Source organism: Eurosta solidaginis, chromosome 5, assembly GCF_040869045.1.
Source record: "Eurosta solidaginis isolate ZX-2024a chromosome 5, ASM4086904v1, whole genome shotgun sequence".
Taxonomy (NCBI): Eukaryota; Metazoa; Arthropoda; class Insecta; order Diptera; family Tephritidae; genus Eurosta; species Eurosta solidaginis.
The window spans coordinates 246,839,383-246,966,164 of NC_090323.1; the positions used below are offsets into that span (position 1 = coordinate 246,839,383).

The 126,782-nt window shown below is 36.9% G+C and overlaps 3 protein-coding genes and 1 long non-coding RNA gene across 19 annotated transcripts; 1 reads left to right on the forward strand and 3 right to left on the reverse strand.

Moving 5' to 3' along the window:
* Positions 1-29,734: 29,734 nt before the first annotated feature.
* On the reverse strand, positions 29,735-95,627 carry Pcyt2 (Phosphocholine cytidylyltransferase 2). 4 transcript variants are annotated; one of them, XM_067789398.1, is made up of 5 exons: positions 95,489-95,627; positions 58,514-59,397; positions 46,816-47,139; positions 31,687-31,849; positions 29,735-30,488 (listed from the first exon to the last, which is right to left on the reverse strand). In XM_067789398.1, exons 2-5 carry the CDS (start codon positions 58,955-58,957, stop codon positions 29,872-29,874), a joined length of 1,548 nt encoding a protein of 515 aa, XP_067645499.1. In that variant the 5' UTR covers positions 58,958-59,397; positions 95,489-95,627; the 3' UTR covers positions 29,735-29,871. The 4 variants fall into 4 exon arrangements, with proteins under 4 accessions (XP_067645499.1, XP_067645496.1, XP_067645497.1 ...); XM_067789395.1 differs by having other exon boundaries at positions 95,399-95,538; XM_067789396.1 differs by having other exon boundaries at positions 95,359-95,496.
* Positions 82,179-113,013, reverse strand: Mesh1 (Metazoan SpoT homolog-1). 5 transcript variants are annotated; one of them, XM_067789403.1, is made up of 2 exons: positions 112,993-113,013; positions 82,179-83,201 (listed from the first exon to the last, which is right to left on the reverse strand). In XM_067789403.1, the coding sequence occupies exon 2, from the start codon at positions 83,166-83,168 to the stop codon at positions 82,626-82,628; it is 543 nt and encodes a 180-aa protein (XP_067645504.1). In that variant the 5' UTR covers positions 83,169-83,201; positions 112,993-113,013; the 3' UTR covers positions 82,179-82,625. The 5 variants fall into 5 exon arrangements, with proteins under 5 accessions (XP_067645504.1, XP_067645502.1, XP_067645501.1 ...); XM_067789401.1 differs by lacking the exon at positions 112,993-113,013 and adding an exon at positions 95,489-95,616; XM_067789400.1 differs by lacking the exon at positions 112,993-113,013 and adding an exon at positions 95,399-95,538.
* On the reverse strand, positions 97,179-103,284 carry LOC137253071 (protein transport protein Sec24C-like). Of its 5 annotated transcripts, none has more exons than XM_067789388.1 (9): positions 103,241-103,284; positions 102,109-102,585; positions 101,818-102,044; positions 101,541-101,757; positions 101,128-101,468; positions 100,787-101,074; positions 100,549-100,727; positions 100,360-100,493; positions 97,179-98,720 (listed from the first exon to the last, which is right to left on the reverse strand). In XM_067789388.1, exons 3-5 carry the CDS (start codon positions 101,961-101,963, stop codon positions 101,157-101,159), a joined length of 675 nt encoding a protein of 224 aa, XP_067645489.1. In that variant the 5' UTR covers positions 101,964-102,044; positions 102,109-102,585; positions 103,241-103,284; the 3' UTR covers positions 97,179-98,720; positions 100,360-100,493; positions 100,549-100,727; positions 100,787-101,074; positions 101,128-101,156. The 5 variants fall into 5 exon arrangements, with proteins under 5 accessions (XP_067645489.1, XP_067645490.1, XP_067645491.1 ...); XM_067789389.1 differs by lacking the exon at positions 103,241-103,284 and having other exon boundaries at positions 102,109-102,360; positions 102,421-102,635; XM_067789390.1 differs by lacking the exon at positions 103,241-103,284 and having other exon boundaries at positions 100,549-100,717; positions 102,109-102,635.
* On the forward strand, positions 104,073-111,538 carry LOC137253075 (uncharacterized). 5 transcript variants are annotated; one of them, XR_010953718.1, is made up of 6 exons: positions 104,073-104,382; positions 104,725-104,898; positions 104,971-105,202; positions 110,592-110,772; positions 110,843-111,166; positions 111,237-111,538. It is a non-coding gene; the product is annotated as an uncharacterized lncRNA (long non-coding RNA). The 5 variants fall into 5 exon arrangements; XR_010953714.1 differs by lacking the exon at positions 104,073-104,382 and adding an exon at positions 104,390-104,676; XR_010953715.1 differs by lacking the exon at positions 104,073-104,382 and adding an exon at positions 104,390-104,676 and having other exon boundaries at positions 104,729-104,898.
* Positions 113,014-126,782: the final 13,769 nt, after the last annotated feature.

Genomic DNA, 126,782 nt, shown 5'->3' on the forward strand with positions numbered 1-126,782 from the left:
ACCCCAAAACCCGTCGTCCTCGTTACTTTTACAAATCTTTTGTGACACCTTTCTGTTCACTCCCAAGGGCATCCCGTAGTCTGCGCCTTAGCGCCTCTCTCCGCTGCTCAGTGAGCCACAACAAGTACCAGCTGCTGGTCGCGCCCCACGGCACCACCAGCTCATACTCATAAATATAATCTCCGTAGCAGAGTAGGTAGGGGCATCAGCCCCCGTCCCCGTCTGCTTTTGCTAGGCACTAGCACACGAGTAGGTCAGGGAAACAGACTCTTTGTCCCTACCTCCGTTTGCCAACATAAAGAGAATTGTCCAGGAGAGCCATTCAAAGATTTTAACTGCTATATGTTGCGCATATAAAGAAATATTTTAATTTTTATAGCACGTGGTAAATTTTTCACTGATCACAAAGATTTTTTTATACAACATAGATCAAGATATTGGGTACGTTTATATGTTATTAACTCAAAAGTCATGTGTTTTGAGTTATGACACTATTGAAGTAAATGAGCGATATGTTTGCGACATCTGCCCAATGCAGTTCCTGCCTTGGACGGTGCGGTGTCACTTTCCTAGATGCTCTGGTTTCAGCGATGGGAACCCCTCCCCCATGGGTTTCATCGCGCCATGCTGCCAGGCCGCAAACCCAACTACACCGCGTACTCCAATGTTTACCCAAGGACGCCCAGTCACAGTGCTACAACAGCACTTGCGTCCTGGTCTCCCTCAACTCAGGCGTAGTCACCCGTCAATTACCCCCAGAGTGACGACGTCTTTTCCGGTATACTTCAGAATACTGCAGTTAAACTCTAATGGGTTAACTGGGAAGATCAAGGAGATAGTTGATTTTATGAAGCGGCACAACATCCACATTGCTACTATCCAAGAGACTAAACTCACGGCAAGATCTGCTTTGGAGACCTGCTCTGGGTATAACGTCCACAGAAAAGGTCGCGAGAGTGGAAATGGAGGCGGTTTCGCATTTATCACCCACCACTCAGTGCAATACATAGCGGAACAATACAAGGTGGCAGCGTGGTGACATACCTACAAACATAAATAAAAATTTCATGTACTTTTTTTTGTAAATTCGATGGACAAATGTCAAAATCGTACTGCGCCGGAAGTTTATGAATCAAATCAAATAAAAAAAAGGTTATAATCAGCTGCCCCATGCTGCCACCTTGTATCCTTGCGCCATGGTGCAATATAAACTATTTGATCCCGACATCGGCCGCAGGGAACGTATCCTGTAACGTCGGTCAAATTTAGAAATCATCAACATCCACATCCCTCCTGTCACCTGTTTCCCCAGGGGATACTGCCCTTACATCAGCGCACTACTCACTGGCGATAATCGGAGATGCCCCTAATCGTATGGTAGGAAGCTGTCACAGCCAGATATCTCAATAGTGAGCGCAGGACTTGTAATCTGGTAGCCGACAGTAACATTGGCATCCAACCACCTACTCATAATCCTTTTGCTTGAGCGTTCTGCCGACTTCATCACTAATTAAAAACGCACTTTCAACAATTTAAAAAAAGGAAAATGGGAAGATTACAAAACTTATACTGACAATCGTTCCGTTGCCCTCTCTATCCCGACTGATGCCCATCAAGGCGAGCGTACTTGCCGCAAGGTCTTTGAGTCCGCTTTGGCTCGTTTTTTTCTCGCCGGAAGAAACGCAGAAATCCGGCCACATTTTCCCGCGGTGGCCACAAATCTAGCGAGAGAACATGACCTCATAAGACAGCATGACCTCGGCGACCCTCAAATAAGGGATATAAACCAACGCATCAGATTGCTTGTGGATGAACACAAGCGGGCGAAATGGAAGGAGCACTTGAAGAATTGTAACCTCTCTGTCGGTGTAGCTAAGCTATGGTCCACCGTAAAGTCCCTATCGAACCTGACTAAGCACAATGACAAAATTAAAAATGCGCGGGCGCTTTCTGCTGACAAATATGTAATGCATTCTACGATTGCCAAGGCCAGACGGCTGGCCGACATATGCGCACAAAAGCATAAACACAGAGCGTCCCCAATTACCATCACCGCCAAAGAGGTTGAAGATGCCATCGTTCATGCTAAACTATCTAAAGTAGTAGGCCCAGACAGCATAGCCATTCCGATACTTATAAAACTAGGCAAAGAGGGATTTAATTATCTAGCGCATGTCTTCAACCTGTCCCTGTCCACCTTCGTCATCCCCAAAAATGGGAAATGGCCAAGGTGGTTTCGCTATGAAATCCTGGGAAACCAGGTAACATAGGAGAATCTTATCGTCCGATATCTCTCCTATCGCCAGTAGCCAACACACTTGAAGCCACTCTGCTTCCCTATTTTAATGCAAATTTGCGTCTTGCCAATCAGCATGGCTTTCGAACACTACGTTGCACCACCACCGCTTTAAACGCCATTAACACGCAGTCAACCACGGCACGTTACTGCAAGACTTGGAAGGGTCCTCCCTTTCTCCAAGTCTCAAAAGGCGGACCGCAAATTATCTGTCTGGTCGGCAAGCATCAGTACAATTCAGGAACATAACATCTAAACCCAGAAGAATTAAACATGGGGTACCACAGTTACCCGCTTTTGTTTAACTTCTACATATCGATGCAACCTACACCACCAGAAGGAATCACTATTGTTTCCTACGCCGATGACTGCACAATAATGGCCACAGGCCCAGGCCCACACATCGATGAAAATAAAAAGCTAACTCCTTGATCTCTCCAGTTTTTTCGCCTCGCGAAACCTGACATTGTCACCGACCAAATCATCGGCGACCTTATTAACAACATGGACACGGCATATGTCGACCATGTTGGACATCCACGTTTACGCGACTGACTGTCTTACACTCAAAAATTTTGAGTGTGACATTCGATCAGGATTTTGGAGAGCACGCGACCGCAAATGTACCGAAAATCCAGAGCCGTAATAAAATCTTCAAATCTCTTGCCGGTAGCACTTGGGGTAAAGACAAAGAAACGCTCGTTACCACTTACAAAGGAATTGGCCGGCCAATTGCATGCTACGCGTCCGTGAAATACGGCACCTGAGAACACAGACGTATGAAGTAAAAAAGCACAATCAGGTCCTCAGTGATATATACAAACAAGCGTCGGACCTCTATGCCAGGAATTACCCGTCGAATCCAGTTCTTAAGGAAAAATACCCAGAACCCGCAAAAGAGGAACGCACTCTCCATTGGGAAACGCGCGTCATTCTAGCTCAACTTCGATCTGAGTACTGTAACAGGTTAAACTCTTACCTATCCAGAATGAACCCCGACATACAAAATGTATGTCCTGCTTGCAACGCCTATAACACCTCTCTCACTACGGTCCACCCCTGTTGAAACTGCAAGTTTTCTTGGACTCCCGTTAGAGAATATTGATGACGATTTGTGATCGGTGGCGCATATTGGATAGGGTGAAGACTTGCTACAACAACAACAACAACGAGTTGGGGCCCTTAAGTTCTGAAAATTTAGTTACGTTTTAAAACCCTAGTTAGAGTTCAAAGTAGTTAGCACGTATGGTTTGTGTTTTGTTGGGGGTGGGTTTTTTTTGCAAGAAACTTCTTTTGGTGGCGTAGTGAAAATATGTGACGTACACTACAAGCAACGTTTTGCGATTCAAGTTTTACTGAAATCTGGCGGAAACCCCTCGGAAGTAGGCAACAGTGGGTGGAAAAGGTGGAGAGCGGCCAACGAAGCCGCGGATGTCAAAGTAACAGCTGAAGGCAATGTTTATCGTTTGTTTCGATATCCACGACATCATTAATTGTGAATACGGTTCCTGGAATGTGACTGGAAAATTCTATGTTTGTGCTCTGGAGAGGCTACAGGCTAGTGTTTTTCGTGAGCGATCCGAACTCGCCAAATATGGCTGGATCTTGTATCAAAACAATGCACTGTCCCAGTCCTCGTTCGTTGTGCAAAAGTTATTGCCTAAAAAAAATGCATCCAAACGTTACCCCACCCACCCTATAGCCCCAACATTGCTCCCTGTGACTTTTCTATTCACCCAGATGAAGTCGCATCTCAAGTGAACTCATAATGGCGGCGTACCGGAGATCCAAGAAGCTGCGACCATAGTGATAAACGGGCTAACCACGGAAGACTATCAGGGGTGCTTCCAATCATGGGAGAAACTTTGGAGGTGCTGTGTAGAGTTAGAGGGGGACTTTTGTGTAGGTGTTTTCTAAAACTTTTTATTACTTGTTTTTTTTTTTTGACAAATCCCCGAAACTTAATTGCCACACCTTGTATAGCCAAGCCGTGTAAGTTGCCACTTTTTGATGTGTAAACATCTTTGCTTGCGGTATAGGGGAATCCTGAATGTAGGTGTATTGTGTTAGTATAAGCGTAAGCATAGTCTTTGAAGTGGTATGTTATATGGGATATATATGTAGAATGTTAATGCAGGTTTAGTATTTAATATTGTTATATGTACTGTATGGATTACTCGAGAATGTGTGAGCGCAGGAGTAGTGTGTGTTGTTAGTATAATGTATGGAATAATAAAAGGAGAGCCTAAGTGTGGTCACTACACCATAGCGTTATGTGAGAACAGAGTACGTGGTAGAGTTGATACCAGCGAAATCACACAGCAACTCAAGGAAAACACGTTACCTTGATATAAATTAAAGTATCTGAGTATATACACATTTTTTTTATCCATGCAAGTGCAGAAAGAGATGTATACACTGCTGTTTTGTTGGAAATAAAGACACATAGAATGGTTACAAATACAAAGCATGTGGTTACCTAACTAACTAACCTAATACTGTTTTCACACGACGGCTTATTGAATAATAAAGGCAGTATTCTACATTAAGACGCTTATTGAGCTCAATCTTCCCTACAAAATTCGAATCTATAATTATTTCATTAGTAGCTAATCGAATGCCTAATGAAGTCAAAAGCACAATGCAACTCTGTTGGCAGCGTTCCGCTTCTTAGTTTTTGGTGTGTTCAGTGCTTAAAAATGTCATTTGTCAAAGTAAATGTCATTGTCTGCATGGCGGAACGATACAAGGTGACCGCATCGAACAGCTGATTATAACCTTTTTTATTTGATTTGATACATCAACTACCGGCGCAGTACGATTTTGATATTTGTCCATCGAATTTGCAAGTACGAATTTTTTTTATGTTTGTAGGTAGGCAGCATGGTGCCACCTTGTATCGTTCCGCCATGATTGTCTGTCATATAGCATTGTCATTTTATTCGCTTGACATTTCATCCTTCATACTAATCGAGCAGTTACTTCTGTGTGAAAGCAAACAATTTACGATTTCATTAGAAGGTGAAATGAGATCATTAAGTTTCTGTGTGAAAACAGTATAATTGAAGCTTACGTTGAAATTTGTTTCTTTTTAATGTTTGTTGTGACATCTTTGTACATTAGTTGTTAGATTTGTATATAAAAATAAAATGCAAACAATGAAAAAAATATAAAAATTTATGTAAATTAAATTTATAAAATAAAACAAAATTTTATTCAACTAAATATGTCAATTAAAATAAAATTAGATTTAAATTTAAACTTAAATTTAACTCAATTTAATTCAATTAAATACGTGGAAAGAATAAATTATGCTAAGAAGGTAATTGGCATGACAACTTAGGCATGGCGTGGCTGAATATGTTTGCAACAGTTCAACCATCGCAGGAGTGCGTGTTCGAATCCTACTCACAAGAGCAAATTCGTTGTGAAGATTTACAAGGTAAATCGTTGTTTACATTTTTCCTAAATTATCAAATAAAACAAAAAATATTTTATTTAACTGAATTAAATGAAATTAAAATGAATTTAGTTAATTCAATTTATAAACGACGGTTTATCCGTTTTTTATCGAAAATACTAAGATTTATTATCGAAAAGTTATCGATATGTTATAAAAAGTTATCGATTACCTACCGAGAAGGTATCGGTATGCTAGCAAAATGATATCAATATCCTCGTGTTCCAATGTTACATGAACCAGATACGGATGGAGATTTAACATGCAAAAGTCAACATCAATGTGATCCATATGGTTCACATTGTTGTTGCATTTGCATGTTAAATCACTATCCGTATCTGGTTCATGTACCATTGGAACACGAGGTATGTTTTCTGAAACTTATAGATTTGTTATCGGAGTGTTAGCAATTTGTTATTGATTTTGTTATCAAAAAGTATGGATTTCTATGTGGATAAGTTATCGATCTCTTATTGAAATTTTACCAATTTGTTATCTACATGATATCGATAACTCATATGTATCCCTTCGATACCAAGCCGATAAGAAACTAATAAGGACACAGCAAGCTGAAAGAAATCGAAAACTCGAAGGTAACAATTCGCTATCAATGATAAGCCGAAATTATTTTCTGGTAAACATACTTCTTTTGTGGTTTTACTTCAACCCCTGGGTGAGTAACTTAAAAGCATTATTTTCCTAGACGTACACCTGAAGTTTACACATAGAGCTTCACGAGTACTTGGTGCTGACGTCTTTTTTTTACCATTCGAATTGAATTTGTTGAATAAATATTTACGCAGACATCAACATAACCCAGCGTATTAAAACGCAGCTGCTGCGCTGGCTAGGCCATGTTGTGCGAATGAAAGATGACGCTCCGGCCAAGAAAGTGTTCCTATCGGAACCCGCCTATGGAAGCAGAGGTAGAGGGCGGCCCCACTCCGCTGAAAGGACCAGGTGGAAAACGATTTAAACTCCATTGGTATGACCATTTGGCGCCGGTTGGCAGAAAGAAGAAACGACTGGCCCGCCTTGTTTGACGGCCATAACCGCTTAAACGGTTAAGCGCGAATTAAGTAAGTAAGAATAAATATTTTTGCAAAACTTATAATTATATAACAAAATTTTGCTGCAATTTTTGTTTTGTTCCATATTTGCAAATTTTTATTTTCTGACAGTCCAGCTGTGTGGAACAAAAAGCGCTGCAATAAAAAGTCGTTAAAATTTTCAGTAACGTAGATGGCTAGTTTCAATCTTATCGGTAACAGTTATAAACAGAATAAGCCCATAAATAGTAAAGAAACTGTTTTGCATACAGACGGTCATATCTATGTATATATGTATGTATGTATGTATGTATGTACCTCTAACTAGATTAATTTGTACAAATTTGTTAATTCAAAATGCCAAGGTAGATATGGAAAATTGTAGTAAAATATATGGACCGGAAAGTGTTTAAGTACCTGCTTTAAGAGTGATAAATTTTCCTACAATATGCCGGAAGACGGCTTTATATTTTTTTGTTATTGCATTTTGATTGTATATGGCTTATTTCATGATATTTCAATTATTTCAGCTCCCAAAAAGCTAGCTGATGAAGAAGTGAAATTCAGAAACATGTCCTAGTAACCATCGCCGTTTGTAAACTTACAATTTTTCTCTAATATCAATTACAAAAACCATTGTATAAAGCAATATGAGCAAAGCTCGCTAATTACATATGATCATATTGATATAATAGTAACAGCGGAAGTATTAAAAACAAATACTGTAAAAATCCGAACAAATGTTACTAAGCTTTCAAAAGCGCGCCTAAAAATCATATCCACACCATTAAGAATAAACTACATACAGAGTGTATGTGCCTACATGGTGATCAAAAGGAATATAAACAAAAAGGCAACTCTTAGAGATTAGATTAGATTATTATTTATTTCATTATTCTCATAAGCGTATGTACATATTCGATAGCTTAATTTTACATGTCTACAATATCATTACTTAGAGAATAGTTAGTGACATCTTTATTTTATATAATAAAAATAGTGTTGTATGTCACATCATGTTTTAACAAATTCCATTGTATAAATAGTAGTAGTGGGGTGAACAAAAAAAGAATACAAGATATATATAAAAAAATTTATTTAAAATGAGAATAAGATATTTCAAAAATAAATTGACTAAATTAAGTCATGAAACAATTTGAAGAAAGAATACAAAAGCTAAGTTTACAGAATTCCTTATAAGAAAACAGCAAAAGAAAATTCAAAACTATACAATGCATATATAAAATTAAAGACTATATTATACAACGTAGTGCATCAAAATTTCTATCTGGTTGGTATCAAACTCAAGAAGCCAAGTTTTTATTTTTTTTTAAAACACAGATCTGGATCTAAAGTCTCGTATGTTTTCTGGAAGGGAATTAAAAAGTTTGCAGGATAAGACAGTGTAGGAATATCTAAACAATGTTGTTCGAAAAACTGGCAAAGAAACAAGTGTGCTATGGTTACTACGCAGGCTGTACATTCCTCGTGTTGGATTTTGCAAATAGCCACCTCTCATGTAAAAAATTTTTAAAACTTTGTAATAGAACAAATGCCGAACTGGGAATATATTTGATCTTCTAAATAAGTCAAAGGAGTGAGTCCGACGTGGACAATTAAAAATTTTTCTTACTGCACATTTTTGCAGTACAGTTAATTGATTTATTTTATTGGAGTGAGCACCACCCCAGCAACTTATTCCATATTCTAATTTTGAATGAAATATACTATAATAAACTGTTTTCAGTGTATGGTTTGGAACGTATTTTCTGAGACGCTAAAGTATACGATTGGTTGAAAGTAAGTATTTTCTTACATTTGCGATTTGCTCATTCCAGTATAGATTACGGTCAATTGTGACTCCTAGGTATTTGAAGCTATTCACTTTTTCAATTTCAAAGCAGTTAGAGTCACATGCTGTATTATTTTGAAAAGAATACTCATAACGATGGTGGGAGCACTTGTTACTATATAGGATATTACGTTTGCATATTGCACTGTGAAAATTTATATTAAGATCTTGTGCTTCTTGAAGTTTTGGACTAAAGCACATTAATTTGGTTTTATTGCTGACAACCAGTTTATGTTCCGCAAACCATGACCGAAGTATATGTATATCGTGGTTCAGATCCGCTATCAAATTTAAAGGATCCGTTGAGTTATATGCAATTCTTAGGTCATCCGCAAATGCTTCGACTTTGCTCTTAAAAGGTTGAATAAATAGTGAGTTCAGATAGATAAGGAATAATATGGGACCCAGAACCGATCCTTGTGGTACACCAGAGTTTATGACTTTGGTCTGACTAAGAGTGTTGCCTATTTTCACTCTTTGGGTTCGATTTCCTAAATAAGAAAAAAACCAATTGTATAACACGCCACGAATTCCCAAATTATAAAGCTTATTTAAAAGACGGCCATGATCAACCATATCGAATGCTTTTGTAATGTCCACAAAAAGCCCAGCACAATCTTTTTTTGAATCAATACCCTTGTATATAGTTGAACAGAAGTCCAAAAGAGCATCTTCCGTAGAAAGACCATCCTTGAAACCAAATTGCGAATTACAATTTTTTCAAAAATTTTAGTAATTGATGACAAAAGTGAAATCGGCCTATAGTTAGCCATATCTTTTTTATTACCTTTTTTGAGAATCGGTATTACAATTCCTAATTTTAATTGTTCTGGGAAAATCCCAGTTGTAACACTCAAGTTAAAGATATGTTTTAAAACATCAACAATATTGTATGAGATTTTCTTTAACATAACGTTAGAGATTCCATCATGACCGGAAGAAATACTATTTTTCAAAGATTTGATTGCAGTTAAAATTTCCGATCCTGAGATTGGCTCAAAAAAGAAGCTGTTGCTTCTGAAAGAATCTTTAGCTACTCCAAAATCAGAGCAACAATCGCAAGGGGGTGTCACATTTGGCGGAAAGTTTGACTTCACAATTGAAGTAAAGTATTCATTAAAATCATTAGCTATTTCTATGGGAACAGAAATATCAACGCCTTCTTTTTGTAAAACAAAATGAGAATCTTGCCTTTTTGTGTTTTTATCAATAATCCTATTTATTACTTTCCACTCTTCTTTTGGATTACCTTTGGATTTATTGACTAAGTTATTATAATAATCGTCCCGACATTTACGAATTTCTCCATTGATTCGTTTGCATATTTGCTTAAAACGAGTATTCAAATTGGTGTCATATGGATGTTTGTTGCACTTTTTTTAAATTTATTTTTGAACCTAATTCTATTCAAAAGGCATTTATTTATCCACGGTTTGAGTCTGATTTCTGATGCTTTTTTGTTAACGCAGTATGTTGAGGAGTTAATGCATTGCATTAAATTATCTAAAAACAAGCCGTATGCCCTTGATACATTTTCTTCGGCGTATACATTGCTCCAAATATTTAAGCGAAGTTCAATATTTAGTTGATCAAAATTAATTTTTTCCACAACATGCCTATTTCTTTTTCTAACGTCTTTCTCAACCATTGTGTTTTTAAAGAGAATACTACTCATACAGTGATCCGTGATACCCAGGTCCGAGTTAATAGCGGAACAGGCAGACCAAGAAGAACCAAAGAAGCGGCACAGTACGTGATCAAGACACGTACCTGCCACTGGTCTAGTAGCTTCGTTTATAAGTGAATATAACCCATGATCTGACAATACCATGTTATAATTATTAAGTACAGGGCTTGTACTTAATAGATCCAAATTAAAATCGCCCAAAATTACAAGATTCGTCGTTGATACACTACTTAATAATGAATTGAACTCATCGAAAAATAATTGAGCAGTTTGCGAGTGAAGTCTATAAATACAGACAAATACAAAGTTTATTTTGCCAATAGATCGAAATTACGACGCAAACTACGTATATTTTGATGTACAGCATAAACAGATTTAAATTGATAAGAATTCGAATGAGTATTCAAATCAGAAATACTTCTAATGTTTGTTATGGGGGGCTCTTCAGCTATAAGATCAATATTATTATTTAAGTTATTAAACATAAGGCTAATAGGCAACAAATATATTTAGTTTTTTATTTTGTTGAGATCCTCAAAAGACCTTATAACATAGACATCACCATTATCAACCTTTTTTAGAAGTATAGTGGAATTTCGAATCCATAGGTTCTTGAATCTTTTCTCTGCTTTTACTTGTTTTGCTGACATAAAGAATTCCCTAGTATATTTGGTAAGGCGATCATTTATGTAGATGTTTTGTTTTTTATCGCGACCAAAAACAGACGCATTTAACTTCCCTTTACATGTTTTTTACTCTGCATGATCTTCTTCTTAACATCAAACGAAGAGAGTTTGGCACAAATAATATTGTCAACAGTATTTGATTTTTTAATGCGCTTTACATAACACTTACTAATATCTTCTGCTGAGACAGTGATATTAATAGCTTCTCTAAATATTCTTTGCACACACTCTCCTACATTTGCATTATCCACGTTAGGTACACCAACTAACTCAATGTCGTTCTCCAGTTGCTTTTGCTCTCTCCAGTTGAGTATACTTTCCAGATTGTTTACTTTTATTTTTAGCTTTGCATTTTCTTCTTTCATTTCATTTATCGTTGACAGGTAATCGGTGTTTATTTTTTTTAAAGCAATTATTTCTTCATAAAGGAGCTGAAGTGTAATTGTTTTCGCGCAAAATTGTGCTTTGCTTGCAGTCGCTTCGTTCGGCTCTTCATTGCTTTGTTTTTCTTGTTGTTGTTGTGATTTTGTTACATGCTGTTTTTGCTGCATTTGGTTCCGTAAGCAAAGTTCTGCATTCTGCTGTTGCTGAGCATCTTTTGTTGTTGGAAATGACAAAGGCTGTTTTTGATAGTGTTGGGGACTATCGAATGAATTCAACCAGGGATGCACCTTAACGTTAAGCTAATCGTTTATCAAAAAATTTCCACCGTTTCCGTTGAAACACTTCGAAATATTATCGATAAAGAAATTATCAAGATAAATTTTATCTCGTTTTTAACAGAAACGAAAAGCTTTCGTTAACGATAAAAACGTTAACAAAAACGTGATACTTTATGTTTGAATTGTGCTGGCAATGCTATAGCCATGGTGAAGCCGTAAGGTGGTAACAGCGAGCGGACATACACACACAAACTCCATGTAGTTTGTTTGTGTAGTTCGTTGGTGGTAATGTCAAAAATACTCTGAGAAATGTTCGTACTGTCAAAATTCATGAGAAAAGTAGCAATCAGCTTGGCTAATGCTTTCACCTTTAATGACTCCGCTATCAATCAGCTTTGCCAGCATAGTTTGAAATTAATAATCAACATAAACGATTTGATTTCGTTTTGATATGCCAGAAAACGAAGCGAAATCATTTCGTTAATTTGACGTTCTTAACGTTAATAAACGAAACGAAATGACTTTGTTTCGTTTATTAACGTTAATTATCGTAACGAAATGATATCGGTTCGTTGGTTAAGCATGCCTGAATTCAACTATCGATAGTTAGTTACTAAATGATTTTAACTATCGAACGAATTTTTTCATTCATTCATTCATTCATTTGATTTGTTCTTTAGCTTGCCAGAAGCCAAAAGAACAATCTCTGGATTATTTTAGTTACCCCTCGGGGTAGCTAAAGAACAAACCTATATAAGACAAAAAACGTCGTGTTCCAATGAAACGTGATCCAGATACGGCTAGAGATTTAACATGCAAATGCGACAACAATGTGAACCATATGGATCAATTTGTTGTTGCATTTGTATGTTAAATTTCTATCCGTATCTGGATCACGCTACATTGGAACGTAACAAAAACGTTAAATATGACTAAAATGGTGTAAATTTTGCTTCAAGTAAATAATGAAAATATTCAATTTAAATGCCTTTGTTACATGTTATGCAAAGCGCATGAATGATATGCAAATGACCTTGGTTCGCAACCCACTGAGTTTTTTGGTCTCCCCCAAACCTGTGGGGAGATTTTATGCCTCTACAACAACAACAACAGGAAAGAGGGTTACTTAAGATGGATTTTTATCTGTATTATTCAAATCTGTTTCAGAGGCATTATTGATTGCCTTAACTTATATAAGCTACTGTTTTTTTTTTTTTTTTTTTTTTCTAAATTCAGGTCACGTTTAATTAATATAAAAATTGCACATTAAATTTCACTTATAAAAGAAACATAAAACAAATATTTCAAGCACTTAAATACTAAAAGTCGCTATAGTTGTTCTAGCCAAAATCGGATAGTGCATGAGGGTCTATATTAAATTTTCGCCGCAGAGATGGCAACTGATTGCGTTATTAAACCGCTAAAAAAATTGATTGTAAAGTAAATAACACAAGTATGTACATCGAGTTGACATGAAAAATACCTTCAATGTTTAAATTGCTGTTCAAAAATATTATCATGTCTAGTTTATCTCCTTTAAGTCGGTTTCTCCTGTCGTTAATTATTTGCCCTGCTTTCGAGAAAACTCGTTCTGACGGAACCGATGTTGCGGGTATACATAAATATTTTTTCGAAAGCATATATAGTTCCGGAAATGTTGACTGGCTACGATTCCAATAGTCTAGGGGATTATTTGAGCGATCAACAAAATTTTGCCTTAGATATTGCTCCAACTGAATATTTGCATTGACATTGGGCGCGTTTTGACAAATTGTTTTTGCTTCAGCAACTCTTACATCGAGAAGGTCCCAGAGATATACTTCGCTGTTATCGACCGATGCTTCTCTTGGGGTGTTGGTAGAAACACTTGTGTTTTGTTGCCGTATTAGGGAAGTTACTTCTTCCACTAGCCATTTTGTTGTATTATTTGCATTAATTTCATTACCGAACGCAATTTTTTTAAACCTAGGATCTAGGAATGTTGATTTGGCGCACATTTTGTCAGACTCCAACTGCCCTAATCGTCTCCAAACTACCTCTAACAATCTGCTCTTCAAACTTTCTCCCTCTACAGTTTTCATTTTGCGATTTCGTACTGCGTATTGAAGACCTCTGATCAGGGTGCACTACCAGTGACATCGTGGGATAATTTTCTCCTGACAATTCGGTTGTCATGGCCTCTACGGGCTTGAAAAGATTAGTGTAGTCCAACAATGTTTCCCATTCTGATGAATTGAGGAAATCAGGAGCATTTGGTAAAGAAGTTATTATGGCAGAGAGTGGTTCTTTTACCAAGCATATGCGCTCCATCATTATAAGGGTGGAATTCCACCGGGTAGGGACATCTTGTTTTAACCTCAGTTCAGTAACGCCCATTTGCTTTTGCATATTTTTTAATTTTTCCGTCGCTTGAGAACTATGGTTAAAGTAAGTGACTATGGCACGACACTTGGTTATGAGCACAGTAACTTGTGGAACAGCTTTGATGGCATCAATTACACATAAATTTAATGTGTGCGCTATACATGGGTGGTGGTGCTTCTGTAGCATTTCATTTATAGCCTTTTTAATATTAGCCCCGTTATCACTTACTACAGTAACTATTTTGTCAAAAACGGACCACTCATCAAATATTAACTTCAATTCTGTAGCTATATTTTGGGAGGTATGATTTCCTAAGATTTCCTTTGTTGATAAAACTGCAGAAATCATTTTGTTATCCCGAACGAAATGACTAGTAACTGACAAAAAAGATTTTTGACTATCAGAAGTCCACATATCAGTTGTAACTGAAATATGTGTTACAATGTTGAGCAAGTAATGCAGTTTCTTTCTTACTTCATTGTATTTAAAAGGTAGCATTGTATTTGATAAAACTTTTCTGTTTGGCAAGGAATATAATGGCTGAAGCTTTTTTGTATATTCTACAAATCCTACATTGTCAACGATGGAAAGTGACTGTAAGTCGTTTGTAATCATCTTTAAAAGAGATTCATCAATATTATTTTTTTCTTGCTCTGAGAGCTCAGAACGTGTGCTGGTAACAAAAAATTTTGTTTGAACAGTCCTTCTCAAACATCCACTATTGGAAATGTCTTCGGTAGGTACTGTTAACGAACTGCGCGCTGCACTCCCTGCAGTAGTTGACGAAAGAGAAGTGGAACTACGTTCCTCTTCTGCAATTACTGGCGCTATTTCTCCTGAAGTTAGATTACTATGTTCTGAGCATGGTGGAATCACCAGGTGAAGTAAATAAAAAGAGATAGAAGGTGTACGCTATCTGAAACGGTAGGGATGTATTTTCAACGGTCAGAAGAGGGTAAAATGTTTATCCACTTTGGAAAAGTAGGAGTAGAAAAACAAATGCCTTGCTACGAAAGCCATTACAGACTGTTTCTTTTCAGCATATCAGTGCAACCTAATGCCAATACAAAAGGGATACACAAGACCAGTGCGAACTTATATTACTTTAGGCATCGAATAAAATTAAAAACTTAAACTGCGATGAGTAGTAAAATTCAAGAATGCGTCTAAAGTAAACTGACCTCAACTTCAACTTCAGTTGAAGCTTTTATCGAAAAACCGGACATAAGTGGGAGAGGTGTTATCCATTATATAGTTGAACTGTAGGAACTTTGCGCACTTAAATGGGTTTCGGGTTTGATGAAAAGTTTTACAGTCACACTTGGAAGTGATCGTAATACTTTTAAATGTGTTTCGATCTCTAAAAATCCATTGTTCTTTCCATCTGCTCTGTTCATTTGACATTGAGAGTTGGAAGTAAAACATATGACCTTTTAATATATTATACAAACTTGATCAGAAGATCTCCCATAAGCTCTTGACAGTTAATTCATGATGTATTACTAATGGTCCCAAGTTATTATTTACTAAAATATGTCAGGGGATATAATAGGAGTCGGCCTAGAACCAGAAGGTGCTAATCCAAGCGAGCCGGATTCATATATTCTAATTTACAATCCATAACAGCAACATTCTTCTTATCATAGTGGTCTAATTTTTAGGCCAAAACAAACATAGTGAGTAACAATTTTTCGTAATTGTATTTAGAAATCCATTGTTTTAGCGAAGTGTTTACATAAATAAGGTGTAATACGATAGTTTTGTTGTTCTTGCACATTTTTCGAAAGTCTTCAGTAGCGCCGCACAGGCGAAAATCCTTGTTGGATATGACGCGAATTCAAATAGTTTGTTTTAACAAAGACCGGTTTCAAATTTTTTTGGAACAAATTAAACATACTTATATGATGGAAACATCAATAATATAAACGCAATAGTTAAGCACGACCTTACTTATGGAAGCCCACACCAAAGATACCCAAATATGAATCTCTGTAATTAAATCCGGTAAAGGTCCATCGATATTCACCTACTGGTTTAGATGAAAAAAGGACTAAAACTACCATATTTCACTCCTGAAAAATGCAAAAAAACCACATTTTTCGGGGACAACATTGGTGAAAAATTTTCAGATAGCCGAATGATAGAACAAAGAAGAATTTAGAGCAATGATGACATGATATGAAACTTCTCGCTCTCTGAGAGCGCGTGAAAATGTGCATTTTTTATAATATTGACCATAGATGTCATCATCCTCAAAATCAAATTTGGGCATTTCGGAATAACTTTGGGGTATTTTACATGGTAAAGGTTTAATTTATGATTTTCACCGAAAACTTACTCAAGATTGTCAAATGGGATATCAAAAAACTCGAATTTTTTCAGGATCACAAATACAAAAAAAAGCTTATTTTCCCCGTTAAAAATTTTTCCGTGACAACACGTGAAATTTAATTTTTTGATAGCTAAGATAAAATGTACTTATCTCTTTTCGTGCGTTAATATAACAGCTCATTTAATTTTGTTATTTCTTGTACCTTTTTTACAAATTTTTGATCCGCTTATGTAGTTGAATACACTTGAAATGAAAAATAATGAAAACGCACCGATTTTCTTGGAATTTTTTTTGCGCGGTTTACGCAACTCTGATCTTCAAGACCCATTCTTGGAAACGAATGAAGTTTGTTTACAATCGAATGAACCAATGTTTACAATTGAATGAACTTTAAGACCCATTCCTGGAAACGAATTGAGAGAGAATGAATGTTTCGTATCATGTCATCATTGATTTAGAGCGAGACAATTGACGGCTTACTTCACCTGGTTATTCCACCATGGTTCTGAGGAAGACGGATGCTTACGGCGTAGATGGTCATTTAAATTTGATGTGTTGCCAGAAAATTTAAAATTTTTTTTTGCATATATGGCATTTAACTTCATTGCCATTTTTGGTAAAAACTCCCAAACGGAAGATCTCTTCAATCCAGGCCGCATTATAAATATCTACACAAATGAAATCGCTAAAATCACTTCCTCAGTTAAAAATATTTAATAATTACCACGCTTAAAACGTTTGTCGATTAGGTTGACGTATGCTAAATTTATTTTAATATCTTTTTAACACTGATATATGCACAGCAAAAATTAAAATAGAACGAACGATTCGAAGAAATAGTAACGAGCGAATCATTCATACCAAAAACTAGTAGTTCGATAAAATAGTAATGAACGAATCATTCATACCTAAAACTAGTAATTCGAAAAAATAGTAATGAACGAATCATTCATAACTAAAACTAGTAACTCGAAAAAATAGTAGTGAACGAATCATTCATAACTAAAACTAGTAACTCGAAAAAATAGTAGTGAACGAATCATTCATACCTAAAACTAGTAACTCGAAAAAATAGTAGTGAACGAATCATTCATACCTAAAACTAGTAATTCGAAAAAATAGTAATGAACGAATTTCACATGACTATCGAATGAATGAAAATTAGTGAACTATCGAATAACTCGATAGTTTTCATTCGATAGTTCCCAACACTAGTTTTTGAAGTGATTTGCGCCGAAGAGCATTGCACTTGTCGCATCTGAATTTTATGTTTTCAGCATTCATATATTCAATGTCATCTTTTTTAACATTCGCACAAGAATAATGAAAAGAGCTAGCGCAATCAGCACAAGTTACCTTTGAAAGATTGTTTCTATCGATTTTTTGTACACAAACCGAGCACTTCATATTTACTTTATTTTTTATTTTTTAATTTTAATACGGAGCAAAGAAAAATACGTGCGCACCCAACAACGGGACATTCATATGGCTTAGCATCTAAAGGCTTGCACTGACATTAATGTTGGAGATTCGAGTTCAACGCTCAGCTCCCGAAAAGCTAGCTGATGAAGAAGTGAAATTCAGAAACATGTCCTAGTAACCATCGCCGTTTGTAAACTTACAATTTTTCTCTAATATCAATTACAAAATATTTTTTGTTGAGTAAATGACATCTGTCATGTATAACTTTTAATTCGTGAAGGGCTTTTCCATGGTCTGTCGATTAAAAGGAATAAAGGGTAAGAAAATATTTATTTGCACGCTATATGTATATTCATTAAAACACATTTTCGTCTTCTTTTTAAACGCTTTTATTTAGGTTGACTTGACAGGCCGGCCAGCGCGAATTTTGTAATTAAAATTTAAATAACTTCCCGATAAGCGATAAGCTTGAAACTTTGAATATAGTTCAGAACCCGATGGCAATGCAATAATAAGAAAAAATCGTATTTGTGGTCCGATTTGGCTCATATTTGGAACACATAATACATACATGATTGGAAAGCGACCTATGGAAAAAATCGCCGAGATATTCACAAAAATCGTATTTGTGGTCCGATTTGGCTCATATTTGGATATCATATTTGACATACAGAAACAGAAACCGCTTTAGTAAAAAAAAATTCACGCTAGGTGTCGCAAAAATTGAGATATTCAAAAAAACTCGTACTTGTCTGTCGATTTGGCTCTTCGAACGGGAGGGTGTCATTATTCTGTATTACAAAATTCTGGGTGACAAAATTCTGTAAATTGCAAAAAAATTCTGCTTGAACAAAATTCTGCTTTTTTAAAATTCTGCTTTTTAAAATTCTGCTTTCTAAAATTCTGCTTTTTCAAAATTCTGCATGTTTAATGCAAAAAATTCTATTTTAGTCAAGTTTTGTGATTTTCGTCATACGCAGAAGGGTGTACTACGCAGAAGGACATCACCGTGGCGGTAGCCACGGTTTTACCACACACCCGGACTTGGCATGGCGTAGCCCAGGGTTATTTTTTATAAGCGCGGCCGAAGGCCGCTTATACAGAAAGGTGTTCTACGCAGAATTACTGTGCATGGCGCAGCCGGTGTTGGATCGGCTTTTTCCAGAATATTGACTTCCATAATATTGATTTCCGGTGTTTCGACTTCCGGAATTATGAATGCATGACCTCTTTAACATTGTTAACATTATATTTTAATACAGAGTTTTGCAATACAGAATTTTGTAATACAGAATTTTGAAAGCAGAATTTTAAAATGCAGGATTTTGTTTTTAGAATTTTTTACATACAGAATTTCGACACCAACCCCTTTGAACAAATACACTGGTTTATAGCCAAAATGCACCAGAGGCGCCATTATGAAATTCCTATGTAAAATCACCCCCCGATTTCGAAAATCAAGGTTATTTTTAATTCTATGGTAACGTTTTTGAGATATTTACGAATAACGGTTTTTTACAAAAAAAAAATTGACCACTTAATCATATATATCTCAAGAACGAATCGAGTAATTCCAAAACGGGTTAAAGCTTTTAAAAGGTAATTAAATTTTCTATTACATACATAACATAATACATACAACACTTTTTGCTAGGCCCTGCAGATTGAAAGATAACGAACAATCATTACGAATTGTTTCCATTTTTTTTGTAAAAATATAAAAAAAAATTGTTCTTTGCGAGGAAAGATCTCGAAAAATTTTTATTTTTTGCAGATTTGTTTTTTCTCTCTAAGCTCTGTTTTATTACAAAAAAAATATACGACTGAACTACAAGACTGACACGGACAACGTCGCGCATATTTACAGACATTTAATTACAAATAAAGTAGTAACAAACTCCACGCCTAAGCAAGAGGACGTGTAAATTAATGTATGTCATTTGTTGTTACTGTTTCATCAATATTTTGTTTATATAATGTTATTTGTTTGTATAGATTTTGCAGTTTATATCCCTGAGGACGGTTACCGCGGAGTAACCGAAATATATCGGATTTTTAAAGAAAACTTGTGTTTATTTTTTAATTGAGCTCGAGCCGGCAAAAATATATATTAAATATGAAAGGTCGCCAAACAATTTACTCCAAAAAAAAATAAGCTTTCATTCAACAAAATCGATGGACTAATACAAAAGTTATAAGCATTCAAGTAAATATTCCCATTTAATACTTAAGTACCCTACTGGTACATATGTGTTAATATTCCTTTTGGAATTGCTCAATTCATTCTTGAGATATATATTGTCACGGATATTAGCATCCCTAAGCTATACCATCACTAAGGCGATGCTAAGCGATGTTCACGTCAATAATCAAATCATGTATACACATATATAAGGCAGCCGAGAGATGTCACACACAGATGCATTTACTTATACGCCTATGTGTGTGCGAGAGACTGTAAACTACAAACTCACATACATCTGAGAGACGCTGAAAAGTAGAAAATTGTAAACAAGTAGAAACTATATGAGAACTATAAACACTCGAAATAGTTGGTAAGTTCTGGAAATAGAAGAGCCTAGATGTATGCAGCGTAAACTATAAAAGCGGCACAAGCGAGTAAAATGTAATTCAGTTTGATTTGAATTGTCAAGCAGTTACGAGTAAGACGATATCTAGCGAGCAATAGCACTATTATTTTGAAAGTCAGTTTCCTTTAAGATATCAGTTTGGTTATTAAGCTATTCGTTGCACAGTTTGAGTGTTATTGTGAAGTACTTAATAAAGGCCATTTTTCCATCATTCAATATTGGAGTTATTTATTCAACAGTTTAGTGATTCGAACCTAGCAGAGGATTGCAAATAAGAGGATTTGCAGAAAATTCGTTACAATATGATTAAGTGGACCCAATTGTTCTCAAAAACGGTACCAAAGAATTAAAAATAACCTTGATTTTCGAAATCAGGGGGTGATTTTACATAGGAATTTCATAATGGCGTCTCTGGTGCAGAAAAACAATTGGAATTTGTGATCCAGTGATATTATATACAGTCCGGTAGAAGTGACATCAAAATACTTTGGAACACATAAGTTCAAATTTTGCTAGTGAAATTTCAGTATAAAAATTCTAGTCCCGTTAGAAGAGACGTCAGAATACTTTGGAGCACATAAATCCAAATTTTGCTAGTGAAATTTCAGTATAATAAAATAAATTTAAAAAAATGTTTAAGTTAAACGGTTTTATTGAAAGCAATACTTACATTAAGTAATAATAATACTAAAAGATAGAAAATAATTAGGTAGATCCTAGGTAATGGTCATCACACTCCTCATCAATCTAGGGCGTTGATCAGACAATGAAATAAGAGCGTTGGACGCGTAAAATTTCTATTGATAGTCATAAGTAAGACCAACTGAACCTTAATCAGGTTATGCTATGCCTAACATGTTCGGAAATTTCAAGCGCCCAACGCTTTTATTTAATTATTTAATATAAATAATTTAGTATAATTTAGTATTATTACTACTTAATGTAAGTATTGTTTTCAATAAAACCGTTTAACTTACAAATTTTTTTAAATATTTTATTTTATTCTCAGCTGAACAAAGCTCATAGAGTATACTATTTTGGTTCGCATAACGTTTGGAGTCTGAATAAAACATGAAGTTCCCGCCCCGCAAAATTGTAGGAAAAATTAAAAAATCAGTGCGACGCAAATTGGAACTGAAACCCTGCCCAATTCCCTTGGGGATTAATATCATTCCAATTCACTGTAAATCCGTTATTTGAAGTTCTATCCTCGTGTTCCAATAACACATGAACCAGATACGGATATAGACTTAATATGCAAATGCAACAAAAATGTGAACCATATGGATCACATTGTTGTTGCATTTGCATGTTAAATCTCTATCCGTATCTGGTTCATGTGTCATTGGAACACGAGGTATGTTTCACTTTTAATATTAAATTTCCACGAAATTACATAAAAACATTCGTGCTCCGCCTACCACACCGAGTGTCATCAACTCCTAGACCCCCACACCATGTGCTCCGTATACCAGCTAAGAATATTACGATTGCGACATCGGTGCAATGCAGTTTATGCCTTGGCCGATGCAACTTTCATAGATGTTCCGGGCTTAGCAATGGCAAAAGTCCGACCACCACATACGTTGCACCAAGCTGCCAAACTACAAGTACCAGCCCATCAATACAAGGTACTCCAGCAGCGGTCAGACAGCACACACGACAAAGTCTAAATCCTTCAAGGCGTGTCCACCCAACTCTAACCCCCAGTGTAACGATTGCCCCCCGTAACACTTCAGGAAAGATCGAGGAAATATTTGATTGCATGAAAAAAAATAAAATAAGAACTAAGGCATGACGTGGTTGAATGTGTTTGTAACTCTCCAGCTATCGTAGGAAGGTTCGAGTCCTACTCACGGGAGAAAGAGCTTCGAAGAGATTTACAAGGTATACTCGAAAAAGCTCTCGCCTTGTCCATCCTGATATCACGTTGTTTAAATTTTTCCCTAATTCCATATATGTATGTATATTAATGCGAAGTCAAATATGCGCATTGCGCACGCTTATGTAGTTTCCCACACGGAAGTCCCTTGGCATACTTTTATCTCGCTAGGTGGCTAGGGTCTTGAGATATAGACCAAAACGTGAAAAGGGTTACCCGGCATAGGATGTATTTATACAATTTTGATATCAAATGAAAGCTGTTGATGACAGGTTTAACGTAAAGTATTTATTGTATATACATGAAAGTTTTCCAAAGAACTTGAGGGAGGTAATGACTCATGCATCGTCACTGAGACGGCAGAAGCAGTTAGCGTTGGTATTTTCTATCCGTGGCAAAATTTTTGTTAGGCATAAACAAGGGGAAGAGTCGAAGCTGGTAAATAGCAAAGCTGAAGTCAATGCAATTATTGGAAGAGGAGCGCTGATATAGTCGTAACATATTATTTACGTACATATGTTTGTTTTAGCAATGTTTTGTTTTTGTATATGTATTTCAGATACAATGTTAACTTCGCTATAGGTTTCTCTTTTCGCCTTACTCCCTTAATTCTATACCTATCGATTTCTCTTACTATGAGTTTCAAACTAAATATTAATTTTTATTTGTTTAATTAAATCTTCCCACTTTTCTCTCGTTTTCTATATAATGTAACTCGTTTTTGCATGCAATTGCATATGCGTTGCAGTTTTTGTGCATTTAGCATTTTTTGTGTTGTCTCCTTCTCCAACATATGGTACTAAGCCCCTGTGAGAAATCTGCCTTTAGCATTAGCGAATGCCACATGACTTTAATAAATATTTTATGCAAGCAATCGGTTGGACTTAGCGCAGTGCACTTTAATGCTCGAAGTATGAATGGTGAAAAATTGGATTATGTTAGGGATATATTTTCGGAATCAGGTGTTGATGTTATCTGTGTCTCAGAAACCTGGTTTACCTCTGACTTATCTGACGCCTACTATAGTATCCCTAACTATAGACTAACACGTGTAGATCGATTAGCTAGAAGGGGAAGGGGGGTTGCAATATATTGCAAGGCCTCCTTAAAGATTAATGTATTATCAGTGTCTAAAAATAGTGAGACAGAGTTTATTATAGCTGAAATTTCTGATAACATAAATAAAGTGCTAGTATCCTGTGTATATAACCCAAATAGATGTTACTTGTTAGATTCCTTTTTTGCTGAATTATCTTCGTTTTTAATAGACTTCGAGCGTTTTGTTATTTGTGGTGACTTCAATGTTTATTTACTCTTAAATGACTAATATGTAAATAAACTACTTGACCATATTTCAACTGCTGGCCTTACTATAGTCAACAAACATGTACCAACACGATACGCACATAATTCGACTCCAAGCTTGTTGGACCTGATTATTACGTCAAGTCGTGACCATATTACAAAATTTGACCAAATCAGCTTTATTTCTGACCATGATTTAATTTTTTGTTCACTAGATGTTACGTTCAATCGTCCTGTTGACACTGTTACCACTGTTTATCGTGATTTTAGGGCTGTTAATGTGGATGCTTTGTTTGGTGATTTGTGCAATGTTGATTGGTCTTTGTGTTGGTTTATTATTACTGTGGACGGCAAACTTGAATTTCTAAATGAAAACTTGTGTAAGCTGTATGACAAGCATGTCCCTTTACGTAGAGCTCGGGCTGATATCAATTCTGTTCCTTGGTATAACTTTAAAGTCAGGTCTGCTATAAGAGAACGAAATAGACTTTACGCGAAATGGAAGAGGAGACAAACTGAGTCTGCTTGGTCTTTATATAAAATCGCCCGAAACAAAGCCACCGTTATCATAAGAAAATCGAAGCAGATGTATTGCAATTATAAATTAAACCCGTTACTTCCGTCAAAAGATTTATGGCGAAACTTGAGGAGTCTTAACGTACATGGGAAGTGTCAAAAGGACTGTCAAGTCGACCCAGATATCCTAAAAGATTATTTTATTAGGTCAAGTGAGTGTCGGGACAGTCATATACCTCTGGACATTATAAGACATTTTGAGCCAGTGATTAAATTTGAATTTAAAGCAGTATCAGAATTAGAAGTATGTAAAACAATTTTGAACATCAAATCTAATGCTATTGGGGATGATGGTATCTCTTTGAAGCTCATCAAACTCGTTCTGCCATTCATTTTAGGAACTCACACACATATTATTAATCATTGCTTCACAACTTCTTGTTTCCCTGGGGAGTGGAAGAAGGCGTTAATTATTCCTGTCGCCAAAACATATAATGCTCTTGAGCCTTGCAATTATAGGCCAATTAGCATCTTAGCTGCATTTGCTAAAGTGTGTGAGTCCTTGATGGCGGGTCAAATTTCAGCTTATGTTAAGGAGAACAACCTGTTGAGTCCAGTGCAATCTGGATTCAGACCTAAGCATAGTTGCTCTACTGCAATGATCAAAATACTTGACGACATAAGAACTAGTTTTGACAAAAGTGACCTAACCCTTTTGTGCCTCCTTGACTTTTCTAAGGCCTTTGACTCAGTGCAGCACAACCTCCTTTGCAAAAAACTCGAATTCTACTTCGGGTTCTCCACTACATCTGTTGAGCTTATGTCCAGTTACCTGGAGGGAAGAACCCAGAAGGTAGTTTGCAAAAACTCTGCATCCAAATCTCGTGTTGTCCCTACTGGTGTGCCACAAGGCTCTGTGCTTGGTCCTCTTCTGTTTAGTCTTTTTGTCAATGATGTTTTCTCAGTGTGTCAGCACGTAAATGTCCACGCATATGCTGATGACATCCAGTTATACCTATCTAGTCGTGTTGGCCTTGTCGAAGATTTATGTTATAAAATAAATAGTGACTTGTCTGCAATCTGGAAATGGGCTTGTGAAAACTGTCTATGCTTAAATGCTGAAAAGTCATATGTGTTGCCCATAAGTAGTAGCGTTGTACATGTTGAAGATATCCCAAAGCTCTTTGTTGGAAATAGTGCCCTCTCGTTTACTGAAAAGATTCGAAATTTGGGTTTTGTGATAAACTCCAAGTTGACCTGTATTGACCACGTTAATAAAATCCTAAGTAATGTTTATTCTATTTTGCGCCCTTTAAGAGCTTCTGCTTCTTTTAAACCTTTGGAGACCAGGAAAAAGTTAGCTATACAATTGATTGTGCCACACATAACATACTCTGGGCTTGTCTACAGTCAATTAGATTCTGCTTCGAGCCATAAAATTGATGTTTCTTTTAATAATATAACGCGTTATGTCTATGGCCTTAAAAAGTATGACCACATCTCCACGTAATAAAAATAACTATAGGGAAGAGAAAAGAAGGGAGGAGAAAGATACTGAGAAAGAGATAGATTCAGACGAAGATAGAGAGATAAGAAGAGAAGAGGAAAAGACTGAGAGGGAGAAAGGGACGCAGAGGGATGAGTGAATAAAAGGATAAGGAAAAGGGGGATAATAAGAGGTAAAAACTTCTTAGAAATTATGCAGATAGACAAAAGTTAGGGTAGAAAAACGTTTGCCGGGTCTGCTAGTTACTAAATAAAATAAATTAAAAATTGCTTCAAATAAATGTTTTCATACATTTAAAAAAATAATTCCCGTTTAATTCATGAAAATGATATCCGCTTAGCCGCAATTCAAAAAACAAAAGCTAACTGCCACATCGGACTTCCGAATATGCGATGGCTACAAAAATAAGAGATCGCACAAGGGGTAATAGCTCCACAATTTTTTTCACTCATCACACCGTTCAATATAGTCTATTTCAACCCAACATCAGCCGCAGAGACAAAACCTTAGAAAGTCAAAGGCATAATCATCCGGTCAGGTGATGTTGGCCTAGAAATAATTAACATCTAGTTTACTCCTGCCACATGCTGTCCAAGTGGCTATCGCCCTAATAACAGCGAGCTACTCAGTGGCGGAAACCGTCTTATTCTTGGCGATTTCAGCCCCCACCACGTCCTCTGGCATTCCAGCTTACCAGTCCACGCCAGCGGCAGACAGCTAGTACAGCAAATAGAAAATACGACTTTCTGTACGATAAACAGCAATGCCTCTACTCTAATCGCAGGTAACTGTCACATCTCGCTAGATATTTTCATCGTCAGCACAGGGCTAATAAACTGGGTCGAATTAATTTATTAATTTCAAAAAAGCTTGCTGGGAAGACTATACAACCTTCACAAATCAATCTTTTGCTGTTCTTCCCATTCCGACAGATGTCCGACAAGGCTCTCTCATGAGCTCTTATATAATTAGGGCGGAAAACGACAGTTTGGACTGAGCATATAACACCTTTCCACTTAAAGTCGGTCCACTTCCATTCTAAAATATCGTTTTGGTGTAACGAAGACTATTGAAATCATTGTTTCAAGCACGAACGTTTGCAAATTTTTATTTATATTTTTAAACTTTTATCCAGGGTCCTTGTAACATTTAAATTATATAGATACGCCGAGGATTATACGATTTTCACTTAATGATACTCACTTTCACTGCTTATGATTTCGAAGGCGACCTCCTTGGCCGAATAGTTACTCCCTAAAGTTTCAAGGTGTTTCTTTGGTGTAGCTGCGCTGCATAGCGCGACAAAAACATCTGTCTAACATAAATTTAAAAAAAGAGGCAATGATAACTCTGGTTTTGCATTTATTTCTTCAAGAAAGGTTAACGCAGATGAGGAGGTAAGGCCATACCACGTATCTGGAATATCGACGACCTCTAACATGCCAACAAAAACACGGTGGAGCAGTCTTGGGAGCAAGTTGGTGTGGTTCTCTCAAAGCCTGTTATAAATATCCATTGTCAAATGACTAAAGAAGAAGAATGCAAATCACCTTGTATCAGTTTGAGGGAGAGCTACAGATATAGAGAAAAGGTGGCTCGAAAAGCGGGAATGATGGGGGAGCACCGCTAAGCGAACCATTGGTAAGCTAGAGCGTAGATTGGAAGTTCGCGGCTGAAATGTCGTTTTTTCCAAATGTTTCGCAAAAAAGAAGGTAAGCAATATGAATTTTCAAATTTTGAATTTATATATATAATTATATTAGTTTGCAGAACGTTTACGTCAATCACTGATGCTCAAGCCGGAACGCCTGATGTCCCTAGTCCCCAATAAGATTATGTTAGTTTACATTTAGTACCATACGTTTTTGTTGATTGAGAAAATCCAATAGTTGGGATCATCGAAAAAAAACCTATACGTTCAACTATGAGTGATGGCGGCCCCTAGTTTACCCCCCCCAATTCCAAGCTCCAAAGGCAACGCCTTAGGCCCACTTGCAGAACGGCAAGTTAAATTTTCAATTCAGAATAAACCATACATGAGGGGATAAACTCATACATTTTTGACAAGTTTTTTTGAATTAACTGTGAGATAAAAAAAAACGCTCCGTTCCTCAAGTGAGCCTTTAAGTTGGGGTTTGATCTTTGGAATGTCTCGCTTTAAGCAGCAAATTTCAATTGACTTGTAGCAAAATTTATTGCAATATCCTTTCGTATTTATCTTTCATGACAGCTCCAACTCCGACTTTCCGCCCAGCACGCCAATCACAAAGCGAAGAGGTGTAGGTGTGGAAGAAGTTCGACAGCCTTTTGTAACAGCAGCAAGATCTCATAGAGGGCAGAGAACAAACCGAGTTGAATCGCTTTTCAAGCAGGCATTTACCTTCTTAAACAGCTTTCTATGCCGTTAGCTGATGAAGCGTGCTGTGACTTCATGAACTCATTGTTGGAGAAGATAGTTCAGCAAAGACATATGTAGCTCGCCTGAAAAATGGTGATGATTCTTTCCTGTAGGTCGGTCGAGTACAAAAAGAATCGAAAGAAACCATTTTCCAAACGCTTCCAGAAACTTCAGTTTCTGGTTGAAGTCCGAATTTTCGTACCTTAGCATATTCATAGTAACATATTTTCGTATAAACTAAGCAAACTCTATCGTGCCATATGGTGAAACTGCAGTTGCCTTTAACCACTAGGCTATCCTGCTGGTATTTGTTTTCATGCTTAATTCAGTTTTCCTCATTTCTACATTAACAACACAATTGAGACATTTTGTCTCTATATTATGCCATGTTTGCTTGATCAGACTCAAATAGAGCAAACCACATGTACACAACAACCATGATATATAGAGGTGTTGGAGCTGACGCCAAGCGATTGATGGAATGTGACACAAAAGGAGTAGAGAGGGAGACTGAGAGGAAACTAAAGCAGGAGGTACGATACAGAGCAATGGCACACTATTTCCGGTGTTGTTGTGGGTTTCGCCATTGATCTATCGGTTGTCCAAAAGAAATGATCTATAATTAAATAGAAAACAATTAAAATCAATTTTAAATTCTTGTCCAATGTAATCTTACCTGCTATACCTTAGGGATGTGCCGAGTCAAGCCGACTCGAGTACTGTAGAAGTCCTCAGGTACTCCAATATCCAAAATTTAGTATTCGGTTACACGGACTAGAGTCCAGGGAGTACTCATGGAATCCAAAAGCGGATAACTAATAGAAACCAAAAGCGGGTCGCGACTTAAAAATCGCAACAATGCAATAGACTATGTGACATAGCAAAATCAACTTACTTTTTATCATATCGATATTTATGTATCATAAGCATTGGAGCTCAATCATTTTCATTATTGACTGCAATTGTGTTTTTCTAAAATGTATTCTTTGACTACGTGTATTATATGTATGTATTATTACTTGCTTTTTTCTAACACGCTTCACAAGCGATTGAGTTTACAAAATCATGGCCCCAAACCGTTTGTCAGATATTTGGAAGTTTTATAAAGAACTCGAAAATAAGAAGGTTAGGTTAGGTTGAATTGGCCGCTCACATGAGGACCTCACATAGACTGAATGAGTCAGTAGTGTTACCCGCAGTTTGTTTTAACGACCAAACTGAAAAACCCTATGTTGTAAAATAACTCCGTCCTCTTGGCAAATACTAGAAGCTTCCTAGGACTTAAGCCACTTGCTGCTTCTAGATCTGACAGCTGTACCACTCCTAATAGCCAAAATAAGAAAGTGGAATGCAAAAAAAAACTTTTTTAGATTTTGGAAATACAACAAATTTGTTGAAACATTATAGAAAAGTGCATTCACTTATATATTTTTCACCCTAGCTCAACTTCGATCTGGATACTGTAGTGGGTTAAACTCTTATTTATCCAGAACCAACCCCCTACATACCCAATGTATGTCCCGCTTGTAACGTGTCCCCACATGACACCAATGCTGTTGAAACTGCAAGTTTAGTCGGACTCTCGTTAAAGGATATTAATGACGATTTGTAAGTGACCGCACCTACAACAACAACTGCAGGAAAAGGTGTAGATTTTGTCACAAAAAAACATATATTTAGACACTGTGCTTCGCCACTAATCATTCACATACCACCTACAAAGAATTTTCTTTTAAATTTTCAAAAATGTTTCTATTCTTTTTGCATTTTTGTTTAATTACAATATTAATAAAATAATTACATATATATATATATATAATATTACCTACGAAATATTTGAGTACCATTCATAATTAACTACTCTAATTACTTCTATGCTCATTTTGATCATCATCATCATCATAATAGTATTCATCAAGCACTTGAGTCGCTCTGCCGCTAGCGGCAGCGATCCTTGTTTTACCACGACCATTTTTACCACCTAAGAAAGTGGTATTATCGGTCCTGGTGCGACTTTTACGTGTAGCATTTGCCGGAATATGTACCGTTGCATAATCATTAGTATCTTTATAGTTTCCGTGACCATCATCATCACCGTCGTCGTCGGTGTAGCGTTCGTCATCATTATCGCCATTAACCGAACCACTCGGACTACCAGGTGGACTAAGTGCCTGTATTAATTTACCTTTAGATTCATTCCATAAATGATTGAGACGTTCACGTCCGAATAGTAAAAGAAATGCATCAATAAAATCACGTGATGCTTCTTCCCATTTTGTAATGATGTCATCTTTTACTTTGCTAAATTCACGACGACCACGATCTTTAAGTTCATCCATTTTATTTTGAAATCTAAATTTTTTCTCCGAAAGGAATGAAACATTTAAATCTTTAGCCGAATAGCCACGCGCCAAATTGCGTCGTACATATAAATCGTAGTCCTTAACAATGCGTGCGACAATATCCGAAGTGGAAACACCTTAAATGAAAAGAAACATTTCAGGTTGAACTATTAAAACAGTTAAGCGTAACGGTGATAGAACAAAAGTCAAATTTACAATGACCCTTCGAAAGATAACACGGAAACTACAGGTTACTACGTGAAGATGAGCGAGGTGACGAAGTGGTCCTTAGCAGCAACCCCTACGGGCGCATGTCTACCGCAAGGGTGAGGTGTCTAAAGGGAGGGCTGTTTAGTGTTACGATCAGGATGATGCGGGACGATAATATTCGCCGTCGACGGTAAAGTATTTAACAAACATTCAATAAAGTTGAGCATTGCAAAAACAAAACCTCCAAAAATAACAGTAAAGAAGCTCCAAGCGAACTTCTCCTGACCCTTCGGAAGGATTTGTTCGATGTGGCTGCTGTATCAGCGATGGCTATAATCTGGAGAAAATTTTTCTGGGTTAATCGCGTCTAATTTAGGTCTCTGCTACAAAATATTCGTGCTCATGTATGATGTTTGGTGACAATATTGAGAATCGACTTTCCGGGTTCGGATGGAACATTGCCTACTATGATGCTACATATGAGCCGTAATTCGGTTGATTTTACTAGTTTTTTTCTTTCAGTGTATGTTGTAGTAGAACTGTACCTTCGTCTACTGTCAATTTTTCATTTTTGGCAACTCGATCAATTCTAGCTTACGAATCAATACGCAACTAATAATATTGTGACGAATATTAGCATCACAAAGTTGCTACTAAATAAATGCACAACAACAATAAAGCAGCCACTCTTATGTAGAAGGCGACGAAGAGATACATATCTCACACACACAAATATGTAGATATCAGCCAAAGTAGTTACTCACACATACACACGCATACGACTTTGAGAAACGCATAAACTACCAATATACATGTCCATAGGTGATAACCAAGCAGGAGATACAAAAGTTCTAGAAGGTGAAACGTCTAAACCTTAGGAGAAATAAGCGAACGAAGGAACGGAGAGTATAAAAGCAGCGCAAGCTGAGTAATCAATTTGATTTAAACAAGCTATCAGTTGCGAAGTGAAGTATGATTGTACTACTCCCAAAGTAGTCTAATAAAGACCATTTTGCAATACAGAATATTGGAGTGATTTATTCAACAGTTTAGCGATTCGAACGTTGGCAGAAGGTTTCCAATAAGCCGAATTTCCCTAAATTCGTTACAATATCATCATCTTACCTTCTGTGCGTTCGGTGGCAACAAACATGCCTTTAGCCTTTAATGGCGCATAAATATCCTCCACGCCATCAACAGTGTATGGAATGTCATCGTGTGCAACAAAATCAATTTTATTTGTCTCAATAAATTCTTCCGACAAAGTCCACGGTGCATCCGGTACGATCTGCGTGATAATAAAAGACAATGTCTTCATTAACAAAAATGTTTGCGTTGCATATGTAGAGTTCTTATTATTTTCATTTAACTTCGTGTTTAAGTTACTTTGAACTTTGGAATTTTAATATGTTTTACCAATATTTTAATTTTCAATATTGATTTTGTAATTATCAAAAATGTTTATTACATAAAAAATTGGGTTCGATAGAAACGATTTAATAAATATAAAAATGATCTGACTAAATTAGCTGATAACGTTTAGGAAATTATCAGTAAAAATGAAATTGATTTGATAAACAGTTCTCAAAATTCTAAAGGAGAAAATTCTATTATTACTAATTTGGTTAAGACAACATCTTTAATTTGTGAAAATTTTCAAAAATTATCTTTGGAATTAAGTGAAATTAAGAAAGAAATTAGTCAGAATTTTTCAAGATCACGTTCAACAAGTAGAAATAATTATAGAAGTCCTGTTAGATATCGTTCGAAATCTCGTGATAATCCCAACTGGTTATGTAGATATCATTACAAATTCGGGAATAAAGCTAGGAGATGTGAAGATCCATGTGCGTTTGTAAAAAATAGTAATCCAACAAACTAAAATGTTCCGTTGTTGCAGCGACAAATAACGGAATTTCAGAAATATCAACTCGTCGCTTATTTATATTTGACAAAGAAAACAAGTTAAAGTTTTTGATTGATAGTGGGGCAGAAATTTCAGTGCTTCCAGCTTCGAAATTCTCGTGTACAAAAAAATCAGATATTATCTTAACAGTAGCTAATGGTTCGACGATTTTTACATATGGAAAAAAACTTGTAAATGTTAATTTAGGTTTAAGGCGGTAATTTCCTTTTGTGTTTTTGATCGCTGATATAGCGAAACCGATTATAGGTGCAGATTTTTTATGCAAATATGGACTTCTCATTGATATTAAAAACAAATGTTTAATAGATCCATTAACAAATTTATCAGTTAACACAATTACGTACTATTGTCACATCTCTCTTCCAAAAATTTTTTCAGTAGAAAATCAATACACAAAATTGTTGAAAGAATTTCCTTCTCTTATAGAAGAACCAAATTATTCAAAACCAGTTAAACATACCACAGTTCATAGACTAGTTACAGAAGGTAATCTTCCTTTCTCAAAGCCCAGACGTTTAAACCCAATCAAATTTAAGATAGCTAAAACTGAATTTGATTTTCTTGTAAAAACTGGAATTTGTAGACCATCAAATTCCTCTGTAGCATCACCACTTCATTTAGTACCAAAAAAAGAGAGTAATGATTGGCGTCCCTGTGGTGATTTTAGAAGACTTAATACTGTTACTGTTCCTGACCGCTATGCTTTACCACATATTCAGGATTTTAATATGAATCTAAGAAATAAAAAGATATTTTCAAAGTTGGATCTTGTTAGAGCGTATCACCAAATACCAATGGCAGAAGAAGATATTTATAAAACAGCGATTACTACTCCTTTTGGTATGTTTGAGTTCATTCGAATGACTTTCGGCTTGAGGAACTCAGCACAAACTTTTCAAAGATTCATCAATGAAGTTGTAGGTGAATTAGATTTTGTTTTCACGTACATTGATGATCTTTTAGTTGCAAGTGAGAGTGAAGAGCAACATTTTAAAGATCTACGTATACTTTTTGAACGTTTGTCTGAATATGGTTTAAATGTTAAACCAAATAAATGCATTTTTGGTGTTACTAGAATTGATTTTCTAGGGCATAGTATTTCTGAATTAGGAATATGTCCATCTGACGATAGAATAAAAGCTATTCGAGATTTTGAACTACCAAAATACATTAAGCAAACACAAAAGTTTATTGGTATGGTTAATTATTACCATAGATATATTTCACAATTAGCCGAATTTACTTGAGTTATATATGATTTAATTAACAAATCAAGTAAAAACCGGGACAAAATTCTAGTTTGGGATGATAAATTTATTAAAGCGTTTAAATTCATTAAAGATAAATTTGCATCTAAGGTCTTGTTAAATCATTTTAGCAAAGATGCAAAATTAACTTTAACTGTAGATGCATCCAATACGGCAGTCGGTGGAGTTCTACAACAGTATTTCAACAATAAATCTGAGCCTCTCGCATTTTATTCGAAGAAACTTTCTCCAGCTGAAATGAAATATAGTGCTTTTGATAGAGAACTATTAGCAATTTATCTTAATATTCAACATTTCCGATATCTATTAGAAGGACGAGAATTCACTGTGTTTACTGATCATAAGCCCTTAATTTTCGCTCTCAATTCAAAAACTGAACGAAGTCCACGACAAACCAGACATCTTGAATTTATTGCACAATTTACAAGTGATATTCAGTATATTACTGGACAAGAAAATGTGGTAGCTGATACTTTATCTAGGGCATTTGAAATAGAGGCAATTCAAAATTCAGAACTTAATTTCAAAATTTTAGAAAAGGAACAGCAACAAGATGATGAACTAAACAATCTTGTATCTCAACAATCATTTCAAAATTTAAAATTAGTTCAAATTCCTGTTTTAAATTTCAATATATGGTGTGAATCATCCGGAGATTGTCCTAGACCGTTCGTTCCAAATAATTTACGCAAAACAGTATTTGATAAGTTACATGGGATAGTGCATCCGGGTACTAAAGCTACTCGCCGTCTTATTATTAAAAAATATGTTTGGCCAAACATGAATAAAGAAATTAATAAATGGTCAAAAGAATGTATTAGTTGCCAAAAATCTAAAGTTTATCGACATACGAAGTCACCAGTTAGTAAAATTTCAATACCGAACAAAAGATTCGAACATATTCATTTAGATATTGTAGGACCTTTACCTATTTCAAAGGGACATCGCTATATTTTGACTATTATCGATAGGTTCACGCGTTGGCCAGAAGCATACGGATTAAGAGAAATTTCTGCAGAAACAATTGCAATTAAATTTTTACGTGAATATATACCTCGGTTTGGTGTACCTCTAGAAATAACTACTGATCAGGGTGCTCAATTTACTTCAAAATTGTTTACAGAATTAACAAAGTTATTAGGCAGTCATCAAATTACAACGTCAGCTTATCATCCTCAAGCGAATGGCATGGTAGAGCGATTTCATAGGCAATTGAAATCTTCTTTAATGGCTACCAATGGAGATTGGTATGGAGAGCTACCTCTAATACTGTTAGGCTTGCGATCAACATTTAAAGAAGATATTTCGGCTACACCGGCTGAAATGGTTCTTGGACAAAATTTACGATTACCCGGTGAACTTATTGTTCCAACATCTGAAAATTCATCGTCAAATGAAATTTTGGGTAAATTACGTGAAAAATTTAGAAATGTTCATTCGAGTTTAAATCATCATAACTCTAATGTTGGTTTTTATGTTCCGAAAGATTTACAAACATATAAATTTGTTTTTGTTCGTTCAATTAATAAGCGTTCTTTACAACAACCATATGAAGGTCCATACAAGGTACTTGAAAATAAGAGGTATTTTAAAATTGAAATTGATAATGAAATCAAAACTATCCCGATTGACAGGCTAAAACCAGCGATAATTGAAACGTCGCTTCCCAAGGCAGTCGGTTCTATGTACCGGAGCGACTCGGGATTTTTCCCGACCAAGGACTGTCATTTCAGTGTGACCCAATTTAATTTGTTTCGTCCCTCCCACAAATTGTCATCCTCCCAGCAGCTCCTTGCAGCAAGACTGCTACATATTCTCTTATTCCGGGAAGGTATCGAACCCAATCCGGGTCCGTCTCCTGACCCCGGTCCTGAGAAATGGTTTTGCTGCATTTGCCAGAAAAGAATCTTTTTAGGACGGTCATACTCTGTTCAGTGTGTCTCGTGCAAGGGATGGTTGCATCGGACAGGTTGTTCTGGGCTTGATCCCAAAACCCGACGTCCACGTAACTTTTATAAATCTGTTGTGGTTCCTTGCTGCTCACGCCCAAGGGCGTCCCGTAGTCTACGCCTAAGCGTATCCCCACTACCTTCCAGCAGCTTCGCTGCTCAGCAAGCCACAACAAGTACCCGCTGCTGCTCGCGCCCCACGGCGCCAACAACTCAAACAGCTGATACCACTCATAACTACCACCTTCGTAGTAGAGCTGGTAGCAATGCTGAGCATCAGCCCCTGCCCCGTCTTCTTCTCCTCCCCTCTTTTCTGACAGCAATCGTGCAGGTCAGGGAAACAGACTCTTAGTCCCTGCCTCCGTTTGCACCGTCTGCCAGCACAGAATATATAGGTTTGCGACATCCGCTCAATGCAGCTCCTGCCTTGGGTGGTGCCACTTTCCTAGATGTTCTGGTCTCCGCGACGGCAACCCCTCGACGGGTTTCATCGCGCCATGTTGCCAGGTCGCAAACCCAAATCATCCGGGTACCCCAATGCTTGCCCAAGGGCGCCCAGTCCCAAGGCCACAACAGCAATTGCGTCCTGGCCTTCCACAACCTAGGCGTAGTCACCCGTCACTTACCCCTAGAGTGGCGGCGTCACCCCTCATGCACTTCAGAATTCTGCAGTTCAACTGTAATGGACTAACTGGGAAGATTACGGAGATAGTCGATTTCATGAAGCGGCACAACATCCGCATTGCTGCGATTCAAGAGGCTAAACTCACAGCAAGATCTGCATTGCAGACCTGCTCTGGTTATAATGTCCACAGGAAAGACCGCGAGAGCGGAAATGGAGGCGGCCTCGCGTTTATTATACACCACTCTGTGCAATATCATATATTTGATCCTGGCATCGACCGCAGGGACAATGTCTTAGAACGTCAAGGCCTATCTGTCCGGTCAGGCGATGCAAATCTAGAAATCATCAACATCTACATCCCTCCTGTCACCTGTTGCCCCAGTGGATACCGCCCTAATATCGAGGCCTTACTCACTGGCAACAATCGCATTATCTTAGGCGATTTCAATGCCCATCACGACCTATGGCATTCAAACTTGCGGGCGGACAGTAGGGGTGAGATGTTGGCGGATCAAATAGACGAAACGACGTTCTGCACAATAAACGGAGACGCCCCCACACGTATGGTAGGAAGCTGTCATAGCTCGCCAGATATCTCAATCGTGAGCGCAGAACTCGTAAAATGCGTCAACTGGCAGCCGATGGTAACATTGGCATCCGACCACCTGGCCATACTTATTTCGTTCGAGCGTACCGCCGACTTCATCGTCACCGAAAAACGCACTTTCATAAACTTCAAAAAAGGAAAGTGGGAAGAATATAAATCTGCAACAGACAGCAGCTTTGCTGCCCTCCCTATCCCGACTGATGCCCGCCAAGGGGAGCGTGCCTTCCGTAAGGTCATTGAATCCGCCTCGGCACATTTCATTCCCGCCGGGAGAATTCCCGAAATCCGGCCCCACTTCCCGGCGGAGGCCGCGAGCTTAGCGAGGGAACGCGACCTTATAAGACAGCTTGATCCAGGCGACCCCCAAATAAGGGATATAAACCAACGCATCAGATTGCTTGTGGACGAACACAAGCGGGCGAAATGGGAAGAGCACCTAAGAGGTTGTAACCTCTCTACCGGTGTAGGTAAACTTCGGTCCACCGTAAAGTCCCTATCGAATCCGACTAAGCACAAAGACAAAGTTTCCATCGCCTTTGGCGATAAGGTGCTGTCGGATGCGAAAAAATGCGCGAGCGCTTTCTGCCGACAATATATAATGCATCCTACGGTCGACAAAGATAGACGGAGCCAATAGACACGCACATAAACACAAACTCAGCGCGTCACCAATTACCATCACCGCTAGAGAGGTTGAGGACGCCATTGGTCGCGCTAAACCATCCAAAGCAGTGGGCCCAGACGGCATAGCCATGCCGATGCTTAAAAACCTAGGGAAAGAGGGTTTCAAATATTTAGCGCATGTCTTCAACCTGTCTCTTTCCACCTTTGTCATACCCGAGAAATGGAAAATGGCCAAGGTGGTCCCGCTACTAACGTAGGTGAGTCATATCGTCCGATATCTCTCCTGTCGCCAGTGGCAAAGACGCTTGAAGCCATTTTGCTCCCTTATTTCCAAGCACATTTGCAGCTAGCCCCTCATCAGCATGGCTTCAGAAAACTCCATAGCACTACCTCCGCGCTAAATTTCATTAGCACCCAGATAAATTGCGGTTTGAATCAATATCCCCACCATAGAACAGTACTCGTAGCGTTAGACCTATCAAAAGCTTTTGATACGGTCAACCATAGCTCGTTACTGCAAGACCTGGAAGGGTCTACCCTTCCCCCATGTCTTAAAAGGTGGACCGCAAATTATCTGGGTGGTCGGCAGGCATCGGTGCAATTCAGAAACGAAACATCAAAACAAAGGAGAATTAAACAAGGGGTGCCACAGGGTGGTGTCCTATCCCCGCTTTTGTTTAATTTCTACATATCTAAGCTACCTTCACCACCGGAAGGAGTCACAATCGTTTCCTACGCCGATGACTGCACAATAATGGCCACAGGCCCAGGCCCAGAGATCGATGAGCTATGCAATAAAATAAACGGCTATCTCCCTGATCTCTCCAGTTTTTTCGCCTCGCGAAACCTGGCATTGTCACCGACTAAATCTTCCGCGACCTTATTTACAACATGGACGCCCCAAATGTCGACCATATTGAACATCCACGTCGATGGCACTACGCTACCGACTGTCCTACACCCCAAAATCTTGGGTGTGACGTTTGATCAGGATCTACATTTTGGTGCGCACGCAACCGCAATTGTTCCAAGAATTCAGAGCCGTAATAAAATCCTCAAATCCCTTGCTGGCAGTACCTGGGGAAAAGACAAAGAAACGCTCTTGACCACATACAAAGCAATTAGCCAGCGGGCTGTCTTCTTATGTCCCCAGAACACCATCTGCATAATGAAGCGAGAATACTCCCCATCAGGGAGAGAAATGAGATGCTGACCAAACAGTTTCTGTTGAATACCCAGAAACCTGGGCATACCAACAGACATCTGATTGACGAACCAGCACCGCCTAGGGGCCTAAGGAGTCATCTCCGTGAGCATTTTGAGGAAATACGGCACCTGAGAACCCAGCCGTATGAAGCGGAAAAACACAAGCAGGTCCTTGGTGAACTCCATAGACAGGCGTCGGACCTTTATGTCGGGAATTGCCCGGTGAATCCAGTACTTGAAGAAAAATATCCAGAACTCGCAGAAGAGGAACGCATACTCCCCAGGGAAACGCGTGTCACTCTTGCTCAACTTCGTTCTGGATACTGTAACAGGTTAAACTCTTACCTATCCAGAATCAACCCCGACATACAAAATGTATGCCCTGCTTGCAATGTGTCCCCACATGACACCAACCATCTCTTTAATTGTAATGTGGAACCAACGCCTCTAACACCCCTTTCCTTATGGTCCACCCCTGTTGAAACGGCAAGTTTCCTTGGACTCCCGTTAGAGGATATTGATGACAATTTGTGATCGGTCGCGGCTATTAGGTGGGGCGAGCATTGCTACAACAACAACATAATTGAAACGTTACCTAACAATTGTAACACTAATCACAATAACATTGGAACAAAAAAGAAAGTCACATTTAATTTATTTAATGTTAATTCTCTGGAAGGGGGAGTAATGTAGAGTTCTTATTATTTTCATTTAACTTTGTGTTTAAGTTACTTTGAACTTTGTAATTTTAATAAGGGGACTCATGTCGCACACATTTCATTGTGTAAACGCGGTAAACTCAAAGGAATGCAACCTTGTAGACATTACAGACGGCATTTTCATCAAAAATATCCAACATCAGCAAGTAAAGGCGTTTTAGTTTTGATTTTTCACTTAATCTTGGTATTTTTTAATTTGTATAACAATCAAAAAAATTTTTTTTAGAAATAATACAGCTGAAAAACAATCAAGTTTATCAAGAGTATTACTAGGTGCGTTCATATAACCGCGTGTGTAAATGGATATAATTTTACACCTTATAAGTTTATATGCTATCATGAGTCCCCCTAATATGTTTTACCAATATTTTAATTTTCAATATTGATTTTGTAATTATCAAAAATTTTTATTACGTAAAAAATTGGGTTCGATAGAAACGATTTAATAAATATAAAAAATATATTAACCAACCATATCATATAACTACAATTCATATACATACATAATATTGTACATACATACATATGTAGATAACACATAGTCATGATGGTAATAAGTTATGAAAATATACATGTTTAGTTTGAGTTGGCCTAGGTTCGGAACTAAGGTCTCAAATTATTCGAAACAGTGTTTGCTTTGGTTTTCCAGAGTAGCAGTAGCAGCGAAAAATATGCTCTACAACTGTTCCGGCTCTGAACATGCACAGTCTATGCTCTGTGCAGAGCCGTAACGTAAAAAATGTATAGCATTTCCAAATACTTTGGATTACAAAGATATTGCTTGCGTGAAAATGAGTGTAAAGCAGCGGAGCTTAACAAAAATCTAAAATGACACTTTAACAAAACCAGGGCTTTAAAGAATAAAATTGAAAATTCTGAAAAGATTAAAAATGAATAAATACCAGGCGCGATTAGCTCCGAAGAGTTTTTAGGTCGAACTTCCTTTCCAGTTTGCGTCGTGCCCCTTTTAATTTTCCTACAAATTGGCGGGACTGGACCTACATGTTTTACGCCGACTCCACCACTAGCGTTCGCCGTGATGTGGTGGTAGAGGGCTTCGCCTACCACACCGAAGATCCTGAATTCAAGCCCCGGACAAAGCAACTTCGAAAACTTAGAAAAAAGTTTTTCTAAATGGGGTCGCCACTGGGCAGTGATTTGGCAAACACTCCGAGTGTGTTTCTGCCATAAAAATATTCTCAGTGAAAATGCAGATGCCGTTCGGAGTCGGCATAAAACATGTAACTTCCGTCCCGCCAATTTGTAGGAAAAATTAAAAGGAGTACGACGCAAATTGAAAGAGAAGCTCGGCCTAAAATCTCTTCGGAGGTTATCGCGCCTTGCTTTCCTTCATTTAACTTTGTGTTTAAGTTACTTTGAACTTTGTAATTTTAATAAGGGGACTCATGTCGCACACATTTCATTGTGTAAACGCGGTAAACTCAAAGGAATGCAACCTTGTAGACATTACAGACGGCATTTTCATCAAAAATATCCAACATCAGCAAGTAAAGGCGTTTTAGTTTTGATTTTTCACTTAATCTTGGTATTTTTTAATTTGTATAACAATCAAACAAATTTTTTTTAGAAATAATACAGCTGAAAAACAATCAAGTTTATCAAGAGTATTACTAGGTGCGTTCATATAACCGCGTGTGTAAATGGATATAATTTTACACCTTATAAGTTTATATGCTATCATGAGTCCCCCTAATATGTTTTACCAATATTTTAATTTTCAATATTGATTTTGTAATTATCAAAAATTTTTATTACGTAAAAAATTGGGTTCGATAGAAACGATTTAATAAATATAAAAAATATATTAACCAACCATATCATATAACTACAATTCATATACATACATAATATTGTACATACATACATATGTAGATAACACATAGTCATGATGGTAATAAGTTATGAAAATATACATGTTTAGTTTGAGTTGGCCTAGGTTCGGAACTAAGGTCTCAAATTATTCGAAACAGTGTTTGCTTTGGTTTTCCAGAGTAGCAGTAGCAGCGAAAAATATGCTCTACAACTGTTCCGGCTCTGAACATGCACAGTCTATGCTCTGTGCAGAGCCGTAACGTAAAAAATGTATAGCATTTCCAAATACTTTGGATTACAAAGATATTGCTTGCGTGAAAATGAGTGTAAAGCAGCGGAGCTTAACAAAAATCTAAAATGACACTTTAACAAAACCAGGGCTTTAAAGAATAAAATTGAAAATTCTGAAAAGATTAAAAATGAATAAATACCAGGCGCGATTAGCTCCGAAGAGTTTTTAGGTCGAACTTCCTTTCCAGTTTGCGTCGTGCCCCTTTTAATTTTCCTACAAATTGGCGGGACTGGACCTACATGTTTTACGCCGACTCCACCACTAGCGTTCGCCGTGATGTGGTGGTAGAGGGCTTCGCCTACCACACCGAAGATCCTGAATTCAAGCCCCGGACAAAGCAACTTCGAAAACTTAGAAAAAAGTTTTTCTAAATGGGGTCGCCACTGGGCAGTGATTTGGCAAACACTCCGAGTGTGTTTCTGCCATAAAAATATTCTCAGTGAAAATGCAGATGCCGTTCGGAGTCGGCATAAAACATGTAACTTCCGTCCCGCCAATTTGTAGGAAAAATTAAAAGGAGTACGACGCAAATTGAAAGAGAAGCTCGGCCTAAAATCTCTTCGGAGGTTATCGCGCCTTGCTTTTGTTTATTTTGTTTGCCAAATCAGGGGCGACACCGCTTGGAAAAACTTTCTAAATTGTTGATGTTGCTTTGCCCGGGAGTTAAACTCAGGATCTTTGGTGTGGTAGGCGGAGCACGTTACTGCCACACCACAGCGGCCGCAGATTAGTTGTAACAAATTAGCTACATAAAAAATTTACGTTGATACTACCGACTGTTTTGTTTTTATGTATAATTTTCTTTAATCGGGTTTCCAGTCAAAATAATCAGAAAAACGCCTTTATTATTTTATTGCCGACGTTTCGACCGTTTATTGTGGTCAGCCCTGAAGAAGATTTTTTGTTTTGTACATAATATTAACAATTATTCGTAAATTTTTTATGTATAATTTTCTTTAATCGGGTTTCCAGTCAAAATAATTTACGAATAATTGTTAATATTATGTACAAAAACACACACCAAATTGGCAATTTATACCATTTTGGCAATTTATTACGGAATTTATCATATAATAAATTGTAATAATAAATTGCCAATTTAAAAAAAAAGCGTAATAAATTGTTTAGAACTGCAAATGCAACCTTGTAAAGTGTGTTTATTGACCGTTTAAACGGTTAAGCGCCAATTAAATAAGTAAGTAAACGTCACAGTTACGCATGTCTCAACTATATGGTTGGCTCATCTCATCAGCTGATTTTATTTTTTCCATTTCACTGGAGTAGGGATTGTCAAAAGAAGATGGTAAACTCAAAATGAAACCAAAACATTGAACACATTTTTCTTACAACAGACAAAAATTTCAAAGTTTTATTTTTTCATTCCATTCCGTTCGCCTAATACCAACACGCACATTTTGACAGTCTGAACAAAAAAGGTATGTTACTGTTGTGTAAGCTAAATTGAGTTGTATGAACACCACTCCATTTAAATCGAAATTGCCTCAATTTATTTTCCTGTTTGAACACAGTATAAATAATAAATAGACAGTGGTAGTTAACACATTTTGCTTTGGTGAGTGGTGAACGTGTCCTACTAGAGTTTTGTGAAGCTTACGTCACACTATTTTTCCCGCATGCAATATCTTTGTTACATATCGTCTTTGTGTTTTGCGCTGTTGGGCATTGTTATGCAGAACAAAGTCTTTTTCTCTTATTTTTTTGTTGTTGGAGCAGATGTAATGTTGTGATGACGTTGTTTTCGTACTTGTGGTTTTATTTGTCGGTCTTTTAGTTGCTGTCATAGCTTCTTGTTTTTGTTGTATTTGTTATTGCATCGGGTTTTCACCTCTTTTCCCACCTTGCGTTCCAAGATGTGGTATATAAGTAGTAGCGTGAGAAAAGACAACGTTTGCATAACAATGTCCAACAGTGCAAATAGCAATAAGTTTGTTTGCTCTCGCTCCACTACAAACAAATAGCATTTCGTTTGAACTTTTATTCTGCTATCCGCTCTAAAACACGTAGCTCATAGCAGAGCATAAGAAATACTATCAGCCCAATTCTAAATAAATATTCCTTCGGAATTTTGTTCTCGGGGATTTTTTATTCCCGCGGAAAAATTCCTCCAAATCTATTCTCCTAGGGAGAACAAAAATTGGGTTATAGGAATTTCGAATTTTCGAAGTCAACTGTTTTGTCAATTGAAATTTCGTTGCGCATTTCTTATTTTAAAAATTTAAAAGTTTAATTATTGTTGCGAATTTGTTTGAAATTAAGAAATAAAATATAAACAATGCACAGTATTGCATTTCATATGGTATTCACTGAAATGAGTAATGAATTGCTGCCACAGCAACATCAACAGAGCATAAGAAGAAGACGGCGGGATAACACAAATCCGCTGGAGTGCCTGCTTCCATTCAGCAAAGCAATCCTCTGGCGGCCAAGTCAAGTTGAATTTGTCTTCCGTCATAATAATAATAATAAAAAATCCTTGCGCAATTTCGTTGCTTGTGATATACTTTCGACTTAAAATAAAGAATATTGTGGTAGAATGTACATATTTTAGCACAAATTTGTACAAATAAGTGTTTTTTCTTAAAAGAACCAATTTACTTTAACTATTTTGATGCATTCCCTTTAATTTAACAAGTGAAAAAACTCCTAAGAAATGGCAGAGAAATCTCCCTCCCACTCACATTCATAATACCTACTTTTCTCCCATAGCCGGTTTCCGCTTTTTCGAACATTGTTCAGAATAGGGGGAAAGGCAGAAGTGAAAAAACTCGCAAGGAATTTTTATTTAGAATTGGGCTGTATAATTTTTTTGGCTACGTTTCTGCTCTTTGCTCTGTTCATATTCAGAGTCGGAGCAATAGCAAAAAAATAGCTTCAGAGCAATACAGCATTTTCAATCACTGGTCCTTAGTCGATTATGAAAGCATTTAGTAGCACTATTAAGGTAATATCCCGACCATCTTAGAACAATTTGATATGACAAAGTTCAACTTTCAGGGTTGGAGAACTGTAAATTTAACTGGCAAATGCTTGAAAGAGTCCCTGTTAAATTTCTTTGTTGTTGTTTGCAATTAAATGTATATTAAAGTTTCATCCAAATTTATATTGATAAAATATGGACTAATAATATTGGTGCTCACAAATACGAGTGTCCATCTGGGTAACGATACCAAGTGTTAACACTTTTGCCATCAAACCGTGAATGTTGAGCCCAATAAGAGAAAATATTTTAAATCCAAAGGCTGCTGAGATTCTTTTATTTACATGATTTCTAGTGCTATTTAATTTCTGCCAGCATTTCTATCCCTAAAGTCACTAATTCGATACATTTCTGAAAAGTAATCGCCAGAGATATCGCGGCTGTATCACCTTTTGGGAAGAACTGTTTCTTGAAAGCGACACAGCATTTGGAAACTATTTCGATAGAAATGGAATTTACTAAAGCGATAGGACAAGAAGTGTCGAGGAAGATAGTATTTGGGTATTGCAAACGTAACAAGTTCGATATATAATTTTGGGTAGTTGAAATTGGCAAAGAAGATTCATACTTAGTGGATAGAAGTCTAGGGAGCCATTTGTGAGGACGATTTCATCGCCATAGCTTTCTCCAGCGGGTTAGAGGGCTAGGAATATACCCGCGGCAGGTATGCCTGTGATAAGAGGCAGCTAAAATATCCAAGTGATTCAATGAGTTGTGTAGCGCAACTTCAAGGGGTTGCCAGCGCAATTCCAACCAAATTGTCTTTAGCATCCGAGGCTCTGGCGACCCAAAGTTCCTCATGGAACAGGGGGCGGAATGGCCTAGAAGGTTCAATATAGTAAAATCGTTCGAAAGATGGTCGGGTTGGTACCTTAATGGTGCTTGTTACCGGGATGTACCGGATCTATATCAGGCAAAGGACTATCTACATCGATAACGCTCCCCAAAACCTTCAGGGAGTGTCTTTATCGTTACAACAAGAACATCGCCAAAGCGAAGGAATTCGTGCCCTATATAAAATACTGCGAAAGCTTGTTTGTGGGATTTTGTTGAGTTTTAATATATTTTAATATTTACAGAGATATCTTTTGGGCTATGTATCACATCAACTTTTCAATTCAAATTCAGAAAATAACAATTAACTCGAAAAAGAATTCTCAAAAACTATTCAAGTTGAGGTAACTGAGATTTAGAGTTATTCATCGCCTAAATATCTGCTGGGAGAAAAAAATTTCGTTAAGGTATATATTTGCGCAATTCACAAGTGTCGTATTTGTAAAATTTAAAGATTAGAATTGTTTCCAATATAAAATTTGATTAAAACAAACCACATACGGCGAATAGGGGACCTTATGAACTACCTAATTCTTTTTGTAAAATATTTATATCTCTATACTAACTGCAAAATGTACCGAATTAGTTACTTCATTTCGATAGACGATAAAATTATCTGAAAATGTTTGGCACGGCCAGCTCAACACTGTAGGCATGCATATCGCACACTAACTACAAAAACACACACAACATTTAAATGAATTATATGAATTATGTTTGTTGTACTACAAAAGACAATTTGTCTTATTGTACTAATGTATTTTTTCCGAATAAATGAAATGAAAAGAGTCACAACTTGAAAAAATGTAAATGTTCAGGAGAGAAGAAAAACGGTTTATGTGAAAACGTCTGTAATGTTATACTGAAATCCAGTTTTACAAAGAAGGATACCTCCATTATAAAATGAATTGACGAAATTTTGTTGTAATTATTTGTTTACGGACAAAATATATAGCAATTTTGAATTATGACTTACTACTCGTACATTCACAATTATTTCATCAAAAAAGGCATATTTCACAATAATACAAGCAACTTTACTCACTGTTTACGTATAAAAAGACACAATTTTAATTAATAACAACAAAGTTACAAGTTTTTTGCAACAAGATAGTCAGAATTTAAAATAATACACTTTATGCGTAAAAAAACTGTTCACTTGTTCTTAAGCACATTGACACAACTAAAAATAGTAATCTTTAGTTGATAGAGCGCAAGCGATGCAATCAACACTAAAACTGGCAGAACGGTAATTTTTCAGTTAAAGAAGAAAATAATGACAACGAAATTTAAGGGGCAGTTAGAGAAGTGTACTGTGAATTGGTTTATGGAAAAAAACCGATTTTGAGAAATTTTAAGTTGTGACACTCACCTCATCCACATAGCGACAATGACGTAAAGCCTCATAACGCTCTTGATCATTCATAACCGTACGTCCCTTCATGCGGTGTGTTAATTCATCATTGCATACGCCAACAATTAAGTAAACATTTGGGAATATATTCTTTGCTTGCATTAATTGTCTTGCATGACCTTGATGGAAAAGATCATAAATACCATCAGCATAGACACGTACACGTCGTTTTGTTTGACCGTTACGCGCCATTTGATAATTAATTTTATAATTATAATCACATTTCTCACGTTCCACGACAGCTTCTTCATCGGTGGATAGTGGTGCTGGTCTGCAAATTGTCTAAAATATATATATAAAAAAAAAGAGAAATTAATAAATTATGTACATATATAATTGAAACGAATGAAAAACTTAATATATGTACATATGTAGTATGTATATTGCATTTATGTACATATTCCCGAAAATCCATTTTCATTGGCAACATTTTAATTGACGTAGTTTGGGCAGACACCAACTGCGTTGTGATATTTTATTGAACTTTTTGTTTCTGTATATATATTTGTGCTTTTTTGGCAAACAAAATTTTTTATTTGGTTTACGTTGCGATTTGTCGATTTAAAGTCGATAAACAAATCAACTTTTTGGCGGCAATTAGATTTTGATTAATGTTTTTTTTCTTACGATAACTTTTTCTGAAAATTTGGAATTTATTGGAGTTTATGAAGTTTTCATTCCCTTTTGAAGCTGCGCCCTTTTGAATTAAAATGCAGTGAAGTATTTTTTTATAGCATTTAAAAAAAATATTAATAAAAGCAACAGTTCAAATTCTAAAAATTTAAGACCATGTTTACATATCCAATAATGTAAAATGAATTCACAAGTAATAATAGCATATCTCCACTTAGAACTTTATTCGAGATTTAGGCCATTGTACAGGTTTACAAGTAAGATATGTGTGAGAAACAAACTATTCATTTCTCTTTCTAACACACTGCCGTTTGACACTGAACGAAGTGTCAAAATTACAGGGGTACCTGTCGTCGAAAGCGATGCAGGGAAACAAAAAACGGAGCGGAAAATCAGAAATGGGTTGCTGTGATGGTAAATTTTTTTGAAGGAATTTAGTATCAAAATGTAGAGTGCATATATATGGGTCCTATAGAAAATTATACAGTCTTCGATTGGGGTATCTGAGGACGCGTAGTTATGCCAACATAAAGAATACAAACACGGGTGCTGCTAAGTTTTTCTACCCGTTCAAAAGTTCTCCGCGAAAAAACAGTTTGAACCCGTGGTCGACTGGAATAACCCTTCCAAAAATGTGGAAAGAGGTATGAAAAGACGCGTTTTGTCCTGATATCAATAATCGAAAGGCGAAAACATGTTCGGATTATTGAAACCGTGGCCAAAACGCGTCTATTAATGCCTTCCCCGACGGTTGTGGTCGCGTTTTAGCAATCGTCCCCGGTAATAAAGTATCACAATTTGATAACTAAAATTGACCAAAACATATGGATTTTAAAGGGAGATATAATTGAGTGCTCGTTTGAAAGTAAATAAGGGTATTTCTTTGTAATTTTACAATTACATTTTTACGCAGTTTTCGTTAGCAGCTACTATACTTTTTTTGTACCGAAGAAGTACAGCAGTGCCAAATAGAATCCACAAAAAAAAAACGAACAAGAACAAGCATTTTGATCAGGTGAGCGTGGCTGTGTGTGCGCGTGCTGCTACATATCCTACTTGTAAACCGTTACAATGATTTAAGCATCTGAGACAGGGATGATAAATGGATTTTTTCATTTTGTACCAAACGAGGAAAAAAAATGTACCAAATCATCCAAAAATGTACCAAAATTCTTCGGATGTGAATTTGAACCAAACTAGAGCTATATTCTGCTTCTTTATCCAAAAACAGTTTTTAGTCAGGAAACCTTCTAAGACACTTAGTTTTAATTAAATTTTGTATAGAAAATATCCTTCCAACGTTTGTGGATGAATGTGGAATCGACAATATGCCTTGAACTATTCTATAAATATTGGAAAACATTTGCGCATTTAATTTATTTTTAACTGATCTTAATTCTTCCAAAAAGCTGCATATATTTAAATTCTTGAATTTTTTTAGGCTCTCATGCTCTACTAAAGCTCTAAATTCAGAATTAATTTCCTTTATTTTATCAAATGCAGATTTCGGAAACAAGCCCATAAATAAAGGCACAATACTATTTGTTTCACCGCTTAAAATACTTTCTGCTGAAAGCTGTGTAGCCCACAACAAAGTTTTATCATTCAAATTTACTTTCTCTAATAAAGTACTACAAAATTGTATATGTATCAAATTGTTTAGCACAGCTCTTAAATATGTGTACGTCATCTTTTTCGCAAATGTTGTTTGTTAGAATAATATCCACATTAACACCGCAGTAAACTTCGTCTGGAGTTAAGTGATTTTCATCTCAATCAATATTTAATATCCAAATATGACTGGAGTCTAAATAAGATTTTTTTAAAAAATGTTTAATTTGGTAATAAGTAAATGTATGCGAATATCTTCAGACTGCATTTCTATATTCACATTATTTATTTCATTTAAAATATAAGAAAGAAATGTAAAATATAGTTTATAAATAGGACTTTGAAAAATTTCAGATAAAAGATTAATATTTTGATTACTGCTTTTATTTTCAAATACGTAAAGATTAAAATAATACTTGAGGGCATCCCATTGCTCAAGAATTCTATCTAAGACTGCTTGTGTAGAAAGCCACCTTGTGGGGCGTACTTTAATATAATATGCATTTCTGTACCGGAATGTTCTTGAAAACTCTTTTAAGTCTGCCCTCCTAAGGGGGCTGTTACAAAAATGATAGTTTACGTCTTTTAAAGATTTATTAATTTTGTTGGCAAATACATCACAAGCGGCCATTGAAGCTAAATTTAAAATGTGACAAACACATCCATTAACATGCAGATTTGGAACAAATTGCTTCAGCCTTGCTTGCACTCCGCTTTTTGCTCCCATCATAACCGAGCAATTGTCGGCAGTGAAACCAATCATTTTTTCAAGTGGTATTGAATGGTCTTTCAAAGATTTAATAATGGCATTAGAAATATCCTCCGTGCTACTATAGGTCAAAGGCATCAAATCTAAAAATCTATCAATGCACTTTTTATCAAAAATTCGAATCGAAACTGCTAAATTTTTGATATACATATATCAGTCGTTTCATCTATTATTAGAGAGTAAAAAATTTTCTGACAAAATGCAATTATGGATTTATAATTTTCTGGGCCTGTTATTTGAGTTAGTATTTTCTGTGCTTAAATTCTATTGATGCAAATTTTGTTCACAATTTTGGAACCAGTTATGCTATTTTTCATAAGCATATCTAAATGATCCATAATTGCAAATGGCAAATTGTGCTCGGCAACAAAACAACTTAACTATATATTTTCTTCGAAAAATTTTAAATTTATTTGTACATTCAGAGCTGCTTTGCAAATGACTTGAAGTGTAGTGCTGTATTTTACAAAAATGTACCAAATATGTCAATGTGTACTACATCGTACTTTCGGGAAGCGAAATGTACCAAAAAAAGTACAAATTTACCATGATTATCATCACTGATCTGAGAGGGTTTAACGTTAAATCTTAAAAGTTTTAGCATACAAAATTAAATCTCGAAACGCAGAAGATTTAAGTTAAATCTTCATGAAATCTTCAATCATTACAATATTTCTGGTAGGGCAACCTAAAATTCATGTCATGCAATTTTTTTATAGAAAAATATTTTAAGGTAAGAGCGGTTTTTAAATTCATGGATGGCAGATGTTTTTTGTAGTTTTAAGTCAAAATTAAAAGGTACCACCTCTAGAGTGTAATCTCTTATTAAAAGCACAAAATAAAAGGGAAACGTGAAAATTTTACAGAAAATTATCTAGTTCCTAGGGATGTAACAAATGCAAACGCGTAGATTATATATTGATTATTTATCGTAGATTAGAGCATGTTCAAAAGTGGTCTAAGACCCGGTTTTTCAGTAGTTGGTTAAGCTAAGCTTAAACTAAGTTTGCTTAAACTCTAGTCACACTACAGAGCAGTTTTTCAGTCCAGTTTAAGGCCGCCTTAGGGGTAGGATTTTTTGTACGGCAACATTGGTTTTTTATTATCTAGATAATTTTTGGATACGGAAACAGCTGGATTTTGTTTATCCAACAAATGTGGAAAACATATTTCTCCAGCCTTCGAGAAATATATAGTATCTAGTTGTGAACTTGATATCCAAAATCAATTTCCAATCACTATCCAACCTTTGAGAAATTTTGGAAAATTTTTAGTTCTCGATTTGATCTCGAACGTCATTCTCAAAATATTCTCCAACCTTTCGAGTTTTCAAATCAATAGCCAGCACATTTCTTCATTTGACAATCAACAATGCATATCGAGAAATATTTAAAAATGATTTAAACCAATTTGGCAAGGAAACACCTAGCACGTTAAGATTGAACAACATATGACATAAAGCCGTTTTTTTCGTTTTGCCAAAATTCAGAGTGAACTTTAGAGACTTTCCTTTATAGTACATATTGATATCTACCCAGCCTACTGTACAGTTCTATAAATTTGGTTAAAAAGGCAAATCTTAAATATAACAAATAACAATTATAGTATTTTAAGGAACAAAATCAGTATGCTAGATAATCATTAAATTATTCATTGATCACTTGACCAATTCCGTTCAATTAAGCCAATTTCTCGGCCAACGGCATAAATTGGATATGTCATGTGAAAAAATTATTGTTGGATTTTTTTTTTTATATTATATTTGAATACATTGAAATCACTGTTTTCCGAGGTTAGCTTACGATTGGATTTTATACAATTGCACTTTGCAAATCAGGGATGACAATTCTGCGCCGTTGTGAAATCAAAATGTCAACGAATCACGAGCGTACTTACATTAATTAATGGAGCTAGTCGAAGTTAAAAGAGTTATCCTGAAGGAATTATAATTCATATGGAAGAATAGTTTGAAAAGTTATATTCTCACGAAACTCTTGTCTACTGTAATAACCCACCAATGATTTATACATCAGCAATGTAACATTTAGTAACAAGGTCATGTAAGGCCAATTAACTTTATGAACTTTCTTAGTTTGACTTTATGACCATTTAGGAAAGAGCTTTTACCCCGGCTTTCCACTTTAATGAAAGAATTAGAAAAAGTAGTTCTGTAGGCGAAAAGTTGAAATAAGAAATAGGGCGAAATCCAAATAATTGACCTTTTGAGAAAACAAGAGTTGACTTTATGACCAGGATGTCAATCACACCTGTTAAATTTAAATAAGCATTAGCGATCAATTAATTAGATGCCTACTTTAACTACCAATGATTATTTCAATTAGTTTCCGAAAAAAGCAATTAGTTATAGATTGCCATTAGAAAAAAGTAAAAGAAAAAAATGTGGATTTTTTACGATTATTGCAAAGAATCAAAAATTTTCAAAAGTAATCAAAAACCCATTTTTGATTACTTGTGATTATTGTCGATTACTTTTTAGCTTTGTTGCAAGAAACCAAGGCGAATCCATACCAGGTGGTGGTAAAGCGAATTCAACCAATTCGTCGTGCAGAAGAATGTCAAGTCAAAAGAAAATTTGCATGGATTCCGATTACAAGGCGTTGTATGGAAAAAAATCATGAAGAATCAGCTGTTGGGATAACACCTAGTACTGAATTCGCCTTGTAAGAAACATTAAAAAAAATAAATAAATGTAAGGCGCGCTAACCTCAGAAGAGATTTTAGGCCGAGTTTCTCTTCCAATTTGGGTTATGCTCCTATTAATTGTTCCTAAAAATTGGCGAGACGAGACCTATATGTTTTATGCCGACTTCGAACGGCATCTGCAAGGAAGATGATGATGAAGATAAACTGAGAAGATTTTCATGGCATAAATACAAGAGTGTGTGTTTGCTAAATCACTGCCGAGGGGCGACCCCGCTTAAATTTTCGATGTTTTCTTTGACCGAGAGTTGAACCCACGATCTTCGGTGTGGTAGGCGGAGCACCACGGCGGCCGCCACATGCAAGAAACATTACCTTTCACAATATTCACTGGAAAATTGCCCAAAATATTGTCCAAAAAATTTTAGGTTTTGTACTGTTTATTTTCCCCTTCGCTTGCCAGGCTAAGACTCCAGCAATTAGGAGTGATACAGCTGTCAGATCTAGAAGCAGTAAGTGGCATAGTTCCTAGAAAGCTTCTAGTATTAGCCAAGAGGACGGAGTTATTTTATAGCATAGGTCCTGGTATTTGATAGGGTTTTTCAGTTTGGTCGTTAAATAAACTTCTGGTAACACTACGGGCTCATTCAGTCTATGTGAGGTCCTCATGGACCGGCCAATTCAACCTAACCTAACCTGTTTATTTTTCTAGGATATTAAGTTATATTTTAAGTATTAACAATGGGAATTACAGAGAGGCGAGATTTCGTCCCATTCTAATGCAAATGCAATATAACATTCCCAGCCAGCATTTTTGGAAAATTTTGATCAAAAAATATTCAAATATCATACCCCAAGATGATTAAAAACATTCAAATTTAAAAGTATTTTCTATTCCAACATCAGCTATGATCGTCAACATCTTAAAATACGATACGGTACGGGATGTTGAAGCCAAATCCAGGTACATATATCAAGACAGTTTCACTTATCTGGGGTTCAATTAGTTCACAAACTTTGTATTGTCTAATGGTTAGATTTATATTTTCTAGGAAGCCGAAGGTGGAGAAATGATTGGGAACATCTTCGGTTACGAGCAGTATTTACATTATTTCTTGTCTTGAAGAATATCTTTTGTATAAATAATAAAATTTTCATATATTTTTGCTTAACTTCGTGATTGAAAAAATGTGTGTATGTTAAAAAAAAATAAGATCTTCAATTAAAAGTAAAATTTTAACAAGAATAAAATTCATTATTCAGTCAACAGATAGTCAGAAAATGATTACAAATTTTTGATCACCTAAAGTAAACACATTCGATTCAAATATGATTCCAAAATGTGATTGAAAAACTATATTCAGTTTTTGATCATCAAAAGTATTCATATTTAATTATTTCTTTTGTTCAATTTTATGATCTCATTATTTAGTCGGAATGAGTAATCATATTGTATTGACATGTAGGAAAATTCAAAATTTAATCAACTAAATGTTAAGTGGGTTATATCAAATAATAAAATATTGGTTTTTAATAAAAAAAATACTTCTTTATGCTTAAGTTCTCAGAAAAAAAGTGCAGGGCGAAGAACACTTACACATTAGGGATGATGAAATCAACATACCTACAATTCTCCAAGTCTCAGAATTGTATTCTAATACTAAAATCATGACTGACTCTGATTAAAAAACAATCAGTGCATAGTCATGAGAAAATTAAAAATAGAGCTTTGGACGCCAATCTATGAATTGAAATTTTTTTAAATTATTGCCTCATTGCTTTATATAATGAGTGTAGCAAAATAATATGCATATGTGAGAATATGTTTACTTCAACGCTCATATACCATTCGCCCTATAAAAGCGCTTACGATTTACTATTACATTCTCAAATGTACTTGTATATATAGCATTTTCAGGCCAAATGAAACTTTTTTTCATTTCAAATGAACCTTTTTTCATTTTAAATGAAACTTTTTTCATTTTAAATGAAACTTTTTTCATTTCAAATGAAACTTTTTTCAAGTCAAATGAAACCATACTACTAAGGTAATTGTCAATATATTTATATCGTACTTTATAACGCTAAGTATTTATAAAATTTTTCTTTAAGACAACTATTTCTAATTAACCACATTGAAGGCAAAATTTTTGCTTAAATTTTCTTTGTGAATTTAAGCTGCGGTTAAGGTCGGCTTATTTTAACCTTGCCTTTTGATCGTTTCAATTTTTTAATAGATAAAGTAGCAGGGTTATACGCTAAGCAACTTAAATACTACAGTTTAACCACCCACTGAAAATAAGCACCTATATTTTTTACTTGTATCTACTCTTATATGTATACCCTGTCCGACCCAAAAACGTCCGCTAAAAACGTTGGTATACATGAAAATTATACAATCAAATGAAAATTTTATAGTGTACATAGTATTTAATGTGACAAAGTGTACCACAAATCGATGGTACCGATTTTCTATGTAATTAATGGTGCAATTTTTGTAAATTTTGTTTAGTTTTCATTTGTAATTTTGTCAACCGCCACATCTAAAAATATTACGCCCCTGATGATGCCAAGGAAATTTGGCGAAACGTTGGGCCGTAAGGTGCAATAAACTTTGTTTTCTTCGCACTACAACGAAATAGATCAGAATAGTTTAAAGAAAACTTAATCTCCGAAATTTTTTTTAGTAGGTCATGAAAAAACCCTTAAAAATCAAAGTCAAAAAAAGTAAAAAAAAAAAAATGAAATTTCGCAGGCTCGAAAATTATTTGTTTCGGTATGCGTAGTGAAACTTTTTTTCCTGACCCCAAATCCTATCGAAAAATCGAGGGCGCGATATCGGTTAATAAATCGACCCATTCTAATATATATATTCTAAGTATTACATTTAGATATAATATACAATGAAAAATAATGGAATAAAGACAAATATATATGTTTTCAAAGGCCCAAACGAGTGAAGTGCAATGTAACTACGCCATAGAGTAGAAAAGATCACTTTTTACCCTTATGTTTTTCAGCATAGTTAAAAAAGATCTCTCCACAGTCCACATGCTCTACTATATAGTTGGTAAAAGTAATGTTTCTCTCAATACCTTGCTATCGTTCTATGTTGTTTGGTAAGACGTTGGTCAAAGAGAAAAGCATAATACAGAGGATTTAACCGATGTGTAAGTTGGTGTCAGACAGTGAATAGGAAATACGCTCACATCATGCTCTTTGGTTCCTTCTCTTTGTTCTCTACGTTGCTTTATTCCTACTTTATTAACGAAGTATATGTAGAAGAAGAATGTGCTTTATATATAAGAGTAGATACAAGTAAAAAATATAGGTGCTTATTTTCAGTGGGTGGTTAAACTGTAGTATATAAGTTGCCTAGCGTTTAGCCCTGCTACTTTATTTATTAAAAATTTAAACGACCAAAAGGCAAGGCTAAACTAAACCGACCTTAACTGCAGCTTAAATTCACAAAGAAAATTTAAGCAAACATTTTGCCTTCAATGTGGCTAATTAGAAATAGTTGTCTTAAAGAAACATTTGATAAATACTTAGCGTTATAAAGTACGATATAAATATATTGACAATTACCTTAGTAGTATGGTTTCATTTGACTTGAAAAAAGTTTCATTTGAAACGAAAAAAGTTTCATTTAAAATGAAAAAAGTTTCATTTAAAATGAAAAAGTTTCATTTAAAATGAAAAAAGGTTCATTTTAAATGAATAAAGTTTCATTTAAAATGAAAAAAGTTTCATTTGACCTGAAAATGCTATAGAAATTAGCCCGTGCATTCAAAAAACGATAATGTTTCTTATTTTTGATTCTTTTTTTTTTCAATAGTCGTAAAAAATTATATTTTTTTATTATATTTTTCTTTGTTAATCAAATGGAAAGTAAACATTAAAAATAAAAAATAATACTTGCCAATCTTTAAGTGGCTTCTAAGGAAAATAATCAATTAAACGGGTTATCATTACCATTAGTAATCTTTATATAACAGGTGTGATGTCAATATCGTTGACATTTTAGCCATTTGGAATTTGACGTTGTGACCGTTTCATGTTTCCATAACTTCAATCGACTTTGTGGCCGTTTGAAGTGGTCATAAGGTCAATTGACGTTATGACCGTTGAGCTTATGGCACCCCTCCGGAGGAAAACATGTACCCATTGTTTAACAGCTTGGGAGAAGGCGAACCCGATACCTTAACCCCTGAAAAGGTAATATACGTTCCGCCACTCGACGATGACAAAGTAAGAATGGAAATATCCTGGCTGATAAATAACAAAGCACATCGTAATCCCGGCAACCCGCGCGAAAAGGAGTTGCTCAATCAAGATGGTATTGATGAAAATCCTCCTTTGCCTGGATTGCATGACACTGCCACTTTGATTAATAATTGAAATAAAACGTTTTCTAGCGTATAGATGAAAAACTTAATCAAAATCGCTAAACTGATTCGGAGCTCATCACGCACATACATACATACACCAAGTTCTGATTTATGACCAAACTTCGGCCTAAAAAGTTTTTGGTAAAGTGAGCGGAGACACGTCCCCAGGCAACATATATTTTACTTGGCTCAAATTATATATCAAATGTATACCAGGAAAACCATACTACGTTCCGATCTTATATTTTTGGGTTCACGCAGGGACTATTTCCAGGACCAATTTTGGACAATTTCTAGACTGCGCGAAGGTAGTTTTGGGATCATTTTTAGACTTTTGTTCGATTTTTTTTGGGAACTATTGTGAGATCACCGTGGTGTGATGGTAGCGTGCTCCGCCTACCACACCGTATGCCCTGGGTTCACACCCCGGGCAAAGCAACATCAAAATTTTAGAAATAAGGTTTTTCAATTAGAAGAAAATTCTTCTAAGCGGGGTCGCCCCTCGGCAGTGTTTGGCAAGCGCTCCGGGTGTATTTCTGCCATGAAAAGCTCTCAGTGAAAACTCATCTGCCCTGCAGATGCCGTTCGGAGTCGGCATAAAACATGTAGGTCCCGTCCGGCCAATTTGTAAGGAAAATCAAGAGGAGCACGACGCAAATTGGAAGAGAAGCTCGGCCTTAGATCTCTTCGGTGGTTATCGCGCCTTACATTTATTTATTGTGAGATCAATGTGGGAATGTGCTAGGGAACATTTCGGGTTTAATAATTGTGCAATATTTCGGTATCTTTTCAGGACTGCTGCGGGGCTATTTTGAGTTCGTTGCCAAATCACCTTGGTATCATTACGGAGCCATTTCGAAATTGTTAATGTTTATCATTTTGGTACTATTTCGGCATGATTTAGCAGAGTTCGGAAACATTCGTTTAATAATTCGAAAAACTCCTGGGCTATTATTATTGTCAGATTATTATTGGCATATTACTGATTCGTTATCAACGACTTATCGGCTTGTTATTAATAACAACTGTTCTCGAAGCGTTGTTGGTATATTATCAGTTAATTATCGACGTGTTATCGAAAAAATATCGATTTGTCACCGAAAAGCTATCAATGCTTTATGGGAAAAAACATTGAATTGTTATCGAAAAGTTATCGATTCGCTATCGACTTCTATCAATGCTTTATGGAAAAAATATTGCATTGTTATCGAAAAGTTATCGATTTCTTATCGCCTTCTTATCAAATATTTATCGATAGTAAGTCTATGTTTTTTCGATAGCAAGCTGGTAACTTTTCGATAACAAATCGAAATTTTTTGATATTTTAATTTCCCTTTATTTTCTTTTCCTTACTTTTCTTCTATGTTGTTCGCTCATCAAATAATACATCCGTACATGACCATTCCCTTTATTCGTGTTTACAAACGGTCCATCTCTGTAAGAAACCGAAACCGGCAGTACCCGTATTTAAGAGTTATTTAAAGTGTGGTCATTAGATAACTGTTTTAATTGAAAATGTCGGCTCGGGAAATGTTATTTGTGATCTCTGCTTGCTACCGTTATTCAATGCCATTTCACTTTTCCTACTTACCTTGAAATCTCCAGTTATCAACAAAGGAAGTGGCTGTGGAGTGGGTACGTATTCTCTCTTTACTGGGCTATCAAAATATACCGACGATGAACCCGATGCTTCCTCATCAAATTCACATTGTGAAACTGTGCGTGTATAATCTTTGATTGGTGTTGTTGTATTATTAGTGGCAGCATTAACACCATCCCCAAATATATCACCACCGCCATTCATATTAATTTTATTCGCATTTACCGATGATTTCGCCATGGCTGTAGTTGTAGCTGTTTTGTAGCTAGTTTTTGTTGTCATATTGGTGGGTATTGAAATAGCAGCTTCGTAGCTCCGTTTACGTGTTGTTGCCGACGAGGTGGTTGTTGTTGTAGGAGACGTTGAATCATTAACAGTGACTGTTGTTGCTAGTTTCGAAATTGAATTGTTAGCGAGCACTGATGAGGATGCCATAGCAGAAAAAACGTTAAAAAACGGAAATTTTGTTTAAAGTATAGAAGAAATAGCAACAACCTCAGCAACACTTCTACACTTTGATATAGATGATGAGTAAAAGTAGGTGGTGGGAAAATGTTGTTAATGTGACGAATTTGTTGCACCAGCTATTAATTTTTTTGGATTTGTAAGCTCTCAATATCGGTTGGTATCGTCGCGTCGATGTGAACGAAATATTTGAGTGAAGAACTTGTGCGCCTGCTATCAGTTTGATGAATTGGACAATTTTAGTTCATGGGACTTTAAATTCTATAAAGATTCAATTAAGAAAAACTTAAGTGGTTATAGTTTTCTCTGTGCAATGCCCGAGCTGTATTCAAATCTGTAGTCAATTAGACGGTAGTTGTGCTTATGACGCAATACTTAGCTAAGTATTTGCGCGATTCATTTGAAGTAGCCTGCAATTATAGAATTTAAATTGTAATTAGTAACGAGTACGCAAAAACAAAAAAAAAAACATTTAAAAAAAAAAAAATTAAAGGCAACTTCGTTCAAATGGCCGGCCAGTTCAACCTAACCTAAAATAAGTTCAAGTGAAACTGCATTGTAAGTTGCTGGTGTACTTTGTAATAAAAAAACCTGTTACTGGTAAATCTGCCTATAATTTTCATATTTTTAATGACGGGGTGACATAAAGTTAACGGCCAAAAGGTTAGTTGACGCTATTATTATTATCAGGCCTCGATGCTTGACCTTCCAGCCTTTTACCCTATTTTCCGCCCCAAACGATTTCGGACTCCGATACATACATATTCACATTTACTAGCTTAAAAGTAATTGTGTAAGACTGCAAGGCACGTGAGGTTGCCTAGCTGTCTGACATACAGAGGATACTCCTGGAGGATAAGCCTCTTATTATCGTTGTTGTTGTTGTAGCGACAAGCACACTCACCGAAGGCCTTGATGTTATACATAGATGTTGATGGTCCTTTGACAGATGCAGGTCCAGTACGTTCCGGTAACAAGCACCATTAAGGTACTAGCGCAACCATCTCGGGAACGATTTGGTAATTCCACATGAAACCTTCTAGGCCATCCCGCCCTCTCACCCCCAAAGATCCATAAGGAAGTTGGGGTCGCCAGAGCCTCGGCTGTTAAAGAAACAGGATTTTCCACGGGTAGGTGAGGTTGACAATTGGGTTGGAGAAGCTACATATATATTGCGCTAGCAACCCCTTGAAAGGGTTGCGCTACACAATCCCTTGAATCAATTTGGTATTTTAGTCGCCTCCTACGACAGGCATACCTACCGCGGGTATATTCTAAGCCCTCTAACCCGCTGGGCTTCTTCGTAGGCATTCTTTACCGCAAACTTTTATTGGTTGGATTTCTGCCAGAAAAATAGTATGATAGCATCCCATTGGTATGGTATCGATTTCTTAAAGTTCGGCTCACAGATGACAGCTCCTGTTTTCCGTCATCCAATTTTGATTAATCCGTGAGCCGTACCTCTGAGTCAAGGTCAGTATATGCATTCCCTGTAGCCCAAAGAGTTCTGTCCGCAACGGATACCTCAAAATTCGGTAATATTCTGAGCATAGGGGCATTGCATCACATAGTACGTGGTTTCCTATGAATTTTTTTATTACTTAGAGATATTATGAAGTCTGGTGTAGCAGGTGTTGCCCCTTTCTCTATATCTCCCTTATTTCCACTAAGGTAAAAATACACCACGTTCTCATCGCACCCGTTATGCCAATACAAACGTTTCGATGCAGTTCTTAACTTTGAATTTTAATTTTTGAAATTGAATAGGTTCTTATTACAACGGAATCCTCACCGACCCAGCCTCGAATTCGATTTTGCACATTGGTTAAACCAGATTAAGGAAAAGAAGTACCGCAGGGGAAAAAAAAAATAAAATTATCTTTTCATTCGAATGAAAAAAGATATAGCCAAAACATCAAAACGTAACTGTAATTCAACAGTTGTTAACATTTCAGATATGTGAAGGTGCGCTGTCCTTATGTCACCGCTCCGTATTTCATACAAGTGCATGGAAACTTCCCACACTCTCACTAGCAGATATTGTTAGCTGACTAAACTGAGTCCTGAAATTCGAATCGTCTTTTCTGACAGCTTCTGCAGAGGGAGCTTTCCGGTAAGCGTCATCGTTGAAGCATCCTGTTATGACCTGCTTTGGCGCCCGTAAGTACTAGTAAGAGATAACAAAGTGGTGGTCGTACGGAGGTGCCCGCCTCGCAATTTCAGTCCCTTAAATATTGCTGCGCCCGAGGACCAAGCTAAAGGGCATATTGAGATACGCTATAGACGGCAGCGAGACTCGACACTTCCGCACGATATCCGATGTTATCATGTAATATATTTAAGGCAAGATGGCTCCCAACGAAGATCGTTACATTGGCCTGTAAAGCTGTACTGCCTAGGGTAGTCAAGCTGCTCCGCGACCGATTGGCCTGCAGATGCTTCGGTTCAAGCCCAGGCCCACTTCCCTTTTGCACTTTTGAGCTGTGTTTACCGTACGGTAAGGCCCTGGACTAGTACATGCAGAGACTCCCAGTGAATGAGGAGGTTTAACACTCTTTCCTCTTCTTGTAGTAGCAATAAAAACACTCCTCAAAGTTTTTAGGAGTATTTTCGATGATGATAGTCCTTTGCTCGATATTGATCCGGGATGTTCCGAATATTAGCACTTTTAAGACACTAGCCCTAGTATCCCAGAAACAATTTTAAATTACTATATCGAACCTTCTGGGTCTGAGGATTTTAGTCGCCATTAAGACAGGCGAGATCACGCCAATCCCTTGGAACTACCAAGCACCAAATAAGAAACCGTTTAAAAGTGACAAATGATGAGCTTCGAATGAAGCTACCCTATTTTAAAATTATGCGCTACACGTCGATTCCTTGCTGACGACAGTTATCAAATGCTTCGGAAATGATTTTAGTGATGGACTGGACAACATCTACAGTTATTAAAGAGGTTTTATATGTTACACTGTGCAACAGCCGGCTGGGTATTGGACCAAACCCACTTTTTTGTAGAGATTGAGGCGTAAGTAGACAAAGTACTATCTCCGTTTTTCGAAGTTAGCCTCCAAAAAATAGATATCGGCTTTCGAAGTTCGAAATTCTACATTTCGAAATTTTATTTTTTTTTTTTGTTAACGCGTTCAGCAAATTAAAAGAGTAAAAAAGTGGTCGTAGTCCGTGGTGGGACCACGTGAGAGAAATTTAGTATAACAGCTGTTATGCGAGGTGAAAAGTCAGATAGTCCCATGATAGTGGCTACTACTTTTATGTCTGCACATACTCTCCACTGGAATTGCTCGTACTGTAATTTTTCAAAAAAAGAAAATAGGTGGACCACGACCACATTTTCACTTTTTCAATTTGCTGAACGCGTTAACAAAAAAAATAAAATTTCGAAATGTAGAATTTTGAACTTCGAAAGCCGATATATATTTTTTGGAGGCTAACTTCGAAAAACGGAGATAGTACTTTGTGTACTGAAGCCTCAATCTCTACAAAAAGTGGTTTGGGTCCAATACCCAGACAAAAATTGATTTTGTTGCATAGTGTTATTGAAGGGCACATTTGTGCGAAGAGGATTAAAACCCTAATGACTGCATAGGAACAAAGCGCTTCAAAAATCGCATTTTACTCTAAAACAGGACTCCCAGGAGTAGTGGGTAGTATCGATGAGACTCGCGTTCGAAAAATGTCAACTATTTTGGTTGCAGCCGAACCGCGGCTTGCCTCGTCCAACTTCGGGTTGTCGAACCAATTGTCAGATTTTGACGTCTATGACAACTACACAAACACAAGATTGTAAACGGTAATGCCACATAAAGTTTTAACTTCAACCAACAAAAATTTTTTTGACAGGTTGAGATGTAATCTGTAATACCAAATTGCAAAATTTCAACTGAAAATGAGTTGAGTTGTAAACCGTAACAGAGACAATTTTAAAATAGAGATGTTGGCGGAACGAAAAATAGTGTGAAGCAAGCTTCACAAAACTCTAGTAGGTCACATTCACCACTCACCACAGCAGAATGTGTTAAACTACCACTGTTTTTATTTGTTATTTAACAATTATTTGTACACTTTTTATTCAGCTACGCTGTTCAGAATTTTAAGTTTTACTCTCTAAATCTCTAATCAGTGTATTTTGTGTGCTTAAATTATGTTAAAAATTGTATTAAAGTTTTTGGTGTGGTGAAAGTGACCTAGGTACTAGAATTTTGTGAAGCTCCGCTGCCATTGTGAATGATAACTAAGTGTGATATCTTATCTGTCAACTGCCTGACAGGATGTTCAATATGGCTACTTTTTAGCGTTTTGACAGGGTGTTCAATATGGCGGCGCCTATCTTCAGCGGGTGATAGAAAGAGATACAGAATGAGACAGCGATAGTCAATTACAAATCAGGTGATCCAATCACTTTGGAATTTTGACGTCTATGCAGAAGATATCACACTTAGTTATCATTCACAATGTCCGCTGCTTTCCACTGAAGTTGGAGCATGCAACATCTTTCTCTTTCAAAAATCTTTGCCGTAATAGGGGCAATAATGTCAGCAGTGCTTTCGGCATTGCTGAGCTTCAATTACTTCAATAAATATTTTTGTTTTCAGAAAAACTCGATTACATTTGAATGTCCCACACGTGCATTACGTACCAATATATGTAGTATGTATTTTAATTTAAACAAACAATTTTTGTTGCGATTTGTATAAAAAATTCTAAATTTGTAATACTGTGTAGATAGGGAACAAGCACAAATTGCTTTCACCAAAAAATCGCACAATTCTTTCATCAAACAAGCTTTTGCTCGTACTCGTACGTATAAAATATGATTATGTTTAAAAAAAAAGTAGAGCTAAATCGTGAATCAGACGAAAACAAGACAACCCAACAAAATACGAGTGAATGTTAGCAAACGCGAAATATCACTGAACGGCTCATTGGATGAGTTGGTAAATTGGTAAACGAAAAGAAGGTGAGTGAGAATTTTTGTGATATGCATTTACGAGTATTTTAATAAACGGGTATCTGACTCCGATTCCAGCATTTCTTAACGTTGTACTGCCACTTTCAGTAGTAATTACAGCCCTAGACTACTTCAGTAGTTCACTCAGAGTCGCGTATCTAGTTAACTCTACACACAAAAAGAAAACAAAAACAAATACTGGCGCGATTTACCTGCGATAAAAACTAGGCCGAGTTTCTATTACAATTTGGGTCATGCTAATTTTTTCCACAAATTGGCGACTCTGCAAGGCAGATACAATTTCACTGAGAAGCTTTTCATGGCAGAAATACACTTGGGAGTATTTATCAGTTCACTGCCGACCGCAACCGTGCTTGGAAAAACTTGTTTCTAAATTTTCAATGTTGCTTTGCCCGGAACTTGAACCCAGAGCCTTTGGTCTGGTAGGCAGAGCTACCATTATACCACAGCGGCCGCCTTACTTCGCACGCCCTGCTATAAAAACGATTTGCAAAAGAATGAATGACGCACACACAATGCAAGTAACACTCGCAAGCATCATTCATGATCACGATTGTGTGAACTTCTCAAATAGCTTATCATCGCACATACTTAAGTCCAAATATTTGCCCTCAACAAAAGGGAGGGTTCCTACAGCAACAGAAATAGTCATCGATCCAGGATCCACTGGTTAATTGACTAGCGGCTCATCTGGCACTGAAATTTCTCCACGAGTACGTTTGGCATTAATCAACTACACGACGGTCTACTATCACCCAGCCGTCCCTCCGCCGTTCCCATGGGCATTTATCATATATTATTTCTAATTGCTGTTTTTATGTACGCGTTCCTTTTTCGCTCTTATTTGGAATCCAAATCTATAAATAAAGTTTTGGTTGTAAAGATGGAGATTCGGGCTATTAGCGAACTTTGGGAAATTTTGGTCGTAGTGCTTTTGTTTAGCTATATTTTATTAAAATAATTTGCTAAAAATAGACGATTGTGAGCACACAAAGAAATCTATTTGTTGACCTATGGCACTATTGTGAATATTTGCACTGCATTACCGGTAGTTGCTCTCATACGCCAGATGGTAGCGCAAGCTGTTTTAATTGATTGATAGAACAGCTGATTTCTGTTGATATTTGATAAGAGACTTTTAGATCGGATGCGCAAGATGTGCCCGGGTACGGCTCGTCTTTCTATATCTTACAGCCAACTAATCAACGATGCACCGGTATGTTTGGATATCCGTCAACAGATTTTCCGTTGACCCCTTACACCGGTTGATTTTGGCATGAGCCAACCTTTCACCGTTTTCCGGTCCACGAGCGATTTTGGGAATACGTCAACCGTTAACCCATTTTTCTTATAACCTATTCTTTTACGGATCTTTAGAGAATTCGGTTCGCCACTTGCCGGAACTGGTTCTTCTATTGTATGCATCACTAAAACATGTGTACCTTTACCTACTTAGAAACATATGCATACAGGGTTAGTAAGAAGTAATTAACGGTAATTTAAACTTTTATTTTTAAAAGATAAGTTGATAGCGGGCATTTTAAGTAATATCTATTTTAAACTTTCAGATGTATTATGCAGCTTATTTCTTTAACCCTGTTTGGATTCATACTCTGACACTCGCTGCTACACATATAAAGGCATTGTACATATAACTAAATGTACATTAGACAGTTTCAAAAAAGCAATGTTAGCAATGCTAGCAATTTTCACATAATTTTACGTGTATCGCCAAGAAGTAACTCGTTCGATATGTTTTGCAGTTACTTAGGCGATATGTATTCATTTCACACACAAAAAATATTTTAGCGGAAACTTTTCTTTCATGAAGGTATTTAGGCTATAGTTAACTGTAACGTTTTGTATTTCCCTATATTTCAATACTTTTTCAGCAATTTTTTTTTAATCAAATTTTTTTATTATTAAGAATTCATGAGCTTAATACCGGCTTATAATAATTAAATGTTCAATTATTATGTTTTTGTGAGAGAAACTGAAAAGAAAGAAAGAAACATTTACTGGCATATTGCGATGGTACCATTTTGAAAACCGCCACGTAATCATCATCAGGCAATTTCCTAATGTTATCAAACAACAAATCTACAGACTACGCAAAATTAATAGAGGAAGAATGTCTCAATTGTGTTGTTAGTTTAGAAATGAGATAAACTGAATTAAGCAAGGAGACAAATACAAGCAGGATATCCTAGTGGTTTCACCGTGTGATTCGCGGTTCGAATCTCGGTGAAACCTTTGATAACATTACGAAATTGCCTGATGATGAATTCGTGGCGGTTTTCGAAATGGTACCATCGCAATATGCCAGTAAATGTTTCTTTCTTTCTTTTCAGTTTCTCTCAGAAAAACGTAATAATTGAACATTCAATTATTATAAGCCGGTGTTAAGCTTATGAATTCTTAATAATAAGTATAAATTGAACACACCATTAAAACAAACAAATATAAAATTTTTTCCATTTCCAGAACTTGGATACAAGTTTTATTTTGGTGTATGGTACAAACAGATTTTTTTTGCAAGCATTAAAAAAGTTGAGCAAAACCCAAAATATCCTATCGAATTATACTTTCGTAATGCAAAAACACTATCTTTCTCGACGACACCTTTCGTTTTAAGCTTTAGTAACTTCTATTCCTATCGAAATAGCTTCCATATGCTGTGTCGTTTTCGTATCTAAATGTCGTTTCGCGTTGGGGGAACAGTTCTTCCCGAAAGTTGATAAGAATTCTAAACAACGGCTATATCTCCGGCGATCATTTTTTCATAAATGTCGTATCGAATAAGTGAATTTTGCGGTAGAAAATGCTGACAGGGTATTTTTTTTTTTTTGTTCTTTATATTAACTCCTTTCATGTATTTATGTCCTAAGTTTTAGCGCAATCTTACAATTGACTTTTAAGTACCTTCCCGTTGAGCCGGTCTTAAAACTTCGAAAATCCCTGCATTCAAAAGCCAAACTACACAACAAACATTCTAGTTTATTGACAAGAATTTTGTGGGCATATTCATACTGTTTGAATAGTTCATTGACTAGAATTTTGAGGATATTTCGATATCCACTTTCTATATTTTATAACTGAATAGGCAACACAATTCATTTGAGCTAGTTTAGCAATTTTCGCATGATTTTTCATTACGAATAGGACTACCGTACCATAAACTAGTATGTTAACTAGTACGATAGCGGCAAGTGTATCAAAAGTTATTCAGCTGATACCTAGATCGACTAATATTTCAACTGAGACTGAACAGAATACCAAAGTATGGTGGTCTTGCTTAAACCAACTAGTATGTCAATTGGTACGACTCTGACTAGTAAGTCGACTGGTATGATGCTGATGCATAAACTGATAATTGCCATAAAATAGGCAGTACTCGACCCAGATGGGAATTAGTAGTAGAGAAAAGTTCTTCAAAAGATTTATGGACCCCTACGCGTTGGCGTAGCGGCTGTGATGGCTAGGCCATGGAAGTGTTTCTCTCGGAACCCGCCTACGGAAGCAGAGGTAGAGGGCGGCCCCTCCCATGGTGTGACCAATTGGCGCCGGTTGGCAGAGAGAAGAAGCGACTGGCGCGCCTTGTTGGATGGCCATAACCATTTAAACGGTTAAGCGTCAATTAAGTAAGTAAGTAAGTGTTCATCTAGTATATAATAAGAAGGTAGGAGTGCAAACATCGAACGAAACTGGGAAATATTGCTTTATATTTTATGTGACTTTCAGTTAGCTGCACACAGACTGAAAACATAGCTCACGACATGGATCGCCAATTCAATATAAGGGTGAGAAAATGCACTGCTACAACAATAATAACGGATCAAGGTAATAAGAGAATTCTCACTTATTTTATTGTTCCCTGAACAAGGGTTCGAACCCAAGTGAGCAGAATATATATCCGCCATTCCCGGCGCAAATTAATTTGTTTTCACTTACCAAAATTAAACTAGAGCTTTTTGGTCACATTTGGACTTCTTTTGGACTGGTATCTTTATGTCCGAAATCTTACAATTGAGAAGTTGCGTGCAAAAATGGATCTTCTCTGAAAATTACGGTTTGAGATGTTCGTGTTTTAAACATTTGAGGCATTTTTGTTGTTGTTTCTCAACATAGTATATTTCATATTGTCGAGCCATAACCGCAGAAAGGGCTTAACCGGCATAAACAAAATTGTTCAGTAGACGCTTTTTTGTATTTATATTGCGATTACTTTAGAAAGTAACGTGAAAGTTGGTGTGTATATAAGACTATATAATAGACGTATACCAATGTGGGATTTTTTTGCATTTCTTTAATAATAATGGCGCATTTGTCGCTTACGCCCTTTTTGCTTTCCAAAAAAAAGACTTCATTACTTGAAAGTGTCGGTTAAGCCAAAACTAAAGTTATAAAAAATACACATTTGAAAATAATAAAAACAGTGGTTGGTGATGCATATCAATGTTTTTATTAAGATTTCAAGACGGAATTCATATTTAAAGATGCAGACTGATTAACAAATATTTTAAATTTACAACCAAACTAAGTTTTTCTAAATAAAAACTATATAAAAAAGGTACAATCTATTCATTTCACATTGCCGTCTTCAACATCAGTAACTGGTAATGTATCTGTGATTAAATAGTTGTGTTTTAAGTTGAGGTACTCTCTGTGGAAAATTTCGGCAATTATATTTTTATCAGTGATAAGTGATTTCAAATCTTAATAATTTGACGATGAAATTCTCTGTAAGCTCCTGTATAAACTGAAGTAGAAGGTCCCTACTTTCGTAGAAGTCATTTGGGTGTTGGTTTCGGGATCTTCCTGCCTCGTTTCCCAACACAAGTATCTTCTTCAACTATTTCCTCTGAAGAATCGGTGTCGCTGTATGGAACTAGTGCAACTTTATTTGAAATCTGCAGCAATCATCTGGCTATATTCATTATAATCCTCATTAAGGAAAATCTTAATCTAAAAAATAATCATCTGTGTTTGCAAGAAGTCCATATTTAAATTAAAGACACGAAAATTACGAAACAAGCATACCAAAATGTAAAACTTTGTATTAAAATGACAAAATTGTCTCGGAAAAAAGGCTTAACCTACACATTGCGAGCACAAAAAAATGTAAACAAATTGTTTTGTGCACTTGAGCCAAAATTGGCTTATCTATAACTTCGTATCGGTATTTCGTAGGACTTAAATTTTTTTGGAGCTGGTGCATTTGGTAATGGCCTTTCCGTTTCCATCAAAAACAAAAAATCAAAAATAATGTCGGTTAAGCCCTTTGTGCGGTTATGGCTCGTTGTGACGAATATTAGCATCACTAAGCGATACTATCGAGGTACGAGGCCACGAAAGCAGTGGCCAGGGGAATGCCGCAGGGAGGGGTGCTGTCACCCAAAACCCTCCCCCTGCGGCCGGGCCTGGGTAATTCATATAATTTACTAGTTAATATCCACGGGTAAGCGAGTTGTTCAGGTATGAATTTCGTAGGACATCGCTGTGTTCAAATTCAGCGATGAATGCAGCAGTAGGCCCTCACTTTGGCTATTACCAACTCATTTCCTATCTATTACCTTTTGTTACTGGGTTCACCCAAAAACGCATGTCATCATCAGCCGAAGTAGTACTCACATATACACACACATATGACTACAAACTACAAAAATACATGTATATGACTGGTAACCAAGCATGAAGTTCACGAAATTACTAGACCTTAGGAGAAATGGGTGAACGAGGAAACCGAGAGTATAAAAGCAGCGCAAGCTGAGGCATGAGGAAGCAGTTTGATGTAAACACGCAATTATTGTGAAGTATGATTTATTGTGAAGTACTCTCAAAGTAGTATAATAAAGACCATTTTGCATTATTGAATATTGGAGTTATTTGTTCAACAGTTTAGCGATTCGAATGTTAGCAGAAGGTTTGGAATAAGCGGAATTTCACTAAATTCGTTACAATATATAATCTTCCTTATGTATATGTTAAAAAGGACAAACATAAAATTTCAGCGGAATCGGGAGACGTTAACATAGTTTATATGCGGAGGCGTGCGTAACTTAAAATTTATTAAAAAAAGCAAAAAAGTGGCTTAGAGCTTTACATTTTGTGTTGTCATGAAGCCAGTTTTAGAGATATAAAAAAACATTTGGTGTGGGTATAATACTGGGCCTATTCTTCCTATTGAGCTGTTTTATGCAAAAAGGGATATTCGACCCTTGATCCCTTTTTATACGCAGCTCCTCAATTGACATCGGATAGGACACTTACTAAAGATACCAGTCGCTTATATAGAAAAAAGTTGGCTGGCTAGTTGGCTTGGAACTCATACTCGTTGTGGGATAGCGCACTATTGGTTTAACTCCAGGATGGTTTTACAGCGACCAAACCAAGCTATTGAGCCTATTAGGCTGAAAACCACATTTTCTGAAACAGGCTAATGTGCTTGCCGAAGAAATTCGAGAAATAAGATAGGGCTTACGTACAAAGGTATTACTCTCTTTTTATACTCAGTTGAGCAGAGCTCACAGAGTATATTAAATTTGATTGGATAACGGTTGGTTGTACAGGTATAAAGGAATCGAGATAGATATAGACTTCCATATATCAAAATCATCAGTATCGAAAAAAAATTTGATTGAGCCATGTCCGTCCGTCCGTGCGTCCGTCTGTCCGTTAACACGATAACTTGAGTAAATTTTGAGGTATCTTGATGAAATTTGGTATGTAGGTTCCTGGGCACTCATCTCAGACAGACAAGGCGATGAAACTTGGTAGGTGTGTTGACCTTATGACGCAGAATAGAAAATTAGTAAAATTTTGGACAATGGGCGTGGCACCGCCCACTTTTAAAAGAAGGTAATTTAAAAGTTTTGCAAGCTGTAATTTGGCAGTCGTTGAATATATAATGATGAAATTTGGCAGGAACGTTACTACTATTACTATATGTATGCTTAATAAAAATTAGCAAAATCGGAGAACCACCACGCCCACTTTAAAAATAAATTTTTTCTTAAAGTCAAATTTTAACAAAAAATTCAATATCTTTACAGTATATAAGTAAATTATGTCAAAATTCGACTCCAGTAATGATATTGTGCAATAAAATACAAAAATAAAAGAAAATTTCAAAATGGGAGTGGCTCCGCCCTTTTTCATTTAATTTGTCTAGGATACTTTTAATGCCATAAGTTGAACAAAAACTTACCAATCCTTGTGAAATTTGGTAGGGGCTTAAATTCTAGAACGATAACTGTTTTCTGTGAAAAAGGGCGAAATCGGTTGAAGCCGCGCCCAGTTTTTTACACAGTTGTCCGTCTGCCCTTCCGCTCGGCCGTTAATACGATAACTTGAGCAAAAATCGATATATCTTAACTATCTAAACTCAGTTCTCGTACTTATCTGAACTCACTTTGTATTGGTGTAAAAAATGGCCCAAATCCGACTATGACCACGCCCACTTTTTCGATATCGAAACTTACGAAAAATTAAAAAATGCGATAATTCTATACCAAATACTAAAAAAGGGACAAAACATGGTAATTGGATTGGTTTATTGACGCAAAATATAACTTTAGAAAAAAACTTTGCAAAATGGGTGTGACACCTACCATATTAACTAGAATGAAATGAAAAAGTTCCGCAGGGCGAAATCAAAAGGAATCTTGGAATCTTGGCAGGAATACTGCTCGTAGTATGAAATATATAAATAAATTAGCGGTACCCGACAGAAGATGTTCTGGGTCACCCTGGTCCACATTTTGGTCAATATCTCGAAAACGCCTTCACATATACAACTACCACCACTCCCTTTTAAAATACTCATTAACACATTTCACTTGATACCCATATCGTACAAACAAATTCTAGAGTCACGCTGGTCCACCTTTATGGCGATATCTCGAAAAGGCATCCACCTATAGAACTATGGCCCAAACCCTTTTAAAATACTCATTAACACCTTTCGTTTGATACCCATATCGTACAAACAAATTCTAGAGTCGCCCCTGGTCCACCTTTTTGGCGATATCTCGAAAAGGCGTCCACCTATAGAACTAAGGCCCACGCCCTTTTAAAATACTCATTAACGCCTTTCATTTGATACACATATCGTACAAACAAATTCTAGATTCACGCTGGTCCACCTTTATGGCGATATCTCGAAAAGGCGTCCACCTATAGAACTAAGGCACACGCCCTTTTAAAATACTCATTAACACCTTTCATTTGATACCCATATCGTTCAAACAAATTCTAGAGTGGCCCCTGATCCACCTTTATGGCGATATCTCGAAAAGGCGTCCACCTATAAAACTAAGGCCCACGCCCTTTTAAAATACTCATTAACACCTTTCATTTGATACCCATATCGTACAAACAAATTCTAGAGTCACCCCTGGTCCACCTTTATGGCGATATCTCGAAAAGGCGTCCACCTATAAAACTAAGGCCCACGCCCTTTTAAAATTCTCATTAACACCTTTCATTTGATACCCATATCGTTCAAACAAATTCTAGAGTGGCCCCTGATCCACCTTTATGGCGATATCTCGAAAAGCCTTCCACCTATAGAACTAAGGCCCAGGCCCTTTTAAAATACTCATTAACACTTTTCATTTGATACCCATATCGTTCAAACAAATTCTAGAGTGGCCCCTGTCCACCTTTATGGCGATATCTCGAAGAGTCTTCCACCCATAGAACTAAGGCCCACGTCCTTTTAAAATACTCATTAGCACCTTTCGTTTGATACCCATATCGTAAAAACAAATTCTAGAGTCACCCTTGGTCCACCTTTTTGGCGATATATCGAAAAGGCGTCCATCTATAGAACTAAGACCCACGCCCTTTTAAAATACTCATTAATACCTTTCGTTTGATACCCATATCGTACAAACAAATTCTAGAGTCACCCCTGGTCCACCTTTATGGCGATATCTCGAAAAGGCGTCCACCTATAAAACTAAGGCCGCCGCCCTTTTAAAATACTCATTAACACCTTTCATTTGATACCCATATCGTACAAACAAATTCTAGAGTCACCCCTGGTCCACCTTTATGGCGATATCTCGAAAAGGCGTCCACCTATAAAACTAAGGCCCACGCCCTTTTAAAATACTCATTAACACCTTTCATTTGATACCCATATCGTACAAACAAATTCTAGAGTCACCCCTGGTCCACCTTTATGGCGATATCTCGAAAAGGCGTCCACCTATAAAACTAAGGCCCACGCCCTTTTAAAATTCTCATTAACACCTTTCATTTGATACCCATATCGTTCAAACAAATTCTAGAGTGGCCCCTGATCCACCTTTATGGCGATATCTCGAAAAGCCTTCCACCCATAGAACTAAGGCCCACGCCTTTTTAAAATACTCATTAACGCCTTTCATTTGATACCCATATCGTACAAACAAATTCTAGAGTCGCCCGTGGTCCACCTTTATGGCGATGTCTCGAAAAGGCGTCCACCTATAGAACTAAGGCACACGCCCTTTTAAAATACTCATTAACACCTTTCGTTTGATACCCATATCGTACAAACAAATTCTAGAGTCGCCGCTGGTCCACCTTTTTGTCGATATCTCGAAAAGGCGTCCACCTATAGAACTAAGGCCCAGGCCCTTTTAAAATACTCATTAACACTTTTCATTTGATACCCATATCGTTCAAACAAATTCTAGAGTGGCCCCTGGTCCACCAGTTATGGCGATATCTCGAAGAGTCTTCCACCCATAGAACTGAGGCCCACGTCATTTTAAAATACTCATTAACACCTTTCGTTTGATACCCATATCGTAAAAACAAATTCTAGAGTCACCCTTGGTCCACCTTTTTGGCGATATATCGAAAAGGCGTCCATCTATAGAACTAAGGCCCACGCCCTTTTAAAATACTCATTAACACCTTTCGTTTGATACCCATATCGTACAAACAAATTCTAGAGTCACCCCTGGTCCACCTTTATGGCGATATCTCGAAAAGGCGTCCACCTATAAAACTAAGGCCGCCGCCCTTTTAAAATACTCATTAACACCTTTCATTTGATACCCATATCGTACAAACAAATTCTAGAGTGGCCCCTGGTCCACCTTTATGGCGATATCTCGAAGAGCCTTCCACCCATAGAACTGAGGCCCACGTCATTTTAAAATACTCATTAACACCTTTCGTTTGATACCCATATCGTAAAAACAAATTCTAGAGTCACCCTTGGTCCACCTTTTTGGCGATATATCGAAAAGGCGTCCACCTATAGAACTAAGGCCCAGGCCCTTTTAAAATACTCATTAACACTTTTCATTTGATACCCATATCGTTCAAACAAATTCTAGAGTGGCCCCTGGTCCACCTTTATGGCGATATCTCGAAGAGTCTTCCACCCATAGAACTGAGGCCCACGTCATTTTAAAATACTCATTAACACCTTTCGTTTGATACCCATATCGTAAAAACAAATTCTAGAGTCACCCTTGGTCCACCTTTTTGGCGATATATCGAAAAGGCGTCCATCTATAGAACTAAGGCCCACGCCCTTTTAAAATACTCATTAACACCTTTCGTTTGATACCCATATCGTACAAACAAATTCTAGAGTCACCCCTGGTCCACCTTTATGGCGATATCTCGAAAAGGCGTCCACCTATAAAACTAAGGCCGCCGCCCTTTTAAAATACTCATTAGCACCTTTCGTTTGATACCCATATCGTAAAAACAAATTCTAGAGTCACCCTTGGTCCACCTTTTTGGCGATATATAGAAAAGGCGTCCATCTATAGAACTAAGGCCCACGTCCTTTTAAAATACTCATTAACACCTTTCGTTTGATACCCATATCGTACAAACAAATTCTAGAGTCACCCTTGGTCCACCTTTATGGCGATATCTCGAAAAGGCGTCCACCTATAAAACTAAGGCTCCCGCCCTTTTAAAATACTCATTAACACCTTTCATTTGATACCCATATCGTACAAACAAATTCTAGAGTCGCCCCTGGTCCACCTTTATGGCAATATCTCGAAAAGGCGTCCACCTCCCTTTTAAAATATTCATTAACACCTTTCATTTGATACCCATATCGTACAAACAAATTCTAGAGTCGCCCCTGGTCCACCTTTATGGCGATATCTCGAAAAGGCGTCCACCTATTGAACTAAGTTCATGCCCTTTTAAAATACTCATTAACACCCTTCATTTGATACCCATATCGTACAAACAAATTCTAGATTCCGGCCTGGTCCACCTTTATGGCGATATCCCTAAATGGCGTCCACCCATAGATCTATGGCCTACTCCCACTTAAAACACTCTTTGATACCTTCCATTTGATACACATGTCATACAAACACATTCCAGGGTTACCCTAGGTTCATTCTCCTACATGGTAATTTTCCCTTATTGTGTCTCCATAGCTCTCAGCTGAGTATGTAATGTGCGGTTACACCCGAACTTAGCCTTCCTTACTTGTTTAATTTATTTTCATTAATTAAATTTTATGATCTTTTACCAATTAAAAAAGAGAATATGAGAAAAAGTATCGGCCACTCCGGAAATGATCCTGAATACGTTCAAATTGGCGAGTTGAAAATTCAATGCAAATCGCTGAAATATTATTGATGACAACGGCAATAGTCAACAATATGTTTAGTAGAAATTTGAGCTCACCAACCGGTAAGAGTTACCCAATGCATATAGTATGTATGTATGTACTTCTGATGCACATATTTGTGGGTAGTACGTAGTAAAAACATATTTGTTTGCTATAGTTTGGTTCATAACATTCCCATTCAATTTTGTTTGCATTCCTGGTTTAATATTCCAAAGTTCTTAAATGCTCTCCGAAAAGACTCAGAAGGAGTCTGAAAAAAGTATTTCCCTTCTTGCGATGATCGTATGATATCAGTCCAATTTCATACCTTATATGATCCTAAATACGAATTCGCTATAACCCCGAACAGACTCCCCCTCTCTCTGCGTCCAAGCTGTGGTGTCAACTGAAATACTTTCTTGGCCGAAGCGTATTCTTTCATTCACATAACATGACCTTTACTGCACTATCATCATATCTGCGTAAAGCTTATACAGCTCAACAGTAAACCTCCCTCGTTACTCGACGTCGGAGTCACGGACCATAAATCCTCCGAAGAACTTTTCTCTGGAACATTCCAAAAGCCATATCATCTTCTTCTCTTGATTATGGGTCATACAACAGGACTGCTATGATGAGCGACTTGTACAGCGTGATGTTTTTTCGTCTATAAAGGACTTTACTTTTCAATTACCTACTCAGTCCAAAGTAGCACTTGTTGACAAGAGTTATTTTCCGTTTGATTTCTAAGCTGACGTTGTTTTCGCTGTTAATGCTAATTCCCAGACAGACGAGATCCTTCGCAATCTTAAATTAATACCCGTCAACAGTAACGTGGCTGTCAACCATTGTACGCTATTAAAAAGGACCCAAGGTTTATTTCTGTTGCTAGAATTATATTCTCCAGTAGTATGTTAAGGAAGAGTCGCCTTGTCTGAAGTCTCATTTGGTTTCGAATGGCTCGAAAATGTCTTTCGCAATCCTTACAGACCTGGTGGTGTTGTTCAACCTGCTGCCCCTGCTTGAGAGGTGCTTAAAATACACCCGCTGTAGGAAGGTAGATTACGACAGGCAGTAAAAGGCGACTATGGTCTAAGCCCCGTTTCTGGGCTGTACGCTACACGTAAAAACGTCTTCCAATGAAACATCTTCATCTCAGACTTTTTCACCTTCTAAATCTAAGCAGTTGCAGTTTCCTGCTACTTAAGACCAGATGACGCTGAAAACCGCCTCTGTTACAGTTTCCCGTTTCGGTCGATTTTTTCTGGTTTTTATTTGGCCTTTGGCAGTAGTTTGGCAAACACTCCGAGTGTATTTCTGCCATGAAAAGCTGCTCAGTGAAAATTCATCTAATTTGCAGCTTTCATTCGGAGTCGCGAAAAAATATGTAGGTCTCGATCCAATTTGTAGGAAAAATTAAAAAGGAGCACCACGAAAATTGGAAGCTAAGTTTGGCTTAAATCTCCTCAGAGGTAAATCACGCCAAATATTCATTCATTTAAAATAAAAGTAGGTACATAGTAATTATTCGCGAAGGACATCTGCCAAAGAAGATATTGTGGCGAATGTTGACATCACTAGGCTGTTAGTAAATAATAACGCAACAACAAAAATATGAGCCGCACTGGTGTACATGAACACATAAATCATCATTTATACCCATACATAGAACACGACGAAGAGATATCTCACACACGCACACATGCAGTCGTCAGCCGAAGTAGTTACTCACACATACACACGCATATGACTATGAGAAAGGCATAAACTACAAATATACAGGAGGAATGACTAATCAGTTTGATTTAAACACGTTATCAGTTGCGAAGTAAGGTATAAGTGTGAAGTATAATTGTACTACTCCCAAAGTAGTCTAATAAAGACCATTTTGCAATACTGAATGTTGGAGTTATTTATTCAACAGTTTAGCGATTCGGACGTTAGCAGAAGGTTTCAAATAATCGGAATTTCCCAAAATTCGCTACAATATGTTGTTGTCAACTTCACAGCTAAAATATCAACCAGATAATTAAATCTTTGTATACTCAAATCTAATACGTGAAGATCAAAGTGCCTCGAGCACCCGTCTTATCGTCGGTATCATCGTGACAGCTTTTGCTTCATATATCAGCTCGCGTGTGATAAAAATGTGCAGATTGATTTTGGTTTGAAAAGACTCACTTAATAAAATAATTTAAAAAAATTGTTTAAATTAAACGGTTTTATTGAAAACAATACTTACATTAAGTAATAATAATACTAAAAGTTAGAAAATAGTTAGGTAGGGCCTGGGTACTAGTCATCCCACTTCTCATCAATCTAGGGCGTTGATCAGACAAACAAATAAATGCGTTGGGCGCGTAAAATTTCTAAAAATGTGAGGCGTAGCATAACCTGATTAAGGTTCAGTTGGTCTTACTTATGACTTTCAATAGAAATTTGACGCGTCCAACGCTTTTATTTGTCTGATCAACGCCCTAGGTACTACGGACCTACCTAATTATTTTCTAGCTGTTCGTATTATTATTACTTCATGCAAGTATTGTTTTCAATAAAACCGTTTAATTTACATTATTTTTAATTATTTTACTTTCAAGTTTTTAGCTTTTATTTAATTGCCTATTATTTCTCATTCTATTTAGTTCATTTAGTGACTCGCTACTACATGGACTATTTCCTGACAATTTGTTACAATCTAAGTCCTCAATACATAATCCTTCCAGAAGCTTTACTCGACTCAGCGCCGTGTATGCTTGTCCCTCCTTGAACTTCAAAGTATTTTGATGTCATTTCTACCGAACTGCACGTAATATTTGTTTCAAATATGAGCCAAAAAAAATAATCGGACCACAAATACGAGTATTTTCAATATCTCGATCCTTGCCGCACCTAGCGGTTTTTTTTCATAAAGCGATTTCTATATCTGTATGTAATATGTGTTCCAAATCGGGCCACAAATAAGATTTTTTTGAATATCTCTATCCTTTCGCCACCTAGCGGCGATTTTTTCCATGGGTCGCTTTCTATTCATGTATGTATTATGTGTTCCAAATATGAACCATATCGGATCACAAATACGGTTTTTTTTAATGTTTCGATCCATGCGCCACCTATTGGAATTTTTTTCTTATTATTGCATTCTCATCGGGTACTGAACTATATTCCAAGTTTCAAGCTTTTAACTTATCGGGAAGTTACTTAAATTTTAATTACAAAATTCGTAAACTACAGCCGGTCGCTACACAGAGTCAAGCTAAATAAAACCGTTTAAAAATAAGTTTGTATTATTTTAGTTTCCTACCAAATCCATTTTCTTTTCGCTTTCACTGACAACGGCACAAATGTCAGGTTACATCACCTGATTTCCCCAACGCATCTAGAGAAGTGTATTTATAAATACGCATTCCTTTTGAATAGCAAAGCTAAAATCATGCATACATACAGTTGCGAACATAAAAATAGCCGTTTTTTATTAAAATGACCTGGTAACCCAGCAAATACAGTTTCTAACGTTAAAGAAATATTGTGATTTTATATTAGAAATCGAATGTAGTTCTTTAATGCGCCTTTAATCGAAAGCTAGGTTACAATTCGTTTACACAACGATTTGAAAATACTAGAAATGTGGTGGAGTCACAATTATCGATTATTTGTACGACATGATCACTCATCCTTTGTGTTAAAAGAAATGAAAATCGTGAAAAGTTGTGCGAAAATATTGGTATTTACAAAATCAGTTTTTTGGCGCCAGTTAGCAGAGCGAAGAAAAATCGGACCTCATACTACACCAAATACGTCTTTTTGGGCGAAAAATTCCAAATGCGACGCATTTCTGAAATTACTCATTTATAGCATGATACAAATATTACATATTTTTATATTGGGTCTGTCAAGAGATATTTGTAAAAGAAATTGAAAATGTTCATGTGGTTGTTGTAATTTTGATGATTTTGTGGTACCCACAAACAAAATTTTGAACATACGTGTTTTGCGCGGATATAGTTTTGGTCTCCAAACCGGTGTTGGACCCACCCAAGGTAATTTTTTATAAGCGCGACCAAAGGCCGCCATTGCAGAAAGGTGTTCTGCGCAAAAATACTATGGATCTCACCCTCGGATTTCGAAGCACTCCGGGGTCATATTTGGTTTTTCGTTAATATCTTTTGAACGATCTAAAAATTTTATTTTCCGTCTTCAGATTATTGTTGTCGAGGTCAATAGGAGTCTTTTGACACCTCTCTCAGTATTTTTGGACGCGTATTACCAGTGTCATGCTGTCGTATAGAATTACCATATATTTTTGCGTTAAAATATTATGATATTTTATCCAAAACCGAATTTTTTATTGGTGGAAATACTTTTTTTTTTTTTGGTGAGAAAGAATTCAAGAATTGTATTGTGGTTTCCCGCAAAAAGAAGAATCAGGCCACGATCCTCTTCTGAGGAATTTTCTTCAACGAATTGTTTAGAAATTTATCTGCGTCTGTGCGACGAGAAAAAAAACCCCGACTTACCGCCAAGGTGTAGGTAAGAGATACATATCTACTAATAATAATTTGGTGTGATATATATCTGAGGAGATTAAGGTCTAGCTTTCCTTCCAATTCGAGGGCTACGTATCGTGTATTCGTTTTTCTACGAACTGGCTCAACTAAATACATGCTTTGTGCCGACCCAAAACTTTATCTGCTAAGGCGGACGAACTGTTGGTGCCAAGGTAATGCCGCGGGGCAATCAATACCATTTATACAAATTTTCTTAAATATTTTTGATGGATAGGCCAACACACTAGCTCTACACCACGGTGGCAGACTTTGAACGTTCAGCCGGTAAATTCAGCCCCCACGAACTATCATACTCCAACTGGACGATGATGTTTAGCTAAGCTGCGAAGAGCTACAACATTTTTGCTAGCGTGGGCAAGTTATGGGAAGATCTCCACTGGGTTCGGAGAAGCAGGTGGGGGAAGACTTCGATCTCTCTTGGTGCCCCCTGTTGGCGTTAGTTATCACGAAACAGGGTTAGCTGGAGTGACTTGTTACGCAACGACCAGCATCTCCTAAAACGATTAAGCGCCAATTAAATAATTTATCTTCCAACCGCGAGGAAAAGGACCGAAACAAAGCAAAGAATATCTCCAAGATCATTTTTTTCCGCAGTAACGAGGACACTTGAGACTGATGATCTCTTATAAAGTGAAGTTTCAGCATATTTAAGGTTTAAAGACGTATCAACCAAGTGAAGAAGGATGAATGAAAAATCAATAGGGGTGGTCTCCAACATTCACTTCTTAATCTAATTAAAATTAAGAAGTAAGGCCTTTTCTTTTGTCCCTTTGCAAAAATAGGATGTGTTGAGGCATCCATTATATTGGTAACTAATTTTTTTGCCATATACATAAAAACCGATTTCAAAACTTTTCGAAATGAGTTTTTCACTTATTTCATAAGCATTTTATTTTTTTTGGCATTTAAAAAAAGTGAAAAATGTCAAACCGACAATTTTTTTGTGTTTTCTTTGGTTTGCCATTTCCACAAAGTTTAAGAGAGTGATTTTAACATTTTTTAAAAAATCAAAAAACCATTATGGCCGCCAAGAAGAGTAAATGGTTTTACCTGGTAATATTTTTATCATGATATATAACATTTGTTTGCATTTGGCCTGCAAATGCAATCCACACGCGCCTTTGACATTTTCTAACTAAAAGAAACTGACAATTCTACCAGAAGCTACTTTGTATTTTTGATAATTTTTTCTTTTTTTTTATTACATATTATTTAGTCAATACGTTAGTGCATTTTCTTGCGATCGATTGGTGTTTCGCGGTTGGGTCTTTCTGGGAAAGTTAAGCATAATTCGAATGAGTCCAATGAAAACGCTTTCAAATTAGTTCGCATTTAAGGCCAGTGAATATGTAATATTAACAATAATTATTTTATTTTTTGTTCTGCCACGAATATCAGTTTACGAACCAAAATTAATGTATCGATATTCACTATGTTAGCATGTCATCGTTCCAGCTAAATGGCCAGTTAAACTTTCTTAACCCTAACGACATAGTCGTAACCATACCCATACCCATATCCATAACCAACTCAATTGTGATCGATTAATGGTGCCATAACCTTAAACAGCTGACATTTTCATAAAAATGAGGAAAACGCAAAAAATTACAAATATATTCCAAAAACAATAAGTCTCTTAGTCAAAACGTATCCAAAACAATAAATAAAATGCACAAAAAGTTAATAATTCACCAACTCAAATATTTTTAGGTTATGGATATGGCGAAAAACCAAAAACTAATTGGTTGACTATGGTATGGTTATGGCTTTAGCGTTATGGTATGGCACCATTAATCGGTTACATTGATTTCCATAAGGTTGGATCGATCACCTGTTTTGTCTGGTTATGGATAAGTCACCATTAATTGGCCCTTAAAGTTAAACGGTTACGATGGTTGCCTACGTCGAACATGAGTGGTTTTACCTCGTATACTTATACCATGGTTATGCTTTAACTTGTATTTTTTACTTTTCGTATATCCATTCGTACTTTATAGCGTAGAAAAATTTATTAAGTTCATAAGCTCAATAAATAAAATTTAGTAAATAACATACAAGCTTGCATTTTGTTTTAAGGTCGTTTATTTGTTTTTGTCACAAAATCCAAAAAAAAACGCTCCTCTCAGCTGCTGAGTGGAATAAACTCAATAGCGTCTGTCGATTCGATAAGGATCGTTTCATTGAAGACCTATTCCAGAAACGACTCAACTTAGTTCTTAAAAACTCCTATCCCATATTTTTTTATCAAAAATGCGCTATATATTAAATGTATGCTCTAGTTAGAGCGTTTTTGAAAGATTCTGAGATAGTTCGTTCGTCAATCAAATTTTGATATACATAGGCGGTTATGCAACCAAATTTCCTGATTAAATCGTTTTTGAAACAAGCAAATAACGAGAAAGGGCGTTCTTCAAACAACTGGTAAATGCACTTTTAAAAGTTTGAGGTGATATCCACTCAGCAGCTCTCGGTACAAAGAATTAAGAAATAAAATTAAAGTATATTTTTTTGTTTAAAAATATCATCTAATCTTCGCTCCAACTCTGCATTTGTGCCACGTAAATTGTCTACTACCTTTTTAGCCCAAACATAGTATTGTTCTTGACGTTCTAATGACCATCCAATTGGCGCTTTGCTATTCAAATCACGTAGATTATCCAATTTATCAGCCAACTTCACTAATTTTGCTTTGAAACTTGAGTTTGCAGCTTTTTGAATTTGCAATTGTTTACGTATGTCCTTTGCTAATGATTTATCATCGGTTACTTCACGAACAAGTCCACAAATTTCCGCACCAAATTGTGTTTCGATTTCTTCAAAAGTTGTATCGGTGTCCTCAACAGTATCATGTAAAAGTGCAGCTACAAGTACAGTTTCATCAGAAATACCACCTTCTACGGCAAGAATTGTTGCTACATTTATTGGGTGATTAATATAGGGCGTTTCATTATCTTTACGACGTTGCGTGCGGTGTTTGATAGCAGCAAATTGTAGACCTTGCATTAGTTTTGCTGTACAATGAATTGGCTTCTCCATGACATATAGAGGCGATCGATAAAATAGCCTTTGCTGGGAGAATACAATCAATACTTCAGTTGATTGGTTTGATTATAAGGGCAATAAACAAAAACTATTATAAAGTAACAAATGTAAGATATAATTTTTAATATACGATTTCTCAGTGTTTGATTTTTTGATAGTTTATTTCATAAACGGATTTTTGTCAATTAAATTTCGGTATATCGTTAATCTTACGGCCACCGTGGTGTGATGGTAGCGGGCTCCGCCTATCACACCGTATGCCCTGGGTTCGCACCCCGGGCAAAGCAAGATCAAAATTTTAGAAATAAGGTTTTTCCAATTAGAAGAAATTTTTTCTAAGCGGGGTCGCCCCTCGGCAGTGTTTGGCAAGCGCTCCGGGTGTATTTCTGCCATGAAAAGCTCTCAGTGAAAACTCATCTGCCTTGCAGATGCCGTTCGGAGTCGGCATAAAACATGTAGGTCCCGTCCGGCCAATTTGTAGGGAAAATCAAGAGGAGCACGACGCAAATTGGAAGAGAAGCTTGGCCTTAGATCCCTTCGGAGGTTATCGCGCCTTGCATTTATTTATATTTTTTTTTATATCGTTAATCAGACGTTGGAAAACCGGATTTGGTACTTAGTATGTTGTTTGGCGTATTTATATATGTCTGCTTACCATATTAATTGGTTATATTTTTTTATTTTGTTCACAAAAGCAACCTACACTTCAATGAGTGCATTTTTATACAGATAGCCATGCTCATAACTAGCGTTGCCAAATGTCCCGTATTGGCCGGGACATCCCGTATTTTTCACAAATTTTAAAGTGTGCCCCGATATTTTCACAATATCAAAAATAATAAATTATAATCTGCTACGAAACATGGCCATATTTGCGGCTTCGATTTTATTCAAGTCATTAGCATATTGCATGCAACTCTGTAAAGAAGAAAAAATCATCCCTACTGTGGTTCTGAATATTGTCAATGTTTGACATATCGCACACCTAAATATTCATTTTGCATGGGGAAGTGTTGTGTTTTAAAATAACGTTAGCAAAATGCATGATTCAATTACTAGAGGTTTGTTCTCTAATGATGACAGAGCTTTGACACTCCCAAATTTAAAAGTCTGGATGGGTTGCTTTTACGAAGTAAGGAAAACGGGGAATAATTCAATCCCCTTCAGCTAAAATTGTAGTAGAAAAGTACCTTTAGTGGTATATTAGTAGTGATAATAAATTTGTAAATGCCAACAGGTTTTGGGGGAAATAACAGTTTGTTTGAAAACTACCGTACGTTAGAATTTTATTCAAAAATACACAGGCATTTTTGTGACAAATCCTGAAATGGGAAATTTTTGAAAGATATTTTGAGATAGGTCGATTTTGAACAGACACCTCACATGGGGTGATACTCTACTCAGCAGCCGCAATGAACTGACAAAAAGAAATAAAATAAAATGGCTTATTGTCTTAGAACTTTATATTCCGGCCTTGACTTTGGCAGAAGGGTTAAGCTTTTGTGAGGTCCTGCTACACACACAATTTCGGAAAGCTCCTTTCCGCTAAGTATTGATGGAAGTGTTCCGGATAAACCGTTAGTTTAGAATTTTCGGAACACGTTAGCTTGATACTACCTCACGAGGTCCGAATATATCAAATAAGTATATATGTACATAATATTCCAAATATAAACAGATTCCCCAAATTCTAAATGGAGACGAATGTTCCGAACATACGGAATAAATAAATTAACATGCTCAATGAGTACATTTCGTTGTGGCATCTCCATTATTTACTAATGACATTTTTACGTGAATCGATTTACTAGTCGAGTTTTTAACTTTGAACGATGAATTTATAATTGGTTTAGATTTCGCATGTTCATAGGTTTACGAAAGTCCACGATTCCTTGGTGTCCGTACTTTTCATAAAATTTAATTTGTAAACTGATTGCTTTTTATTTCTACTACTAATATTTTACGAAAAATTGCAAAGAAACAATACAGTTAACGGATGTCAATTCGATTTGGGAGCAAAATGGCTGCAATTGTCAAAAAATTTGTCAGCCAATATGAATCCATAGAATATTGAATTCGCTTTAAACACAGTAAACGTATTAATTATTAGCCTGTTTCATAAAAATATTTGTTATAAATAAATGAGTTTAAAAAGTTTAATTCCACCTAAAAATTATTTCGCCGAAATGAGCAACTCATACAAATATATAGGTGTTTCTTATTTTTCAAATGTCCCGGAAAAATTTTAAAAATTCCGGGAATTTTGCTCAAATTTGAGGTTTGTTCCGGAAACCCGATATAAAAATCTGGCAACCCTACTCATAACGCAATAATAAAAGTGATATTAACAACATAACCTCACTTTTTCGGCAGCTCTATTTGCCAGTATTTACGTGTATTACAAAAGTAATAAACTTTGACTGCTTCACTTTTCGTACATATTCTTCAAAATACTAACTTTCTACAAAATTTTCTTTATATTCTGTTGTGGAATACAAAGTTACGTTAATCTTTCTGTCTAGAAAATTCTGGTAGCTGCTTATATATAGGTCTTTTATTTCTAAACGTATAGTAAAATCTACACCGATCGTAGTAGAATTCAAGGGCAGTTATGTATGATAAAGAACCATCTAAAATGTGCATTCCTAAATTGTCAGGAAAAACGTCAACGGGATGAGAACACCTGAATATTAATTTCATCATGGGTCAGGCCATTGTGGATTCATACAAGTGGCGAATGTTTGAAATAACGTTCACAATAGTAAACAGCCTGGATCACCTGTTAAATCGTTGTTCGATTACTTAAATCATTTGCTCAATAGTCCATTTCAACCATTTTTGTAAACGACTGGTAAATTGCATTATTTACATGTTTTAAAATGTTTTCTTTACTGGCTGCACGTATTTTCTCTATTAACTAAATTTTAGAAATAAAAATACATATTTAAATGTGGTCCATATATGTAATACTCCTATATTGCTACGTCAGGCTAGGTACACTCAAACATCAGAGTGCTGATATATTGTTGTTTAAATGTTAAAATGTCACACTTATGCTGCTACCATTGTGAATTCATACAAGTGAAAAATCTTTCTATTCCTCCATTGCCATACCTACCTGTCAAATAATAGCTGACAGGGAGAAGGGCTGTCGCTAATGGCCAGAGAATGGAAGAAAGGTTTGTTTTTTGCTCGCGGTTATTAAATTGAAATGCCATGAATTGCCCATTTGCCTCTCAAATCAGCTTTTATTTTAAATGTGTATACTGAAAATCAGACTACATATTATTTTTCATTTCTAAAATCTAGTTAAAAGATAAAATCTGAGCAGCCAGTTAAGCAAACATTTTATAATATGTAAATAATGCAATAAACCAGTCGTCTACAAAAATAAAAAAAAACACTATTGAGCAAATAATTTAAGTAATCGAACAGCGATTGAACAGGTGATCGAGGCTGTTTACTATTGTGAACGTTTTTGTCAAACATTCGCCACTTGTATGAATTCACAATGGCTGCTACAATCACAAAAATTGTATAGGCTGTCTTGTTTTGATTTCAAATTCAAAACTCATTGCGAGCATTTTCTATTAGCAATGTATTACATACATATATATATGATGTGGTCTGATTTTCTGTTTAAATATTTAAAATAAAAGCTGATTTGAGACACAAATGGGCAATTCATGGCATTTCAATTTATTAACCGCGAGCAAACAACAAACCTTTCTTCGATTCTCTGGGGCCCTATTCAGTAACTATGAGTTTTGAAATGTACATTTTTCTTTCATACAAATTATTTGAAGAAAAAGTGTACATTTTAAAACTCACAGTTACTGAATAGGACCCCTGGTCATAAGCGACAGCCATTATTTGACAGGTAGGTATGGCAATTTAGGAATAGAAAGATTTTTCACTTGTATAAATTCACAATGGGCCAGGCTGATATGAATATCGCTAATATCATGAATCATGCTATAAAAAATGGAGGTCAATTTAGTGTGACGTTAGCCACTTGACTTTTGCGAAGACAACGACAATTTCACCAAAAACAAGCTACCAGATTGAAAAATGTTACGAATTTTTTCAACTTTGATGGATTTGATATTAACGAATACGATGAAATTACTTTCATAGTTATTTTAAATAAAAAAGGAAAAAAAATGAGCCACATGCGTTGGAAATATTTTAATACGAAATATCAGCCTAGAAAAGGATTCAATAAATTTTTCGAGTTCCCGAAAATTGCTTTGGTGGAGGAAACGTGGTTTGAAGTATACAAAGCAAGGGAATATATCCTTTTTAAGTGTCCGTACGTTTGCTCAGAACATGTTGACAAAACATACACGTTTGTCAGTTGATTGCCCAAAGGAGGTCCTTATAAACCGACATCACAATTTTTAAAGAGTTTAGCATACTTAAACACAATTTTTATGAAATTGAATGGTAACAAGTCCACATTTTTTATTTATTCAAGCGTAGCGCTTGAGGAGGGAATTATTAAACCATTTTTAGGGGGAACATTGCCCCGTTGCTCTGCAGGTTAGCCACTAGTTATGAGAGTTCTTTTGCCCGTTGTACCAGGAGTCACCTTGGGGCAAGCCCAACCTATACACACTCTGTACCCTTTTAGCATTGACATGGATGTAGCGTCCCACAAACGTAACAAATTAAACACCTACCACTCACTGCAGACTTTGGAGGTACACTTTTTTCTCAACATGCCTTGAGAAATATCCACTGTAGAGGCATGATAATAGGGTCATGCTAGAACAACAGGATTTTTCGTGTATTTTTTTTTTTTCTAGGTTCCAGAATAGATATATGTGCACATAAATCGTGCTAAGGCATATTATTGAAAGTATTATGAGTAAAGGAAATTGAAAACAGAAGAAGAAAAATTTAATTCAGAGCAAAACAAAAATTATTAACAAGTGGCTATTTGTACATTAGACCGGGTCGTAAAAAAGTTTAAAAATCCGCCCCATAATTTAAACATAAGCTGGTTTCAGAGTTGTTTTTTTTATCCTTCCAAACACAGTAGAAACTATTTTTTTTAATAATTGCAAGGCGCAATAACCTCTGAATAGATTTTAGGCCAAGTTTCTCCTCAAATGTATGTCGTTCCTTTTAATTTTTCTTATAAATTGTCAGGACGAGACCTACATGTTTTATGCCGACTGCGAACGGCATCTGCAAGGCAGATGAATTTTCACTGAGGAGCTTTTCATGGCGGAAATACACTAGGGGTGTTTCCCAAATCAGTGCTGAGGACCGACCCCGCCTAGAAAATCTTTTTTCTAATTGAAAAAACTTGTTTCCAAATTTTCGATGTTGCTTTGACCGGAAGTTGAACCCACGATCTTCGGTGTTGTAGGCGAAGCACGCTATCACCACACCACGGCGGCCGCCGTAATTTCAAATCCTTTTTTTAAACTGATACGTCATTATTTTGGTCTTGGGAATTAGCATATTTGCTTTAATGTCCTATCGAGCTATGAAGTCGTTTTCACTTGATTAGGTCACTTAATAGGGGTTTATCCCCCCTATAGTATCCTTTTTGTTTTACCAGGCGAAAGTATTTTTAAATTCATGACATTGCCTTTGAACCATTTCACCAAGTCAATAAACTAAGAAGTTGTACCACTTTTAATGTTACTTATAGCTACTAATCAACCTGACTCTTATTGCATGTTATTCAGTATGTGCGTATAAAAAACAATTAACATATTAGGCATTGACAAATATTTTGAGATATACGGCTTATTTGCAGCCTCGATAAAAAATTACTTGATGAAGTCAGCGATCTTCAACATAAAATGGTTGGGATAAATCTTGACGCCGTGGTGTGGTGAAAGCGCGCTTCGCCTACCACACCGAAGGTCCTGGGTTCAAGTCACAGGAAACCCAACATGAAATATTTTGAAAAAGTTTTTTAGTTGTTGTTGTTGTTGCAGCGATGAGGTTTCTCCCCGAATGCTTTGGGGAGTGTTATCGATGTGATGAGCCTTTGCCGGATACAGATCCGGTACGCTCCGGTAACACAGCACCATTAAGGTGCTAACCCGACCACCTCGGGAACGATTTATATGGCCACATTAAACCTTCAGGCCATCCCTCTTAACATTAGCTTCTAATTTAAGGGTCAATTTAACTTCCTTAACCCTAATCCCTATCTCCAATGTTATCGATTAATGTTGCCTTAACCTAAAAATCGTGAAAATTTCATAAAAATGAAGAAAACGGAAGAAATTACAAACATATTCCACAAAAAATAAGTCTCTTAGTCATAACGTATCCAAAAAAATGAATAAAATTTTCAAAAGGTTATTGAATTGGTTGGCTATGGTATGGTTATGGCGTTAGCGTTATGGTATGGCACCATTAATCGATTACATTGATTTCCATAAGGTAGGTTCGATCAGCTGTTTTATCTGCTTATGGTTTTATGGTTATAAGTCACATTTAATTGGCCCTTTAGGGGCGGACTTTCAAAACTTTTTTTTTTGTATGGAGATCAACTCGGTCTAATATACATACATACGCCATAACATACGAGACAATTAGAGTAATACGATGCCATTGTGAAAAGAAATCTAAGTTGGCATACAGTGAATAGATTTACGTGTATAGTATGGCACAATTATATGTGACCCGGCCTATGAAAAGGTGGCTTATGACTCAAAAAAAATACTACTACTAAGAACTGAAGAAGTGCATTGTTTATATTTAACAGCTGTTTCTCGCAATTTCTTTTTTGAGTCATAAGCCACCTTTTCATAAGCCGGGTCACATATGGTGTGCTCATCCCATCAGCTGATTTAATTTTTTTTATTTCACTTTATTATTGTCAAAAGGAAATGGCAAACGCAAAATGTAACCAACACATTGACAATTATTTACTGCCATAGTGGTCAATTTTTTATTAAAAAATTGTTTAAAAAAGGTAAACAACACGCCGTAGCACAGAGGTTCGAGTCTCCGCTATTAAGAACAACTCGTTTTGTTATTTAACCACAGCCTTCTTCAATAATTGCCGCTCTCTTTGCGAGCCTAGACGAGAGAGTTACAAACATACAAGTGAAGCTTATATAAGCGTGTTAAAAATAGTTTCACATCACTTTAAGTTATTTTTTTTGTAAATCCATCTAATTTCTGTTGCAAATATGAATGTATCATGCACATATTTAGCAGGCGAGGCTCTGGCGACCCCAAGTTCCTCATGGAAGGTTTAATGTGGTCATAGCCTGGAAGGTTTAATGTGGTCATATTAATCGTTCCCGAGATGGTCGGGTTTGTACCTTAATGGTGCTTTGTTACCGGAACGTACCGGCTCTATATCCGGCAAAGGTCCAGCAACAACGATAACACTCCACCAAACCTTCGGGAAGTGCCTTTGTCGTTAATACAACAACAAAACTATGTTGAGATCCCGCACCTACCATTACAGTCGCTTGATACCGACGAGGTTGAGAACGGCCAAGCAAAATCCGCACAGGATCGGTAAACGCTTTTGCCAGTACGCGCCCGATGAACCCCGTTATCAATATACAATATTCTACTATTGCAGAAGAAGAAAGCACACTACCAAGGCAGACACAAGTCAACCTGGCCCAACTCCATTCTGGATACTGTAACAGGTTAAACTCCCTCTTGTCCAGAACCAACCCCGACATACGTAATGTATGTCCGACATACGTAATGTAGTGTCCCCACATTACACCAACCATCTTTTCAATTGTTATTTATTTTATTTATTTATTTAAAATTATATATATGACCACTAGGCCTCTAACACCAACCGCACTATGGTCCACCCCTGTTGAAACTGCTAGTTTTCTTGGACTTCCGTTAGAGGACTCTGATGGAAATTTGTAAGTGGTCGCACCCATTCAATATGGCGAAGCGTTGTGAACACAAGAACAACCCAGTATGGATGTACTGCCCGGCCTGAGCGAAGTTTTTCCAATGCTTCTTTGCATTCCAGGACACTTCTTGACGAAGTACTGTGTGAGATTATTGCCTTAATGGCAGCTTGACTATCAATATATGTATTGAAGAGACTGCAGCTTAAGCAACCTTCCTCCAGAATTGCCTGAAAGACGCTGATGTAATCTGGCAGCCTGTAGGATCTACTTATTTCTGGATCGACACAGTGAACAGCAGACCCGACCCCATCCGGTAATTAAGAACCGTCGATATACACGTGTAGAGTATGTTCTTCCATTTCTGCACACTTACACTAACGCTCCGGCTCCATTGTGGCCCCAAGATATCATTTTGAGCTCAGGCACAGGACCATATATTCCGGTTGCCTGATATTAGATTGCGCTATACTGCTATGGCCATACAGCCGGGACCCAAGCTGCTCCGAGGCCTTAATCCTTGTTGCAGTTGCTAATGCGATATTTTTGGCAGGCGGGATGTGTAGAATGGCATGCAATGCTGCTGTCGGGGTAATATTTAGGGCTGCCGTTATACTTATCATTGGGTATCTGCATACCCCATCAAGTTTTTTGGCATAGGTACCTTTTTGTTTCACTGTCCACCAAACAAGGACCAAGAAAAGTATGGGTTGACAATTGCCGTAAATACCCAATGAGAGAGCTTGGGTGATAGACCCCACGTGCGTCCTAGCATCCTCTGGCACGCATCTCTCTTGTTTTGTATTCATTTCTCACAAAAAGTTTTAACCCTATTCTCCTCGTGGGCTGTATTTCTTTTTTTTTTTTTTTGTAATTTCCAAATGCAAGTGAATTATTTTTTGAGAAATTTTATCAAACAACAAATAAACAAAAATATGCAGAACACGGACAATTTATCATACAGCTATTAAAAGGTTCTTTTTAAAGAATAAATCAGTAAATAATGTTTTAATTAGCCGGAAGAAAGTTTTTTCTAAAAATCATACATTGTTCAAAGGATACTCCCAAGTTCTACTGGAATTAAATCCAAACGATTGAAACATTTTTAAAATAATGTTAGAAACTAAGAAAATAATGCAAATTTTGAATATCTTGTCTATGAAAGTTCCAAATTCAAAATGAATAAATAATGTGGATTTATATTCGGCTAAAGACAGTCAACACCCGCAGTTACAACAATAACAATCCATATCGACAAGTGTGCACCTTTTTTCTAGATGTTTACCGATCACCATCACTGCCGAACGGAAGTTCCAAACATACCACAGAACTGCCACGTGATGAATTTTTCAGATGCTTGAACATCGTAACATACTCAAAGTTAGAAAACCTAATGAAATGCTTGACAGACGATTACTGCTGTTCTTGCTTATAAACCGTGGGACGACTCGAAACATTTTCATCGAAATTCTTCTAAAGGACAGCGGCCGTTTCAGCTAGGTTGGTCAAAACGGATTTTGCTGTAAGGAAAGTTGGTTTTCTTAATAATCGAAAGGACGGTTAGTGTTATGTGGGGTCATTTGCATCCAACCTTATGTTCAACCTAACCTACCCGTGGGAGCCCCTGTTTAAATCGTTCCTGCTGTGGTCGAGCTTGTACATTATAATAATAATAATAAACCCAACGGATCCAAAGCCCGCCCAACCGACACGAGGGGCGCATCCGCATGACGCACGGATTTTGTTTTGGTCGAGTTGTTGATAGGCGGAGGTTTGTTAAGCGTCGAGATCTAAAACTGCTCAGCTACAGAATAAAAATATTCAGCTGAGTATTATATACATAACAGTGGAACATTATGCATATAGTACATTGTTAAATAAGTTAATGCTTACTTTTAGCATATAAAGATTTTTTTTTTTTATTTTGTTATGAGATAGGATAGGACAGTTTTCCTTATAGTAAAAGGTGAATCCGCTATATCAAATGAATTCGAATGAGAGTTAAATCATGACACAAACACAGGAAAGGTTCATTTAATTCGAAATTAGTTCTGCCTCAAAAGAAGAGGTTTGTAACGTCTTGACGCTCGTGATGGGACATTGAAGTTTACTTCGTTCAAAAGAAAGGGGCTAGAAATTAGTCCATTCAGTAGTTTAGACATAAATAATACGCCTAGCATTTCTCTACGACTAGCGAGAGTTGGAAGATTGATAAGCTTTAACCGACTAGTATAAGGTGGAAGATAATACGCAGAGTCCCAATGAAAATTCCTTAAAGAAAAAAGTAAAATTTGCTTCTGTATTGACTCAAGCCTATTTGCATGAACTTGATATCGCGGATTCCAGACTATTGATCCGTACTCTAGTATCAGTCTAACTAATGTGGTGAAAAGGGCTTTGGTTACATAAGGGTCATTAAATTCTTTAGACCATATCTTCACGAATGATAGAACACCTCTCTAGCCTTATTGACAGTAGTCATAATATGAAGGTTGAAACTAAGTTTAGCATCCATCGTGACTCCCAAGTCAACAAAATAATTTACTGATACAAGACAAAAATTATCAATTACGTAAGAGGCTGCTGGCAAAGATCTCCGAGAGAGGCACATGGATTTACATTTATTGATGTTCAGCGGCATTGAAGTGTAAATAACATCGGTGTGAAGATTTTCTCTAAATCCATTAGAAACATGATTGTGAATTCAAGTAGGTTGATAATGGTAGATTTACCTTTACAGAATCCATGTTGAGAGTCTGCAATCAATGTAGAAATGGAAAATGTTAGCTGATTGGTAACAATGGCGTCAAATACCTTTGGGATGGCAGACAATTTTGCAATACCTCGATAATTTTCTACAAATGACCTACTGCCGTTTTTGTGGAGGGGTATTAGAAAAGATGCCTTCCAAACAGCAGGAAAAACTCCATGTTTTAGTGACATGTTGAATAAATCAGTTTGGGGCTGATAAATGTGTTCAGCACATGTTTTGAGAAAACATGTGGGAATTAGGTCGAGACCGTATTTATAAGATTCCCTCAAAGAAGTTAAATATGTAAGACCCTCTTCTGGAGATGGAATATTAATTGCGTTAAGTTGATACGGGTATTCGCTAGACAAAAAATTAATTCGGCTGAATAGTTAGATTTGAAAAATTGTGCAAATAAGTTAGCAATATCTTGATCGTCGCTAGAGAAATCATCACGGTATTACATACCAGAAGGAAATCCTTTAACCCTACGTTTAGAGTTCACGAAATCATAGAAAGCTTTCGGATTTCAAGTTATTTTCTTTTTCATCGCACAGAGATAGGTATTGTAACACTTTTTATTTAATTCAAAATATTTATGACGCAATATAGAGTACTTCAAGTAGTCGGAGTGTGAACCCGTCTTCTTGTACAGCTTGAAGGAAAGATTTCAGTTCTTTGGTGTACCATATTTGGACTAGTTCAGTGGAAACAGGTTTACGCTACATGTCTTTCCAGAATAGCGTGAATGGTGGCATTGAAGTCAGAAACGTTTTTGTCAATATCTGCACCGTATTTGGGCCAAACTATTGTAGATAAAATTTGGTTGAGATTATTAAAATTCGAATCTAAAACTAGAGTCGTTTTCTGTGGTAGTGCAACTCCGAAAACTTTCTTCCAATTCGTAAAAGGACCTTAATAGCTATTTTCCGGGCAATACCTATCCATTATAGTACCATCAACATCGGTAAACGTCCAAAAGCCTTCCCGAGGTCTCCTAATCGCAAATTTTTCGCATTTATTTATTTATTTCCGCATTCGGTTTATTTATACTTAGGCCAAAACGCGCCTCCTGACACCCAACATTTTAGGACGTGCATTAGCAGTCGACAGTTATAAGACTTGTAAAGGCTGCCTTCCTCTTAAGGAAGAATTAAGTATGTGACTCAGAGCACGCAAATTTGTACTTTAATGTCCAAAAACGGATTGTACTTGAGACAGTTACACGTCATTTCGAACTTATAGGTATATTGTGCGAAACGCATTATGCAACTCAATGTTAAAGTATTAATGAATTCAATAGGTATTTCTTTTTCTAGACCTTGTCAAGAAATTTGGCTGGCTGTCTCGTACGTACCTATGTATGTCTAACTTTCAAAGGTAAAGAAATTATGTACATAATAAAATAGAAAATGTCCACGTTGTGTCTGCTGCTCAATGCAGTTGACCCACTCACCTACCCTACCCCACACAGAATCCGCAATACATATATATTATCACAAGATTCAATACATATTGACATACATGTCTACATTGGCCTCAAAACTAAATCGAAAATTTCTTATCTTACCATTATATACATAATTCCTTCAATATAAAGCAAGTCTAACCTTTAATTAACCAAATCCTGCGGTATTATATGTTAATCTGTATTTAATTTTTGATTTACTATATTTATTTGGCAAAGAAAAGTCACTCACTAATCACCAATCCCGATCGGGGAAAATCGATTCTGTTAATTTTTTAAACAAAATTCACTTAATTTGGGTGATAAAATCACTTTGTGCTTATAAAAAAATGCAGAGGTAATCAAACACTTTATAAAAAGAAAGATAAAACTTGTTTTTAACTATTATTTGTTATTAATTTCCATTAAAAATCATCACTTGTATCGCGTTGAAGAAGAATGAAATTATACGAATAACAACTTCCCCTTCTCTTTGACAACTATTTTCGAAAAAAAACGTTGCATTTTGCTAAGGGCTTGTACAGGTCTTTTGTTTTTTGCCCACCCAAGTGCAAAGAATGCTTTAGACGGATTTGCGTACAACTGTAGGCGCCTTGACACTTTGAGAACGTCATATACACGCGTATACGTTTACGTTTGCGCGAAAAAAAGAACGCCTATCCTCGCTTAGATAATGCTTAGGAGATCCATCTAGCGGCAGTGGCTAAATAACTAGCTACAGCCACAGGGTGTACCGAAAAGCGAAGACACAACCCTCTGATGGCCATAGGGTATAACATATAGCTGAATCAGTTGCGATGAATTGCGGACACACATAGAATTAGAAATTCTCTGGAATTAGTGTAGAGGGTGAAACAAAAACACATATTTCAGTTACATCTGAGTATATTGCGTATTGAAATTTAGTAGTATACATTTTATGCGCAACAATTTCAGAGGTGTATTTAAAGTTTGACGCTTAGCAGTCCATATAAAGTTTAAGCGTATAGACATTTACGTGTAAAAAAAAACACGGCTAATATCTCAACGTTTTGTCTCCCTTTAAATTGTCCAAACTTTGTTTAGCAAAATGTATTGCTAGCTGGCAACGGCACAAAAACTGCTGCTAATAACCATAGGAACGGGTGGTTGTGCGCGTATCATGGCGGAACGATACCAGGTGGCAGCATGGTGACATACCTACCAACATAAATAAAAATTTCATGTACTTTGTTTTTGTAAATTCGATGGACAAATGTCAAAATCGTACTGCGCCGGAAGTTGATATATCAAATCAAAAATAGTTTACAATCAGCTGTCCGTTGCTGCCACCTTATATCGTTGTGCCCATTGTTTACTATATAGTTTGGCAGCTTAATTCGAGGTTATGTTGCGAATAGAGTGGAAGGCACTCGCAGGCCGTGAAAATAGGCACTCGAATAGAGTGGAATGAAGAACAGTAGGAAGATCAGAGTTGCATTGGATCAATCATTGCATCAATATTAAAGAAAAATTTAGAAAAAATAATTAAATACTTGAGTATAAGCAAACATTTTCTTTCAACTCCCTGCAAAAACGCTCCACGTCATTTTACTAGTCATTTTACGGTCATTGTGACTTTCTGCAGCGGTTATATTCATAGTCACGTTTGCATGGGCGTGATGAACTTTTGTGACCAAATTTTCCGTTTCGTTCCTATTAATGTGATCGTGCATTCCGCTCCCACTTATAGGATGTGAGCATAGCACTGTGCTGCTCACACACGTCACAATGCTCGTCAAATGGCGGTCATTTTTCCGTCATTTCACTCTACATTTTCGAGCCATTTGACAATCAATTTTACTGCGGTTTTACCATTTATATAACCGCCATATAACGTGAATTTTACCTGCAGATTTACTTTACCTGGAGCAGCCATATGAATAAAATATGAACCAAAAAAATTGAATTTTCAATATTTATTATTTTCAATATTATTATATATGTACATGAAATTGGAACTTATATTAATCCAGTTCATATAAAACAGAAGAACTTTAATAATAAATAAACTCGCTTAATTGGTTTTTGTTTTCCAATCTCTTCTAAGCGAGCAAAAAAATAATATTAAGCTTTAGAAAAAACTCCAATTATTTGAATAATATACAACTTAAAGCTTAGTAGAAATTCAGATCAAGAATATTCAAAGGTGTCGTGGATCAGATTGCTGTCGTAATTGATGAACTTAAAAATGTACGACTAGTAATTGAGTCAGACTTATTATTGTTCTAAATCTAATCATTCAAGCAATAATTCTGCAACACATAGCAGGAGTATTGATTGGTTTCAAATCTAATTCCGACAGCAATCGTATCACATCCCTTATTATATATGTACGTGATATTGCAACTTAAATTAATACAATTGATATAAAGAAAAGTAAGTACTTTAATAATAACATAAACTCTCTTAATTGGTTTTTGTTTTCCAATTGAAATCTTTTCTAAGCGAGCAGAAAATAATTTTAAGCTTTAGAAAAAACTCCAATTATTTGAATAATCTACAACTTAAAGCTTAGTAGAAATTCAGATTAGGTTTACTCTTTTTTTAGATCAAGAATATTCAAAGGTGTCGTAGAATCCGATTGCTGTCGTAATTGATGAATTTAAAAATGTACGACTTGTAATTAAGTCAGACTTATTATTGTTCTAAATCTAATTATTCAAGCAATAATTCTACAACCCTTAGCAGGAGTATTGATTGGTTTCAAATCTAATTCCGACAGCAATCGTATCACATCCCTTATTATATATGTACGTGATATTGCAACTTAAATTAATACTGTTGATATAAAGAAAAGTAAATACTTTAATAATAAATAAACTCTCTTAATTGGTTTTTGTTTTCCAATTGAAATATTTTCCTGTGCAAGCACATCGCTAACCTGTGTTGGCAAAAGATATGATTATACTGTCTTCGATAGATAGTCGGACGAGCCGTTACTCGGCGAAGTAGAGATGACCGTTGTGTCGGTGGCAGCTGTTACAACAGCAGTTTCTAACTTTACACCATCCGTACAGTGTGATGAATGCTTCACTGCCTTTTCCAATTGCTTGGCGCCAGCAATTTTTGCTGTTTGTAAAGCTTTAGCTGTACCCTATACCATCATCACGGCCTTCTCATCGATTTTGAATATGTGTACTGTTTCAGTATTCAGACCCAGTTCGTTTGGTGCAATATTTTCGATTTGATGAATGTGTATACTATCCGTTAGGCAGACAATTAAGTGCGTTCGATTCATTTATATACTGTGGGTATTTGAGCCGTAGACGCAATGGCAGACATTTTGATTCTTTTTGAAGTGTAACATTTGTAAACAGTTGGGTTTCTCTGCTGTCACTATCACCACTAGAGAGCTATTGAAGAAACGCTCGACCAAGATAATATGTTGCGATTTACGCGCATAGATTTCTTCCACATATTTACCATCCAATACCGAAATGGAACTGTAGATGAAGAAACATTTTATAAAATTTAATAAAATCAAAAAATGATAGTTGTGCTAAAATGGGGTAACGTATTGTATGTTAAAGTATAGCGAAGTCTCAGCGGCTTTGTCCTGGTCAAAATTGAGTTTGAGTAGGTTTTATTCTTCATTCATAGAAACATGTACGAAGGTACCTGGTAAGATAATAAAAATCCTCAACGCTTTTTTTGCAATAACTTAAAAAACTCATATTCAAACTTCTGCTTAACTTCTACATATCAATAGCTACCTTTACCACAAGTAGTCACTTTTGCTTCTACGCCTATGCTATTGTTTCCTACATCGATGAGCTTTGTAATAAAAAAAAAAAAACAGCTATCTCCCCAATCTCTCCAGTTTTGTCGCCTCGCGAAACCTGATATTGTCACCAACCAAATCATTGGTGACCTTATTTAAAACATGGCCGCGCCAAATGTCGACCATATGACATTACCCAGAGCTGTAACAAACATTTAATATAATTCGATAAATCGGCAGTACTGGGGGTAAATATAAATAGACGTTTGCATGGTACGCGTCTCCGATATGGTCGCCAAGCCTAAAGGTTACTCACTGGAAGAAAATACAGGCCTGCCAAAATGCTGCCCCCAAAACCGCTACGGGCTGCCTTCTTATGTCCTCGGAACACCACCTGCACAATGAAGCGAGAAAACTCCCAATAAGGGAAAGAAATGAAATGCTAACCAAACAGTTTCTGTAGAATACCCAGAAACCTGGGCATCCCAACAGACATCTGATTGTTGATCCAACACCACTTAGGACCTTAAAGAGTAATCTCCGTAAGCATTATGAGGAAATACGACACCTGAGAACTCAGCCGTATGAAGCAAAAAAACAAGCAGGTCCATGGTGAACTCCACAAACAGGCGTCGTACCTTTATGCTAGGAATTGCCCGGTGAAGTACTCAAAGAACAGTACCCAAAACTTGCGGAAGAGGACCGCATACTCCCCAGGGAAAAGCGAGTCACTCTAGCTCAACTTCGTTCTGAATACTGTAACAGGTTAAACTCTTACCTATCCAGAATCAACCCCGACATACAAAATGTATGCCCCGCTTGCAATGTGTCCCCACATGACACCATCCATCTCTTTAATTGTAATGTGGAACCAACGCCTCTAACACCCCTTTCCTTATGGTCCACCCCTGTTGAAACGGCAAGTTTCCTTGGACTCCCGTTAGAGGATATTGATGACAATTTGTGATCGGTCGCGGCTATTAGGTGGGGCGACGCACTGCTACAACAACAACAACCATCTCGGGAACGATTAATATCATCACTTTAAACCTCCTAAGCCATCCCGCCCCACCCCCTATTTACACGAGGAACTTGGGGTCGCCATTACACATTACACTGAACGAGACCACGGCGACGTTACTGATCAGTTTAACGCCTTACAGGTAGTTGGCAAAAGAAACGGCATATACGACCAGAAGGCACTCGAAGACGATGCCTCAAAACTACAACCAAAAGCAATAATTATCATTTCACTGACACAAATTTTATAGTTTTTTCTTCCGGAGTTGGACACAATCTTTTCATAATATTACTTAACAATTTAAGATTATACATTTTTTTCAATTTGTATTTTGACTTACCAGCAACAACAGAATCATGTTTAATTGTACGCCGCACAATCATTATAGCATCATGTAACGAAGCTCAGTTTCTTCCAAAAATTGTTCGGCACCGCCACGTAAAATCAATGTATATGTTCTATCATTAACGCAACCTTTAAATAATTATAAACTATAAAAATGAAATTAATGTCAAACCCACTATCAAACCTTGGAAAATGTTGAAATGTTCACCACCAACTTGACGTTCTTCAAAGTAATCACATTGACCCAAATCACTTGAATTAATATCATTAGCTTCAGTCATAACAGCACCACCACAAGCTCTCATTGTACGTTTCAAATCTTCTTCTGGTACACCAAAAGAACATTTCACGATCTGCAAAATACTGTGTACCAACATCACCAATTGGTAGTTTAGAAAACACAACATTGGCGCCTTACTTACCTAGTTTATTGTACAGGAGACGCCATTCAGCATTAACAATTTTCTGATACTCTTGGGCATTGGAGGACATTGCTGTGGCAGAGCATTTTTCCAATAAAGCACTTTGGTGTTCCTTTGATTGGCGCTTCGACATGTACAGCCATGTCATATTTTGGTCATGCATAATTATAATGCTTTACGTATAGCTTTAATGATGATACGTGCATGCACGCCTTCCTCAAAATTTGGTTTAACTTGTTTTAAGATTTCACCTGCTTAAAGTACTACTGAAGTGGTGCCGTCGCCGACCTGATAAGAGAAAAATTTTTATTCTACACATTCTAATATAACAAAAAACTTACCTCAGCATCTTGAGATTTGGCGATGTCGATTAGAGTTTTACGGCTGGATGCACAATATCCAATAGTTTCATAATTGTTGCCCCATCATTTGAAATTGTGGCCTTACCACTGGAATCAACAATATGCTTGTCCATACTACGTGAACCCAATGTAGTGCGTACAGCGTCCACAATTGAATGCGAGGCATTGATGTTGGATATGACTTGAGGTTTACCTTGAGAGCTATCGGTACCCAAACATTTTTTACACAAATACTCATGTACCCAATACAAGTTCAGGACGTTCATATTTATCGACACGCTGTCCGGTGTGGCCCAAATGTTGGAAATATGCAGTTGGCACTGTTGAGAAAAAATATTGATCAATGAACACAAGTAAAAGTGAAAGATTTTTTTTTTACCATCTGTTGTTACTTTACACATTAGACATTGGAAACGACGACCAGCATCTACAAGTTGCATATGAGCCTTGCAACGATTACATCTAATTGCACCCAATTCACCAAAATTTACAATGGGTGGCTCATATTCACCCTCTTCCGTTCGTACCATTGGTGAGGCGGTAAGTGTAATGGACAAAGCTGTTGTTTTTAATAAATCAGCTGTTGCAGGTATGCAATACAAAGACGACCTGCAAAGAAGAAAGATCAATGTAATTGCCAAACAAAACATTAATTTCGATTATCGATACCTAACGTAACGTGGCGAGGAGTTACCCTGATCTTCTACCACATATTTTGTGGTCACCAATGGTGGTAATAAACCCTGTTCATTAATAATAAAAGCACCACCAGCGCTATTTTGATTTTCAATGATAATGCTTATCGGATTTGGCATCTGATCGGGATCTAAACGGCGTTGGGCTTGATCATACTGTTGCGGCTGTTGATATTTACCAGTAACAGGTGCAGGTGGTTGCTAAAGAAAATAACACAAAAATAATAATCAGCAAATTTGTAAATTATTAGTTGTATTAGCATACATTATAACTGGGACGTCCGGACGTGTCCGGGTATTGGGGGTTGACCCGGCTTGGGTGGTTGACTGAGCATTGGCGTCTGTCCAGGTTGTGTTTGTGGCATCATAAAAGCCATCAATAACAAGTGCCAAGAATATATCCGCGGCATACCTGCCGACCAAAATGATTCAAGGGGTTGTGATTGCCAACCTCACCTACCCGTGGCGAATCCTGTACCTAACAATTTGGTGTGAACAATTGGTGCCAGTTAACCCTCTGAAATAATCGGCGCCATTGTACGCCATTGTGTTGGCATTAATTTGGCAAAATAAAAACCTTTTCATCCTCCTCCCGTGACCATTCTGCCTTCTTTATGCTAGGATCAAGCCATTCGTACCAGCGTGCCTTACATTGCTTGGCAGATTTGCGGTGCAGCAGTGATGCAATACGTGACCACTGGTTTTTGCCATATTTCATTACAGCTGCTTTGAGGATTTCATCCTGAAAGTTATCAATTTAGTTAATAAACGGCCAAGAGTAACCAGTCGCGTCAAAAATCAAATCAAAAATGTTTGTCGAAATAAACAGCAAAAATCATTGTATATTAAAGACTGGGAAAATTTTAGAATAGCACCCCCCGAGTTCGGGGTAAAACTTGGTATCAAATGAAAGAGTTCTCCCGATCACAAATATATATATTTTAAAGTGCGCAAACTTATAATTTAAAAGTTATTTGTTGTTAAAGTTTGCAAATTTAGCAAATTCCTATAGCACTTTAAATTACAATTTACACATCTTTCAAAACCTTAATCCACATACATATCTATATAAATTAGCAACGATAAACTTAAATTGCATTTTTGTATATTTCACATTTCATTTTTGCATTGTTTTTACTAATTATAAATGTTTTTATTAAATCAATCGCGCTTTTGTAGCAACATGCATATATATATATATATATATATTTTATTGATGACATTACAAAGCTGTGCTCTGCCACATATATATACGTATACACATATAAAATTTGTATAGAAATTTGCAAACTTTAACACCAAATAACTTTTAAGTTATAAGTTTGCGCACTTTAAAATATATATATTTGTGATCTGGAGAACTCCCTCTTAAGTTTAAATCTTTCCGGAGATATTACACTTAAAACTCTGAAAATTGAAAAAATTTTCCACCACCAAATGTTTTGCTGTCTCTGCTGAATTAGAAATGGCGGATTTTTTTGAACGCAAAAATGACGTATTTTGCTATCCCTATAAAAATAATAGGTGCGAGAGAGCACGATACCTTGTGGGAAAGCTAAATTTGTCAACATGCTATTTCATTTGGGGGATTTTTCATTCCAAATCGTCACCCCTGTCAAAAATTCGTGTGGCTGTGTGCGTTTTTGGTCACACGATTTTTGCAGGGCTACTGCAATTAAGGTGTCCTAGATGCTATATATTCCAAAATTATAGCATTTTATGTCTGTTTAAAAATGTAACTTCAATTTCCCTAAGATTTCCGTAATATGGCCATTAGTGATGTTTGTGTGTGTGTGCAAATTTTGAGCGATCAGCTGTTAGTTGCGCTACTTGGTAATGTTTACAATGGTTGTGCCATGGCACGTATCAGGTGATTGTCGCTTGCTCGGCCACCACACAAGCAGAAAGCATCAAGGGCCATTTGTATTGAAAATTCCATAGCGGAATGATACAAGGTGGCAGCATGGTGACATACCTACCAACATAAATAAAAATTCCATGAACATTGTTTTTGTAAATTCGATGGACAAATGTCAAAATCGTACTGCACCGGAAGTTGATGTATCAAATCAAATAAAAAAAGTTTATAATCAGCTGTTCCATGCTGCCTCCTTGTTTCGTTGCGCCATGGAAAATTCGTAGCGTGCGGACGTAAACATGTCATCGGATGACGACTTTTTATTGCGTCCCTACAAGACGGAGGTAACCAGTTCACCAACACATTCAAAGCTTTTTTCGCTCTCCACTAACACATCGACGTTTCATGCTGTCATCGAAATGACAGTTCATTAATTATTCCGGAAAACATTGAAACGCAAAAAAATATAAATTGTTTACAACGAAAAATATGTTGTGCTTTTAGTTGTGACATGTGACGGAAATTAAAAATTTTGTTGCAGAGAACACCTTTTTGCGTTGGCGACCTTCGCCCAAAATAACATTAAGTTAATTTGAGTTGTGACATGTGACGGAAATTAAAGATATTGCTGCAGAGACCATCTTTTTGCGTTGGCGGTCTGCGCCCAAAATAATATTAAGGGTAACGTTTTACAAGACGGTACACCACCTAATTTAAAAATATAAAATATTAATAAAAACGGAGCTCGAGGCGCGCCTTTTGATTCCACGTTTGATAATTTTTGATAAAAATTGGGTTGTGCACCGTCTTTTAAATCGTTACCATATTAGGTTGTATAGAATCGACGGGATGGCCTACAAGGTTTTATGTCAACTAAATCGCTCCCGATATGGTCGGGCTAGTACCTTAATGGTTCCCGGAACGTACCCGCTACAACAACAACAACATTATTTACTTTCTGATTTTCATTCATACGTATGTGCATTTTCAAATAATAAAAAAAATGTTATATTATTCTATTAGATAGCATCTCCGCCGGGTTGCGATTCAGCTCAGAATATGCCAAAATCAGAGGAAATCTACAAAAACAAGGTACTTTACAAGCAACATGCTTTGGAATACGGTACCAAACTGGTTGGATGTGTTTCCCTAAAAAAGGGTGGAACTACGCATCTTGGTTTTCCAGTATTTGCTTCGGTAATTTATATTGATTTGTAGTGATTAAAAATTGCAATAGTAGATAATGTAATGTGAATTAAAACTGAATAGGTAGCCGGAGCAAAAAAGGCAACTGATCGGCATGCAACTGTTATTTATGTGGTGCCACCGGGAGCTGCTTCTGCTATCCTAGTAGCATTAGAAGCAGAAATTTCTTTGATTTTTTGCATCACCAAAGGTGTGCCATAACATGATAGGGTTCGCGTTAAGCACGCTCTCTTAAGGCAAAAAAAAATCGCGTCTAGTCAGGCCCGATTGTCCAGGAATCATCGCACCAGAAAGGGTAAGTGAATTGGCTACCATATTAAATATATAAGCAAAATGTATGAATTTTTTAGTGATAATTTGTCATGCTTTTGTTGATAATCAACTGAAGAATGCAGATACGACAGAGTTCGAAGTTCATGTGAAAACCAATTAATTTTTTTAATTAGCGTTTGGAGAGAACAATACATATGTATGTATGCATAGAACTGCATAGAAGGGGAGGAAAAATTAATTATAATCAGTAGATTTGCAAGATTTTTGTCATTTTCCCTGCATCGCAGTTGTCATTACATTGCGTTAAGAGAGGACATCAACACCTTACTACCCACATCCAGTTAAAATTATTGTAAATTTTGCTCTTTTCATCACTGTTTTAAAACGTGGAAAATTATATATCGAGCATTCCATTGAGAATGGTACATTTTAGCAGACTTTCGCATTGCCGGCATTATTAATATTCAATCCCTAGAAGGTTTAATGTAGTCATATCAATAGTTCCCGAGATGGTGGGGCTAGTACCACAATGGTGCTTGTTACCGGAACGTAGATAGATAGATCATTTATTGAGGATTGCACAGTGACTTGCACATCTCCTTCACAGCACCTCATCCTGGCCGACTTCCTTGATGAACCCCAGCAGTGTTCTTTGCTTGAGGGATTAAATGTGGGAATGCTCTGGCCATGGTGAGCCCATAAACTTAGCCCTACGTCTTGAAATTGCGCCGTAATCTAGAAGGATATGGTCCACCGTCTGCTGATCTATCACATCTGTATGTGTTGTTCGATACTATACCCAGCTTTTGCATGTGACTGTTCAGTCTACAGTGTCTTGTAAGAATAGACGTTGGGGTTCTTAGGTAATCTTTTTGAGAGGCCTATTAATGCCCTATATCGAGTTGTGCTGTAACCCCCTAACAGTAACTTAGATTGACTCAGGCCTGGCATATTGCGCCAGTGTTCTCTCTTTTCCCTCCCTTCTGCTAATAAATGCCCCTGTGGGCCAAATTGCAGGAACGGCTCGGGATCGATGGGTCATGCAGTTGCTGCCTCTCTCCGTGTTGTCCGCCTGCTGTTGTAGTGGTAGCAGTGCTTCGCCCCATCCAATAGGTGCGACCGATCACAAATTGTCATCAATGTCCTCTAACGGGAGTCCAAAGAAACTTTCTGTTTGAACACGGGTGGGCCATAATGAGAGGAGTGTTAGAGGCGTTGATTCCACAATACAGTTAAAGAGATGGTTGGTGACATGTGAGGACACATTACAAGCAGGACAATGTTTTGTATGTCGGGGTTGATTCTGGATAGGTAAGAGTTTAACCTGTTACGTTATCCAGCTCGAAGTTAAGCTAGAGTGACTACTCTCGTTTCCCTAGGGAGAGTGCGTTCCTCCTCTGCTAGTTTTGTTCTTTGAGTACAGGAATCACCGGCATAGAGGTCCGACGCCTGTTTGTGGAGTTCACTGAAGACATGCTTGTGTTTTTTAGCTTCATACGGCTGTGTTCTCAGGTGCCGTATTTCCTCATAATGTAATGAGGCCGTGAACAGCAAGAGCCACAAATATTTATAAAAGTTACGAGGACGCTGGATTTTGGAATCTAGCCCAGAGCAACCTGTCCGATGCAACCATCCCTTGCACGTGAAACACTGACAAGAGTATTAATTTTTTTTTAATTTAATTTATTTATTATTACGGCTGTTTAGGCCTAAAACTTAAACTACTAAGTACAATTCATTGTTATAATCACTTATTTCTATTGAATATGCTGTTGGAATGCCATGTGATTCCGATCAGCATATTTACTAGCGTGACAGAGGGACGAGTCTGGGAGCCACTCATTAAAGGAAGGTTGGAAAGGACGCATTTCCAATCCTCCAGTGCTCCCAGCTTAAGGCAACAAAATTTGGAACTTATATTTTTCAATTATATTTGTATTTTAAGCTGTCGGAATGTATTAGTCTCCGATCAACACAGCTAAACATGTCTTTCGATGTTGGAAATTGAAAATGACGTGTATCCAATCACCCCTCAACTTCTTTTAGTAAAGACGCTGTCGGAATGCATGAAGATTCCGGTCAGCACAGCTCAACATATAATGGGAGGTTGAAAAGGGCGTGTTTCCAATCCCCCCTGTTCCAACTTTTGTTTGGCCTTATTTTCGTTATTTTTGTTACACATTATATAATTTTATTGTTATATTAATGCTGTCGGAATGCGAGTGATGCCGATCAGCAACAGTAAATATCATCTGGAAATACCGAATTCTGGCGGCCACCGTGGTGTGATGGTAGCGTGCTCCGCCTATCACACCGTATCCCCTGGGTTCAAATCCCGGGCAAAGCAATATCAAAATTTTAGAAATAAGATTTTTCAATTAGAAGAAAATTTTTCTAAGCGGGGTCGCCCCTTGGCAGTGTTTGGCAAGCGCTCCGATTGTATTTCTGCCATGAAAAGCTCTCAGTGAAAACTCATCTGCCTTGCAGATGCCGTTCGGAGTCGGCATAAAACATGTAGGTCCCGTCCGGACAATTTGTAGGGAAAAATCAAGAGAAGCACGACGCAAATTGGAAGAGAAGCTCGGCCTTAGATCCCTTCGGAGGTTATCGCGCCTTACATTTATTTTATTTTTAATATTACCATTCCCTTTCCGCGCTCCAGTATCGGATATATCATGTAAAAAATAAGAGGACAAAAACTTTATCTTATTGGAAGGGTTTTACAATGCTCCAATAAATTTTTTTTTTAAAGTATTGAAGTTATTATTACTTTTTCTGTGATTAGGAAGTTCATTGAAATATTTCAGGCCCTTATATATATGACCGTCCTAAAAAGATTCTTTTCCGGCAAACGCAGCAAACCCATTTCTCAGTACTGGGGTCAGGAGAAGGACCCGGATTGGGGTCGATACCTTCCCGGAAGAGGAGAGTATGGCGCAGACCCGCTGCAAGGATCTGCTGGGAGGATGACAATTTGTGGGAGGGACGCAATAAATTAAACACTGAGTCCGCCTGCTCATTACCCCCTACTGCCCTGTGGCATAGGACCCAGGGCAACAGTACTACGTTGTGTGCTCCTAATTGATTTAGCTTTTATGCGCATTGAAGGACCAGTGCTGACTTTATTTCGAACGCCGCAAATGCCCTTAGTGGGGCCTGACTGAGTATGGCAATTGTTTCATTGGGGTATCAGCGCTGAAGGTTCAGCTTAGCGCACTAACTTATGGCGAATACTTCCGCTCGAAAATGCTCGGATGTGCTTTTAGAGTTACTGATATTTTGGTTCTGGGTCCGAAAACTCTGGCGCCAATCCCCTCTGGCGTCTTCGAGCCATCTATGTACCATACGATCTTGAGCCTAGTAATACATTGCACCCGCCTATACCTATACAGCCGTACCAAGAGACGGAGCAGCCCATTACATATTGGCACAACCGGAGCACTGCTGGACATCCATCCTATATGAAAGCTATGCATTCAAAAGTGTTTGTACCAGTGGCTGGTGCACACCGAACTGAACCAATGTATGCTATATTGAGGCCTGCACAAATACCAAGCTATGTTTATGTAAATAATATTACTGCTAATGTCAATTTGCGGAACACCACACTACCTATATGGCGATGTAGCCACCGATCAGGTTGTTGTAAGAGATTAATTAAAATATGTTATTCATAAACACTGATTCTTATATTTTCATTATCATTAAATTGTAGACTAGACTCATGACGGGTATTCTTACTGGACACTGCCTTCTGGCGTCACATGCCTTTAAATTAGGCTTGGTCAGTGATAGCAGATGTAGGAAGTGCGGGTTGGAGGAAGAAACGATCGATTTCATTCTGTGCTCGTGCCTTGTGCTTGCCGGGCTAAGACTCCAGCTGACAGATGTCAGATCTAGAAGCAGCAAGTGGCTTAAGTTCTAGGAAGCCGCTAACCCGCTGGAGCCATGAGAAGCGTGAGTGCACTTTGGGTGTCCCAAGACAAGTTCCGTACCTGCTCCGAATAATTTGTAGCTATTTAAGCGACAAAGTACTCCCTTTTCATACAGATGAGGGACTAAGAAAGCACAACACTACGGGCGGTGTCCCTCAGGGATCTGTTCTAGGTCCAACTCTTTGGAATGCGATGTATGGCGGGGTGCTAGAAATCGACCTTCCCGGAGGCACGGAAATTGTCGGCTATGCAGATGATATTGTCGTAGTAGCAGTGGCCAAGAAACTTGATCTGCTCCAAGCATTATGTAATGACGCCGTGGGAGGAATAAAGGAGTGGTTGACGAACACGGGGCTGGAGATGGCTAGCAATAAGACAGAAGTGGTTCTGATGAGCTCAAAGCGGACTGTGGATGAGTTGGTCCTAACCATAGGAGATTATCAAATAAATTCAAAGCCCTCCTTGAAATATCTAGGAGTAATCATTGACTCAAAACTAACTTTTAGGGAGCACTTCAGGGCGGTGTGGGACAAAGTTTCTAGAGTTAGTGGAACCCTAACGCGAATAATGCCCAACATCGGCGGCCCAAGCGAAGCTACCCGTCAGCTATTATCCAACGTAACCAGCTCTATAATATTATATGCAGCACCAGTATGGCACAGATCTAAAATGGTCCACCAAAAAGATATACTAGCAGCCTACCGCATTACTGCTATACGAATAGCATGTGCTGTTCCGACGACGCGATCCATGTTTTATCCAGGAAAATCCCAGTAGATCTACTTTCAGGTGAAATGGCCGATCTGTATGCCATTGGATTCAGCCGACCATCTGAAGATGCTAAGAAAAGCGCAAGGTCACGAACAATAGTTAGGTGGCGAGAACGGTGGGAAGATTCGAGAAAAGAGCGCTAGACCCTCATGCTAGTCCGGAATATAGCGGAATGGTACGAGCGAAAACACGGCAAACTAAATTACCATCTCACACAGATATTGAGCGGGCACGGTGGCTTCAAGGAATATCTACATAAGCGTGGGATAGAGGAGGATCCTTTCTGTCCAAGCTGTCCGTCCGAATTGGAAAGCGCAGAACATGTAATATTTCACTGCCCTCGTTTTCACGGCGAAAGACTGTCTGTAAACAGAGTTTTTGGAGAGGAACCTTCCATTAGGAATTTAGTTCCACGAATTTGCGGACAAATAGATTGTTGGATTACTGTGAGCAAGATGGCCTTTATAGTAATGACGAAATTAATGATGCATGCCGAAAGGGAGCGCAGAGAAATGCGCATACGAAGTAGTGGCGACTAAATCGCCTTTGAAGTTACTTTACCAGGTCCTGATTCTAGTTATCTGAAATTTCTCTTGTGTCTTTGGAAAAGAGCTATGTGTGGAGCCCTATTTATGGAACACTTTTCGGCTTATATTAAAAACTTTTAATCTATTCTTACTGATATGAGTTTCTTTTTCATTCTAGGTAATTTGATTTTGACGATGTGAGGATAGAAATATCCCAAATATTCCAGCTGTGGCTGTAAGAACATACATTTGCTCAAATTAGAAGAAAACTGCACGGTTGAGCACATCCAGTATCTACGTTTATACAAGGAGGAACACCACACTACTTTCACGGGGATGTAGCCACCGATAACGTTGTTGTAAGAGCTTATTTTAAATATGTTATTCATAAACACTGATTCTAATATTTTGTTTTGGTTTTTACTTTAGAGTCAACCTGTTATATAAGCGATGTCAGCTATGCCTGTAACTTAAGCGCCTTCAGATGTAATAGTTACCGCGGACGCGGTCACAGGAGTAGTTCACTACGTGGGGATTACACTAATCAAGGACTTTCAATATCGGTAGGTTTTCCAGCACCATAACACACCAACAATATGTGCAATCACCCGAATAAATTGTACAACAAACGTTAACACCACATCATCAGCCAGCAGCAACAACAAGAATCGCAACAAGTTGAAACTTCTAATCAATTAATGACTAGTGAACCACTATCCTGCACTCCAGGATGTAGCCGCCAATCACGTTGTTGTAAGAGCTTACTTTAAACATGTTATTCATTAACACTGATTCTAATATTTTGTTTTGGTTTTTACTTTAGAGTCAACCGGTTATGTAAGCGATGTCAACTATGCCTGTAACTTAAGGGCCTTCAAATGTAATAGTTACCGGGGACGCGGCCGTGGGAGTAGTTCACTACGTGGAGATTACACTAATCAACGACTTTCAATATCGGAAGGCTTTCCAGCACCATAACAACACCAACAATAAATTTTGTACAACAGACGTTAACACCACATCAGCAGCCAGCAGCAACAACAAGAATCGCAACAAGTTGAAACTTCTAATCAATTAATGACAAGTGAACCACCAACATATTCGCAATATGCGCATCCATCAACAGCAACATATGTCGCCTACTTTGCAACACAAAATCCAATGCTTCATCCAGCGTCAGCTGCATAAAAAGCCACTGGTACATCGTTATATGTAAATTATTATTATTATTATCGTCTAGAGAAGCTAGAACATTTACAATTTAAAAATTGTTGGATTTTCATACAGCTACACGAAGCTTCAACAAATTATTGGACCATGAGATTTCTCATATGCCCAATAGTCAGTATTTAAAATGTAAATTATGCCATTGGGACTAAAGCACATTCAAGTATGAATTTTAGTATACATGCACAACACGCTGAAACAATTGATGTAACAACGAAAAGTCTAGAATTAACTGTTTGTCCATATTGTAATCAAGAACTTGCATCACAATGGTACCTACGCAAACACAGGAACATGAGAAAACAATGGATGAAAGACCATCTTTTTTCGAATGTGGTGAAGAATTTAGAACAAATACAAGTTTACGTGTGCATGTTTATGAAAAGTTTGCTCGTTGTACACTACAAGATCTGAACGGAAATATACTCAGAGTATGGTTACACCTATGTGGCATCTACAAGTTATTTATAATGACGAAATGAATTACAGTGCTTATTTGGATTCTGGTGATGCTCCTGACATGCTGCCTATATTCCGCTACGTCTGATCTTACTATACCTACCAAACTAATATGACTCTGTAAACTGATAATGAGCAACACCACCACCGCATGAATAGTGTATTTATATAGTTTATGAATATAAAAATGTAAATATGTAAATATTACTAGAATAATAGGACATGATTTTAAATGTAAAAACTATTTTAAACATGCATTATTTATGAATTAAATATTATTTAAACAAAAAGGACGCGTTTCATTCATATAAAAAGCGAATTGACAGAAGGTAACCGATACGGGTAACCGATAGGTCAGTTACCCGTGTTGTTGTTGTTGCATATGTTTTGGTTAGCGATAACGAAAACATAACTGATGAAGTAACTTAAAAATGTAAATAACATCGAGCGAGAAGGAATGTCGAAAACACAATAGGTAAGAGCGAGAAAGCGAGTCACACGTACACTATTTTGAGAGAGCGCATGCGTTACCTTTTTCACGACAGCAATGTAAAAGTCATTAAGACGATAATTGGTGAACAAGTTATTGGTGACTATTAAGTAATCGATTAGGGAACGGATACCTGTCTTGTAGGGGTGTAACTGCAGTTGTTTGAAAATGCACGCAAAAATACAATACAAATGCAGTAAACTAAAGCGTAGTAGTTTTTGCAAACTTCTGACAAATTTTGCGAATTTTTTTTTTGGATCAACTTTATGAGAACTGGCAGCACTAATATAAAACATCTGTTTTGTTGAAAATAAGAAGAAACGTACACAAAATTTTAAGATACCGATAGAATTATTAACATTTAAATAGTTTCGCACGTAAGCAAACTATTTATTTTCCTTACATCATCTTCAAGTTGTTTACTCTTTCAGTGTTTTTGCTTTTAAATATGGCGAATTCTTTTATGTATACACAAATGTACACATATTTAGTTCAGTGCTACAATGGCTCAACTATATGGTTGGCTCATCTCACCAGCTGATTTTATTTTTTTCATATCACTGTAGTAGGGATTGTCAGAAGGAGATGGCAAACTTAAAATGAAACCAACGAATTTACAACATTTTCTTACTACATATAAATGCTGCTAAGTTTTATGTTTTTATTCCATTCCATTCTTCTAACAGCAACAATCTGATTTTGGCAATGTGAACAAATGTATGTTGTTTCTGTAGAGATGAACCAACCATATAGTTGAGCCATGAGTGCTACCAACTCAAAAGTGGTTAGCTGTCAAAAAATCTACTACAGAAAACGAAACGAACAGAACTGCTATACGGATCAGAAATTGAACCAGATAAATATCAGGATCACAACGTTGTTGTTGCATTTGCATGTTAAATTTTTATCCGTATCTCGCTCAAGTCTCAATGGAACGTAACTAAATGCTTGTCAATCAAGTTGGCCACGATCAGTCGATAAGTGCTTACAGGAGTCCCTGTCTTCGTAGACCTACCTCCGGTGTAAAACACAGATCAATGTCCGTTGATCTTCGGCGCAACAAGTTGGTACCAATCGGTGAGCTGGGGTGTTCAAGTCCACCAGCCTTGGTTTGGCCGAGAAGGACTATCTACCCTCCTCTTCCATTTTCGGGTAATGGCACCCGGTTGCACGGAAACTGCACCGCGAGTTCCGTGCTTGCCTCAGTTTCCATCTTTCATTGACTTTATAATCTCGGGTATCTAATTGTCAGGTCAATCAGATCGAGATTTGTGTTTTGTCGCAATTTAGGAATGTGACCAACCTTTTCTGTCCTGCAGTGTTACAACAATGTATAATACATTGTTAACAACAGAGCTCATTTTGCTCAGACAGTGTTTGAAGGCGGCACCTCCCTCCAACGCTATGCACCACATGTTATGATCAAAAAACGCTCGTTCGCCGTGAACCAACTACCGATGTAATCTATCAGCGCAAGTGTCTTTCCTCATGAATAGCTACTTAAATGTTCCATAGAGTGAGAGTGTCATATAATTCCTTGTGAATAAAACTATCTGGTGGTAATAACAGACAGTGATGCTCACAAGTACTTACGACACAAACACTCGCAAGATACATCTTCACTAATCATGGTAATAACCCACTTGCGCATCAAGACACATCTCGCTAGTCACAGGTACTTGTGCGTTTAAGATCATGTTGCAACTGAACCCAGCTAAACGTTCTGTTCAGTTTTATGCAACTTTGTTCTTCATTATTTGCTACTTTATATATGCCCACATATTCATCGTTATTTGCTACTGTGGTATACAACTTCTAATAACTCGCTTCGTTGTATAATATTCCTCATTATTCTTCAATTACGGTCCGTTTTATTCCACAATTTAGGGCTGTGGCCAACCTTTTCAACCATAGACCTGTGTTGGCGGGCTTTCCCGCCTCAGGAATATCTTTGCAACCGCAGCTTGCCACACTGCAGTGATCTAACAACGTTAAATCTGCCACATTTTTGGATGTGGCCATCCATTCTGCGAACGCCTCCTATTCGCTACGCAGTCTAAAGCATCCTCAAACATCTCAAAAGACGAGATGAGCACCGGTCTACTCTTACAATTATCGATTGTTTTTCGGCTGGCGATAGACATACGTTTCATCTCTCACCATCTTTCATCCGTGTTTCACCATCTTTCTCCGGTATCTCCGGTTATCACAACCTTTCATCTGCCCCTCAGGGTCAGTTTCTCAATGAATTTGGGTATACTGTGACAAGCAAGAGACCGAATTTCCTTGGGTCTTGCGCCTCCAAGTGAAAACAAGTCTACTCAGAGCGTGTCATAAAGTAAACTCTTATTTGAAACCACAACCACCGCGATGCTCCCACAAGGGGGCCATCCCAGGACAGGAGGTGAGACCTGAGTACAAAGCATCGTTCGATGCAGTGCATCAGATCACACTGGTCTCCCGCGGTAGCAGTATTTATAAAGACCTTGCCCAGGGTTCCACAGGGTGATACCCGCGTCCACCCTGCTACCTTTCGAGTAAAACACCTTACTCATGGATTGGGTACCCATGGTATTATGGTCGCCTCTTACGACCGGTATACCTACCGTGGGCATATTCTTTCCAACACTTTTATTTAATTGTCTGATCAACGCCCTAAATTGATGAGTGTGATGACTAGTACCTAGGACCTACCTAATTATTTTCTATCTTTTAGTATTATTACTAAATGTAAGTATTTTTTTCAATAAAGCCGTTTAACTTAACATTTTTTTTTATTATTTTATTAATTCTCCATTCGATTCCTAATATTAAACACTACCATCTTTTTTTATAAACGAAAGTCTATTTAATTACAAAAATTAAAACTATAATTTTTAAGTAAGACATAACATTCAGCATCAAACAAACGTGTCAGATGACACGACCTATCTTATCAGTGTACAATGTAAACGAAAACTCACGGACGTGCAACGCCCGTACGTACGTAGCCCGGAACGTAGAAATCAAAACAATCTAGATTTTTTCCGTAAGAACGTGTCAGCTGATCGCTCTCTCACTAGACCGAGTTGCCTAGTAAACTTTTGTGCGCTAATTTTTGACCGTTTGCAGTTTTATGCAAAAACACCTAATTAAAGTTTGAAAAATTGTGAAAATAATTCGAAATAATAATGTAAAAATGCAGATTACAAATATGTAATCTATTTATATTTATTTAATATTAGTTCCAGCCTTTTACAACATCAAAAATGAAATTGAAACAAGTAAGGAAGGCTAAGTTCGGGTGTAACCGAACATTACATACCCAGTTGAGAGCTGTGGAGACAAAATAAGGGAAAATCACCATGTTGTAAAAAGAACCTAGGGTAACCCTGTTATGTGTTTGTATGACATGTGCATCAAATGGAAGGTATTAAAGAGTATTTTAAGAGGAAGTGGGCCATAGTTCTATAGATGGACACCATTTAGGGATATCGCCATAAAGGTGGACCAGGCCTGACTCTAGAATTTGTTTGTACGATATGGGTATCAAATGAAAGGTATTAAAGAGTATTTTAAAAGGGCGTGGGCCTAAGTTCTATAGATGGACGCCTTTTTAGATATCGCCATAAAGATGGGCCAGGGGTGACTCAAGAATTTATTTGTACGATATGAGTATCAAATGAAAGGTGTTAATGAGTATTTTAAGAGGGCGTGGGCCTTAGTCCTATATGTGGACGCCTTTTCGAGATATCGCCATGAAGGTGCACCAAGGGTGACTCTAGAATTTGTTTTTTACTATATGAAAGGTGTTAATAAGTGTTTTAAAAGAGAGTGGGCCTTAGTTCTATGGGTGGACGCCTTTTCAGGATATCGCCATAAACGTGGACCAGGGGTGACTCTAGAATGTGTTTGTACGATATGGGTATCAAATTAAAGGTATTAATGAGGGTTTTAAAAGGGAGTGGCCCTTAGTTGTATATGTGAAGGCGTTTTCGAGATATCGACCAAAATGTGCACCAGGGTGATCCAGAACATCATCTGTCGGGTACCGCTAATTTATTTATATATGTAAATACCACGAGCAGTATTCCTTCCAAGATTCCAAGGGCTTTTGATTTCGCTCTGCAAAACTTTTTCATTTTCTTCTACTTAATATGGTAGGTGTCGCACCCATTTTACCAAGTTTTTTTCTAAAGTTATATTTTGCGTCAATAGACCAATACAATTACCATGTTTCATCCCTTTTTTCGTATTTGGTATATAATTATGACATTTTTTTCATTTTTCGTAATTTTCGATATCGAAAAAGTGGGCGTGGTCATTTCGGCCATTTTTTACACCAATACAAAGTGAGTTCAGATAAGTACGTGAACTGAATTTAGTAAAAGTAACGGCCGAGCGGAAGGACAGACGGTCGACTGTGTATAAAAACTGGGCGTGGCTTCAACCGATTTTGCCCTTTTTCACAGAAAACATTTATCGTCCTAGAATCTAAGCCTCTACCAATTTTCACAAGGATTGGTAGATTTTTGTTCGACTTATGGCATTAAAAGTATCCTAGACAAATAAATGAAAAAGGGCGGAGCCACGCCCATTTTGAAATTTTTTTTTTGTATTTTGTTGCACCATATCATTATTGGAGTTGAAAGTTGACATAATTTACTTATATACTGTAAAGATATTAACTTTTCTTTTAAAATTTGAATTTAAAAAAAAATTTTTTTAAAAAGTGGGCGTGGTCGTTCTCCGATTTTGCTAATTTTTATTAAGCAGACATATAGTAATAAGAGTAACGTTCCTTTCATCATTTCATCATGATATCTTCAATGTCTGCCAAATTACAGCTTGCAAAATTTCTAAATTACCTTCTTTTAAAAGTGGGCGTTGCCACGCCCATTGTCCAAAATTTTACTAGTTTTCTATTCTGCGTCATAAGTTCAACTCACATACCAGGTTTCATCGCTTAATCCGTATTTGGTAATGAATTATCGCACTTTTTCGATTTTTCGAAATTTTCAATATCGAAAAAGTGGGCCTCGATTCCTTTATACCTGTACAACCAACCGTTATCCAATCAAAGTTAATATATTCTGTAAGCTCTGCTCAACTGAGTATAAAAAGTTGATGTTTCCATAAGCATGCATGCAAAATGGTCAATGGCAACAGTGCTTATCTGTAAACAATACACACACAAATATGTTATGTACATGTACACAGACGCACACATTGATTCCTACGGGCTTGAGGGTTCGGTCAAACGTGTTTCGTACGACAAACGCCCGTACGTACGGCACACGTCGGTGGGTAATTACAGCTTTACCCTGTATAAAATGGCATTGTGGCAGTGCAACTCTCTGAAACTCTCAATTCGCTCTTAAGTTCGACATATACTCTGTTAATATGAGTCCCAGATTGCGCATTCATGAGATCAAAATTGGTTCGGTCTGCGCAGCTACGTCACAGTTGACTGTTTGAGCAAATGAAAGAGAGAAAAAAACAAGAGCCAAAGGAAAATGACGTAAGAATTGCCCATAAAAAAGAGCTGATCTAATGTTTACATGCGCAATGCGCAATCTTCTGGTGTGATTTGTGATATGAGTGAATATGGTGAGTTGAAATGTTCTTTGTATGCACTATAAATGTTGACAATTTTCTGGGGTAGGAGTAACTCTATTAAGGCTTTACCATTTACTTAGGCAACAATTTATTTCAGAAACGAAAACGCTATAAGTTGCCAAGTTTACGCCAAGTCAAGTCAAGTCTATGCTAAGTATCAGTAATGGGCCCTTTGCCATTATACTCCACTGTAATGCAGCAATGGACCAACTCATGTTTCTACACGAACAAATTGTAAGCCGATCATTGCTCGTTTTTAACGATTATAATCACTACACAATGTTTATTGGACTGTCATGGATTACTCTGATGTAATGCGGAGCTGGAGTATATGGTCCAGTCCTAGGACATCGCAATGTTAATTGGACCATATTTTTTGTATGAATTGTGGTTAATTTTGGAGCACTCGCTTGGTCCATAGCGAGTACTCCATACATGCATGCACGGAGTACTCGCGATTTTTGCAAGGACATTCACTACTCACCACAGCAGAATGTGTTAAACTACCACTGTCTGTATTTATTGTTTAACAATTAATTACACAGCCCCCACAGAAAAAAAGTGCGATGTACAACGAAGAAGACAGGTCAATTCTTATGAATTTTTGGTCGCTGAACACGAATCCGTTGTCAGAATTCAAAAGTTAGCTCGTTTTTTTTCTAACCTCAACAAACTCCCGTTTTTCTAGTTTTTAATACGAAAAACGAGTTTTTTTTAAAAAACAAGAGCTAAATTTTCAATTCTGATAACGGATTCGTGTTCAGCGACTAAAAATCCATAAGAATTGACCTGTCTTCTTCGTTGTACATCCCACCCGAGGGAGTCCCCAAAACCATCCCAAAATGACCCCCAAATAACCCTGAGGGAATCCTCAAAAAGATCCCGGAATGACCCACGAATGACCCCGGGAGGACCCCATGCGAGTCCCCAAAACCATCCCGAAATGACCCCTAAATGACCCTGAGGGAGTCCCCAAAAAGATCCCGGAATGACCCCGAAGGAGTCCCCAAAACCATCGCGAAATGACCCTGTGGGAGTCCCCAAAAAGATCCCGGAATGACCCACGAATGATCCCGGGAGGACCCCGAGGGAGTCCCTAAAACCATCCCGAAATGACCCCGATGGAGTCCCCAAAAAGATCCCAAAATGACCCCGAGGGAGTCCCAAAAAGATCACGGAATGACCCCCAAATGATCCCGAGGGAGTCCCCAAAACCATCCCGAAATGACCCCGTGGGAGTCCCCAAAAAGATCGCGGAATGACCCACGAATGACCCCGGGAGGACCCCGAGTGAGTCCCCAAAAAGATCCCGGAATGACCCCCAAATGACCCTATGGGAGTCCCCAAAAAGATCCCGGAATAACCCCGGGAGGACCCCGAGGTACTCCCCTAAACCATCCCGAAATTACCCCGAGGGAGTCCCCAAAAAGATCCCGAAATGACCCACGAATTCACAGGAAGGACCCCGAGAGTCTCCAAAATCATCCCAAAACTACCCCCAAATGACCCCTAGGGAGTCCCAAAAAGGTCACGGAATGACCCCGGGAGGACCACGAGGTACTCCCCTAAACCGTGCCAAAATGACCTCCAAAAGACCCCGAGGGAGTCTCAAAAGCCATCCCGAAATGACCCCAAAACCCTAGCAGGATCGCGAGGGAACCCCTGGAATGGACCCCATTAGACCCCGGGAGGACCCCCAGGGTGTCCCAGAAATTACCCCCAAACGGCCCCCAAAAAACCACGCGAATACTCCCCAAAATCATCTCAATATTACCCTAAGAAGCTTCAGAACTACACGCGAACTGGTTAAGCATATGGGTATATTTTCAGGGCATCTCGATGGTTTATTTTTTTATTTTTGAATAACTAAATAAAAACTAAAATTTTATTGTTATTCCATATTTTGTAAATAATGAATAGTAACTCAACTCTTTATTCAAAATTTGCAAAAATAAGAATGGGCGGTTATCATCAATTATAATATTTTGAATAACGAGAAAATGTTATTCATTATTCAAGAAATGCTTGAATAAAAAATAACTTTTTATTCATCAATAAGAAAATTTAAAATGATGAATAATTTTTTATTTTGATTTGTTTCATTTCAAAATGACTCAACCCTGGTTTGCAACCTGTAGCTGAATCGTCCACTCTTCAATACACACACCCTTTTCGGTCGTAAAAGGGGAGAACAGTGTAGAGATAAAACGGAGAGACACATTTCAGATGCAACTGAGTATAATGCAAACTGATATTTAACAGTGCTAATATGATGCGTCTAAACGGTTAAGCCCCAATTAAGTAAGTAATATTATGCGCAACAATTTCATAAGTGTAGATACAGATATACACTTAGCAGTCCATATAAAGTTTAAGTGCATATGCATATGCATGTAAAAAAGCTACTTATATTATAGTGAAGTGTGAAAACAATTTAAGAAGTCCTTTGAATTTGAATAACTCAGTCAGTTTTGAATATATTTTTATATGGACGAAAGTTAATCGATATCGCGCCATCGATTTTCCGATAGGATTTGGGCTCAGGAAGAAAAAGTTCCACTACGCATACCCAAAAAAATAATTTTCGAGCCTGCGAAAAAAAATGGCGGGAAGGGGGAAAATTTTTCGACCAAAACACTCCCCAAAACCCAAAAAATATTCTTTTTTTTCTTAAAAAAACCGTTGTAAAAACGTTGGCGATAACAAATCCTATCGAAAAATCGATGGCGTCTACTGCATATAAATTAGTACATACAGATAGCATCAAAGTTGACAAAACACGAAAAAAAAACAAAATTGATTCATTGGGAAAATCTTCTTTGCAGTCATTCTAAGATCTTCAATATCTACTAAAAAATTATATCACTTCCCAGGTATTTTTTTGGTGTCACACAGTGTTACCTATCTCCAGTTTAACACTTCGTAGGTTTTTCTCTATAGTACCAGAATGAAGATAAACTCGTTATATGCAAACAGTAGTGATTTTAACAACTTTTTTTAGCCGGAACAGAATGTCTGAGAAACGTCCTCGTTAAAAAACTTTAAGATAGGTAGGATAGAGAGTATTATTACCAGATTTATTTCACAAAATTTTATTTTTTACTTTTATTTTGTTTTTTCATAGCTTAATGTCTTTATAATTTGCAGAGATTCACAATTTACATACATACTAGTGTTTGTATGTATGCATTTACATGTATTACATAATAATTAGCACAATCTGACATATTATATACTATATCACTAATAAGTAATTCGAATGTTGTTAGTTCATTACTGAGTGTTTCTTAAGATAAAAACGCTAATGAGAAATTAAAAAAAAATTCGATCATAGCAAAAATAAATTAAACCACTTGCAAATCTTAATATATGTATAGCATTTATGTAAGTATATGAAAAAAATTTCAAATTCAGTATAAAAAAATCCTATATGTATGTAAACGTATGTAAATAATCTCATGTATACAATAACAATTTTAAAACATAGTTAAGGGTGTACAACAACGAAAAAAATTTCATACTTTTGTGTATATGAAAAGTATAAGATCTTTGGTATATAAAGGAAATTTTTAGTTAAGTATTTAAAATTATGTTAGATTTTATATATTTTTTAAATTGCTGTTTTCATTTAGGTTATTCTCCCTCTTAGCGCAGAAACCTAATAATATAAAAAGTATAGTTTATGTACCAAATGCCGCGCACAAACATTTGGTGTTTTTAATAAAAAAACCCAGTTTTCAACATTCATGTCATCATTACAAATTTTGTACTCAAATCCCCATGAGTTTGGGTATAAAAAATGTAGAAACCGATAGAAAATTTTCACAAACAAGATTCAATCACAAGAGGTTTGCTCGACAGACAAATTTTTTGACAATTGCAGCCATCCGTTAACTGCCATCCGTTAACTGTGTTGTTTCTTTGCGAATTTTCGAAAAATATTAGTAGTAGAAATAGGAAGCAATCAGTTTACAAATAGCCGATAAGTACTTAACTGCATAATTCCTTAGAACATTTATTTTAATTTTATGATGAATTTATTAACTATGCCATGATCTATTAGTGTGCCTGAACATAGGTTATATGAAAAGTACGGACACCAAGGAATCGTGCACTTTCGTAAACCTATGAATATTCGAAAAAGAAACCAATTCAAAATTCATCTTTCAACGTCAAAACCTCGACTATTAAATCGCTTTACGTAAAAATGTCATTAGTAAATAATGGAGATGCCATAACGAAATGTACTCATTGGGCATGTTAACTTATTCAAGTAAAAGTCTAGAACAGGAGTCTACTGCGAACACGCGTCCAAAAATATCGAGAGAGGTGACCTCGACAACAATAATGCTAAGGCGGAAAAGAAAATTTGTATCTCTGTTTGGAGATATTTGGAGTTTAAAGTTGGCAATTTTCATGTGGTTGTTGTAATGTTTTTGTGCACTGAAAAAGAGTTTGTGTACAAAGGGATTTTGCACGCATTTAATTTTGATCCCACGTCATTGGTGGGCCAGCCGGGGTAATTTTTTATAAGCTCGGCTGAAGGCCGCCAACGCAACCCGGGGCCATTTTTCGGTTTTTTTTCGGTTCTTATGAACGAGCTAAAATTTTTATTTCCGCCTTCAGATTATTGTTGTCGAGGTCAATACGCGTTTTTGCCACTTCTCTCGATATTTTTGGGCGCGTATTAAAAGTCGACCTTCTGTCCTATTAATTCCGTATGTTCGGAACATTCGTCTCCATTTAAGAATTTGGAGAATCGGTTTATATTTGGAATATTATGCATATTCGGACCTCGTGAGGTAGTATCAAATGAACGTATCCTGAATATTCTAAATTAACGGTTTGTCCGCAACGCTTCCATGAATACTTAACGGAAAAGAGCTTTCCGAAGTTTCAGAATAAAAAGGTGAATACTCCCTGTGTAGCAGGATCGCACAAAAACTTAACTCTTCTGTCAAAGTCAAGGTAGGAATATAAAGTTCTAAGACAATAAGCCATTTTCATTTATTTTTGTTTTTGTTAGTTCATTGCGGCTGCTAGGTAGCGTATCACACCATGTCGGCTGCCTGTTCAAAATCGTGCTATCTCAAAATATTTTTCAAAAATTTCCCAATTCAGGATTTGTCACAAAACCGCCCTGTATTAGAGTTAGATTGAGGAACGCTTCATCTCAGAATGCTTTTCATTAACTCCCTCTTATTGCAAAATGCATTGAACTTATGCTCATATAGAGAGTTTTTGAAACAAATTTTGAGATAGTGCGTTTTTGAATAAAATTCTAACGTACGGCATTCTTCAAACAATTTCTGAAATAATGACCAAACCAACATAACTTTATCAATTCACGAAATATTTAGTAGAAAATGAAATTATTTCCCCAAAAACTTTCGGCATTTACAAATTTATTATCACTACTAATATACTACCAAAGATACTTGTCTACTACAATTTCACTGAAGGGGATTGAATTATTCTCCGTTTTTCTTACTTCGTAAAAGCAACCCGTCCAGATTTTTCAATTTGGGAGTGTCAAAGATCTGTCATCGTTGAAGCACCAACCCCTAGTAATTGAATCATGTTCACAAATATATTTTGTTGTTGTTTGTAGAAAACTTTTGACAGTAATATAAACCTCCTACGTTTTCTAGAGAGAGAATTCCCTAAATACACCTTAATTTTTACATAGAAATTTCAAAAATTATTTGACACAAAGTGAGTGTATGTGTTATGAAAATGTACAATATGGCTTTTTGTTTTATAAATTTGGATTGGATGTTTTTGGCTTATAACGTTCGTACGTAATTAATTGCACATTACATTCCGTTTAATGAATTCGTTATTCGTTGAGTCTCTACTCTACCCTTAAATGTGTATGAATATTTCGTTACCTTAATGTGTATAGAAGGCCATAGTGTACAAGTACAAGTGTGTTGACTTATCTGTCAAGCATTCTGACAGGCACTCGCTGGATTCGGAATGACAGCGAATTCAAAATGGATACCATTACCGAGTGCGCCGAATGATTGAAAAAGTCGATACGATTGGTAGTCAAAAATGTTGTCGTTGAGACCAAAAATGCGACTCTAGACCTGAGATTTCCATCAGGTGAGCGAGGCTGTTTGTAGTTTTGACGTTTATCGCTTAGTGAACACACTTGGTATAGGTACACTATGTAGAAGGCCCTCGTAAATCGTTAGTTGCTGAAGTGGCATGGGGAGAAAAATCGAAGGAAGCCGAATTGCTTATGCTCGGCAAGAAACTTTAACGATGAACGTGAGATGTTTCATAATTATTCAACATTTTTTGCGTCCAGTGCAATGTAATCACTTATTTTTTAGTTGATGTACATATATTGCATTTTTAGTAAAACTCGCTGTACATACAGCAGAAGCTGTTTACTTTAGATAAAATAAAATATATAATCTTAAATATATCTGCCCTTATTTCAAAATCCAAAACAGTTTACTCCACCGAAGTACAGTAGTAACTCGATTCGGGCACATACTCGGTACTTACACTTCGATTCTTGCAACAAAGAAAATTTTTCCATTACATACTCAGTACTTGCGACATCCAAAAAATTTGAACTCGATACTTGCGACATTGCCTTGATTCTTTTGGTAACGGTTCCTTAGATTCAATAAAATTCGGGGAAGTCCCAGTTTATTTCGCTAATGAATTGCTGTGAATGGCTAGTTCTCTTACGCACTTGTATTTTAGGACATTTGAATCAGTTTTAACTGACGTTTTATTGAGTGCGGTATCATAATGGCAGGGAAAATATTTACGTTGCTTACAATAAAACAAAAAGCTGACATTTTAAGGAACCTAGTGAAGGATTTTCGGTCAATGCCTTAGCCAAAAGTTTTCACGTGCATAGATCCACAATAAACCGTATTAAGAACAAGGAGAACACCATAAGGAAGTTCCTGGCGCATGCTGAATCTGGCTTTGGGAAAAGAAAAACGTTTAAACCTTCAGAGCTTCCTAAAATGGAAAGAGCATTGATCAAATGGTTTGCAAATCAACGAGCCGAATTTACCAATCACTTGTGATATGCTTAAGCAAAAGGTCAAGTTTTTTCATGCCAAAATCCAGGAAAAATCGGGAGACTTCCATGCTAGCAATGGATGGGTTAAAAAGATATGGAATACGAAGACTCAAAATATGTGGGGACAAACTTTCCAATTAGACTCATTCAATTAATCCTGTTTTGCAAAAACTTAACAAAAAAATTGCTGATTTGGGTTTGTGCAAGGACCATATATAAATGCCGATGAATCTGGTCTGAAACTGCGTTCATTTAAAAATTTTACTGATATTCCAGTTGTCTACAAAGGAAATAAAAGTGCTTGGATGACCTTGGGTTCGTTTGAAGAATGGTTTCAGAAAACATTTGTTCCAGAGGTACATATGCTCCTCTTTGGTTATAAAAACTCCGTTTATTAATTTAAAATTTCCTAAAATTGCAGGTAAAAGAGTTCCTTAGTGACGAAAATCTTCCAGAAAAGGCTCTATTACTTATTGATAATGCTCCATGCCATGCCAAAGAAGGCGAGTTAATGAATAGTGATGGTCAAATATCTGTAATGTGTCTTCCTCCAAACTGTACTGCTCTTATACAGCCCATGGACCAGAATGTTATAAGACATACGAAATTGAACTGCAAATAAGCCAAGTCACATCGTTCACCGTGGAAAAACAATAGACGAATCACCTTAAAAGACGCAATATGCTTTTTAGTTAATGCCTGGAATGCTATTAATGTGTCGTCAATTCAGTCATCATTTCAAAAATTGTTTGAGATAACATCCGAATGGGATAGTGAAGATGTCATCCCTCTTTCAGAGTTACGTTTATAGCTTGTTGAAGATACAACCAATGTTCAAACAATTTCAAATTTGCTTCAAGAAATAGAACCATTGCAGCAAATATCTGATTCTGAAATTGAGCAATGTATTACTGAACCTATTTTGAAGTATTTTGAACAAAAATTGTTTGAGATAACATCCGAATGGGATAGTGAAGATGTCATCCCTCTTTCAGAGTTACGTTTATAGCTTGTTGAAGATACAACCAATGTTCAAACAGTTTCAAATTTGCTTCAAGAAATAGAACCATTGCAGCAAATATCTGATTCTGAAATTGAGCAATGGATTACTGAACCTATTTTGAAGTATTTTGAACAAAATGAAGATCTCTGGATCGATTGTGATCTTACCGATGGTGAAGAAACCAACAACGTGGTAGTAAATACGAAGAAAGTTACATCGGAAGAGACTATATTAGCATACAATATTTGCTTAGAATGGGCTGATCAAAATAACGCATCTTCAGACGATATTATGACGCTCCAGAGACTTAGAAGCAGCGAGCTTGCACAAAACAAACAAAAATTTTAAATTTTTTTAGTCCCATATAAAGTATCTAAGTTAGTCTTTCTAAATTTATGTGTATGAACGAACTACACTTAAGCGATTTGCATTAAAATAGATATTAAAAATAATAAACTTATTTTCCAACCAAATTCTTTCATAAAATTGCCTTTTATTTCATACGAAAAAAACACTTGGTTCTTGCGACAACCTCGAA

Excerpts from the sequence above, each read along its gene's own strand:
- Pcyt2 (XM_067789398.1), bottom strand. The coding sequence starts at position 58,957 with ATGGCATCCTCATCAGTGCTCGCTAACAATTCAATTTCGAAACTAGCA. Across the intron at positions 47,140-58,513 it reads TGATAACTGGAGATTTCAAG|ACAATTTGCAGACCAGCACC; the intron begins GTAAGTAGGAAA and ends TATATATTTTAG. Across the intron at positions 31,850-46,815 it reads ATTGTCGCTATGTGGATGAG|ATCGTACCGGATGCACCGTG; the intron begins GTGAGTGTCACA and ends ATTATCACGCAG.
- LOC137253071 (XM_067789388.1), bottom strand. The coding sequence starts at position 101,963 with ATGCCAAATCCGATAAGCATTATCATTGAAAATCAAAATAGCGCTGGT. Across the intron at positions 101,758-101,817 it reads TCCTCGCCACGTTACGTTAG|GTCGTCTTTGTATTGCATAC; the intron begins GTATCGATAATC and ends TCTTCTTTGCAG. Across the intron at positions 101,469-101,540 it reads TCCAATGTCTAATGTGTAAA|TGCCAACTGCATATTTCCAA; the intron begins GTAACAACAGAT and ends TTTTCTCAACAG.